The sequence below is a fragment of the Amblyraja radiata genome, chromosome 4, assembly GCF_010909765.2.
Source record: "Amblyraja radiata isolate CabotCenter1 chromosome 4, sAmbRad1.1.pri, whole genome shotgun sequence".
Classification (NCBI taxonomy): Eukaryota; Metazoa; Chordata; class Chondrichthyes; order Rajiformes; family Rajidae; genus Amblyraja; species Amblyraja radiata.
Window position 1 is genome coordinate 117,172,583 of NC_045959.1, and position 130,519 is coordinate 117,303,101.

The following is a 130,519-nucleotide window of genomic DNA, read 5'->3' on the forward strand; positions in this document are numbered from 1 at the left end:
GGGTGGCACAGTGGCGCAGCAGTAGAGTTGCTGTCTTACAGCGCCAGAGACCTATATTCGATCCTGACAATGAGTGCTGTCTGTATAGAGTTTGCATGTTCTCCCTGTGACGGCGTTGGTTTCCTCCGGGTGCTCCGGTTTACTCCCACACTCCAAAGAGCAGGTTTGTAGGTTAATTGGCTTCTGTAAATTGTAAATTGTCCCCAGTGTGTAGAATATGTGGCGATCGCTGGTCAGCGCGGACTCGGTAGGCCGAAAGGTCTATTTCAATTCTGTATTTCTATAGTCTAAAAAGGTGCAGTTTTGTTTTGCTTTGTTTTGCATGCTGTCCAATCAGATCAGATAATACTATACATAAATACAATTAAACCATACACATGTATAAGAGGTAGAGCGAAGAGAAATATACCAGAGTTCTTAATTCTTAGCATTGTAGCGTAACTGTTCTAAAGAAAAAGGCCAATGTCTGCAATGAGATGGGTTGGAGAAATCAGAAATAATAATAATAATAATAATAATAATAATAATAATAATAATATATTTTATTGTCATTGCACATCAGTGCAATGAGATTTAGTATGCAGCTTCCAATCGATGTAAAAATAAATAAATAAATAAACTGTGCGCCGTGACCATCCGAGGGAGACAGTCCAGGGGGGATGGGGGGCACTCAGCAGGGCCGGTTCAGAGCCGCTATAGCTCTGGGAATAAAGCTGTTTCTGAGTCTGGAGGTTCGGGCGTAGAAGGCCTTGTAACGTCTGCCGGAGGGAAGTAGTTCGAACAGTCCGTTACAAGGGTGTGAGGAGTCTTTATGGATGCTGACGGCCTTCCTGAGGGACCGTGTGTGGTAGATGCCCTCCAAGGCTGGTAGCTGTGTCCCAATAATCCTCTGCGCTCTGTGGACGACGCGCTGAAGAGCTCTCCTCTCCGCCTCCGTGCAGCTGAGATATCACACAGAGATGCCATATGTTAATATGCTCTCTGCTGTGGAGCGGTAGAAGGTTGTCAGCAGCTGTTGGGGCAGACCAGTCTTTTTTAATGTCCTCAGGAAGAACAGTCGTTGCTGTGCCTTCTTGACCAGAGCAGCGGTGTTGGTGGACCATGTGAGGTCCTCTGAAATGTGAGTGCCCGGAAACTTAAAGCTGGACGCTCTCTCCACACTTTCCACGTAGATGGAGATTGGGGCGTATTCTCCATTATGGGACCTCCTGAAGTCAATAATCAGCTCCCTGGTCTTGGAGGTGTTTAGTGACAAGTTGTTACGTGCGCACCAGTCCGCCAGGTTCTGCACCTCCACTCTGTATTTTGTTTCATCACCGTTGGTGATCAGCCCAATCACTGTTGTGTCGTCTGCAAACTTTACCATGGTGTTGGTGTCGAATGCAGGAACACAGTCGTGAGTGAAGAGGGAGTAGAGCATGGGGCTTAGTACACAGCCCTGTGGTGTGCCGGTGCTCAGGGTGATAGTGGAGAACAGGTGCGGGCCCAGTCTCACTGCTTGTGGTCGCTCCGTCAGAAAGTTCAGGATCCAATCGCATATCGCGGAGCTGAGGCCTAGCTGGTGGAGTTTGGTGGTGAGCTTGGTGGGGATGACCGTATTGAATGCAGAGCTATAGTAAATGAAGAGCATCCTCACGTACGTGCCCTGTCTGTCCAGGTGAGTCAGGACAGTGTGAAGAGCCAGAGAGATGGCATCCTCTGTTGATCTATTTGCCCTGTATGCAAATTGATGAGAGTCCAGTGAGGCAGGGATGCTGGATTTGATGTGGGAGAGGACCAGCCTTTCGAAGCACTTCATTGGGATTGGAGTTAGGCCAACCGGGCGGTAGTCGTTCAGGTTGGTGACTTTAGACTTTTTCGGCACCGGCACTATGGTGGCTGTTTACAGGCACTTGGGGACCGTTGCCAGAGATAGAGACAGATTAAAGATTTTCGTGAATACCTCCGCCAGCTGTACAGCACAGTCCTTTAGTACTCTTCCCTGGACTCCATCCGGGCCTGCAGCCTTGCGTGGATTGATCCTACGCAGAGCGCACTGTACCTCCTGAGTGCTCAGTGTTAAGGCCTGTCCCTCCGCCATGGCCGGGGTTATTCCACTCCTGGTGGTGTTGCCAGTTTCGAAGCGGGCAAAGAAGGTGTTTAGTTCGGAAATGTCCTCGCTCTTCAGGGAACGGGGATTCCCCTCCTCCACCATAGATGAGGCTCGCACCAGGGTCTTGTCCATACCCCGCAACACTGCTCTCTCTCCCCATCCCCGCAACACTGCTCTCTCTCCCCATCCCCGCACTCGCAACAAGGGCAGAGTCCCCCTAGTCCTCACCTTTCACCCCACCAGCCGGCAAATACAACAAATAATCCTCCGCCATTTCCGCCACCTCCAACGTGACCCCACCACTCGCCACATCTTCCCATCTCCCCCCATGTCTGCCTTCCGCAAAGACCGCTCCCTCCGCAACTCCCTTGTCAATTCTTCCCTTCCCTCTCGTACCACCCCCTCCCCAGGCACTTTCCGTTGCAATCGCAAGAAATGCAACACCTGTCCCTTCACCTCCCCCCTCGACTCCATTCAAGGACCCAAGCAGTTGTTCCAGGTGCGACAAAGGTTCACCTGTATCTCCTCCAACCTCATCTACTGCATCCGCTGCTCTAGATGTCAGCTGGTTTACATCGGTGAGACTAAGCGGAGGTTGGGCGATCGTTTCACCGAACACCTCCGCTCAGTCCGCAATAACCTACCTGAACTCCCGGTGGCTCAGCACTTCAACTCCCCCTCCCATTCCCAATCCGACCTCTCTGTCCTGGGTCTCCTCTATTGCCAGAGTGAGCAACACCGGAAATTGGAGGAACAGCACCTCATATTCCGCCTGGGTTGCTTGCGTCCGGTTGGCATGAACATTGAATTCTCCCAATTTTGCTAGCCCTTGCTGTCTCCTCCCCTTCCTTAACCCTCGAGCTGTCTCCTCCCATCCCCCCGCCCTCGGGCTCCTCCTCCTCCCTTTTTCCTTCCTTCTCCCCCCCACCCCCCATCAATCTGAAGAAGGGTTTCGGCCCGAAACGTCAACTATTTCCTTCGCTCCATAGATGCTGCTGCACCCGCTGAGTTTCTCCAGTATTTTTGTGTACCTTCGATCTTCCAGCATCTGCAGTTCCTTCTTGAACACAAGGTGTTTAGTTCGTTGGCCAGTGTGATATCACCGTGGGTGCAAATGGGAGCCTGCTGCAAATGGGAGCACCCTAGCTTATTGAAAGCATGATACAGTGACAAGGTATAGTGAAAAGCTTTAGTTTGAATGCTTTGCAATTGTTTTGCAATCAGATCAGATAATACTATACATAAATACAATCAAGTCAAACTCGTACACTAGGGAGAGTAAAAGGGAAGACACAGGGTGCAGAATACAGTTCTCAGTATTATAGAGCATCAGTTCAATTGACAAAGTCCAATGTCCATAATAGTGTAGAGTTGAATTGCTCAGTATCCCAGAACGACCGTTCAGAAGCATGATAACAGAGGGGAAGAGCTGTTACTGAGTCTGGTGGTGCACAAGCTTCAAGCTTCTGTATCTTCTGCCAGACTGGAGCGGGGAGAAGAAGGAATGACCGGGTGGGACAAGTAATGAGACCCGAAACGTCACCCATTCCTTCTCTCCAGAGATGCTGCCTGACCCGCTGAGTTACTCCAGCATTTTGTGCCTACCTTCGGGTGGGATAAGCCTTTGGTTATATTAGCTGCTTTCTGAGGCAACGTGAAGTGTAGATGATTCAATGGTGGGGAGTAATGGAAACATAGAACATAGGTGCAGGCTTAGGCTATTCGGCCCTTCGAGCCAGCACCACCATTCAATATGATCATGGCTGATCATGTCTGGTTTGTGTGATGGACTGGGCTACATCTACAATTCTGCAATTTTTCACAGTTTTGGACAGACCAGTTCCCAAACCAAGCTGTGATACAACACAACAATGTGGCAATTGGGTCTGTACTGGGCCTGTTATCTTGAATTATAACACCACAACAAACAGGAGCAAATTGACTCCATGAGTCTTCTCAACCAAAGAGCAAGGGCCTTTTTATCATTTATTTTAGCAATTCTACTTTCCCACTTGTATTAAGGGGTAAGCAATCATGATTTTAAAGTACATAATGTTATGTAACATCTATATTACTAAGTCTGATCTTGACCTGTTCAAAAAGTCAAAAGTATCCTTTATTGTCATTCAGACCCTTCAGTCTGAATGAAATTACGAACGCTGCAGCCATAACATAGAATAAAATAACAGAACATACAATAAACACAGATTTAACATCCACCACAGTGAGTCCACCAGGCACCTCCTCACTGCGTTGGAAGGCAAAGGTCTTAGAATCCTTGCCTTTTCCCTCCTTGTTCTCCCTCTGTGTTGAGGCAATCCAGGCTTCCGATGTTGTGACCCTGCCGGGTGATGGTAAGTCCTGCGACCGAATCCGAGCACCGCGAACGGGCCGGTTCAAACTCCGCAGCCCAAAGCGGACGAAGCTGCCACCATCCACTCCAGCGGACGAAGCTGTTGTTGCGGGAGCTCCGGAAAACCAGTCACCAACCTGGGACCTGCGAGCTCCCGACGATGTCGTCCACTGGGCCCGCGGCCGAGTCCACTGGGCCCGTGGCCGAGCCTCCGAGGCTCCGAAGTAGGGTCGCCGCCACCGCAACGCCACCACAGCCCCGATGTCGGTCAGCCCTGCGTTGGTAAGTCTTGGCTCTGCCTCCGGAGCCTCGAGGTCGGTCCCAGTTGGAGGCCGCCAGCTCCGCGATTAGGCCTCAGCTCAGACGGAGACGGAGACGGGGGATACGACAAGAAATGTTACATTTTTAAAGTACTTTTAAAGTGCATAATGTTACGTAAATCTATATTACTAAAAGTCTGATCTAGACCACTTCCTGTTGTTCTGTATATTGATTTTAGAAAAAAGGCTGCCACTTACGGCTGTGATTTTGATATATATTTTTTTATTAAAGGTAATCAATTACAATGCTTCAAACAACTTTATATCAAATTAATTCAATTTGCATTAAGTAAAACACTAGTAATACTTATCTACTATTTTTTTAGAAATAATGATAGAAAAAGAATAGAACAGTTATAAATCATTAAGAGAGTGATTAAATAATAATTTGATTATATATAAGAAAGAAAAGAGAAACGAAAAAAAAAAAAAAAAAAAAAAAAAAAAAAAAAATGAAAAACCACAATATGTATTGTTAATAACACTACTACAAGTGATAGTATCAATAAAGACATATATGTTAATTCCAATATAAAAATGAATTATTCTCACCAAATCCCGCAGGGTGCACGCCGAGCTGTGTTGCCAAGAACAGCTACTTCTCTAAATACTGTATATATGGAGACCATATCTGTTCAAAAGAATTATACTTGTCCAATAGGACAAATCTAATTCTTTCCAGATGTAACGTCTCCATCATCTCTGTTGCCCACATTTTGGTTGTGGGGGATAATGTTCCCTTCCAAAATTTCAATATGATTTTTTTCCCAATTATCAAACAGTAATCAAAGAAATTTCTTTGATTTACTGTAAGTGATAGATGTAAATCCGGAATTCCAAATATTATTAGCTTTGGGTTAGGGTCCAATTTAACTTTGATTTACGGCTGTGATTTTGGCCATCTTACTCAGAGTCCCCCTCCGCTGCGCAGGACAAGAGGATTTTTCCCATCGATGAAAAATAAAAGAGTTATTAGTGTTTAAAAAATGTTGAGATTCTCTCTCCTGAAGGCCACGCCCCTTCCGGAGAGACCATAAAACCCGAAAGTGTTGAGTGCCTCAGTCAGTCTCTGCAAGATGGGGGAACATGAGGGTCACATCTCTCAGTCTGAGCTGTGAATAACACTGAACACATGTCTATTAAACTGTGAGTGGTTTTACTGACCTGTCAGTGCCCTTAATGTGGTTTGAAAATATAGTTTGGAAATGCTAAAGCTGTGTTGCCTTTGGTTTGGAAATGCTAAAGCTGTGTTGCCTTTGGTTTGGAAATGCTAAAGCTGTGTTGCCTTTGGTTTGGAAATGCTAAAGCTGTGTTGCCTTTGGTTTGGAAATGCTAAAGCTGTGTTGCCTAATTAAAGTTGCCTTGCCTAATTAAAGTTGCCCTGCCTAATTAAAGTTGCCTTGCCTTCTATATAATTAAAAGTCTAATCTTGACCACTTCCTGTTTGCGTTTTATATTGATTTTAGAAAAAGCACTACCACGTACGGCTGTGATTTTTGGCCATCTTACTCAGAGTCCCCCTCTGCTCATCAGGTGCCAAGGATTTTTCCCATTGATGAAAAATAAAAGTTATTAGTGTTAAAAAAATGTTGAGATTCTCTCTCCTGTCAATCATGCCATGAAAGCCATGCCCCTTCTGGTGGGAGGGGGAGGGACTATAAAACCCAGAAGTGTGGGCGTGGCTCAGTCTCTGCAAGATGGAGGTCACAACTCGCTGTCTTTAGTGGCCTTGCACCCTGCTTGAAATGGTAAGAAACTGCACTTGAATTTGGTGGCCTTGCACCCTGCTTGAAATGGAATTTCAAGGAATAGCCGTGAGTCAACTGCCAGCCCACCAGCCGTGAGTGAGTGAGCTGCCAGCACAACAGGCTTGAGTGACTGAGCCGCCAGCCCAAGAATCCATTCAGCCCACAATGTCCATAGTAGCCCTGTGGAAACCAGTCCCTTCAGCCCACAACACCCATACTAGTGCTCCAGAAAGCAACCCCCCTCCCCCCCACTGTCCACCAATATTGGAATTGGTGGAGAGGTGGTATATTGCCTTGGGGGACCAGCCCTCCCGTGTGATGCTGGGGCCCAATGGGTCCCACTTAGTCCAGTATATATATATATATATATATATATATACGTTGCCTATTTCCTTCGCTCCATAGATGCTGCTGCACCCGCTGAGTTCCTCCAGCTTTTTTGTGTACCTTCGATTTTCCAGCATCTGCAGTTTCTTCTTAAACACTGTTTTAATTTATTAATTTCTGATGTGATAACCTCCAAAAGCTGCTTCAAATTGTCACCGGAACAAAAAATATTCGTATCTTCGGCAAATATAATCAATTTCAGTATATTTGATACTCTGCATATGTCATTAATGTATATTATGAAAAGCTTTGGACCTAACACAGACCCTTGAGGTACTCCACAAGTTATGTTCATGTAAGTTGATTTATGTTCACCTATTTCTACAAATTGTTGCCTGTTTCTTAAATAGCTTCTCACCCAATCCAATCCAACCCCTCTGATGCCATACCTATCCAGTTTCATTAGTAAAATGTTGTGACTTACGGTATCAAATGCTTTTTTAAAATCTATGAATATTCCCACTGCAAGTTTTTTATTATCTATGCAATTTGTGATTTCCTCGATTAGTTCCATTAGTGCCATAGATGTTGATCTGTCTGTCCGGAATCCATATTGACTGTCGACCAAAAGCTTATGTTTTTCAATGAAATTGTCAAGACTTTCTGTAAAAGGTTTTTCAAGGATCTTGGAGTATTGGGAGAGTAAAGAAACAGGCGTGTAATTTGTGAAATGGTGTCTATCCCCAGTTTGATATAATGGTATTACTTTTGCTATTTTCATTTTGTTTGGAAATTTACCGGATTGAATCTGTGGTATTGAAGATTTCTATTTATTTTATTATGATATAACATTGAATTTTAAATGGTAAATAGTTGGCTTGATCCTTTCATATTATTTACAGTTAATTGCCAAGTCTGCAGTTTGGCAAAGTATTAATTTGAATAATTGTTCTCTCTTCCACTGTAATACGATTTTAGAGGCAGATCTTCCATGAAAATCCTTGTTAAGTCGGGGGATAATAAAAATGTGATGTTTAACCAATGGCATTGAAATTGACCCAAAATGTGTTGCAGGAAGTAGAAGTGAAATGTGCTTGAAGTGTGTAACTTGCACCAACTTTATTGCATTGGAGTGAGTCTAAAATGACAGTGACCTGGATTTATATTGTTTTCTTTATACTCCAAGGTTTTTTCCAACAAATGACTACTCTATAAAAGTACTTCTGTGTTGTGGGAAATGTGACAGCTAGTGTTCGCACAGCAAGCTCCCACAAATATCCATGTGCTGATGACCAAATAGTTTTTAGAAATATTATTGAGTGATTTCTGTTGGTTGAGGTTTCATGACAACATTTCCTGTTGCTCAAAATAGTACATTGACATCTTAAGCAACGACCTAACAGTGCAGTCAAGGTCTCATCTGAAAGAACCTCCACTCCCAACACATAATACTATTTTTACATATCTTGTTGTGCTGCTGCAAGTAAGAATGTTATTGTTCCATCATGGGACATGTAACTGCAAACCACTCTTGACTTTTGCTGCACACTCTGTATTGTCTAAAAGAACCAACAAGTGTTGTTGGTGCAACTTTAATTATTTAATCCTTATTGGGACCAGGATTTTGTGACCTCAAGATTGTTAATTGATTTTTGAATTTACTCTTATCAATAGTAGATATCTGTGTTAAATAGTCATTAAAAAGTGAAGAAAGATAAATTGTTTGAAGGCAATCTTTTGAGTCCCACTTTTTACTATGATTGAAATATAAAAGTTGATCACATCATAATGCTGTTGTCTTGTGAGTTTGATAAGGTCATTGTTTTTTTGTTGTTGTCCTTCCCTACTTGATTTTTTGATATGGTGTGTGTATTTGTGTGGCTTCTACAGTTAAATCTTGGGCAGCATATGCTTACTGAATGATTTGATGTTGCATTAGTAGCGAATACTTTGCTAAGGTAGAAACATACTATCATCTGTATTAATTTTGCAGAAATAGCTGCTCTGTTTCCCCTATAATCCTGTTGATCACAATACATACTGTAGATCTTTTTGGGAACTTGAATATGTTGACTGGAGCTGAGCTTTGTAATTTTACATAGCAAAGCGATTTGTTGGGACTCTCTTCCACTTAAAGAATGAAGAAGGTAACAGATGATTGATGTGATGACTGGAGCCTTAAATAACAATGTAGATTCTTCAACAATGTAAACCCCACTTTGGTTTTCCTCAGAAGTGGAACATTGTCAGAATCATCTGAACTCCAGTTGATTTCTGAATTAATCTTAAGATATTAAATGTTTCTTTCACACCGGTTGGCTGATATATTTTAGTTTAGTTTAGAGATACAGCACGGAAACAGGCCCTTCAGCCCACGGGGTACACGCTGACCAGCGATCCCCGCACATTAACACTATCCTAGACAGATGTTCGGCAGCTGTGGCGGGGCCTGAATGCAATCACCTCCTACAAGGCAAAACCAGGAGGCAGCTCGAATGTCGGCGACACATCACTCCCTGACGAGCTCAATGCGTTTTACGCACACTTTGATAGGGAGAATACTGATGTGCCTTCCCGAGCCCCCATTCTATGTGATGGTATTTCAGTCTCAGTCACAAAGGCCGACGTCAGGAAATCCTTCAGAGGGGTGAACCCCCGAAAAGCACCTGGACCTGATGGTATACCCGGTCGTGTTCTAAAAAGCTGAGCGGACCAACTGGCTGGAGTTTTTACGGACATTTTCAACCTCTCACTTCTGAGGTCTGAGGTCCCCACCTGCTTTAAAAGGGCATCAATTATACCAGTGCCCAAGAAGAGTAAGGTGACGTGCCTCAACGACTATCGACCAGTGGCACTAATGCCGGTAGTGATGAAGTGCTTTGAGAGGTTGATCATGGAGCAAATCAACTCCTACCTCGACAAAAACCTGGACCCACTGCAGTTCGCTTACCGCCACAACAGATCAACGGTGGATGCGATCTCGCTGGCCCTCCACTCCGCTCTGGACCACTTGGACAACAAAAACTCATATGTCAGGCTGTTATTCATCGATTACAGCTCTGCATTTAACACAATCATCCCCTCCAAGCTGGTTATCAAACTCGCAGAACTGGGTCTCTGCGCATCCCTCTGCAATTGGATCCTCGACTTCCTCATTCACAGACCGCAGTCTGTTTGTATTAGTGGAAATGTGTCGGCCTCGATAACAATCAGCACGGGAACACCTCAAGGCTGCGTGCTCAGCCCCCTGCTGTACTCACTCTATACTCATGACTGCGTAGCTAGTCACAGTGCGAACTCCATCATCAAGTTCGCTGACGACACCACTGTTGTGGGACGTATCACTGATGGGGATGAGTCAGAGTATAGAAGAGAGATCAAGCAACTGTCCATATGGTGTCAGCGCAATAACCTGGCCCTCAACACCAGCAAAACCAAGGAACTGACTGTGGACTTTGGAAGGAGTAGGAGGGGGACCCACAGCCCCATTTATATCAATGGGTCGATGGTTGAAAGGGTCAAGAGCTTCGAATTCCTGGGCGTGCACATCTCTGAAGATCTTTCCTGGTCCGAGAACACTAATGCAATTATCAAGAAAGCTCATCAGCGCCTCTACTTCCTGAGAAGATTACGGAGAGTCGGTTTGTCAAGGAGGACTCTCTAACTTCTACAGGTGCACAGTAGAGAGCATGCTGACCGGTTGCATCGTGGCTTGGTACGGCAACTTGAGCGCCCTGGAAAGGAAAAGACTACAAAGAGTAGTAAACACTGCCCAGTCCATCATCGGCTCTGACCTTCCTTCCATCGAGGGGATTTATCGCAGTCGCTGCCTCAAAAAGGCTGGCAGTATCATCAAAGACCCACACCATCCTGGCCACACACTCATCTCCCTGCTACCTTCAGTTAGAAGGTACAGGAGCCTGAAGTCTGCAATAACCAGGTTCAGGAATAGCTACTTCCCCACAGCCATCAGGCTATTAAACCTGGCTTGGACAAAACTCTGATTATTAATAACCCATTATCTGTTATTTGCACTTCATCAGTTTATTTATTCATGTGTGTATATATTTATATTAAGGTATATGGACACACTGATCTGTTTTGTAGTAAATGCCTACTATGTTCTGTGTGCTGAAGCAAAGCAAGAATTTCATTGTCCTATCAGGGACACATGACAATAAACTCACTTGAACTTGAACTACACCCACTAGGGCCAATTTTTACATTTAAGAAGCCAATTAACCTACTAACCTGTACGTCTTTGGAGTGTGAGAGGAAACCAAAGATCTCAGAGAAAATCCACGCAGTTCACGGGGAGAACGTACAAATTCCGTACAGATAGCACCTGTAGTCGGGATCGAACCCGGGTCTCCAGGGCCACATTAGCTGTAAGGCAGCAACTCTACTGCTGTGCCACCATGACCGTATAGTGATAATCCTGATCAAAGCCATTTCTAAATCCAAACTCAACCCACAAACTTGTAATCCATTTACTATCTGACAGTTACCAAAAATCCTGCTGTAGCCCATGAGTGTAGCTTGACCTATTATTGAGGAAGGAGCCTTGGCCCTGAAGCCTTAACTTACAAAAATAAGATGGGACTCTTTGGCCTATCGCAGTCATACTGACGCACAGAAGAGCAGCCTTTAAAGTCCCATTTCCCCACTTTCTTCACTGCAATCCTGCAATTTATTCTCTCACATTGTGATGTTTGGTGGAGTGTGTGGGGTGGGAGGACTCGTTGCTCCTCCCGTGCAGTAGGTGGCGCTGCACTGGACAAAGGGAGATGTTTTTGTATATAGTTTATCCTGTCTGTGTCACAGTCTGCCCTCTCCTCATTCTCATCCACTTCACCTCCCAGTACTTTTCCACCGGTCCCTCCTTCTCCTCACCTGCCTGCCTGCCACTCCCTCTCATCAGCCCAACTCTCCTCACCTGTTGCACTCAGTTGCCTCTGATCACCAATTAACCCGGTTATATAGACTCTCCACACCGTTCACACAGTGCCAGATTGTTCTCAGCATTCATGCAAGACTCTCCAGCGATTTCCTGCCTGGCTTCGACTCTCCTTTCGTCTGTCCCTCGCTGGTTTGGTTGCATCGTGTGTTGGATCTCCTGGTGACCGGACCTTCCGCTACCCCGACTACGTCTCCTGCCTGCCCCTCTTCGGAACCCTCGCTCAATCCTGAGCCTCTGTGTGAGTACGGTGTACCCATTCCTGTGTTACTACTCTGTGTTACAGTATCGTAATAAAGTTTGTTACCAACTATACCTGCCTGATTCTGTGCTGCTATTGGGTCCAAGCTATACCCGTTATGTGCAGACCGAGAAAACGAACACGAAACACATGGCCATTGCTCACCTTGGATATGTTGACTATTTATCCACATGGACATAATTTCCAGTAGCCAATTAACCTACAATCATGTCTTTGGGACGTGTGAGGGGACTGGAGGAGCCATGCTGTCATTGGGAGAGCAGAAGGCACTTGAGGTCAGGATTAAATGCTGTTTTGTTGCGTTGTTGACCACCCAGCTGAGCGAGATGTCTGTCGGGGAATGTTGCCGACTGGCCTGCTGCAGACTGCAGGAGAACGTGCTGGGGGACGCACTGAAGCTCGGTGCAGCCAACGCCAAGGCTCTTTGGGGGAGGGCTACAGCCTAGAGTCCTTCCGCTGCTGGACTTGGGGGGCAGGGTGTGCTGGAGGCGCCCCTCAAAATAAGTGAAGTGATTCCACTCAAGTGGGCCACATGAGTGGCAAAGTGTGGGGTAAAATTGTGATTTGGGGAAACGGTATTGAATGTATGTATATAGCCTACGAGAACGTCGGATGGAGTTTTGTAAGGATCATGTATATTTATTTCTCAAATAAAGTCAATTTGAAATTAAAAAAAAAAAAAATTCGAATGCTGTTCCACAGAAACATCCACAGTGTCGGTGTGAAAGACTTTGAATATTATTATCTACAGGCCTTCATTGAACAGGCATTTATTCATGAACTGAATGCTTGAGGAAACCTGAGTCAAAGGACATTAAATTATTCTCAAAGTAGACAATACCCCAACCTAGCACTCAGACCCTATGATTGATTGGGTTTTTATTGGGTATCTGACTTCTTGACTGAATTACACTTTCCTTCATTGGCTCTGGGTTTCTGATTCCGATTATTAACGTGAAGCCTCAGATATTTTCCTCGGATCATATTTGGAGTATGCTGAGATCAGTTCATATTAGGAACAGAAGTGGGCCATTTGGCCCATCGTGTCTCCTCTGCCATTCAACCATAGGTAATCTATCTTTCCCTTTCAACCCCATTCGCCTGTCTTCTACCCATAACCCTCGACACCCTTACTAATGAAGAATCTGTCAATTCGAAGACGGACATCAAAAGCTGGAATAACTCAGCGGTTCAGACAGCATCTCTGGAAAGAAGGACTTGGTGACGTTTCTGGTCAAGAACCTTCTTCAGACGAATATCTAATGACCTGGTCTCCAGAGAAACCTGTGGCAATGAATTCCAGATTTGCCTCCATTGGACAGAGGAAATTCCACCTCCTCTCCTTTCTAAAGGTGTGTCCTTTCATTCTGAGGCAATGCCCTCTGATTCTAGGCTCTCCCAATGGTGGAAACATCCTCTCCACGTCCATGAGGTTTGGTGTAGTATGAGAATTGTGGCGGTGCTGGCTCGAAGGGCTGAATGGCCTACTCCTGCACCTATTGCCTATTGTCATTCTGGGCCTTTCACTATTTGGGCCTCATTGAAACTTACTGAACAGTGTGAGGCCTGGATAGAGTGGGGGTCTCCACTAGTTGGGGGGGTCTCAGACCAGATGGCAAAGCTCAAAATAAAAGGACACTCTTTTCCACTGCTACACGGGTGGTTTTAAACTGAATAAGGTGGGTGGGGTGTCAAATGGGATAGTCGAGGATGGAGTTAAAGGGAAAGAGTTTCTTAAATGTGTGAGCGGAGAGACAGAGGGGTGTAAAATGAGGGTAGAAGCAATAGGTAGCAAGGTGAAAAGTAAAAGGATGTGGAATCGATATGGGTAGAGCTGCGAAACACTAAGGGGCAGAAAACGCTAGTGGGAGTTGTGTACGGGCCACCTAACAGTAGTAGTGGAGTTGGGGATGGCATCAAACAGGAAATTAGAAATGTGTGCAACAAAGGTAAAACAGTTATAATGGGTGACTTCAATCTACATATCGATTGGGTGAATCAAATTGGCAGGGGTGCTGAGGAAGAGGATTTCTTGGAATGTATGCGGGATAGTTTTCTAAACCAACATGTAGAGAAACCAATGAGAGAGCAGGCTATTCTAGACTGGGTATTGAGTAATGAGGAAGGGTTAGTTAGCAGTCTTGTTGTGCGTGGCCCCTTGTGCAAGAGTGACCATAATATGGTTGAGTTCTTCATTAGGATGGAGAGTGACATTATTAATTCAGAAACAAGGGTCCTGAACTTAAAGAAAGGTAACTTTGAGGGTATGAGACGTGAATTGGCCAAGATAGACTGGCAATTGATTCTTAAAGGGTTGACGGTGGATATGCAATGGAAGGCATTTAAAGACTGCATGGATGAACTACAACAATTGTTCATCCCAGTTTGGCAAAAGAATAAATCAGGGAAGGTAGTGCATCCGTGGATAACAAGGGAAATCAGAGATAGTATCATAACAAAAGATTAAGCATACAAATTAGCCAGAAAAAGCAGCCTACCAGAGGACTGGGAGAAATTCAGAGTCCAGCAGAGGAGGACAAAGGGCTTAATTAGGAAAGGGAAAATAGATTATGAAAGAAAACTGGCAGGGAACATAAAAACTGACTGCAAATGTTTTTATAGATATGTGAAGAGAAAAAGATTAGTTAAAACAAATGTAGGTCCCTTGCAGTCAGAAACGGGTGAATTGATCATGGGGAACAAGAACATGGCAGACCAATTGAATAACTACTTTGGTTCTGTCTTCACTAAGGAAGACATAAATAATCTGCTGGAAATAGCAGGGGACCGCAGGTCAAATGAGATAGAGGAACTGAGTGAAATCCAGGTTAGCCGGGAAGTGGTGTTAGGTAAATTGAATGGATTAAAGGCTGATAAATCCCCAGGGCCAGATGGGCTGCATCCCAGAGTACTTAAGGAAGTAGCCCCAGAAATAGTGGATGCATTAGTGATAATTTTTCAAAACTCTTTAGATTCTGGAGTAGTTCCTGGGGATTGGATGGTAGCTAATGTAACCCCATTTTAAAAAAAGAGAGGGAGAGAGAAAACTGGGAATTACAGACCAGTTAGTCTAACATCAGTAGTGGGGAAACTGCTAGAATCAGTTATTAAAGATGGGATAGCAGCACATTTGGAAAGTGGTGAAATCATTGGACAAAGTCAGCATGGATTTATGATAGGTAAATCATGTCTGACGAATCTTATAGAATTTTTTGAGGATGTAACTAGTAGAGTGGATAAGTAATTGATCCAAATACATCGATAGATGCTCCTGAACACATCATCACTATTGGGGGTTCAGTATTGATGTGGATAGAGAACTGTCTGGCAGACAGGAAGCAAAGAGTAGGAGTAAACGGGTCCTTTTCACAATGGCAGGCAGTGACTAGTGGGGTACCGCAAGGTTCAGTGCTGGGACCCCAGCTATTTACAATATATATGAATGATTTGGATGAGGGAATTAAATGCAACATCTCCAAGTTTGCGGATGACACGAAGCTGGGGGGCAGTGTTAGCTGTGAGGAGGATGCTAGGAGGCTGCAAGGAGACTTGGATAGGCTGGGTGAGTGGGCAAATGCATGGCAGATGCAGTATAATGTGGATAAATGTGAGGTTATCCACTTTGGTGGCAAAAACAGGAAAGTAGACTATTATCTGAATGGTGGCCGATTAGGAAATGGGGAGATGCAACGAGACCTGGGTGTCATGGTACACCAGTCATTAAATGTAGGCATGCAGGTGCAGCAGGCAGTGAAGAAAGCGAATGGTATGTTAGCATTCATAGCAAAAGAATTTGAGTATAGGAGCAGGGAGGTTCTACTGCAGTAGTACAGGGTCTTGGTGAGACCACATCTGGAGTATTGCGTACAGTTTTGGTCTCCTAATCTGAGGAAAGACATTCTTGCCATAGAGGGAGTACAGAGAAGGTTCACCAGACTGATTCCTGGGACTTTCATATGAAGAAAGACTGGATAGACTCGGCTTGTACTCGCTAAAATTTAGAAGATTGAGGGGGGATCATAAAAACTTACAAAATTCTTAAGGGGTTGGACAGGTAGGAATGTTTTTCTCAATTGTGTTTAAGAAAATATTTGCTTAAAGTCGTTGCCATTCCAGAATCATAACCATATGCACTGATTTGGTTCCTTCGGTTCCGATAATCAGGTTTTGTTTTTTCTCATACTGACTTGCCTATTTTTTTCTCCTGAGTCTTTTAGAAGGCGATGTATTGCTTTCTGAATAATCGATTAGAATTTATTTCAAGCAAGATAATTACTATATGAATACTTTGGAATTGGACGTGTTGATACATGTTGGATCATAATTGATCAAGTAACTTATGGATGGATGTCTTGTCATTTAGATAAGATAATTATGATGTAGTATTTCAAGCTGTTTCTGTATATAACAAGGTGTACTTACCAATGTGTTCATTGCCTTCAATTCAGTTCAAAGGGCTTTTTCCAGTTTACTCTCCAGATCATGTTGATTTATTGTTCAGCTACGGTTCTGCAGGCATGGAAAGATCTCCCTTGCACAATATGGTTGTTCTTCATATGCAGAATTTGACCTGTTTGCTGAAAATTATAATCTCAGATATTGTCTCAGATATTACAGTCTTCTTCTTGCGTATGGCCTGCACAGCCTAAAGTTGTAGGTCAACTTGTTCTATTTGATCTTATTTGTGCACGTCGGGTTCATTTCATTAGTCGAAACAGGGTGGACCACATGAAGGTTGCAATCTCCCACCCCAGATATTACAGTTGTCAGTGCAAATTCAAGTCCCGTATTTTGTCATATGCACAAGTACGGTGAGGTACAATGAAAATCTTGTTTGCAGCAGCATCACAGGCACATAGACTCGGCCAAACACATAAAGCCATTAATTTTACATAAAGACTGCAAAGAAAATTCAAGAAATATGGGTAAAACACAATTGGATAAAAAACATGTCCATGGCAGTGCAAGTGGTGTTTCAGCATGTTCCACGGTACGATTAGGGTAGTGTGGATTGGTTAAAGAGCCTGATAATTGTAAGAAGGTAGCTGTTACTGAAACTGGTGTTTGGTGACTTCAGGCTTCTGTACCTCCAGCCCGACCATCGCAGCGAGAAGAGGGCATAGCCCGGATGGTGGTGATTCTTGAGGATGGATGTTGCCTTTTTTTGCTTGTTTGCAGTGGTGAACGAGATAAATCCACCACTCTCGGATTTTTGTGTCAACGGTGGCCCAAAGAGCATGTTAAATCCAAGGAAGAGGCATATAAATTGGCCAGAACAAGCGGCAAACCAGAGGACTGGGAGAAATTTAGAACAGAGGAGGACAAAGAGGTTAATTAAGATGGGGGGGGGGGGAAGCTTGTGGGGAATATAAAAACTGACTGTAAAAGTTTCTTTAGGTATGTAAAAAGGAAAGGATTAGTGAAGACCAATGAAGGTCCCTTACAGTCAGAGACAGGTGAATTTATAATGGGAAACAAGGAAATTGCAGAACAGTTAAACATGTACTTTTGAAAGATCTACTGAACCCCACGGCAGAAAGCAAAGAACAAACGACACTTAGCTGAGCCAGACACTTTGTGTCACATTTATTCCAGAAGTCCCTTTTACCTACATTCTCACCAATCATAACCCGTGTGTAGATAAGGCCAATCAGTGGGTCTGACCTTGGAGTTGTTATTGAACTCATGTGGCTGGGCATCGTGAAGCTGCTGGTGACCCACCAACAGTGACAGGCTGTACGCAAAACCAACGTGGGCGTGAAGGCGCCACACTTTGGTTATGTCTTCACTAAGGAAGACACAAACAATCTCCTGAAAATACTAGGGGTCCGAGGATCTAGTGGGAGGGAGGTAGTGGGATCTAGTGGGAGGGATGGAGGGAGGGAGTTTCCCAAAAACCCTTTCTGGCTTAAGTCCTCCCTCCACCATCTCCAGTTTAAATTCCAATTTGGAATATTTTGGAGGACCAAGAAACCAAGAACCAAGGAACTGAAGATGGCCAAAAATCACAGCGATACAGGGTAGCGTTTTTTCTAAAATCAAGATACAGTGCAGACAGTAAGTGGTCAAGATGAGACTTTCAATTATATAGATATCTTGTTTATAGTGCACTATGTTTACATATTCTGTTGTGCTGCTGCAAGTAAGAATTTCATTGTTCTATCAGGGACATCAGATGCTGGAGTAACTCAGTAGGTCAGGCAACATTCCTGGAGAACATGGATAGGTGATGTTTCGGGTCGGGATCCTTCTTCAGCCTGAGAGTCAGGGGAGAGGGAGACACGGAGATAAGGAAGGGTAAGGTGTGAAAATGACAGATCAAAGCAGATATAGAGAAAAAATGCTGGAGTAACTCGGCAGGACAGGCAGCATCTCTGGAGAGAAGGAATGGGTGCATTTCAGATTGATCTTCAGACTGATATCGGGGGAGAGGGAGATACGTAGATAAGGAAATGTAAGGTGTGAAAACAGGACAAAGGGGATGCAGATCAAGGAAAAAAACGTTGCCGCGGTAGCAAGTCTGGGTTAAAACAGGGTCGAAGAGTCGGAGAAGAGTAGGAATCATAGTGGAAGCAGCAAGAGAGGATGTTGCAGAACTCTCATCGGAGAGAGGAGGAGAACCTCTTCAAAGTAGACATACCTTGAGGAGATTTTGCAGTAGAGCAGACAAAATGTGAAGGAAGCAACTGCAGATGCAGGTTTATACCGAAGATAGACACAAAATGCTGGAGTAACTCAGTGGGACAGGCAGCATCTCTGGAGAGAAGCAAAGCAGATGCTGTGGAAGGGTTAATTGAAGTTAGAGAAATCAATACACATACAGTCTCAGGTTGCTAGGTTGTAAGCTGCCCAAGTGAAATATGAGGTGCGGTTCCTCCAATTTGCGCTGGGTCTCACCATGAGAAGGTTACTGGGAACTGCAGATGCTGGTTGAAACTGAAGGCAGACACAAAATGCTGGAGTATCTCAGTAGGTCAGGCAACATCTCTGGATAACATGGTTAGGTGATGTTTTGAGTCGACCCTTCTTGAGACTGAGAGTCAGGGGAGAGGGAGACTAGAGACTCCCTCGTCAGGGGTTATGGGGAGAAGGCAGGAGAATGGGGTTAGGATGGAGAGACAGATCAGCCACGATTGAATGGCGGAGTAGACTTGATAGGCCGAACGGCCTAATTCTGCTCCTATCACTTATGAACTTAGAGATAAGAAAGGGTAAGGTGTGAAGATTCATGGGAGGTGGTCTTGGAGGGGGGAATGCTCCTCAAACTGCGGAACATCCTGGACAATATATCTCACACCCTCCATGAAAGTAAGCATGCAGGTACAGCAGGCAGTGAAGAAAGCTAATGGCATGTTGGTCTTCACTACGAGAGGATTTGAGTCTAGGAGCAAATAGGTCCTTCTTCAGTTGTATTGGGCCCTGGTGAGACCACACTTGGAGTATTGTGTGCACTTTTGGTTTCCTAATTTGAGGAATGACATAATTGCTATGCAGCGACTGGGCTTGTATTCACTGGAATTTAGAAGGATGAGAGGGCATCTTATAGAAACATATAAAATGAGGGATTGGACACGCTAGATGCAGGAAACATGTTCCCGATGTTGTGGCAGTCCAGAACCAGGAGCCACAGTTTAAGAATAAGGGGTAGGCCATTTAGAAGTGAGATGAGGAAACACTTTTTTCACACAGTTGTGAATTTGTGGAATTCTCTGCCTCAGAGGCCGAGAGGTGGAGGCCGATTCACTGGATGCATTCAAAAGAGAGTTAGATAGAGCTGTCAGGGCTAGCGGAATCGAGGGATATGGGGAGAAAGCAGGAACAGGGTACTGATTGTGATCAGTCATGATCACATTGAATGGCAGTGCTGGTTCGAAGGGCCGAATTGCCTACTCCTGCACCTATTGTCTATGTATCTGTGGCACACTTCTCATCCTGACGAGTACCTTCAGCAACAGGCTGGTCCCACCAAGATGCAGGACAGAAAGCCATAGGAGATCCTTCTTCCCTCTGGGTATCAAACTGTACAACTCCTCCCCCTTCTGGCGTGGGGTAGACTGACTCCCCTCCCCCCCTCCCCAGTCTTTCCACATCCCCAATTCCTTTACACTCTTCACTTTAATTTCATATTTCATGTATCCTGTTGTGTTTTTTGATTATTGGCAGATCAATTTCACTCCTGGGATAAATCAAGTTCGGTCTTATCGCAAGCATGGATAGGACAAGTTTGGATGGATATGGGCCAAACGCAGGCAGGTGGGACTAGTGTAGATGGGACATTGTTGGCCGGTTTGGGCAAGTTGGGCCGAAGGGCCTGTTTCCATACTGTATCACTCTATGTCCCAGCTGCACTAGTCGCACGTGCCTGCGCTTGGTCCGTATCCCTCCAAACTTGTCCTGACCTTGTACCCGTGTAACTGTTTCTTAAACGATGGGATAGTCCCAGCCTCAACTACCTCCTCTGGCAGCTCGTACTATAGGGGGGGTTGCACGAAAGGTCACCGGATCAGAGGGCTCGACGCATGGAGCCGCTAAATCCAACTGGAGGACATCCGTCACTTCCGGTATATGTTATTAATGCTAGAAACGCATACTTTCCTACCTGTTAAAAACCGCCAAAATGTTGAATTATTGTGCTGAAAAAAATTGTGGGATTCGGGGTAAGTGTGAGAGACATGGACCCAACTTTAGAATTCCAAACGTGAAGCGAAATGAAGGTATAGAGAAGCGAGAACTGAAGTGACTACAGCAGCTAAAGTGCTTGGTAAACATTGAAAATATTGGGAATTATCGCGTTTGATCACTGCATTTCATCAAGTAAGGCATTATTTGTGTTTTTTCTTGATTCCTTTGGTATCTAAAAATTCTCAGAAGTGATAAATCTGGCTGTAAATTTTTCTTCAGATGCGTTTTCACTTTGTATGTAAAAACCCACGAGAACCATGGGCGATTTAAAAAAATTACAACCAGATTTATCATTTCTGAAACTTTTTAGATGCCAAAGGAATCAAGAAAAAACACAAATAATGCCTGCAGTTCCCTTTTGAACACAAATAATGCCTTACTGTTGATGAAATGCAGTGAGCAAATGGCCAATGTTCGCCAAGCACTCTGGCTGTTGTTGTCCCTTCAGCTCTCGTTTCTATCTACCGTCATTTCTCCTCACCTTTGGAATTCTGAAGTATGCTAAATGTCTCACTCGCTTATCCCAATTTCCATAATTATTTACAGCGCAAAAATTGACAATTTCAGCGGGTTTTAACGGGCCCGCTACGCTGGAAACAATGGTAAGTGCCTACCTGCAGTTCATCGCGTGTACTCCATTTGGAGTAGCGTAGCAACAGTACGGGTCATGGGTCGTGACCCGGCTGCCGTGAAACCACCCTATAGGGAGCAAGATGCCAATTTCCGAGTATGAAAATGGCCATAACGTTTTTAATACTGAAGATATGAAAGTGAATTAGTTGTCAAATTAAACTTCTTTTTATGCTTTATCTGATGGGATAAATTAAAGACTTGATTTTTAAAATCTCAAAATTTTGTAACATTGCTACATACACCCTCGGATTCCCATTAAATCTTTTCCCCTTCACCTTGAGTCTATGCCCTCTGGTTCTCGATTTCCCTGTGAGAACCTGTGCATCTATCCGGTGTATTACTCTCATGATTTTGTACACCTCTATAAGACTCTATGACACTGTATGTGACACTCTGTGGCTCAACACACGTGGGTGCTGGAAGTGGGAGAGAGGGGGGCGTGTGCGCACGCGCGGGCTGGTGGTGGTGGTGGTGACGGTGCGTGTGCGCGTGCGCAGGCGCGGGTTGGAGGTGGTTTTGGGGGGTTCGTGTGCGCATGCGCAGGTTGGCGGCGGCGGCGGCGGCGGGTGGGGCGTATGCGCACGCGCGGGCTGGAGGTGGTTGGGGTGCGTGTGCGCACGCGCGGGCTGGAGGTGGGTGGGGTGCGTGTGCGCACGCGCGGGCTGGAGGTGGTTGGGGTGCGTGTGCGCACGCGCGGGCTGGAGGTGGTTGGGGTGCGTGTGCGCACGCGCGGGCTGGAGGTGGTTGGGGTGCGTGTGCGCACGCGCAGTCTGTGAGGGAGAGGGAGGGGGGGGAAGAAGGGGAACAATAAAGTTGGGTTGCGCCGCTTTGTGTGTGTTTGTGTGCGTGGTGATCTTTGGTGATGGCGGCGGCGGGAGGAGCGGCGGCGGCTCCCGGCTCCACACTCTCCCTCACCCGCAAGAAAGACGGCGGCCCCAACGTCAGGTTCCTGGAGTCGTCCGACACGGTGGGCCAGCTGGAAAGCCTGAGGCAGTGGCTGGCCAAGAGCTACAAGAAGGTGAGAGGCTGGAGCCGGGTTAACCTGCAGCAAATGGCGGCCGGGGCTGGCGGGCCCCGCTCTCTCTATCTCCCCCTCTCACACCATCTGCAGCCTTTACTAGACCGCTGACAGCCAAGGGACTGACCTGGTCGCTCTCGCTTTGTTCTATGTTCTCCCCAAAAAAAACTGTCGCCACAATCAAATGGTTTATGGAGAAACCAGGAAAGAGCAGCATAACATTTAGACACAAGGAACTGCAGATGCTAGGTTGCACAAAAAGAAAAGTGCTGGAGTAACTCTGGGCCAGGCACCATCTCTGATGAACATTGATAGATGACGACATTTCAGGTTGGGGCCTTTCTTCAGACTGAATGTGGTAGGAGGAGGTGGTTGAGGGAAGAAAGCTGGAAGAGAGGTGGTGGCAATCAAAGATCTGCTCTGATCTTTGGTGGCAATGATAGGTGGATGCAGGTGAAGGGTGGGTTTTAGCAGTCAGGTGGTTGGACAAAGGCCAGAGATGGCAAGGAGAAAATGGTGAGATCAGGACAGATGTGTCAATTGTGAAGCCAGAGAAATGAATCTAGGTGCAGAAACAAGTAACAACAGATGGCGGTTTATGTGAAAAGGCACAGAGAGTCAGAATCAATTTATTGGCCAAGTATGTACACATACAATGAATTTGAATTGGTGCTTTGCTCCACATGGTAAAAACACAATATACAGCAGACAATTAAAAAACAAAAACAAAACATTAACTTATAAATGTAAAAAATAAAATACAAGAGTAACAAGAGATTCAGGAGTATTATTGTCATGTCGCAGATAGAGCAATGAAATTCTTACTTGCAGCAGCACAACAGAATATGTAAACATAGTACACTGTAAACAAGATCCAAGATTCAAAATTCAAGAGATTTTATTGTCATGTGTCCAAGATAGGACAATGAAATTCTTGCTTTGCTTCACCATAACAGAATATAAAAGGCATGAATACAGAGATCAGTGTGTCCATATACCATTGTATAAATATATACACACACGAATAAATAGAACAGATAAAGTGCAAATAAACAGATAATGTTTATGTTCATGTACTCAGAGTTTTGTTTGAGTTGAAGCTACACTCCCTTAATACCAAGAATGTCCTTCTTCAAATTAGGGGACCAAAACTGCACAGAGTACTCCAGGTGTGGTCTCACTATAGAACTGCAGAAGGACCTCTTTCCTTCAATATTCAAGCAAATCCTCTCTGACATACCAAATCTCTGTAATCTTCTCGGGAAGTAGAGGGGGTTAAGTGCTTTCTTTATAATTGCATCAGCAAGGGGCAGTTTTATTAAATATTACACATGTAGATATCTCGTGCACTTGGAGAATTCCAAGATGCTGTTTTTGTGTCTGGATGTGGAGGCTTTGATAGATCGGAGTTGCCTCTCAGAGGGGAGGACTTCCAAGAGGTTGTGGCCAGGATGAGAGAGGTCAGAGTTGATCTTACCGCTCTCTTCTTGACCCTTGCAGCGTACAGTTTATCAGTGGGGGGAAGGTTGCAGCCAATAACCTGCTCAGCTGAGCGAATGATGAGCTGCAGCTTCTGGGTGTCATGTTTGGTGGCTGAGCTGAATCAGACCATGATGGAGGAGGTGAGGACACACTATGATGGCAGTGTAAAACTGGACCATCCTTGCCTGTGGCTTGTTGTGTTTCCTCAGCTGCCGCATGAAGTACATCCTCAGTGTTGGCCCTTTTTGACTGGAGTTGATGGTGGCCTCCCATTTGGGGTACCTGGAGATTATGGTTCTGAGGAACTTAAATGTTTCCACAGTTGTGACTGTTGTTAATGGTGAGTGGGGGGGTTCTCTACTAAAGTCTACAATCAATTCCACCGTCTTAAGAGCATTGAGCTCCAGGTTGTTGCAATGGCACCAGGATGCCAGCTGTGCCACTTCCTGTCTGTAGGCAGATTCCTCCCCATCCTGGATCAGTCCAATCAGGGTTGTGTCCTCCGCGAACCTGAGAAGCTTGACAGTGGAGTCAGTGGAGGTGCAGTCATTGGTGTGGACAGAGTAAAGTGGAGGGGAGAGTACGCAGCCTTGCGGTGCTCCTAGACTGAGATGTTCTTTCTCAGCCTCGCATGCTGCTTCCTGTCTGTCAGGATGTTGGTGATCCACTGACTGAGGGGTTCAGGCACAGTCAACCTGGAGAGTTTGGAGTGTAGTAGCTCTGACACAATGGTGTTAAATGCAGAGCTAGAATCCACAAATAGAATCCTTGCATAGGTTCCCTGGCTGTCTGGATGCTGGACGATGAAGTGCAAGCCTAGGTTGACTACTTCCACTGATCAACTGTCCCGGTATGTAAACTGCAGGGGGTCCAGCAGTGGTGCTTTTCAAGTTGGCCAGCATGTCTTTCAATGGCTTTCATGATTACAAAGGTCAGTAGTGCTGAAGTAACTCAGCGGGTCAGGCAGTATCTCTGGAGACATGCATGGGTGACGTTTCATGTTGGGACCTTTAGATTCTGTTTTACAAAATTGTACACAAAGTGCTGGAGTAACCAAGGAACTACAGAGTTTATGCAAAAAGATGCAAAGTGCTAGAGTAACTCAGCAGGTCAGCCAGCATCTCTGGAGAATATGGGTGTGTGATGTTTTGGGTCTGGACCCTCCTGGTTCAATGGAGTTTTTTGTCACGTGCCTAGATATAGTGAAATTCTTTGTTTTACATACAATTCTGCAGTTGTACAGGGCCCTAGTGACACCACACCTGGAGTATTGTGTGCAGTTTTGGTCTCCAAATTTGAGGAAGGACATTCTTGCTATTGAGGGAGTGCTGCGTAGGTTCACCAGGTTAATTCCCGGGGTGGCGGGACTGTCATATGCTGAGAGAATGGAGCGGCTGGGCTTGTATACTCTGGAGTTTAGAAGGATGAAAGGGTATCTTATTTAAACATATAAGATTATTAAGGATTTGGACACGCTAGCGGCAGGAAACATGTTCCCGATGTTGGGGGAGTCCAGAACCAGGGACCACAGTTTAAGAATAACCATGTTTCATTATGTTCTGTCTCTATCTGGACTATACATAATGGACGATTAAAGCAGTCTTGCTTACTTGAACTTTATTGTCTTTGTGCAGGATGTCATCTATAGTTGGGATGGTCAACTATCTGTCTAAGTTCTATGACCACCTTTCAGATGACTCTGAGATTCTGAGACAACTCGCGCGCAAGGAGAACATGTGGGAATGGACGGACATCCAAGAAGGGGCTGGTGGCATGTTTCATTATGTTCTGTCTCTATCTGGACTATACATAATGGACGATTAAAGCAGTCTTGCTTACTTGAACTTTATTTTCTCTTGGGCAGGATGTCATCTATAGTTGGGATGGTCAACTATCTGTCTAAGTTCTATGACCTCATTTAGAACGGAGATGAGGAAACACTTTTTCACACAGAATTGTGAGTCTCTGGAATTCTCTGCCTCTGAGGGCAGTGGAGGCCTGTTCTCTCGATGCTTTCATGAGAGCTAGATAGTGCTCTTAAAGATAGCGTAGTCGAACTGCTATGTCGATCATTTTTCTATGTACAATTGTTTCTAACAAAAATAAAAATATTTTAAAAAAAAAGATAGCGGAATCAGGGGATATGGGGAGAAGGCAGGAACGGGGTACTGATTGTGGATGATCATCCCTGATTACATTGAATGGCGGTGCTGGCTCGAAGGGCCGAATGGCCCACTCCTGCACCTATTGTCTAATTCAGTAAAATTACCGTATACACAAGTGCAATCATAAATGGGGACAAAGAGTCTTGCTTAAATGAAAGTGCTAAAGAGAAAGTCAAGGAAGTGACGAGTTCGGGCACATGGTACTGTAAATCTGGAATTTTGAACAAAACACACATTGCTGGAGGAACAGCGGATCAGGCAGCATCTCTGGAGACGATGGGTAGGAGAAGTTTCAGGACAGAACCCTTCAGACCAAAATATATTTTATCCATATTCTCCCGACATACAGAATTAAAATGGTCAGCAACAGGAAGATCCAGTAGGCCTTGTGGACCAAGTGCAAGTATTTGGTGAAACGGTTGCCGTGTCTGCGCTTGGTCTCGCTGATATACAAGAGGCCACATTGCAAACACTGCATGCAGTACATAAGGTTCGAGGGGGCGCACGTGAACATTTGTGAGACATGCAGTACTGTTGGGTTCCCTGGATGGAAGTGAGAGAGGAGATAGAGGGAAAGGTATTACATGTCCTGTACCTGCAGAGGGTGTAGTTTGGGTGGGAAGGGATGAGTGAACTAAGGAGTTGTGGAGCGTGTGGTCTCTGTGAAAGGCCAAGAGGGGGTAGGAACGGGAAGAAATGACTGGCGGTGGGATCATGTTAGAGGTGCCAGAAATCTAGGAGAATGATGAGGACCAGGGGAACTTCCATCATTGTTCCGACTGGGGGGAAGGGGAGCAAGTGCAGAATTACGGGACACAGAGGTGATGCGGTGAGGGATCCATCTGTGGCAGCAAGGTAGAAACCACATTTACTGAAGAATGGGGACATCTGGGATGTCCTAGAATGGGGAAACCTCATCTTGGGAGCTGATGTGGCAGAGTAAAGCCCCTGTCCCACGATGCGAGTTTACCCAAGAGCTCTCCCGAGTTTAAAAAAAAAAAACTCGTGGTACTTCATCACGAGTATCTTTTTACTCTTGGAAATTTTTCACAGTGTTGAAAAAAACTTCACGAGTTTCCGCATTTCCCCAGTACCTGCCGTTAGCGTTACGAGCCGCTACGAGACATTCACGAGCTCTGACGTACCCGCTACGTACATTCTACGTACTTACCACGAGTCTGATTTTTAAAAAATCTCCGAAGAGCTCTTTGGTAAACTCGCATCGTGGGACGGGCTAAATTGAGAGTAGGGAATGGCGTATTTGCAAGAGGCAGGGTGGGGGGAGGTGCAGTCTGGCTCATTGTTTTTTGTTGTTGTAGATGTCAGTCGATAGTCTGTTCCCGATGATGGAGTCAGAGAGATCAAGAAAATGGGAGAGGGGTGTCAGAGTCCAGGCGAATTTGAAGGCAGGGTGGATATTAGTGGTGATAGGTGGATACAGGTGAGGGTGATTGTCAGATGAGTGGAGTAAGTGACAAAGGCTGGAGGTGAAGAGGAGACAAAAGGATGGCGGATTAAGAGAGAAGAGTGAAATGTAAAGCCAGAGGGAGGGTTGGTTAGAGGTAGCAGGGGATGTGTTTGGGGGCGGGGGGGGGAGAGGGATTAGATTAGATTATTGCTGCTTGCTTAAATTAACAAGGTATCGAGTCGTGCGCTTGAAGATGATTTTCTGTGTCCTTTATGATAGAGCAGGGGTCTCCAAACAATGGCCACATCCGGCCCGTCACGGGATTTTATCCGGCCCACAGCAAGCTCTTAACACGTTCCATGCTGCGAGCTATTTAGCGGGTTCTATGGTAGCGAGGTTTTAGAGATAGTGCGGAAACAGGCCCTTCGGCCCATCGAAGCGATGCCCGTACGCACTCGCACTATCCTGCACACACTCGGGACAAATTCAATTAACCTGCAAAAGTGGAGTGTGGGAGGAAACCAGAGCATCCGGAGAAAACCCACGCAGTTACAACCTCCATACAGACAGCACCCATAGTCAGGATGGAACCCGGGTCTCTGGCGCTGTGAGGCAGTGACTCTACCGCTGCACCACTGTGCCACTGCTCCTGTGTTGGTAGCGTGGGGTGGGGAGTGGAGCGAGGTAGCTAGTTGGTGGCTGGGTCAGCCAGGGTCGGTGTGCAGCGGTCTCCTCCCCGTGAGGGTGACCGGTGAACAGCTCCCACTCCGGGGCACCACACTGACCTGGGCCCTTTGACCGGGTGTCCGCCGGCGCGGCCAGGGGAATCCTCTCCTGCCCTCCTCTGTGTGTGTGTGTGTGTGTGCCCGATGGGTCAGCATTATGCGTGCTTGGGTCTTTGTTAATATGCCTGTGGGTGATCAGTTTGTGTGTGTGAGAGAGATAGAGAGAGCCTGCATGTGTGAGTCTGTGTGTGTCTGTCTGTGTGTGCGAGTGAGTCTGTGTGTGTGTTTGTCTGGTTCGAAGGTGTGTGCGTCTGTGTTTTGGTATGTGGGAGTCCACGTGTGCGTTTCTGTGTGTATGTATGTCACCTTGTGTGTCTGTGTATGTGTGACATTTCTTTATATTTTCCAACGCCCCGTAAAAATGTGCCAAATATATAATGTGGCCCTCATGCTTTGGAGGCCCCTGTGATAAAGGATAGACTAGAGCTGTACAGTATGGAGACAGGCCCTTCAGCCTACCGTAGGTCTGTGCTGACCATTAGCCACCCATTTACAATAATCCTATGTTAATACCATTTTAAAGTCTCTACACATTCTTATTCCTTATCAGATTCCATCATATGGACCTTTAGTCTTCTCCACATATCAGCTGTCTCTATCCCCACCTGATTCATTTATCATTCAGCTTCTTGGCCAGTTCCACATATCACTGGCTAGCTCCTGCCTCTTTCTACCAGGTATCTTCCCTCTACAACATCAATCTGAAGAAAGGTCCCCACAAGACGCCATCTGTCCATTTCCCTCCACAGATGCAGCCTCATCTGAGTTCCTTCTGTGTTTTTTTGTGTTTTTGTGTTTTTTTTGGCATCTTTTCAGTGAGGTATTGGTGCATTCAAGAGCAGTGCGCATGAGCTGTATACCAGCATTGTTCACGTGAAATCTGATGCACTTTTTAGTCGGTAATGTAATTGAAGGAAAACGCATAAATGATCAAGTATAGATAAAGGGGCCATGTCGAGACATGTTTGTTGTGGCTGCGGAAAAAAACATTGAATGGCTGTTTAAATAATGGGGCGGAAACCCCTGCACATACTGTAAATATGAAATAAAGAGAAACAATGAAAATGCAGGAGACATTGAGCAGATCAGACGACCTCCATGGAAAGATGAACAAACTTAATGTTTGTGGTCCAAGATCAATCATCAGTTGGCCTGAATTTACTCATGCTCTTTTAACAGATGCTGTCTGAGCCGCTAAGTGTTTTGACGATTTTCGGAATAAATGGTGAAATATTGTTTGTTGTGATTGCGCTGATTTGAGCAGTGGTGCTGTCAATTGTTGCAAAGGGCGGAGACAAATTGAGAAGGGCCAGGAAGGGTGCGTTACTCTTTTAATAGGAAGTTGTTGATACTTGTTTTCAAAATGAAAGGGTTGTACATCAATGTTATAGCAACGCAGTCTGAAGAAGGGTCTCGACCCGAAACGTCACCCATTCCTTCTCTCCAGAGATGCTGCCTGTCCCGCTGAGTTTCTCCAGCATTTTGTGTTTATCTTTGGTGTAAACCATCGTCTGCAATTCCTTCCCACACATCAATGTTGTTTTACTTGGGTAAGCTATGATGCATGCACATTAAAACCCAGCAATTTGGTTGATTGGACAACTGCTTGCAATCTGAATCGGCACTTCACTGGAGATACTAAATAAATGAGGGTAACAGATCTTGCAAAGACAGATTTTGCATATTGACAGTGAACTTTGAATTTCTTTGTTAACAATTCTTGTATGCAATTCTTGTTTTGATTGACAATAAAATGTTTAACTCTTTTTTTTCCAGTTTGTACATGCAGATTCCCCTTCAAACAAAACACTGGCTAGTCTTGTGGTGCAACTACTCCAGTTTCAGGAGGATGCGTTCGGCAAGCATGTCAACAATCCTGCATTGACCAAATTGCCAGTAAGTGGTTTTTCATTTGCCCTTTCTGGCAGGCCATCGGTCTTTCTATGTAATCGAAAATATTGGTCAGGGCTGGACTACAAGACACTAAGTGCTGGATTAATTTATCGGATCAAGATCCTACTTCAGACTGACTCTGAAGAAAGGTGTCGACCCGAAAAGTCACTTCTCCTTGCTCTCCAGGGTTGCTGCCTGACCCGCTGAGTTAGTCCAGCACTTTGTCTTTTTTTTTTGTGAACTAGCATCTTTCCTGTTTCCATATGTGGCTGGACTCCAAGTGGCACATGAAATATGGTGTTGACTTGTGCTCCAATCTCGCATCTCATGTTGCATTCAGGACATGGCATGACATTGCCGCTCAATAAATATTGTGGGCTGTACCTAAACTTATTAGGTGTTGGAGCACCACCTGCAATGACAAATGTTTAAGGGTCTGAGTGCTGGTGCAGGTTTCCCAAAAAGTTAATCTGCAAGTTGGATCTGTAATAAGAATAGAATAGAATAGAATAGAATAGAATATAGAATAGTTTCTTTATTGTCATTGTAACATGAACCATGTACAACGAAATTGTAAAATGTCAGCCAGTCAGTGCACCATTCAAACATTTCTAAAAGCTAACGATACATACAAGCTAACGATACATACAAGCTAACGATACATACAAGCTAACGATACATACAAGCTAACGATACATAAAGAAAGCAAACTCAATGCTAGCATTTATTTCGAGAGGGCTTGTATACAAAAGCAGGGATGTAATGCTGAGGCTCGATAAGGCGCTGGTCAGGCCGCATTTGCAATATTGTGAGCAATTTCGGGCACCATATCTGAGGAAGGATGTGCTGGCTCTGGAGAGGGTCCAGAGGAGGTTTACGATACGATAAACTTTATTCATCCCCGGAGGGAAATTGGTTTGCCAGCAGTCACAACACACAACAAGGTCCACAAAAACTTGAAATTAAAAGTGAAAACAAAAAGAAAAGGACAAGCGAGCGTTGGCTGGCTGCCGCGTGCACGGCGCCTAAACCGGAACGAATAAACAAACGCACACAAACTAATCACCCCGGCAGATTCTAAACTAGAGTGTCCCCCACATTAGGTTCCCCCACCGTCCCTCATGGCAGTCCCCCAAGCTGGGTCCCCATTGTTCTTCATGGCGTTCCCCCCACGCTGGGTCTCCATTGTGTCTCCCCCCCCCCCCACGGCCACCAAAGTTCCTGTTGCCTCCGCCAATGCTCCGTTGCTGCCAAGGCCCCACCACCGCCGATGATCCCATTCCCATCGCTGTGGCTCCTTCAGCCCAGACAGGCCTCGCCGCCCGGCTTCTCCCCAATTCCCTGGGAGACCTTATGGGGCGAGTCAGGCCTACCGGAGCGCGTTCGCGTAGTTGGCGCCGCAGTTGTTCATCTGGTGGACTGGCCCGCGTGGCTCCCCGGGACACCAGAATGATCCGAGGAATGAATAGGTTAACCTACGATGAGCGTTTGTCAGCACTGGGCCTGTACTCACTGAGGTTCAGAAGAATGGGAGGGGACCTCATTGAAGCATACAGAATAGTGAAAGGCTTGGATAGAGTGGATGTGGAGAGGATGTTTCCACTAGTGGGTGAGTCTTAGACTAGAGGTCACAGCCTCAGAATTAAAGGACATTCTTAGGAAGGAGATGAGGTGAAAATTATTTAGTCAGAGGGTGGTGAATCTGTGGAATTCTTTGCCACAAAAGGCTGTGGAGGCCAAGTCAGTGGATATTTTTAAGGGAGAAATAGATAGATTCTTGATTAGTGCTGTCGGGTTATGGGGAGAAGGCAAGAGAATGGTGTTAGGAGGTAGAGATAGATCAGCCATGATTGAATGGCGGAGTAAAATTGATGGGCCGAATGGCCTACTTCCACGTGTCACATGACATGACTTATGAGTAGTGTTAACTAATAATTTTGGAGAGAACTGTGAGATATTTGGATGGGTGACGTACCTTCAAATAATGAAGCTTATTTGAAGGTACGTTTGGAGAGGCTGAGAGGGCATGCAAGAACGTGGGCACCAAGGACCTGAAAGCCTGTCCATGATTTCATAATGCAAATTGTAAATTAGGGAGAGGTCAGCACTGAGTAGAAAGATTAAGGCTGGTGAAACAGACGAGGAACTTTTTCACACAGAGTGGTGAGTCTGTGGAATTCTCTGCCTCAGGTGGAGGCCGGTTCTCTGGATGCTTTCCAGAAAGAGCTAGATAGTGCTCTTAAAGATAGCAGTCAGGGGATATGGGGAGGCAGGAACGGGGTACTGATTGGGGATGATCAGCCATTGAATGGCGGTGCTGGCTCAAGAGGCCGAATTGCCTACTCCTGCACCTATTGTCTATTGAAAGTTGGAGGAGAGATTTGAGGGGGAGAAATAGATAAGAATTTGAAGTATCATTACTGAAAGGTGGACAATTTTGAGCAGAGAGCAATTTTGAATATAGCTAATGAGTGAGCAAGGCTTGGGATGAGGATGCATGTTGGAGATTTTTATGGAAGGTGGAACAAGGCTCGCCAAGAAAGCAAGGAAGAGTCAAATCTGAATGTGAACATTTACAAGGTAATTTGTTGCTGCTGGGGTGATGTTGAGTTCCAGATTTGCATCTTGAAAGAAATGTATCAGAAAGAACTGCAGATGCTGGGAAAAATCAAAGGGTGAGGCAGCATCTATGGAGCGAAGGAATAGGTGACGTTTCGGGTCGAGACCGAAGTTGATTAACTTGATGACAGCATATTGAAAGAAAGCCATCTTGTTGGAAATTCATGTTAAAGGGAAGTCGGAGTTTTGTGCTGTTGTGAACGGAATTGACGAGCATGGAGTCTTAGGAACAGTTTGTGGCAGAAATTGATTCTCTCTGTTTTGTGAGCAAAATTGTGATACACCAGAAGATAATGTAAGTTAGGTGGTAACTTCAGGAATAGAAAGTGGGAGTTCTCAGTAAAGGTGTGCTTTCAGATGATTATAGCAAGGAGCAGTATAGGTAATTCTACTAATTTGACCTCTTATTTCACACCCAGTTTATTTCTAAAAGTTGTTAGAATCTAATTTGCCACACTAGTTGGTGTTTTTATCACTGCACAAAAGATAATTTCTTAGTCCATCTCCAGCTATTTTACTAATTACTTTAAAACATTGATCTCAATTCCCGACCCACTCGCCAAATTACATTTCAACATTTAGCTCCCTATAATTCCCCCAGCCTTGCATATAGAAAAGCAACAGCAGTGCTCCAGGTCTTGCTACCTCTTATCGAATCCACACCACAAGATTAGAAATTGATCTGCCAGAGCTGAAAGCATTTCTCGGCATCTGCATACAATGGCGTCTTGTGCTTGTGTGTAGTGGTGGCAAGATTGGTGGAAACAAGGCCGTGACGTCAACGCTCTTTCCTTGACCCCAGGTCTTGCTTAATGGTTTACTTTATGTTCTGTTGATTAACTTGATGACAGCATTCTTCAGACTTCATTGAGAATTAACAAAATCTTGCCTTCCACATTTTATTACCTAAATACTATGACTGTTAGATAGTCTGGGTGTGTAAGAGATGTACAGCATTGAAATAGGCCCTTCAGCACAACATGTCTGGGCCGAGCCTATCAATATTAATCCCATGTGTCTTCGTTAATCCATATCCTACTTTGCCATGCTCATTCAAGATGCATTTTCAAAATTGTTACTGTTCATTCCTCCACCACCACATCTGGTAGCTCATTCGAGATACTCATTGTGTGGGAAAAGCGCTCCTACACCCTTTAAAGCTACTCCCTCTCATCATAAACCTGTTTTTGACATCTCTGCCGTGGGAATTAGACGCTGGCTATCTCCCCCCTCTGTGCCGCTCATAACTTTATGTACCTCTATCATGTCACCTCTCGGCCTCCTTTGCTCCACTCCTGACCTAGCTACCAGTTTAAGCCCTCCCCTGGTTTAACTTCCTAAAATGCATCACCTCACACATCCAAGTTAAATGCCATCTGTTATTCCCTTGCCCATTTTCGCAGTTAATCGAGAACAAGTTTCCTCACGGCCCACTCTGCTACCATTTTTGTGACATTCACAAAATTGCTGAAAATGCTGATGTTGTTATCATCCAAATAGTTAATTATGGACTGCAGTGGAGCCAGCATCGATCTCTGCAGCACACCATTGATCAAGGGCCACTAATTAGAAAAATAATCTTCTTTTACCACACTCTGCCTCTTACTGCCAAATCAATTTTGTATTCAATTTGTTGACTTTCCCTTGATCCCCTCTGTTCTTCTGGCCCACCCCACCATGTGACTGGCCTTGTCAAAGGCCTTATTTAAGTCCACATGGACAACCTGCCCTGCCCTCTTCAATCCTCTTGATCACCTCTTCAAAAACAATTAGGTCATTTTCTTTTCAGTTTCAGTTTGTTTATCGTCATGTATGCCGAGGTACAGTGAAAAGCTTTTGTTGCGTGCAGACCAGTAAGCAGAAAGACAATGCACGATTACAATCGAGACGTTATCGTGTATAGATACATGTAAGGGAATAACATTTAGTTTCAGAGACACAAATCCATCTTGATTATCCATCATCAGTTCTTGCCTTTCCAAATGCAAATCAACCTGTGCCTCAGAATCCCTGGTAATAATGTTCCCATCTCTGCAGCAAGCCTCACCAGCCTGTGGTACCCTTGCTTAGCCTTTTCCCTGCTGCCCTTTTTAAAAATAAAGGAATAAATCTTGTTGATCGATGCTGATTTCCAATTGTAAATGTGTTTCTCAAAGCAATTGTAAATACTCTCGAGGGCAATGATATGATCAGCATTGAAGTTTTGTTTTGTTTCTTTTCCGGATCTAGGCGAAATGCTTTCTGGATTTCAAAGCAGGAGGAGCCTTGGGTCACATCCTTGGTGCTGCTTACAAATTCAAAAGTGAGCAGGGATGGTAAGTCAGCTTAGTGTCTAATGCATTGAGTGTTTGGGTAGGATTTAGTGCAGTGGTGCATTTTGTATTTAAGATGACATTAGGTTGAGAGCATATCAGAGAGCATATCTGATTGTACTCCTATGAAGCAGCTTTTAAGAAAATGTTACAGAACCTTGGTAAGAAGATTTTAGACCCGCATTAAAAAAAAAATGAATGGGAGCAATCGTTCAATGGTACTTTGTTAGGATTGTATGATAGAAGCCCACACTGAATATGGAAACAGGGTTGCCACGTTTTAGGCACCATCTTGTACTCTTCTAGTACAACATTGTTTGAGTCTTAATGGCCATAAAGGCCTGTTTTTCAGACAGCAGCTCTGGATCGGTGATGCAGGGATCACCTGGCCAGGTGATATGTTGATGTCCTCCACCGCTGCTCCATGCCGCTGCAGGCCGCGTCTGTTTCGACCTCCCCGCCACTGGGATTGCGCATGTTTAATCGAGCTGCAGGCTCTTCAGGGCCTCCAGTGGCTCACTCTGCTGACTCAACCATCCTGACACTTCCACAACATTGCCCCGAGAACCCGCCAACCCCCTCAGTCTCCGTGCCTTGTGGTGCATCCACTAGCCGACCCCGAGTGCCTCTTGAGTGCGCAGGAGATAGGAGTGCACAGGAGATCTTCCAGAGTGACTGACTCGCATCCAGGCATCTGGGGTTTTATAGTCCTGCCCCCCTCCCCCCCCCTCCCGGAAGGGGCATTACCTTCATCGTGGTGATTGGCAAGCGAGAGGACCAATCAGCTGATCTCAAGATTTTTTTTAAACACTCGTAACTTTTTTATTTTTCATCGATCAGAAAAATCCTCGGGGCTGCCTCAGCGGAGGAGGACTGTGTAAGATGGCCAAAAATCATAGCGATATAGGGTAGCGTTTTTTCTAAAATCAATATACAGCGCAGACAGGAAGTGGTCAAGATGAGACTTTTAGTTATAGACTAGACCAAGTGCAGACCCGTTGGGTCTGTTTCCCCAACGGCGTTTGCGGGGGGGGGGGCTGCGGCATCACACTCACACTAACCACCACTCAAACACACAGGTGGGGGGAGGGGGGGGAGAGGGAGACGGGGTGGGGAGAGGGGAGGGTGAGAAAAGGGGAGAGGATGAGGAGGAAATGGGAGAGATTTGGGAGGGAAAGGAGAGCGGGGTAGGGGGTGAGAGGGGGATGGGGAGAGAGGTGTGGGGGGGGATGGAGAGAGAGGGGAGGAGGGAGGGAGGGGGAGAGGGGAAAGAGTGGGGAGTGGGAGGGGGGGAGAGAAGTGGAAGAGTGGGGAGGGAGGGGTAGGGGGAGTGATAGAAGAGGGGTGGGAGAGGGGTGGGGTAAGGGAGTGGTTGAAGAGGGACAGAGGGGTAGGGGGAAGGGGGCGGGAGAAGAGAGGGAAGGGGGTGGGGTAGAGAGGGATGGGGTGGGAGGAGGAGGGGGAGAAGGGTGTTTATTTGGTTCAAAATCAATTGTATTTTCACAGTTTGTTCACCATTAATGTGAAGCTTTAACAAAACTTGTGCATTTTGACCTTTCTAGGAACGTTTGTATTTGGACTTCACTTAATTTCTGTGGTAGTTCAGTTGCTCTATTTGCAGTTTTTTATACATTGAAATCCCTTACCAGTGACAGAAATAATCATTAACTTAATTTTCTTTTGACGAATGGTTACTTCCTATTATAGTACATTTGAAGATCGATTCAGTGAAATAGCAATTCATTCATCTGCCACAAGAGAGCAATTGCACTTCTTCAAACACCCTTTCCCAGCTTCTCCTGCCTGTTGTGATGCATGATTTACTGCTGGGTTATATTTTTACTTGCCTTTGATTTGACAAAGTGACAGAATTCTTAAGGCATCTGGACAAAAGGATTTGAACAAGATTCAAAATAGCATCCAGAATATAATCGAACATTTGATTGGCACCCCATTGACGTACTGAGCTATGATCCCTTTAAGTGCTGAGCAAGATTGAAGGGCACGTCTTGCATTAATGTTTTTTTTAAACTTGCTCTGACATCCGGATCACTGCAGTGTCATTGCTGCTCCTGTTTGTTTAATTTTGTTTAAAAAAATTAAGGGTTAATAATCAATTATTGTTAAGGGGCAGCACAGTGCCAGACACCTGGGTTCGATCTACGTTCGACTACGGGTGCTGTCTGTACAGAGTTTCTGCGTTTTCCCCGTGGGTTTTCTCTGAGATCTTCAGTTTCCTCTCACACTCTACAAGATGTGCAGGTTTGTAGGATAATTGGCATTCTATAAATGTAAATTGACCCTAATGTATGTAGGATCGTGTTAGTATGCGGGGATCGCTGGTCGATGTGGGCCGTGGGACCTGTTTCCGCGCTGTATCTCTAAACTAAACTAAACTAAACTAAATGTGTACCATTCCGATGTGATCACTGCATGGTTGTCAGCATAATTAAATTGGGGGTCGTCTGAAATTAAGTGGGATTAAATCATTGTTATTTTTCCATCTTTTCGTGTCCATCCTGTTGCAAATGTTGACCTTGCTGCCATCATCCGTCCTGAAAAGGACCCAAGCTTCCGGCGACAATTGGTGGAAGCCATCACTTGTCGCTGTAGATGATGGTGGTAGCAGAATTAGCTCAGGATACTTCCAGTTTCCAGCCCCGCTTCTGCTATGGGGCCGTTATTTTTCCATGAATTGAACTGGTTAAGCAAAGTTTTCTCGATCAGACTGATGTGCGGATACTAATTTCAATTTAGTTTACTTTTAAGCTTTTCAGTGTAATTGTTTGGAAGTTAATAAACACTTGGACTTTGCTCCATTTTTCTTTAAGGAGACGATTTGACCTGCAAAATCCCTCCCGAATGGACCGTAATGTCGAGATGTTTATGACGATAGAAAAGACATTGGTGCAGGTACGTGTCCCAGCGTCTCAGTCTCCGTGTGAGAGAAGAGAAGATAGACACAAAAAGTTGGAGTAACTCAGTGGGACAGGCAGCATCTCGAGAGAAGGCATGGGTGACGTTTCGGCTCGAGACCCTTCTTCAGAGAAACGGGATTAATGCTTCCTGCTGAAGAACCTCCCCCAGAACCTTCCAGCATTTTCCGTCTTTATTTTATGTTTCCAACACCTGCAGTTTTTTTAATATTCGGGTTTATTTCTCCTCTCACAAGGAAAAGTCTGTTGTGAGCTTTTTCTGGAAAGTTGTGCTTGAGAGCTTCTTTGATAGAAACATAGAAAATAGGTGCAGGAATAGGCCATTTGTTCCTTCGAGCCAGCACCGCCATTCAATATGATCATGGCTGATCATCCAAAATCAGCATCCTGTTACGGCATTTTCCCCATATCCCTTGATTCCCTTAGCCCCAAGAGCTAAATCGAACTCTCTTGAAAATAGGATGCTTTGTCTGATTCACTAGTCGTGGGATTGTGACAAAGCCTAGAAACAGGGCACATAATTTAGGGTTCTGGTGTGATATAAAGGAAATTCTGTCATATTTTACCAAGAATATTTAGGCTCATTTGTGGGCGGTGGTCATAGATATTTAATTATTGACTTTGAGACAATGATGTATCAGATTTCAGCCATCAGAATGGCCAATTATCATTCATGTATGATATCAGTGAATAAAATATTTTAAATATTTAATAATTGTAAATGGAAATTTGTGCTTTTTCACACAAATTGACTGAATTTAAATTCCTTATTTGTTCTTAGAGGTATTTATTTGGTGTGTCAAGGTCGACCTATACCAATGTTTCTGAAATGATCCTGAAGTCACAGGAATCTGATGGAACAAACAATCTGCTGGGGTAATTTAATGGGATGAGCAGCATCTTGTGGGACATAGTGATTAAAGTATGAACATTTGAGTTATTGGCAGGTTCAGGGTTTTGAGTCTCGATGTCGACTATGTGCCTTCCTCACCCCCACCACCACATGCTATTCGACCTTCTGAGTTCCCCAAGCAGATTGTTTCTTTCTCTGAAACAATTGTCCAGTTACAAAACTGCAATACTCCCTCTTCCCCCTGCTGAAACAAGAGGGCAGGCTTGATGCTCTGGCCATCTGCTTTTGTGGAAGGTTAAGGTATGGTATTATTTTAATGTCACTTCTGGAATTTTTAATTAGCAGCTTGCACATAATTTGTAAAGGGCCTGTCCCACTTACGAGACTTTTTCGGCGACTTGCCGGCACCCGCCATAGGTCGTTACAGGTCGCCGAAAATGTTCAACATGTTGAAAATCCAGCGGCGACCAGAACAAGGTACGACTCTTTGGGCAACTACTCACGACCATACAGGCTCCACCCCAGCGACATGTCGCCAGGGTGTCGCCTGTATGGTCGTGAGTAGTCTCCTAGTCACCCAAAGTAGCGTCTTTCTGGTCGCTGCTGAATTTTCAACATGTTGAAGAGTTTTGGCGACCTATGACGGGTGACGGCTGTTGCCGTAAAAGTTGTGTAAGTGGGACAGGCCCTTAACTTTTTGTTTGAGAAGGAACTGCAGATGCTGGAAAATTGAAGGTACACAAAAATGCTGGAGAAACTCAGCGGGTGCAGCAGCATCTATGGAGCGAAGGAAATAGGCATAGTTTCGGGCCGGAACCCTTCTTCAGACTGATCGGGGGTGGCGGGGAGAAGTAAGGGAAAAGGAGGAGTAGCCCAAGGGCTGAGGGATGGGAGGAGACAGTCCGAGGGCTGAGGAAGGGGAGGAGACAGCAAGGGCTAACAAAATTGGGAGAATTCAATGTTCATGCCCGCAGGATGCAGACTCCCCAAGCGGAATATGAGGTGCTGTTCCTTCAATTTCCGGTGTTGCTCACTCTGGCCATGGAGGAGACCCAGGACAGAGAGGTCGGACGGGTCTCCTCCATGGCCAGGCTCCTCCTTAACTTTATACATTTTGTCTTTTCATGCAATACAATTTGAGGTTTGTAGGATATATACAATTGGATCATTTTTGGTTTTGCATTTTATAAAAACGCATTGGCAATTTTTTTTTTTCCTTTTCTGCCTCTGATCCTGTTGCACAACGTCACCTCATTCCCATATAGATGCATTTTGTCACCTTTTTTCATTTTTAAATATTTGGACTTCGCAGCTGTTGGCTTCCTCTAGTGGCTTCACCGAGAACTTCACTCAGGAGGAAATAAAATACTGATCCTCCCTGTGTTGATAGCAGGTGTTGGACTGTGCAATACCTGTTCCGAGGACTGCACCAGGAGGGCGGCACAGTGCTGCTGCAGTAGTTTCACAATACCAGTGGTCCTGGTGCTGTCTGTGTAGAGTTTGCATGGTCTCCCTGTGACCGTGTGGGTTTCCTCCGGTGCTCTGGTTTCATAGTTCTTGAAGGTTTCCTCCATAATTAAAGGGAAATACAGGTGCTGTGCTCATGCAACTTTGCTATTTGAAATCAATAGAATTAAAAAAAATTAAAAAAAATAATATTTCTCACGGTATAAACTTTTTTTTAGAACAATTGTTTCACGAGACCAACGATCTACCTCTCTCCTGAACTTGACCAGAAATTTGCAAATAAATGGAAGGATGTTATTAAGAGACATCAGGTATGTATACTTTCTACATGGACCAACTTGAAGCTCTTAATCAAAATGCAATGTGCTGGAGGAACTCGGCAGGCCGGGCAGAATTGGGACGGGAGTTGTCACATTGTTAGCCAGTGAAATTGTTTTTTTTGGCGGAAACTCCAAATAATTCCTTGGATAGACTAGAGCAATGCAGCGTGGAAACAACCCCTTCGGCCCAACTTGCCCACACCGGCCAACATGTCCCAGCTACACTAGTTCCACCTGACCACGCTTGGCCCATATCCCACTAAACCTCTCCTGCCCATGTACCTGTCTAAAAACCACTCTGCTATGTACCTCTACTCGAGTCGCTGCAGTTGCTGCTCATTAGAGCGGAGATGTTTGCAAGGTGATCCAGAGATAATCATGAAATTGTTAATGTTCAGGGCCTAAGTGATTGAAAGAAGCGACTGCAGTTGATTGAAACATTAAGAATAAGGGGACAGAGAATGAGAGTGATCGGCCAAGGAACCAAATGTCTTGCAAGGAGAAACTATGCAGCAAATGATCAAGTTCTGGAAAGGAAACCTCCAAGTAGGGGAATGAGACAACCCAGATTACTGTTATGTAGAACTAGTACCCAGTCCACAGCTGAATTGTCTCCATGTGCAGTTGCCATTCCGTAGTTCCATTAAGGGAGATGAGTGAAGTAAAAGTCTGTTTTTTTTATTAAATGTATGGCTCTGGGACCTGTAAGAGTTGTGGCTATCTCCTGTGTCTTGTATGAATCGCATGTAGAAATTGTACTATGCAAGTTAGTTTGAACTACTCATGTTACCTCCTTTTACTTCAGGGGACAATATCAGAAGATAAATCGAAAGCCTCCCATTTAATTTATCCTGTTCCGAGCTCCCTGGATGAAGGTAAGAAATATTGTGAGTGTGCTCGTGTTCAGACAAATGTTAGTTGGGTTTGGATATTTAATCTAATACTTGAAACTGATACCTAAATACATTTGGCGTGATTGCATGTTTTCTGAAGTGAACAGTTTGTGGTTCCTATTGATGTAAAGAAGATATAATTGAAATCTTCTAATTTTGTTCTTGTGTAAGACGTTGGGGAGACCGCATTTAGAATATTGTGTTCCGTTCTGGCCACCATGTTCTAAGAAAGATATCGTCAAGCTTGAAAGGGTTCAGAAAAGATTTACGATGGTGTTGCCAGGACTAGAGGGTGTGAGCTATAGGGAGAGGTTGAGTAGGCTGGGTCTCTATTCGATGGACTGCAGGAGGATGAGGGGAGATCTTATTGAGGTATACAAAATCATGAGAGGACTAGATCTGGAATATGCACGCCGTCTTTTGCCCAGAGTAGGGGAATCGGGGACCCAAGGAGATAGGTTCAAGGTGAAGGGGAAACAATTTAATAGGAATCCGAGGGGTATCTTTTTCACACAAAGGATGGTGGGTGCATGGAACAAGCTACCAGAGGAGGTAGTTGAGGCTGGGACTAGCCCATTGTTTAAGAAATAGTTAGACACGTACATGGATAGGACAGGTTTGGAGGGATATAGACCAAGCACAGGCAAGTGGGACCAGTGTAGCTGGGACATTGTTGGGAGAGTTGGGCCGAAGGGCCTGTTTCCGCAATGTATCACTCTAAGACTCTATGATTGTTCCCCTTTCTGACCTTAAATATCTTATGTTGCAGAGGAATGGATGAGACCTGTAATGAAGAGAGAGAAGCAGGTTCTGGTACACTGGGGAATGTTCCCAGATAGGTATGTGCTGGTGTGACTGAGGTAAAACATCACGAGTGAAGAACGTGAAAAACTAAAGTTTTATTCTATGAAGGTCCTTTTGACTGACTTATTTTTTGATTTCATAAGAAGAGATCCTTGAAAGTTTGTTTGCATTTATAAATCATGATTTTATGCACCTCTAAGGTCACACCTCGGTGTTCTTTGCTCCGAGACTGCTTTACCTCTCCCTATCACTTAAGCCCTCGAGTGCTGGCAATATTCTCGTAAATTCTTTCTGCTATGTTTCCAGCTTAATGCCGTTGTTCCAGTGGCAGAGTTACCAAATCTGTACACAATCCCCCCCCCCATGTGCAGCTAATGTTTTGTCCCACTGTCATGTAGCGTGTTAACTCCTATACTTAATGCCCTGAATGATGAAGGCCGATGATCCAACTACCACCTTGTCTACCTGTGATGCCACTTTTAAAGAAAGATGTATTCCTCCTTGTCTTGTTTTAATTCAAATATTTGAATTAGTTATTGTATGTTATTAATTTGAGCCATTAATTGCTTTCCTTTGTTGCTGCTTGTTATCATTATATACATATATTCACAATACAAGTTGTACTTGTTTGTTTACTAGCTATGACACTTGGATACCTGTCAGTGAAATTGATGCTGAGATTGAGGAGCCACCAATTCCAGAGAGACCATGGAAGGTCAGTCAAAATCATTGGTGCAAAACAAATATGGCAATCACAAATAAAGTGTGTAAAATTAAAAACTGCAAGTACAAAGTGCTCTACCAGTACTTTGTAGATTGGCAATATAGAGGAACTTCTTCCAGCAGCAAATTGCTGGTGAATTGGCCAAGAGTCCAGAGTGTTTTATTGTCATAAATTCCAGATGAAACTCTTACTTACAACAGCACAACAGAATATATAAACATGGTACTCTGTAAACAATATAATAAATGAGAAAAGCTCAGTGTGTATATATGCACATATATACAGATCATATGAGCACGCACACATACACGCATACAGTGCCCTCCATAATGTTTGGGACAAGGACCCATCATTTATTTATTTGCCTCTGTACTCCACAATTTGAGATTTGTAATTGAAAAAAACACGTGGTTAAAGTGCATATTGTCAGATTTTATTAAGGGCCATTTTTATACATTTTGGTTTCACCATGTAGAAATTACAGCTGTGTTTATACATAGTCCCCCCATTTCAGGGCACCATAATGTTTGGGAAGCATGTCTTCATAGGTGTTTGTAATTGCTCAGATGTGTTTAATTGCCTCCTTAATGCTGTTATAAGAGAGCTCTCAGCACCTAGTATTTCCTCCACTCTTTCCATCATCTTTGCAAACTTTTATTGCTGTTTATCAACATGAGGACCAAAGTTGTGCCAATGAAAGTCAAAGAAGCCATTATGAGACTGAGAAACAAGAATAAAACTGTTAGAGACATCAGCCAAACCCTAGGCTTACCAAAATCAACTGTTTGGAACATCGTTAAGAAGAAAGAGAGCACTAGTGAGCTTATTAATCTCAATGGGACTGGCAGGCCAAGGAAGACCTCCACAGTTGATGATGGAAAAATTCTCTCTGTAATAAAGAAAAATCCCCAAACACCTGTCCGACAGATCAGAAACACTCTTCAGGAGTCAGGTGTGGATTTGTCAATGACCACTGTCTGCAGAAGACTTCATGAACAGAAATACAGAGGCTACACTGCAAGATGCAAACCACTGGTTAGCCACAAAAATAGGATGGCCAGGTTACCGTTTGCCAAGAAGTACTTAAAAGATCAACCACAGTTCTGGGGAAAAAAGGTCTTGTGGACAGATGAGATGAAGATTAACTTGTATCAGTGATGGCAAGAGCAAAGTATGGAGGAGAGAAGGAACTGCCCAAGATCCAAAGCGTATCACCTCATCTGTGAAACACAGTGGTCGTCTTCTTCTTCTTGCGAATGAAACATAAACCAAAGGAATAGTTAGATCTCAAGCCGTGTGTTGAGCAGCCAGGTTGTTGTCTCTGCGTCAATGTCTGCCAGTCCCTGAGCTCCATTTGGTGGGTGGTAGAGCGGGCACCCTGAGATGACATGGTTGGCTGTCTGTTGTTCTGCTCCGCATTCACAGGCTGGGCTCTGTCAGAGCCCCCATCTCCACACGCTGGCATTGAAACGCCCAACTTCAGTACCAAGTCTGTTGAGCTTCACCCATGCTCCTCTGGGGAGGTCAGACCTTGGACAGCGTTTATCTGGTGAAGAGCTTTGTGCTTAAGACCAGTGATGGACAGCAGAGTAGGCTACGTAGACTGAAGAATGGCATCCCACAGGGATCCGTCTTGGCTCCGCTGCTTTTCAATGTGTACATCCATGACCTCCCAGAGACCATCGCTGGAAAATATGGGTATGCTGAAGATCTAGCCATCCTGATGAAACACGGAGTGGAAGACAATCGAGAGCTTCTTGAGTCAAGACATGGGGACTTTGGCAGTATACCTATGACAGTGGTGTCTAAAGCTGAGCGAAGGCAGAACAATGTCAACAGCAGTCCATCTAAACAGCAAGGAAGCTAAGCGAGAGCTAGCTATTTTCGTTAACAACAGGCGCTTGGACTTCCAACAAACGCCCACTTATCTCGGCATAAAGCTGGACAGGTCGCATACATTTCGTCAACACCTGGCTGGTCTCCGCGACAAGGTCATGGCACGTAGCGGCCTCATCCGACGCCTGGCAAGAACAAGTTGGGGAGCCAGTCCATCAACTCTTTGCACCTCTGCCTTAGCTCTTGTGTATTCCCCAGCTGAGTACTGCGCACCCGTATGGAGTAGAAGCAGACATACTAGCCTGGTAGACACGAGCCTGAACAGCACCTTATGAACCATCACTGGGTGCCTTCAACCTCATCCAGTCGAGCAGCTCCCTATACTTGCAGGCATTCCGCCTGCAGGGATCCGAAGGCAAGCAGCAACTCTGGCACTATCTCATCGTGCCATGGACCCAGATCACCTCCTCCATCAGGCTATCAGCAGAGAGCAGAGGCCACCCCGACTGAAGTCCCCTTCATTCCTTTGCTCCACATAGAAAACAACTAGCATCCATCCAGCCAACTGAGAAACACAGTGGTGGGGGTGTTGTGGCCTGGGCATGTAGGGCTGCTGAAGGTACTGGCTCACTTATCTTAATTGATGATACAACTGCTGATGGTAGCACAATGAATTTTGAAATGTATAGACACATCCTATCTGCTCAAGTTCTAACCAATGCCTCAAAACTCATTGGCCGGCAGTTCATTCTATAGCAAGACAATGGTCCCAAACATACTGCTAAAGCAACAAAGGTTTTCATAGCTTAAAAAATGGTAAATTCTTGAGTGGCCAAGTCAATTACCCGATCTGAACCCAACTGAACATGCCTTTTATATGCTGAAGAAGAAACTGAAGGGGACTAGCCCCCAAAACAAGCATAAGCTAAAGATGGCTGCAATACAGGCCTGGCAGAGCATCACCAGAGAAGACACCCAGCAACTGGTGATGTCCATGAATCGCAAACTTCAAGCTTCATGGCATGCAAAGGATATGCAACAAAATACTAAACATGACTACTTTCATTCACATGACATTGCTGTGTCCCAAACATTTTGGTGCCCTGAAATGGGGGGACTATGTATAAACCCTGCTGTTATTTCTACATGGTGAAACCAAAATGTTTAAAAATGGTCTTTATTAAAATCTGACAATGTGCACTTTAACCACATGTGATTTTTTCTATTACAAATTTCAAATTGTGGAGTACAGAGGCAAATAAATAAATGACGGGTTTCTGTCCCAAACATTATGGAGGACACTGTATGTAGACATAAAAAACAAACAATAATAGTGCAATCATAATAATAATAGTCTATGTAGTTAAGAGCTTATTTGAGGTTGTCGCGTTTAATAACCTAATGGCTGTAGGGAAGAAGCTGTTGCCTAAACTGGACGTTACAGTTTTCAGGCTCCTGCAGGGGTGAAATGAGTGTGTGGCCATGGTGGTGTGGGTCTCTGAAAATGCTGGCAGCCTTTTTGCAGTAATGAATGTACACTGATGTTTTAATCAAAAATGTCAATCTCCTTGGATATAAGACAGCTTGTGTCTTTCTGAGATGGTGATAGACTAGTTGTGCGATAGAGCTTTTAGTCTTTGTTCTCCACAAACATCTCAAATGCATTTGCTTAAATTGAACTGAAGAAAGGTCACAATTATTTGTGCAAATCTATCGGTGACTTGCATGGCTCCTTAAACGAAGTGAAATCACGGATTTGTCTTTCCTTTAGTAAGATCGGGCCCAAGTATGATGAAATAGATGGTCGACAAGTAGGAATGGAATTATGCAGGGCTGTCCTGAAGCTGAGAAAATTGCATAGTGACAGGCTTGACACAATTAAATGCCAAGTTAAATTTGTAAATGGTTAGATGTGCTCACGTGGGAAGTTGACGCTATTGGACCCATCAGCATGTTTGTTTGGAGCATTGTGAAAACTCCACTGTTTTATCCTGGGTGGATTTTCAATCTATTCTAACCTTTTGCTGATCTGTTCAGGTGCATGCCAAATGGATCCTGGACACTGATGTTTTCAATGAGTGGATGAATGAAGAGGATTATGAGGTTGACGAAAACAAAAAACCTGTCAGCTACCGACAACACATTCCTATCAGGACAGTAACAGAAGAGGTAGAGTATTTGTAAAATAATATTTTTTATTATTGAAAAAAACAAATGGAGCAAGAGTGGAAAAGCTTGGGTTTTTCCTGAGAATGGCCTTGTATGCCAGGAATGAGGACAGACTATTCATATTAAAATTAGGTTTTCAGCGGTTGCATTGTAGCTTAAATGTTTTTTTGCTGCAGTCTTTTATCAGTCAAGTTGGATATTATACTTTTTGAATTGGGCTATTGTGTGGCCAAAATATCGTGGAGCTAGTAGTATATTTTAAAAAGCAAAGATTAACCAAGTTCCTGCTGATAACATTTATTGTTTTGTGTCAGTCTTGGGCAAAGTGGTTAGTCTTTCCTCCTGTATCTTTATTTCCTTTCAGTTATTAATACCTAGGATGAGAATAACTGTCATTTTCACACCTTACCCGTCCATATATCTAGACTTCCTCTCCCCTAACTCTCTGCCTGAAGAGTCTGGACCTGAAACGTCACCCATTCCTTCTCTCCATAGATGCTGCCTGTCCTGCTGAGTCACTTCCAGCATTTTATCTCTATCTTCAGCAGATTAAACATTGTGTTAGTTTAACATTTAATTGTGTTCATTTAATAAACATTCTTTGCAGACTGACAAAAAAAAAAAAAATACTACTGACTTTCTGTTAATTTATATGGAACTGTTCAACTATTGATTAAAAAAACATTCTCGTGGTGGGCCTGTTAGCTTTTACTTGAACTTTACTTGAACTTAAGGATCATGACTTCTGAGAAGGATCACTTCTTTGAGAGGGCATTTATGGGCGTAGCGGACGGACTTCATTTTATTTGTGCAAAGGTTTCAAAGGCAAGTAGCTTTATGTCAATGAAGTGGCATATCCCAGTGTACCAATTAAACTATTTAACTTTTAGTTGTGAATGAGCATGGAGTACTCCTTTCCTGCTTTCTCCTCATAAACCTTTATTTGGTTAGCCCTAAGAGCTGTATCCAACTCTCTTGAATACAGCTAGGACCTTGGTGTCTTGTTAACAAAACAAGAGACAGATTTTGCGATCTATGCAGGGGCTTTAGGGTCCTTGTTCTTGGCATTTTTCTTTGTTTATATAGTTGGATGAGATAGATTTGTCTTCCTGTATAACTTTGTCATCTTAATTTTGTGTTTTTTGAATATTACACTGTCAACTGGGTTTAATGTGCTCCACAATTCGCCAGCCTGCTTAGTCTGGTGAAAATCATGAAGCATTGAATGTAATTATTGCTGCTGATCCTTGTTTTCCTGATTATTTTCACCATTGTGCCTTAAGCTCGCACTGCTCCCTTGTCAAATGCTATTTCTGTTAACCTTTTCTGCAATTGGCTTGTTTTGCATTTCTTTAATCTGAGGATTGATGGAGTCATCTCTTCTGAGGAATTTAGTCTTTTGTTGTGCATTGTTGAGCAAGAAAACAAGAACCTCATTCCTTCAAAAACAAGCTTTAGTTCATTATTATTGTCGCGTGAACTGAGGTACAGTGGAAAGCTTTTTGTGGCGAGCTATCCAGACAGCAGAAGAACTATACATGATTGCAATCAAGCTATCCGCAGTTTGAATGAGTGGAGTGATTGTAACGTGTGATTGCATATCCACTTCTAAGATCCGCACACTGAGAGTCGCTGGCTTGGGCACCATCTTATAGCAGGAGTTTATAGAACTAGAAATTCTGAAGAAGGATCTCAACCCGAAATGTCACCCATTCCTTCTCCAGTGATGTTGCCTGTCCCGCTGAGTTCCAGCATTTTGTGTCTATAGAACTAGAGTTTGGCCAAGCCTGTCAACAGCAAACCTTCTGCCTGTTAATTTGGATGATAGTTTCCACTAAGGTGTCATCTTCCATGTCCAAGGTTCGGGGTAAAATTGCCAAAGGAGAAAGGAAGTTCTGCCAGTGTACTGGCCAAAATGTATTATCCCACTTAAAAGTAGTAAAATCGTTTGTGTATTTGTGGGACTGCAGTCTATCCAAACATTTCAATGACTTCTTGTGTCATGAGGGTTCCTGAACCTTGCTGGATTATCTGTTTTGCAGGAGCAACAGAGGCCAAGATACTGGCCGGGAAATTTAGACTGAAGTCAGTTATGGGAGTGTATTGGCTGGGCTGCAGTTCCAGAGCCCCAGCCATAGGGGGCCGTCTCACTCGGCTTGGGCGCCGCATTTCGGGGGGACTTCCAGGAGAGGAATTTCAGACATGCTCTTGTAATTTTGTCCAGATTAAAGGAGTTGCCGGAAAATCGGCGGTTGAACTATTACTATTCAAAACTAATATGTGATCTTCCTGGGATCATGAAAGATGCTGGAAAAAAAAAATCAACTTCTTTCCCAGCCTCAATCTCCTTTTTTCCCTTTTTTTTAAAAACTACAAATTTGGGCTCTTTCTGAATTTCTTATCTAATTCAATCTCCAAGGATGCTGCCTGACCTGCTGAGTTACTCCAGCACTTTGTCTTTTTGTTGCATCTGCAGTTTCTTAACTCTATTTTACTGTTCCACTGCCAAATCTCAGCTTGGTATAACTTCTCTCAATCAGTCTCCAGAGATGCTGTCAGACACTGTTATTCTAGCAATTTGTCTTTGTTGTACTTTTTTTTTGTCCTCTACACTTTCAGCAGTACTTTCTTATATAATCCATTGTTAATTTGAACAATATGCCTCCATTTATTGAGGTTTATTTTATCGACAATAAAATAAGGCCCTTTTCAGATTTTTGGTGGTCAGAATTAATAAACCCTTGTCTAAAACAATTAAGCAGGAGTTATGTAAAGATGAGGTTCAATAAATTATATTAATTTGAAATATTGAGAAATGTTTAAAATGTTCCCACAAGATGATTAATTTAAAATGACAAAAAAATGCAAGTAGCCCGCTAGTGGTGTAGGAAGGAACTGCAGATGCTGGTTTATACTGAAGGTTGGCACAAAATGCTGGAGTAACTCTGCATCTCTGGAGAAAAGGAACGGGTGACATTTCGGTTTGGCACTCTCTCGGACACGTTCACTGTTACATTTCTCCAGAGATGCTGCCCACTATTGGTGGGTCAGGCAGCATCTGTGGAGGGAATGGGTAAAGGATCGGGACCCTTCTTCAGACTGAGCCCTTCAGCACTTTGTGCTTTGCTCAAGGTTCTAGCTTCGGCAGTTCCTTGTCTCCTGTGGGACCTAATGTAGTTATAAGCTCATCTGTAACTAATCCACCAGTAAGTTTCTTGAGGATACCGAAAATAAAAATGGGCTGTGCCTTTGTGAGGAACGACCGTAGCATGACATTTGAATCTTTAGTTTGATACATTGTGGAAAAGGGCCCTTTGGGACAATTTACAGATGGCAATTAACCTACAAACCTGCATGCCTTTGGAGTGGGAGGAAACCCAAGCACATGTAGAAAACCCATGTGGTTACAGGGAGAACGTACAAACTCCGCACAGACAGCACCCATAGTCAGGATCGAGCCCATGTCTCTACCGCTGCGCCACCATGCTGCCCCGCTATTCTTTTTTCTGTCCATCTGATCCTAACTAACCTGCCTGCGATTGATGTCAGTCATTCAGCACAGAAACAGGCCCTTTGGCCCAACTTGCCCATGTCAACCGAGGTGTCCCTTTTACACTAGTCCCATCTGCCCACATTTGGCCCATATCCTTCTAAGCCTTTCCTAATACAGCATTGTACGCTGAGTATTTTTCACAACTAGCATGTTTAATTGTTTCCAACTAGGCATCCCGTACACCAGATAGGAAGGATAGAAAATCAGCAGCAGGGTCGAAGAAGAGGAAGCGATCCCGTTCCCCTTCTCCAATCCCAATGCCGACTGAATCCCGGAAGAAGAGCGGAAAGAAAGGGTAAGTCAAACTTTCCTGTAAGTACGTTAATCATGGGCATCATGTTGGGGCTGACAGTTACAGAGCAGTAAAACAAAATTGTATCCTATTAGTGATCTACTATTGTTCTTGTGTATTGGAGTTAGTGTGTTATTGTCTTAAATTTATTAATCCACGTGATCCAGAAGCAATGCAAAACAAGCTATCAGGGACAAGAATCTGCAGGAAGACTTGTGTAGAATTTATTAATATTTGCAGGACGCTGATATTCACCTTTGTCTCAAAATCGAAGACCTCAATGAGCAATATCCTGATGTTCCACTTTGAAAATTTGATGGTGAATAATATGTTATTTGAGGCAAAATCTTTATATAAATTTAAAAAAAAAATTAGTTTAGAGATACAGCACGGAAACAGGTCCTTCGGCCCACCGTTCGAGCTGACCAACGATTTCCCTGAACATTAACGCCATCCTACTCGCACTAGGGTCAATTTACAATTTTGACTGAGGCTAATTAACCTACAAACCTGTACGTCTTTGGAGTGTGGGAGGAAACCGGAGCATCTGGGGGGAAAACCCTGGGGTACAAACTCTGTACAGACTGCACCCGTAGTCGGGATTGAACCCGGGTCTCTGGTGCTGTGAGGCAGCAACTCTACTGCTGCACCACCGTGCCACCTTTGTAAATATTCTATATTTCCCATTGAAAGGAAATTGGGGTGAATACTTGACAAAAAGTATGCCTGCTTAAACCTATTTGAATGGATGGTTTTGGATTAAGAATTGAGCAAATAGATTTAGTTGATTATTTCGGGCTATAGTTGTCAGAGGCAACGCTGACTAAATATGAGCTTAATGGCTTATGTTTAGCAGCTTAATTTAATTTCTTAGTTTGTGTGAATGGCTTTAGCCACAGGTTGAAGGGTTGCTGTTTGTGTGATTGTTCTTCATTAGTCTTCCAGTGAGGCTGCAGTGTCTTGGTCATTTTAATGTATTTTTCTTTAAATTACAGTGAGAGCACCAGACTTGTTTTGACCTTTAAATTGAAAAAAATAGGTCTGATATGACCCAAAATAATTGTCTGGAGGGCTATTCCTCAGCATATCTCTTGCACTGATGAATACAAGGCATTTGATTTAAGCGCTGAGGAATTTGGCTGAATTATATCTTTTGGGTTAATTTAAGCATTGTGCCTATAGACGATCATGAATGGGATGTTGGGGTAATGGCCGGGTGCTGAAATTGCCACATGAGTGGAGTAGAATCCTGCAGTAATCAGTGTTGGCATCTAGGTGTAACCATGTTTATAAGTACTTGGCGATCGTTTCGCCGAACACCTCCGCTCAGTTTGCATTAACCAACCTGATCTCCCGGTGGCTCAGCACTTCAACTCCCCCTCCCATTCAGAATCCGACCTCTCTGTCCTGGGCCTCCTCCATGGCCAGAGTGAGCACCACCGGTAATTGGAGGAGCAGCACCTCGTATTCCGCTTGGGCAGTCTGCACCCTAGCGGCATAAACATTGAATTCTCCAATTTCCGGTAGCCCTTGCTGTCTCCTCCCCTTCTCAGCTCTCCCTCAGCCCTCGGGCTCCTCCTCTTCCTTTCTCCTTTCTTCTCCCCGCCCCCCACCCCACATCAGTCTGAAGAAGGGTTTCGGCCCGAAACGTTGCCTATTTCCTTCGTTCCATAGATGCTGCTGCACCCGCTGAGTTTCTCCAGCACTTTTGTCTACCTTATAAGTGCCAGAAATGACAGGTTAATTGTGCATTTTTGCATGCCAACATGTCCTTGCATTTTGAGTAGACAAAAACTGTGACAAACGTGAGCAGAGGTAAATGAGCATTTATTTTTGCATTCAAAAGTCTAGTTTAGTTTATTGTCGCGTTTGCCAATAGACAATAGGTGCAGGTGTAGGCCATTCGGCCCTTCGAGCCAGCACTGCCATTCACTGTGATCATGGCTGAACATCCCCAATCAGTTCCCCCGTTCCTATAGGTTTATAGAGTCCAGTCAACCTACAAACTTGCATGTCTTTGGGATGTGGGAACCCAGAGTACCCGGTGGAAACCCACACGACCAGGGAGAACGTACAAACAGCACCAAGGGTCAGGATCAAACCCAGGTCACTGCCATTATGAGGCAGCTGGTCTAACAGCTGTGCCATTACGCTGGCACGATAATTTAATTTTGAATAGATTATAGAAATTGGGGGTGAATTCGCTGCGGTTTGGTGAGTTAATGAATGATCAAAGTTTTTAAGGTATTCATAGGAACTGATTAACGAAGCAAGTTCAATGAACTCCATGCAGGGTTTGTTCAACACAACCGATACAGGCACTGTTCAATGCACAGAGTTCCTCCAATAGATGCTTTTACTAGGTTCCAGCATCTGTGGTCTTGTGTTTCAGTAGACTAGATAGCTTATTGGCATGCTGGGAAATGTCAATTCACAAGTGATGGGAGCAGAATTAGGCCATTCGGCCCATCAAGTCTACTCCACCATTCAATCATGGCTGATCTATCTTTCCCTCTTAACACCATATATTGAAAGTGATGAAGCTGAAGATTTTGCATCAATGTTGTGCTGCAATGTGTCGAAACCAATTGAGCGCCGGGTTTCATGAATTTTCGTTGCCTGCAGGCAGTCGACCCCGTACCTAAAGAGAAGAGGGCAGAGAGAGGAAGAGGAGCAGGAAGACCTAACAAAAGACATGGAGGATCCTACACCTGTACCCAATGTGGAAGAAGTTATTTTACCAAAAAATGGTAAAGAAGTGATGCTATCACTCCTTCATTCTGTTGTTGCTGGTTCTTGCCAAATTTGTGTTGCAATATGTGTTTACATGTTGGAGGTTTTCATTGATTTTTTTTCATCTCTACCTATGAGATTTTTTTATTCACCATGCACATTGCCTTGTTTCATTTAAAAACATAATTAGTGACTTGGTTCTTTTAGCTTTAATTCCTTCCATCTTTTTTGAGATGTGAAGGTGGAGCGATATGTATAACATTTATTGAAAGAACATTTTAATACCCAATACAATACCGTTTATTGTCATTTGAACCTCAAATGAAGTTCAAATGAAATTTGGTTTCTGCAGTCATACAACAAGACACACAATGTACACAAACATCCATCACAGTGAATCTCCTCCTCACTGTGATGGAAGGTAAAGTCTTGTCTCTCCCCTGTTTTCCATTCTTCTCCTGATGTTAAAGCCCGCGGTGGGCGATGGCAAGTCCCGCGGCCGTTAAGGCCTGGCCGGGCGATGTGAGGCCCTGCTCCCTCCGCATCTTGATGCAAGTAATTGAAGCCCAAGATTGGATGGGTTGGAGTTTATGGGGAAAAATGGTGAATGTTATGCTTGGTTGTCGCATAATTGTTTTATAGAACATATCCAGCACAGGAACACTCCCTTGAATGATAGCAGGCAGTCTTGGAAGCCTTACCCCACTACTCAAACCTCACGTCAAAAACCTCGGCGTGATATTTGACTCGGCACTGAAATTTGACAAACCAGTCAATGCCGTGGTAAAAGCTAGCTTCTTTCAGCTTCGGACGATAGCTAAAATAAAACAATTCCTCCACTTTGATGACCTCGAAAAGATCATCCACACATTTATCTCCTCCCGCCTAGATTACTGCAACTCTCTTTACACTGGCATCAGCCAATCTTCCCTGTCCCGCCTGCAACTGGTCCAAAACGCCGCAGTGAGACTCCTGACGGGCACCCGAAAAAGGGACCACATCACCCCGATCCTGGCCTCTCTCCACTGGCTCCCTGTGCGGTTCCGTATACATTTCAAGACCCTCCTCCATGTCTACAAAGCCCTCAATGGGCTTGCCCCCTTCTATATTAAAAGTCTTCTCACCCACCACTCCACCTCCAGGTCCCTCAGATTGGCCGACTTGGGGCTGCTGAATATCCCACGGTCTAGGCATAAGCTTAGGGGCGACCGCGCCTTTGTGGTTGCAGCTCCTAGACTGTGGAACAGCATCCCCCATCCCATCAGAACTGCCCCCTCCATCGACTCCTTTAAGTCAAGACTAAAACCTTATCTGTACTCTCAAGCCGTTCCTGACGTCCACTGAGCGAGGGCTATATGTATATATGTATGTAGTTTGTTTGTTTATACTATTCTTATAACAAATGTAAAACACTTTGGCCAACGAGAGTTGTTTTTTTAAATGTGCTATATAAATAAATGTGACTTGACTTGACTTCTGCCCACAATGTCTGTGCTAAACATGATGCCAAGACCATCTCTTATATGCCTGCACATAATCCGTATCTCTCCATATCCATGTACCTATCATAAAGTATTTTAAATGCCACGATAGTATCTGACCAAACCAGCCCAGGCAGCATGTTTCAGGCACCCACCACCCTCTGTGTAAATGAAAAACAATTGCAAACTGTACTCCAAAAGCAGCCTATAAAGCTGCATCATGACATGCTGACTCTTATATCCAATGCCCCGACTATGAAAGCAGGCATACCATTTGTTGGCTTTACCTCTCCATCTACATGTGACAATAGGTGCAGGAGTAGGCCATTCGGCCCTTCGATGTGCTGCCACTTTCAGGGAGTTTGGGACTTGGGCCCCAAGATCCCTCTGTACATCCATGCTTTTAACTGTACATGATAGTATAGCTTTAAGAATTGAATAACTGTTCCTTAATGCGAATCTGGAAGCAAAGAAACGTGTTATGGCATTAAATCCTCATGGAGTATGACAATTAGAACATTGGATATAGATTTTGATGGCAATAAGCTGGTCCAATGGCAATAGGCCAAATAATATTGTTGCTGGTCCAGTTTTGAAACATTTTGCTTCACAAACTCAATGCTGACTAGCCTACTTCTACTCTTATTGATGGACACAGTTAGTTTCTATTGGGACCTTTTCATGAATGTTGATAATTTGTGGATTGTGAATGACTTAGAAATTAGCCCAGTAATCAGACCTTATGCTTTCAGAATAAATCTGTTCTGTTTTGACATGTTATCCCTTTGTTTGCTAGTGAACACCAAGAAGGACAGCGAGCACACACCTGTAAAAGGAGGTACAATCGCAGATTTAGGTAATATATATTTGTTACGTCTATCCCTCTTGCTTTTCATTTGGTGCGAGGCAAACCTTTTAAGCTAACCCTTTTAAATGCAGGAATGTAGTTAATGCAATTGGATTGCACTCGATCACTAGTGGTGATGCTGTCTCAATGGGTACTGTCATCTCATTACGTTTCTTTTCTCATTTCTTCACTGCTTGATGATTTTCTGAAATATAAAAATTTCAGCAATGACAGCAGAATTTAGCCGGTATAATTTTGGAAACATGACACTTGTGGTAAAAACGCATTATTTCAATGAGCGCAAAGGGAGGCTTGCAGTTTGTGAAGATAAGTTTGAGTCTTGATATTGTTTGCTTTCGGCTCCTAATTGTAGTTCCCAGAGTACATGTAATAATCATGCTCTCTACCTTTGATTGTATATGCAACGTTTTTATTTATCTATGCCTTCAATTATTTTTATCTTGTTCATTAGCTTGCCACCTCCAGATTTATTGTACTTGTTACTCTGCTGTTTCCCCTTGCTAACTCTCTCCTGTGTTTATAATAATAATAATAATAATAAATTTTATTTATGGGTGCCTTTCAAGAGTCTCAAGGACACCTTACAAAAATTTAGCAGGTAGAGGAAAAACATGTAAGGGGAATGAAATAAATAGTAGAGACATGACTAGTACACAAAGTAAAGACAGAATTCAATACAAAACACAATATGAGGCAATTAATGCACAGATGAAAAGCGAGAGGGACGTGGGGCTAAGGATAGGCAGAGGTGAAGAGATGGGTCTTGAGGCGGGACTGGAAGATGGTGAGGGACACGGAATTGCGGATCAGTTGTGGGAGGGAGTTCCAGAGCCTGGGAGCTGCCCTGGAGAAGGCTCTGTCCCCAAAACTGCGGAGGTTGGACTTGTGGTTGGTGAGGAGAGCGGCTGATGTGGATCTGAGGGACCGTGAGGGTTGGTAGGGGGAGAGGAGGTCAGTGAGATATGGGGGGGCCAGATGGTGGAGGGCTTTGTAGGTGAGGATCAGGATTTTGTAGGTGATCCGGTGGGAGATGGGAAGCCAGTGAAGTTGTTTGAGGACTGGAGTGATGTGATGCCAGGATTTGGTGTGGGTGATGAGTCGGGCTGCTGCGTTCTGGACCAGTTGGAGTAGGTTGATGTAGGTGGAGCTGATGCCAAGGAGAAGTGAGTTGCAATAGTCCAGTTGGGAGGAGATGAAGGCATGGATGAGTCTTTCAGCAGCGGGAGGTGTGAGAGAGGGTCTGAGTTTGGCGATGTTGCGGAGATGAAAGAAGGAGGTTTTAATGACATGGCGGATGTGAGGCTCAAGGGAGAGGGTGGAATCAAAGATCACGCCGAGGTTGCGGGCCTGGGGAGATGGGGAGACAGTGGTGCCGTCGATGGTGAGAGTGGGGTTATTGATTTTGCTGAGTGTGGCTTTGGAGCCTATGAGGAGGAATTCTGTCTTATCGCTGTTGAGTTTGAGGAAGTTATGTTGCATCCAGGTTTTTATAGCTGACAAACAGGAGTTGATAAGGGAGGGGGGGGGGTTGTGGGGAGATTTGGTGCCGAGGTAGATCTGGGTGTCATCAGCGTAACAGTGGAAGTCCAGGTTGAAGTGGCGGAGTATCTGACCAAGGGGGTGGATGTAGATGATGAAGAGGAGGGGGCCGAGTACGGAGCCTTGTGGAACACCTTGAGTGACTGTGGCTGTAGCAGAGGTGTGGTTGTGGAGAGAGATGAAGTGGGATCTGTTGGAAAGGTAGGAACGGAGCCAGCTGAGTGCAGAGCCTTCAATGCCGAGGTCTTTGAGTCTGGTGAGCAGGATGTTATGGTTCACTGTATCGAAGGCTGCGCTCAGGTCGAGGAGGATGAGGATGTTGAGGGAACCAGTGTCAGCAGAGGTGAGGAGGTTGTTGAGGACTTTGAGGAGAGCAGTTTCTGTGTTATGGAGGGGGCGAAAGCCAGATTGGAGGGGTTCAAGTAGGTTATATGCAAGGAGGTGGGAATGAAGTTGCGATGCAACGATACGTTCCAGGGTTTTTGAAAGAAAGGGGAGGTTTGAGATTGGGCGGTAGTTAGTGAGAGAGGAGGGATCAAGACCAGGTTTCTTTAAGATTGGTGTGACAGCAGCAGTTTTGAAAGCGGAGGGGACAATTCCTTGGGACAATGAGGAGTTGAAGAGATTAGTGAGGTAGGGGCAGAGAACGGGGAGGCAGAACTTCAGCAGGGGAGAGGGTCAAGGGAGCAGGCAGTGTGTTTGTCATCTTTGCCCAGGACTGCTCTTGCTTACTCACTCCCCACCATTTTTCTTTGTCTAGACAATGGGTTTCCACCTTGTTGCTTCAATAGAAGAAGCATAAAGCCGAGGCAATCCCTTTGATCCACTGAGACCATGTCAATCATCAGGCACCCATTTGTACTAATCCAATACTTTAAATAAAAACTCTTTTTATTTCCTTTTGATAGATCATTTAATATTAACCATATTAAAATACTCAAATTTTTGAGCAAAACATGACATAGTGCTGGAGTAACTCGGATGATCAGGCCACATCTCTGGAGAACATGGATAGGTGATGCTTTGGGTCAGGACCCTTGCACTGTTTAAAAAAAAAAAAAAATGATTGAAGACTTGAGCAATTGTATACAAGATATAGAAAGCCATTTTGCCGCACGCTGTGCACTACATGTACCAGTGTTTTAAACTGCACACTCATTTGCTGTAAATGCTGTTCTGTGTGAACATTCTTTTTGACATTTGATACATTTCTGGTATTTATAAAGTCAGAGTGTTACAGTGTGGAACAAGCCCTTCGGCCCAACTTGCCCACACTGGCCAACATGTCCCAGCTACACTGGTCCCACCTGCCTGCGTTTGGTCCATATCCCTCCAAATTTGTCCTATCCATGTACCTGTCCAACTGTTTCCTTCCATGTTAGGATAGTCCCAGACTTAACTACCTCCTCCAGCAGCTTGTTCTATACACCCACCACCCTTTGTGTGGAAAAAGTTACCCCTCAGATTCCTATTAAATCTTTTCCCCTTCACCTTGAACCTATGTCCTCTGGTCCTCTATTCTTCAACTCTGGGCAAGAGATTCTGTGCATCTACCCGATCTATTCCTCTCATGATTTTATACACCTCTGTAAGATCACCCCTCATCTTCCTGTGTTCCAAGGAATAGAGTCCCAGCCTATTCAACCTCTCCCTATAGCTCAGACCCTCTAGTCCTTGCAACATCCTCGTAAATCCTCTCTGAACCCTTTCAAGCTTGACAATATCTTTCCTATGACATGGTGCCCAGAGAGCTGAGCACTATACTCTAAATGTGGTCTCACCAACGTCTTATACAACTGCAACATGACCTCCCAACATCTATACAATGCTCTGACTGATGAAGGTCAATATGCCAAAAGCCTTTTTGTTATCACTAATCAATCAATCAATCATTCATTCAATCAAAGACTTTATTGTCATTCAGAAATACACCAATAAATGCAAGTCTGAACGAAATTCCATTGCATCTGGCTCACCGTGCAACATAAAAATAACAAAAGGATAAAATAGATAAAAAGATAAAATAGATAATGGTGGTGGCACATTACACATAATTCAAGAGTCTGATGGCTCGGGGGAAGAAGCTGTTGCAAAATCTGGCTGTTCTGCTCCAGCTTAATCTGAATAATTACAATGCATTAATTCTATTTTCATGTCATTCTAGTATTTTAATTAGTTCTAGTGTTAGGTTGTTGATTGTTTGCAGACCTGTGTCTTGATACCCTTCCCAAACCAACCTTCACTTTTACCCATTTTCCTGTTGGGGGGGGGGGGGAAGAACTGATCCTTGATCATCTTTGTCCAGTCTCCTCTAACTAAAATATAACCTTGGCTGGCCATGTACCTAGACCTTCATCTCCATGAACTGCTTGAATGTTCTCTTATTGAGGTTTAATTAGTGAAGGAAGTTTTTAGTCTAGAGCTATTTTACTCTAATGAAGAGAGGAGTGGTCCTTTGGTTGTGGGAATGCAACGGAAGTTGGTAGGGTGGGGGTGGTTGGATTGGGCGTCCTGCATAAGTGGCTTATTTGTCATGTAGTTAAAATGGTTGTAGTTCAGTTTGGGTGTAATTGGTGATTCCCATGAACAACAACAGTGATCTTTTTAACAGCGTTGTTCCTTTTTCCTCAGTTTTCAATTCACACAGTCAATTGTGTTTAGTTTCCTAGTGGGGAGATTTCAACTTGTAGATTCTAGTATGAAAATCACTGCAGAGAATATTTTCTACTTTTAAATTGGTTTTGTCTTTCCCTGTTAACCTTGTTGGTATTATTAATAGGTACAGGGATTGTGAGCCAAAGCACGAGGTGTAACTGAGTCAAATTGGTTTGGTTTGAAGCCAGCTCCTATTTTTTACATGCCGTATTAAACTTTTGTGGAAACGAGTACTGCATTCTACACCTAACAAAAAAGGCACAATTTGGATTTATTTTCCTATTTCCCCGGGCTGTGTGGGGTGGCAAGAGTGGGTTGCTGAGGATGCTAGTGGAGAGTAATTGCTTGGATCTGAGACCTTTGCTCTTCACCTTTTTTTATTTTTGGAATTGACATGTGATTTGTCTGTTCTTGGTTGCTGAACAAACTGTTTTTGGTCCTATTTCCAGTTTTAATAATGGGTTTGTGTCGCAAGATGCCATTCATTTGCGGGCGGTCACGGTGGCGCAGCGGGGGAGTTGTTGCCTTACAGCGCCAGAGACCCGGGTTCGATCCCGGCTACGGGTGCTGTCTGTACGGAGTTTGTACGTTCTCCCCGTGACCTGCGTAGGTTTTCTCCGAGATCTTCGGTTTCCTCCCGCATTCCAAAGACGTACAGATTTGTAGGTTAATTGGCTAGGTAAATGTAGAAATTGTCCCTAGTGTGTGTAGGATAGTGTTAATGTGCGGGGATCGCTGGTCGGTGCGGACCGAAGGGCCTGTTTCCGCGCTGTATTTCTAAACTAAACTAAATGAGGGGATGCAGGGGGGGGGGGGGGAAACGACGACGACTGACTCATTAAAACCTACCAAATAACGAATGGTCTCGATAGTGGACATGGGAAGAATTATTCCAGTAATGGGAGAGTCTGGAACCAGAGGGCACAGCCTCACAATAAAAGGATGTATCCTCAAAAAGAAGATGATGAATTTATTTAGCCAGATGGTGGTGAATCTGTGAAATACATTGTCACAGACGGCTGAGGAGGCCAAGACATTGGGTATTTTTAAGGCAGTAATAGTGTCTTGATCAGTAAGGGTGTCGGGGGTTATGGGGAGAAGGTAGGAGAATGGGGTTGAGAGGGGAAATAGATCAGCCTTGATTGAATGGCGGAGAAGACTCAATGGGCTGAGAAGCCTACTTCTACCCCTTTGTCTTATGGTCTTATTCCAATACCATGAATGTATGATTACCATATAGAGTGATCTAATATATATTTTCCAACGTGTACAAAATTGGACTTTGGAGAGACAGCGCGGAAACGGGTCCACAACAACGCGTGATCACACCGTATACCAGCACTATCCTACACACTAGGAATCATTTATTATTTTTCTGAAGCCAAATGACCTACAAACCTGTACGCTTTTGGACAGGGAGATAACTGGGGCACCCAGGGAAAATCTATGTGGCCACATGGAGCCAACGCACAAACTCTGTACAGACGTCACCCACAGTCAGGATCGAACCGGGATAAGTTCATAAGTCATAGGAAAAAAATTAGGCCATTCAGCCCATCGTCTACTCCGCCATTCAATCATGGCTGATCTATCTCTCCCTCTTGACCCCATTCTCCTGCCTTCTCTCTGGCGCTGTAAGGCAGCAGCTCAGCCGCTGTGTCACTATGCCTCTGTATTATAATGAAACTTGCTGGTGTGGTTGAATCGATTACTCTTGGTCATATCAAACACTTGTTGATTAAGAACGTTGCCTGCATCTGTTTCTCTTGGTTGCACGAGTTAAAATCCCTCTTGAAATTGTGTTGTTGCAGATGAGCAAGAAGATGAGCCGTCATCTGCAGGAGGGAAGGTAATAAGCACAAAGCTCATTTTGGTCAGCCAATAGTGACGTGAAAATTGTAACTATGGCAACAACTGTTTTGTTTTTTTCCCAAGCACAAAAATAACAGTTTTTCTGTGTTCTGTGATGGTAGCATTTGTGCTTGTCTCATGCATGCTACTTATTGGTGGTAGATATTCTCAGTCTAGTGAAGCAATTGTAAAGCTGGTTCCACCAAGATGCAGCACAGAAACCCACAGGAGATCCTTGTACCATGTGGGTTTTAAACTGTACAACTCCTCCCCCTTCTGACGTGGGGTAGACTGTCTTACCCCCTCCCCCCCGGACTATCCACTCGTCATTTAGAACGGAGACGAGGAAACACTTTTTCTTACAGAGAGTGGTGAGTCTGTGGAACTCTCTGCCTCAGAGGGCAGTGGAGGCAGGTTCTCTGGATGCTTTCAAGAGAGAGCTAGATAGGGCTCTTAAAAGTAGTGGAGTCGGGGGATATGGGAAGAAGGCAGGAACGGGGTACTGATTGGGGATGATCAGCCATGATCACATTGAATGGCGGTGCTGGCTCGAACGGCCGAATGGCCTACTCCTGCACCTATTGTCTGTTGTCACTTTAATTTCATGTTCCATGTATCTTGTTATGTTTTATGACTGTTGGCAGATCAATTTCCGTCCTGGGATAAATGAAGTGGTATCGTATTGTAACATTTTGATCGCCTGTTTCCGGGCTTACAGGATGGCAGAAGGGAAATATGACTGTTCAGAGGGGTTTCATTTTTGTAAATGACATATTGTATTTCACCTGCAGGACCAATGGTTAATTTGATGTCCCTTGAATATCCATAAAATGTAAATGGTCAGATTGTCTCGGCAGTTCTAACTGCTTTGTGAATTGTAATTCTATACTCCAATATTGATCAGTTTCCTGTTAAGACATTGCAAAATTCTGTCTGAGATCTCCCTTCAACCCAGTTTGAAAAATGAACAGCTACCTATAGGTTACATGAATCAATCAGAACCACAGTGATCGACTGACATCATTGGTATATTATTGTCACATGTAATGATATACAGTTAAAAAAACTTGGTTTTGAGTGCTATCCAGGCAAATCATACCTTGTGTGAACATGAGGCAGTGCGAAGGGGAAGGCGAATAGACAATAGGTGCAGGAGTAGGCCATTCGGCCCTTCGAGCCAGCACCGCCATTCAATGTGATCATGGCTGATCATCCCCAATCAATACCCCGTTCCTGCCTTCTCCCCACATCCCCTGACTCCACTACTTTTAAGAGCCCTATCTAGCTCTCTCTTGAAAGCCTCCAGAGAAGTTGCCTCCACCGCCCTCTGAGGCAGGGAATTCCACTGACTCACCACTCTCTGTGAGAAAAAGTGTTTCCTCGTCTCCGTTCTAAATGGCTTACTCCTTATTCTTAAACTGTGGCCCCTGGTTCTGGTCTCCCCCAACACCGGGAACATGTTTCCTGCCTCTAGCGTGTCCAAGCCCTTAACAATCTTATACATTTCAATGAGATCTCCTCTCATCCTTCTAAACTCCAGAGTGTACAAGCACAGCTGCTCCATTCTCTATGCAGAATAGATGGCTAAAGAGAGAGTGCAGGTAAAGAAATAGTGCAAGGGCCACACAAATTGATTGGAAGATCAGGAATTCATCCTCTGTACACGAGAGGTCCATTCCAGAGTCAGATCAGGAGCTGTTTTTGGTGGTAGGTACTTCTTGGCTGCAAGGAATGGAGCACAGAGAGTGACCAGGTTGAGAATTGTCATTCATGACACTGGCTGCTTTCCCAAGGTAGTGTGAAGGGCAGATTGAGCGGGAAGGGGGGGGGGGGGGGGGGGGGGTTCTGGTTTGCATGATTGTCTGGCTGAGCTCTCAACTCTCTGCAGTTACTTGTGGCCTTGGGCTGAGCAGTTGTCACGCCCAAACTGTGATGCATCTGGATTGGATGCTTTGAATTGGGACATGTTGTTGGTGTTGTTCCTAGTTTGACGAGGAACATCCTTGTGATTGAGGCAGTGCAGTGTAGGTTCATGAGATTGATCCCTGGGATGGCGGGACTGTCATATCAGGAAAGATTGAAAAGACTAGGCTTGTATTCACTAGAGTTTAGAAGGATGAGGGAGGATCTTATAGAAACATATAAAATTATAAATGGACTGGACAAGCTAGATGCAGGAAAAATGTTCCCAATGTTGGGCGAGTCCAGAACCAGGGGCCACAGTCTTAGAATAAAGGTGAGGCCATTTAAGACTGAGGTGAGAAAAACCTTTTTCACCCAGAGAGTTGTGAATTTGTGGAATTCCCTGCCACAGAGGGCAGTGGAGGCCAAATCACAGGATGGATTTAAGAGAGAGTTAGATAGATCTCTAGGGGCTAGTGGAATCAAGGGATATGGGGAGAAGGCAGGCACGGGTTATTGACTGGGGACGATCAGCCATGATCGCGCTGAATGGCGGTTGCTGGCTCGAAGAGCCGAATGGCCTCCTCCTGCACCTGTTTTCTATGTTTATGCTTGAAGAACCTGAAGCACTTGATCATCTCCACTTCAGCACCACTGGTACAGACTAGGGAGTGTCCTCCACGTTGCATCTCGAAGTTGATGACTGGCGTCTTCAATTTTCTAATGCAGAGGGCATGTGCTATTTTTTTCCAAGGAGATTAAAATGAATCACGTATTGCTATGAGACTGCAGGGTGACTTGGACAGGTTGGGGGAGTGGGCAGATTCATGGGAGATGAAGTTTAATGTGGATAAATGTGAGGTTATCCATTTTGGTAGCAAAAACAGGAAGGCAAATTACTATCTAAATGGCGTCAAGTTGGGAAAAGGGGAAGTACAACGGGATGTGGGGGTCCTTGTTCATCAGTCTATAAAAGTAAGCGTGCAGGTACAGCAGGCAGTTGAGAAAGCGAATGGCATATTGGCCTTTATAACAAGAGGAGTTGAGTATAGGAGCAAAGAGGCCCTTCTGCAGTTGTACAGGGCCCTATGAGACCACACCTGGAATATTGTGTGCAGTTTTGGTCTCCAAATTTGAGGAAGGACATTCTTGCTGTTGAGGGAGTACAGCGTAGGTTTACAAGGTTAATTACAAGGTCACGCTAGAGGCAGGAAACAAGTTCCCGATGTTGGGGGTGTCCAGAACCAGGGGCCACAGTTTAAGAATAAGGAGTAAGTCATTTAGAACAGAGACGAGGAAACACTTTTTCTCACAGAGAGTGGTGAGTCTGTGGAATTCTCTGCCTCAGAGGGCGGTGGAGGCCGGTTCTCTGGATACTTTCAAGAGAGAGCTAGATAGGGATCTTAAAGATAGTGGAGTCGGGCGATACGGGGAGAAGGCAGGAACGGGGTACTGATTGGGGATGATCAGCCATGATCTCATTGAATGGCAGTGCTGGCTCGAAGGGCCGAATGGCCTACTCCTGCACCTATTGTCTATGGGTGACTCTCTGATGCCTGTACTCCAAAGTGCAAATCCATGCCTTACAAACAGTTATAGGGTTGAGGTATGCTTAATCAGTTTTTGATGATGATAGTCAAGATTGTGTGTAGGATGGGAAACGAGAAGAATTTGTCACTCTGCAGAAAGCTGAGTTTTCAGCATCCACCTAATGGCACCTTGTCCAATAAGCAGTGCTTTTTGAAGTTGGATGCAAAATGCTGGAGTAACTCAGTGGGTCAGGCAGCGTCTCTGGAGAAAACAAATCGGTGAAGTTTTGGGTCGGAACCCTTCTTGACCCTATAATCTGAGGTTCTTCCTGGTCGTGGTCTCATCTGCCAATGGGATTAGGACCGTGGGCAACCTTGTACAAAAACGAGCATTGTTGAAGCACTTCCTTTAATAGAATGCAAAAATTGGGAAATGGCATCAATTTAAGATAATTATGCTAAAAATAGTTATTTGTTATTTAACATTAGGAAGAAGAGGACAATGCCAGTACTAAACCAGATCACTTGCATCCTGTGGACCAAGCAGAGGATAATGTCACTGAACAGACGCATCACATTATCATTCCTAGCTACTCAGCATGGTTTGACTACAACAGGTAAGAATAAATATTTTAGTCATTTTTCATGTCTTTCACTTCCGCTTGGTCCGTCTTTATTTCTTTCACTTGCTACCATTCCCAGTATCCACCGGGCTCTTACACACAACACTTAGAACGGAGACGAGGAAACACTTTTTCACTGAGAGTCGTGAGTCTGTGGTATTCTCTGCCTCAGGGCGGTGAAGGCCGGTTCTCTGGGTGCGTTCAAGAGAGCTAGATAGGACTCTTAAAGATAGGGGGATAGGGGGAGAAGGCAGGAACGGGGTACTGATTGGAGATGATCAGCCATGATCTCATTGAATGGCGGTGCTGGCTCGAAGTGCCGAATGGCCTCCTGCACCTATTGTCTATTGACTAACTTCAGCAACTATGATTTTCGAGGAAAGACTGGTTGTACTCCTGACCGGTTTTGCTCAACTATGGTTACCTAGTATTACGGTTATTGATTTGTTATATTTATGATACATTCATCTGCCGTTGCATTTATGGGTCTATTAAGCTGTCCATTATGGGTCTAAATGATGTCTTTACGTTGGACACTGTCTTAAGGGCCTGTCCCACTTGGGCATCATTTGTATGTCATGCAGGTGGCGGGCGAATATTTTGTGCATCCCAAAATCCTGGGCGCCGTGCACGACCGCGCGTCACTGCCTACGTCACCATGCACACGTAATGCACGCCTTGCGCGTCATGACGCATAAATGATGCCCAAGTGGGACTGGCCCTTTACAGTGACGTCACTTAGGCCTGCTGCAGCATTCCACACACTAAAGACAGATAGTTCTGATTCAACAATTGGTTTGGTTAACTCCCAACATTTCTGCATGCGTGCCATTTTACATATCCCCTGTTTTGTCTACACTGGAACATAGAACAGGACAGGAACTGACCCTTTGGCCCAGGACGTCCATGCCCAATGCAATGCCAGTTGAAACAAATCTCCTCTGCCTGCACCTGATCCATATTACTTCTGCTACACTTTCCACTATTCCTCCTCTTTTTTCGTTGTACTTGTAATTCCTCTTTTTCTCCCCATTTCCAACAAACGTACTAGCAACCTGACTGCAGACCGTGCATCTTGTTGAGCACTACTGCCTTTATCCTTGATAAGCTTTGAGGTCTGGCATGGAATGCATTACTTTGAGTTGTGAAACTGCATTTCTTGACAAGCTCTTAAAAAAGGATGCCAAGTAATGGACTAACTCAGTGGGTCAGGTGGCATCACTGGAGAAGAACCTGTCCAAGTTCTCCAGAGTTGCTGCCCGACCCGCTGAGTTACTGTAGCACTTTGTCTTTTTCTACCAGTGAGTATTTTCACTTTCAGCCTCAAGTGGGCAACATGACAGCAAAACATTTATAAAATATCGCTCATTCATTGACGATTTAGAGTTGGGTCGCAACACTGAAAGAAGGGCTTGAAGGATTCTTAATACTTCATATGATTAAAATGAAGAACATTGACATATGTTGAGGAAGGAACTGCAGATGCTGGTTTATACCGAAGATACATAGATACTTAAAAAATTGGTGTCCAATTCGGTAAATAAAAACTAAATCTCCACTATAAATGGCTTTCTGCGAGACAGTGAGCCTCTGCCCCGATGGTTGAGTGCGTGGAAATCCGCGGATTGGAATTTAGCGGAGAGTATGTTCGTGGGTGCAGGCCGACCGTCTTTGCATGTGTATCTCTACGGCCAGCGCTCGGCTCCGCACATGTAGAGTAGCGTTTTTCCTCTGTTCCCCCAGGCCTACCGTACCGGATTTGGGGCAGGGAGCACAGAGTCATGTACACGTACAGAACACTCACTGCATTCAAGTTTCTGTATGTCATAGACACCACAATGTTCTTTTTTTTTTAACCTGATTCAATAGATAATAGGTGCAGGGTTGGGCCGTCAATGTGATCATGGCTGATCATCCACAATCAGTACCCCGTTCTTGCCTTCTCGTCATATCCCCTGACTCCGCTATCTTTAAGAGCTCTCCAGAGAATTGGCCTCCACTGTCTTCTGAGGCAGAGAATTCCACAGTTTCACAACTCTCTGGGTGAAAAAGATTTTCCTCATCTCCATTCTAAATGGCCTACCCCTAATTCTTAAACTGTGGCCCTGGTTCTGGGTTCCCCCAACATCTGGGACATGTTTAAGGGTAAACCAGCAAGGAAATTGTGTCATTTCAAGGTATAATTATCAAAAGTTTCCTGCATAAAGGATACTTCACTCTAATTAGGATAAACAAGCAAAGAACAGGTATCATGTTGCAAGTAGGTGTTGGTGTAATATAACATATTTTCAATATGACGTAAGTGTAAATAAGCAAGGAGTTGGTGTCATTTTCAGGTATGATTATCACATTTTCTGTAAACTAAGTGACAAGCAAGTAAAATGTGTTATTTTAAGGTACAATAAAAAAAATTACAGTCAACAGGGAAGAAAACACTGTCATTTCAAGGTACAATTATCAACAGTTTTCTGCTACGGGTTTATGCCCATTGAGGAAAAATGGGAAATGCCTTTTTTCAGGCCTTGTGTTTAGTTGGAGCAGATATATTCAATGTGGAGATGAGGTAAACAATGGGATTTCCTCCTTTTGTAGCATTCATGAGATAGAACGCCGTGCCTTACCTGAATTCTTCAACGGAAAAAATAAGTCCAAGAGTCCAGAAATGTGAGTAAATAAAAACTTAAACACTTCTGTTCTCTCACAAATGAGCTGAAAATATATTTGTGTTTTGAGTGTCTTAGCGTCTTCAATTCTTTCAGTATAGTTGTTCGGTGCTTGTTAAGAAATTCTGTTTTGAGAGATTTTTGTGTAAATGTAACTGAGCAGCAGATTGTAGAAGTCTTTTGTTCGCTTGCTGATGTTAATATACGATTTACATCTCCAAGGATATATTTTCTTGCCCTGTTTGTTCAATTCTGATCTGTTGTGAAACATATTGCTTTTGAGATTTTCATTGTAATTTCATAAATGATGGGAGCAACATCAAGGTTCAGGAACAGCTTATTCCCCACAGCCATCAGACTATTAAACTCAACTCAAACAAAAATCTGAACTTTAATAGCCTATTGCACTATTCAATGGTATATGGACACACTGATCTGTTCTGTATTTATTTATGCCTATAATATTCTGTTGTGCTGAAGCAAAGCAAGAATTTCATTGTCTTATCTGGGACACATGACAATAAACTCTCTTGAATCTTGAGCTGAATTAGGCCATTCGGCCCATCATTCAATCATGGCTGATCCATCTTTCCCTCTTAACCCTATTCTCCTGCCTTCTCCCCATAACCCCCGATACCTGATCTGATACCCTGTCTTCTTTTATTGACTTTAGCTTCTCTATCTTCTTGGGCTTTATTCCTATTGATCAAATTAGGCTGAGTTATTGTTTCTGCCAAGCGCAAGTACAGTTTTTCATTGTTTGTTTTGAATGTTTAATTGATGGTGTAAAGGTGGAGCTGTGTAAGGTGGACTCGGACAATAAGTCAAAATCTATAGCTGAATAACGGGAGATGTTCAAGCATCTTGTCCATGACAAAGGAGGATTCCATGAGAAAGACACACAACCTGTGGGTAACAAAGGATACCACGGGTTATGTTAAACTGAAAAGTAGGGCATACAAAGTGGCAAGAACTGGTGGTAGGCTGGAGAACTGGGAGGGTTCAGGGATTTAGCAGCAAACGACTAAAACCTCAAAAAGGAGTAAATTGATTTGAGATCAACTTTGTACGTAATATCAAAACTGTACAAGTTTCTATGCGTGTGTCAATTGGCAATGGCAGTTAAAGAAAGTGAAACTGTTAGGAAATGAGGCTGGTAAATGAATAAGGGGAAACAAAGTTTTAAATGAATTATACACAGCCATCTTCACTGGAAGAATCTGCAAATATCTCTAACATAAGATTTGAAATAACAGTGGATCTTGTAGAAATGCTAATCAATGGATGAAGTATTGGAGCAGCTCACTGGGCTGAAAATTGGCGAATCGCCAGGACCCAATGGCTTAGATTTTTTAAATAAATGCCAGCAGAGATGGCCAAGGTGTTGCTCCAACCTACCTCATTGCACACCATGGATATTTTTCTCTTTAGCTGTAATGTCATAAGGCTTGGACACTCCAAGCATTGAAATATTTTTCCCTTTGTACAACCTGCTGTGCAGGTGAAGGACTTGATTGTGCTCGTGTTTTGTTGATTTGACTGGATAGCATGAAAACCAAGCTTTTCACTGAGCATACCAATATGTACAGAAGAGGATCTGAGGCCATCAGACTGAAAGGCAATGCAGGCTTGAGGGACTGAGTAGCCAACTCCCACTCCTTCAATCTTTTGTTTTTACTTTTGTTTCTTCTGCCCTGGAAGAGGTTCCTGTATTGTGCTTGATACAACCCCTCTTTTCTGAGAACCGTGAAGAATAAAGCTTGGTAGCGCTGTCGTGATGGTTTGGCAGATTAAGTAGTGTGTTTCTGTTTGCGAATTTAAGTTGCAGCTTGTGGTACTTTTTCTGAACAGAATGATGCCGTCAAAAGTCCTGTTTCCTTCAATGTCACTCCATCATTGTGTTCATTTGAATCAGCTATGCTTGTGTTGGCATTTCTATATTTGAAATGCAAGTTTACTTTCAAATTACAGAGTAGTCATGTTCTTATCCATCAAATCCATATCTTGCACTCAGGTAGTTAATCTTCGGTGATATTTTGGTTCATCTTATATGTACTGAACCTTATGCATAAGTATATATTATACTGTTATCTTCAGAATGCTGAGATGAATTGTGCTTGAATTAATTAATTGAACTGAAACTATTTTTTCACTTCTTGCGAATTGGGTTCATAAGTTCATTTATTGTCACATATACCAATTGGTGTAGTGAAATTCACTGGCCAGGTCAGTCATACAATTTAAAAACGCACCAGACTCAGAAAACACATTTTAACATAAACATCCATCACAGTGACCCCTACACATTCCTCACTGCGATGGAAGGCGAAATAAAGTTCCAAGTCCTTCACTTGTTGTTCTTCCTTGATCGGGGGTCTCGAGCCCCCCCGTTGACGGGACGGTCTTGACTCCCGTAGCCGGAGGCGTTCGGGCCCTCTGCGTCGAGGCGTTCAGCTCCCGCATCGGGGGGTTGTCAGCTCCCCTGCGCCGGGCGATCAAACCTCGCGTCGGGGCCAGTTGAACCTTCTGCGGCGTTGGAGCTCCCGACTAGCCTCTCCCGAGACTGTGAGCCCGCAGTGGGAGCGATCCCAGGCAAGGGATCCGCTTACCGCGATAGGGCTCACGACAGTCCGAGGCGGCTTCCAGCTCTATCGATGGTAGGCCGCAGAGCCCGGAGAATGTGATCCGAAACGTGATCACATCTCCGGGAAGGTAAGATTCCCCCCATTTCCCCCCCCTCCCCCCACATAAAACAAACAGAAGAACATTAAAACAAACTTTAAACTAACGCTAAAAATAACAAAAAGGATGATAAAAACGAACAGACTGTCGGCAGGGCTGCCATCTTCCTCCTCCGGCGCCCCATGGATGTGGTATTTGGTATTTGCGTTTGGTATTTTAACAAGCAAATTACAAATTACTTGTGATAAATGTTAGCATATTTCATAGGACCTCGTTTTCAAAAAGAGCATTTAAAAAAAATATTGTGTCCAATTCCACAGATATTTGGCATATCGAAACTTCATGATAGATACTTACCGACTAAATCCTCAAGAATACCTGACCAGTACGTCTTGCCGGAGAAATTTAACAGGGGATGTATGTGCTGTGATGAGGTAAGGCAAGGGCATTCGTGGAGGTGGGAGGGGCAACAGAAAATGAAAAGCAGCAATCTAACATTTTAATTGGCAGAGGGAGAAAACAGATGGAATGAAACAAGATAAAGGACTGCTTTTTCAATCCTTTTATTCCCCTTTCTCTTTGCCAATTAAAGCATGTTTGATATCTGCTTTCTCTTCATTCTAAAAAAACGTCACCGACTTTACCTGCTTTCTTCATATGCTGCTAGCCTAAGTATTTGTAGTACTTAAATGTTTTATTTCCATTTTCAATCAACGGCTGTTTTTTGATTTCTCTGAAAGGTTTTGTCTTGAAGTAAAGATATGAATGGTCTGTAGCTAAAACTTCACACGTGGGTTCTGTCTGACTACTCTTTCAGAAACTGTTTTGCATGCGTCCTTTTTTCTTGCCACAGTGACTGGGAAAATTGGAGATAAGTAACAAACATGTAGATGCTCTTAGTCACACAATGTGATTACTCCAGGGATAATAAATCAACGCATGTTTTCTGTCATATGGTGATTAAGGGGGACGATGGAACGCTTGTTTGCCTTCCCCTCCATCCCCAAATAAAAGTTAAAAATTAATGCTCACGTTTAAAACAGAAAATACTGCATCTATTATTTGTGGTGTTGGTAATGATGAAAGTGCAAAATAAACCAATGCATACAAGTTGGTACCATGAAGAGGGAACTCTGCTGGATTGGACATGTGCTGGTGAACACACTTGACCGTATATATTCATGTGCACCCTGCTTTCTGCAGAGTTCATGCCTTCTTGGAGCAGTGGGGCCTCGTGAATTACCAAGTGGATGCCGACAGTCGACCTCTGCCAATGGGACCTCCTCCAACCCCTCACTTCAATGTTCTTGCGGATACACCCTCCGGCTTGGTGCCAGTTCATCTCAGGACCCCTCAAGTAAGAAATGCAAAATCATCTCTGGGCCCCCATTCTCTCTACATTCCCAAGTTAAGGGCCTGTCCCACTTACGCGACCTTTACAGGCGACTGCCGGCACCCGTCATAGGTCGCCGAAACTTTCAACATGTTGAAAATTCAGCGGCGACCAGAAAGACGCTACGACTGTATGGTTGTGAGAGGTCTCCTATGGTCGTGAGAGATTACCCGCGACATGTCGCCAGGGGTCGCCTGTATGGTCATGAGAGGTCTCCTATGGTCGTGAGAGGTCCCCAAAGGGTTGTAGCGTCTTTCTGGTCACCGTTGAATTTTCAAATGTTGAAAATTTCGGCGACCTATGACGGGTGCCGGCTGTGGCCTGTAAAGGTCGCGTAAGTGGGACTTTAATGTAACCTCTTGTTTATTGGAGCTGGTGGAGGAGAAATTTTGTGTACATTTTTTCCATAATGCAAGACTTGCCGGTAAGGTATCACTATGTGCATTTATTTACCTAATTGGCTATTAAATATAAAATGTTTTGCACCACTGATAATCGTGATTCCCAGAAAAGGTTTGTTTTTGTGGTAAATCAGATGTAGATTCCCAGACTTGGTGCTTGTGTTTATTTTGGATCATCATGTAATTTTTAAGCAAGTATTTTTGGTTTGCATCTTTGAATAGGTATAAACCTTACCTTCACTACACCAAATGAGGTTAATCTTCTCTTTTTAACATTATAACTTAAGCCCTGTTTCTTTTGTGCAGATGACCATGCGTTTTCTTTTTAATTGAATTCGAGGCTTGGTAAAGCTGCTACTTAATAGCCCCCGAGAGCCAGGTTTGATCCAGACCTCTGGTGCTGTTCATTTGGAGTTTGTGCGTTCTCACGGTGACTGCGGGAGTTTCCTCCAGTTTCCTCCCATATCCCAAAGATGTGCTGGTTTAACTGCCCCTAATGTGTAGGGAGTGGATGCGAAAGTGGTATAACATAGACACTAGACAATAGGTGCAGGAGCAGGCCATTTGGCCCTTCGAGCCAGCACCGCCATTCAATGTGATCATGGCTGATCATCCCCAATCAGTACCCCGTTCCTGCCTTCTCCCCATATCCCCTGACTCTGCTATTTTAAGAGCCCTATCTAGCTCTCTCTTGAAAGCATCCAGAGAACTGGCCTCCACCGCCCTCTGAGGCAGATAATTCCACAGACTCAACACTCTCTGTGAGAAAAAGAGTTTCCTCGTCTCTGTTCTAAATGGCTTACTCCTTATTCTTAAACTGTGGCCCCTGGTTCTGGACTCCCCCAACATCGGGAACATGTTTCCTGCCTCTAGCGTGTCCAAACCCTTAACAATCTTATATGTTTCACTGAGATCCTCTCTCATCCTTCTAAACTCCAGAGTGTACAAGCCCAGCTGCTCCATTCTCTCAGCATATGAAAGTCCCGTCATCCCGGGAATTAACCTTGTAAACCTACGCTGCACTCCCTCAATAACAAGAATGTCCTTCCTCAGATTAGGGGACCAAAACTGCACACAATACTCCAGGTGTGGTCTCACTAGGGCTCTGTACAACTGCGTTAGGACCTCTTTGCTCCTATAGAATCTGTATGAATGGGTGATCGATGGTCAGCATCAATTCAGTGAGGTGAAGGGCCTGCTTTCATGCTCTAGCTATAAGTCATACCTGCCTGAAATCATGAGCATACTGTTTAAATAGACTTGGATTACTAAGTTATTGTTGTTTCATGTCCACTAAAGTCGCAAATTGTGATGCAGATTCCAGCCAACCAACAGTTGTTGAACTTCCCAGAAAAGCCAAAGGACAAACCGGCTGACCTGCAGAACTTTGGGCTGCGGACAGACATGTACGCAAGAAAGGGCACCTTGGCTAAAGTAAGCATTACATTTTTACTTGAAGGGATTTCCATGGGTCTGGAGATTTTCGGAAGGGAGAATTCACGGAAACTCTGCTGGATGCAAAAAAATTGATGAAAATGTAAGGAAGCTTGAAATGTTGGTAGAAACAGGAAATGGATGAATTGAACCTTGGATTGAATTGAATTGAATTGAATACCTTTATTTGTCATTCAGACCTTTCGGTCTGAACGAAATGCTGTTGCCTGCAGCCATACATGTAATAATAACAAAACACAATAAACACAAATTAACATCCACCACAGTGAGTTCACCAAACACCTCCTCACTGTGATGGAGGCAAAAGTCTTAGAGTTACTGTCTCTTCCCTCCTCTTCTCCCTCTGCGCCTATTTATGTACTAAAATTATCGATTTTGTTTGGATGCGAAAGTGACTTGGATCCATTTATTTTCCATTTGCCATCTGGGCACATTCCTATTTTGGCTGCCATTTGAAAGAGTGCTTTTTAATTCAGAAATTGCACATCAGAAGCTTCCAATTTTTTTAGTTCAATCTCCAATAACAGTTTAGATTTCACACATTCATGTGTAATGATATTTTTTTATATTTTCGTAATGAAACTAGAATTGACTATTTCTTTTTGTCAAAATTTTTTTTTGTTTTTTTCTCGTCTGTCAATCGAGCAACAAATGTTTTTCACAGTACCTCTGTAAATGTAACAATAAACTAGACTAAACTAACCTTTTGCGATGAAGCAACAAAGTTCAAGAGCATGAAGTGCTGGAGTAACTCAGCAGGTCGGGCAACATCTCTGGAGAACGTGGATAGTTGACGTTTCGGTTCTTGAACCAAAATGTCTTCACCTATCCTTGCTCACCAGAAATGTTGCCTGACCTGTGGAGCTACTCCAGCACTTTGTGTCCTTTTGTGTATTAACCAGCATCTGCAGTTCTTTGTTTTCACAAGCAACACTCACTGAGCTACCTAAGGTTCATCAGTTGGTTAGTTGAAAGTGAAATCGGAAAAGCAGAAACATTTTGAGAGGTACATGTAATGTTTTGTTTGGGATGAATGGATTTCCAAAGAGATTAATGTTAGGAACTTCATTTTTAAACTTGGACTCTGCTCCCCGCCCCTCCAACATCCAAAAATATCAAGAGAATCATGTTGTTAATAATAACAAGGTATTAATGTGCCTAAACCTCTGCCATTGCTTTACTGGGAGGTTAAATGGGATTAAGATGAGTAGCAAGTTTTACATCCTCATGGTACTATGGCCGGAGGTAGATATTTGGAGCCTGATGAATTCTGAGAATCGTCATCATTGATCACATCATAAAATAGACTTTCAGTGTTCCAGGACTCTGAAGATACTCTGGCTTATAGACAGTAGACAATAGGTGCAGGAGTAGGCCATTCGGCCCTTCGAGCCAGCACCGCCATTCAATGTGATCATGGCTGATAATCCACAATCAGTACCACCCGTTCCTGCCTTCTCCCCATATCCCCTGACTCCGCTATTTTTAAGAGCCCTATCTAGCACCTAAAGTATCTTTGGCTTACTTGTGTACTTCACATCTTTGGTGGGGTATTGTAATGAAGCAGTGGTTTACATCAAGAGGTTGATGAAGCTTGCAGATTAAATCATATCCCATGTGTTATTGGGATGGAATTAATGGCTTCTGATTGTTTCTCAGCCCAGAATAGAGATCTAATGTTTCTCATTAGCGAATGATCTTTGCTGGAAAATGCAATTGTAACCATGGCGATGGTAACTCGCTCTGGATTGGCACCATACAGATGAACATATTGCCCATGCTGTGCATTTGTGTGTCAAGTCTTTTTTTGGAAGTGTTGCTATCTACATGTGAATCTCTTAAGACTTTGTGCCTTGGTTTCATGAATAGAAGAAATGAAAGGAAAGCTTCAAAAGTAAATCAAACGATTGAGGTAGTGCATTACGTTAGCACCTTTCCAATGACATGCTCATATTTTTCCACTGTGTCTATGTTGCAGCAAAGCAAAGCCAATGCAGCCCGAGACTGGACAGACCAGGAAACCCTTCTCCTATTAGAGGTGAGTCATTCTCATTCAAAACATCATTCATTGTGGCAGCAGCTCAGGCACAACAGAAGATAGTATGAAAATAATATGTTTTTTTTGCTATTCATGGAACATAAAGCAATGCAGCACCAGAACAGGCCCTTTGGCCCACAATATCTGTGCCGAACATGATGCCAAAGCCAACTCTTATCTACCTACACATTATCCTTATCCCGATGTTGGGGAAGTCCAGAACAAGGGGTCACAGTTTAAGGATAAGAGGGAAGTCTTTTAGGACCGAGATGAGAAAATCATTTTTTACACAGAGAGTGGTGAATCTGTGGAATGCTCTGCCACAGAAGGTAGTTGAGGCCAGTTCATTGGCTATATTTAAGAGGGTTAGATGTGGCCCTTGTGGCTAAAGGGATCAGGGTGTATGGAAAGAAGGCAGGGATGGGATACTGAGTTGGATGATCAGCCATGATCATATCGAATGGCGGTGCAGGCACGAAGGGCCGAATGGCCTACTACTGCACCTATTTTCTATGTTTCCATTCCATGTACCTATCCAGAACTCTTAAAGGCCACTAAGCACCACCTCCCCCAACAGCATGTATCAGGTACTCGCCACCCTCTGTTTTTCAAAATAAAAACTTGCCCTGCATATCTCCTTTTAACTTTTTTCCCCCCTCATCTTAAAGTTGCGCCCTGCTGATGCTTGAATTTTCCATAATGCGGAACAAAAGATTCTGACTGTCCACCCTGTCTGCCTAGCATAATTTTATATACTTCATCAGGTTGCCCAGCAACCTTTGGCGTTCCAGAGAAAACTATCCAAGTCTTTCCAATCTCTCCTTGGAGCCAATGCCCCTAATTGAGGTGTCATTCTGGTAAACCTCCTCTTGCTCCCTTTCTGAAGCCTCCACATCCTCCATGTAATGGGGCAACCAGAACTGCAATACTTCAAATACAGCCTAATTGAAGGTCTATAAAGCTGCATCATAAGTTCCTGACACTTGTACTCAATACCTCAATGCTACAAGATCAAGCATGTCATATGCCTCCTACTTGTGTTGTCACTTTCAGGGAGTTCTGGACTTGGGCACCTAGATCCCTCTCTGTACATCAATGCTGCTAACGGTCATGCCATTAATTGTATATTTTCCCCTGATATTTGACTTTCCAAAGTGCAACGCCTCACTAGTGGTCTCTATTCCATGGAGCGCAGGAGGATGAGGGGAGATCTTCTAGAGGTATACACAATCATGAGAGGAATAGATCGGGTAGCTGTACAGAGTCCTTTACCCAGAGTAGGGGAATCGAGGACCAGAGGACATAGGTTCAAGGTGAAGGGGAAAAGATTTAATAGGAATCCGAGAGGTAACACTTTCTCACAAAGGGTGGTGAGTATATGGGAAAAAGCTGCCAGAGGAGGTAGTTATCCCATCGTTTAAGGAAGAGACAGGTACATGGTTAGGGCAGGTTTGGAGGGATATGGATCAAGCGCAGGCAAGTGAGCTACCCTAGGACATTGTTGGTCGGTGTAGGTGAGTTGGACCGAAGGGCCTGTTTCCACACTGTTTCACTCTATGACGGGTGGGGAACCTTTCCACGTTGGAATGCCGCATTAAGTTAGCTGTAATCTAATAAGGCCACATCCAAGAAACTTTAATTAGATATACTTCAAAATTTACATTGTTTTGTTAAAATATCCCTCATGACTTTCTTATGTTTTAATTGTGGCCGTCAGTCGGGGAGGATTATTTAGTTGAATCTTCTTTTACTCTTTGGTATTTTAAATACGTTAATTTTAAGATTAAAATAAAAATAATAAAAGACGAACAAAAACATTAATAAAAATAAAAGGATTTGTTCTACAAAATTTGGATTCATTCAAAAGGCTACAGGTTCCCCACCCCTGCTCTATGACCTCACACTTGCTCTGATTAAACTCCATCTGCCGTATCTCTGCCCCTTTCAGTAGCTGATCTGTATCCCCCCATATACTTTGACAGCCTTCCTCACAATCTGTGACTCCAGCAATCTTTGGGTCGTCTGCAAACTTGTTAATCAACCTGTTTAGTCCAAGTCATATAATATATCACAAATACTTGCAGAACTCCACTGGTCACAGACCTCCAGCCTGAGTATTGTCCTTCCACCATAACCCTTCCAGCCCAACCCTCTGTCAGTAAGTCTGTTCTGAAACCAAGCAAATCCTATCCTGAAAAAATATCTCCAGTAGCTTCCCTACCACTGACATGAGGCTCACTGGCCTATAATTCCCTGGTTTTTCTCTACTTCCCTTAAATAAAAGAACAAGTTCTCAAGTCCTCCGGGACCTTGCCTGTGACTTGAGAAGACGCAGAGATCTTCATCAAGGCTCCCACAATCTCCCCTCTTGCCTCTCAATAACCTGGGATAGATCCCATCAGATCCTTGGGATTTATCCACCTTCACAATCTTCAAGAGCCCCAACACCTTATTTTCGTAGAGAAAAACATTTTGAATAAGGATGCAGGTAACGGTGGTGTCTGGCTGTTTGCATTTCATAGCATGCAATCTGCTTCCTTGTAATCTTCTGAAGGAAAAATAATCCCCAGACTACATCTACATAGCAGAATTCAGCGCTCTGGTGAACAACTCCGCTTGGTTTCTTTCTCCTTGGTAATTGTCTTGGTTTACTGTGCATATAAAAGGCCTTGGGATTTTATTTAATCTGACTTGCCAATGACATTTCATGGTATCTTTTGGCCATCTATTATTTTAACTTTTTTTCATCTCTACCTGAAATGCCATCAATCCATTTTCTCCTGAGATGCTGCCTAATCTGCTGAGTTACTCCAGCAATTGTGTCCTTTTGTGTATTAACTAACATCCTCAGTTCCTTGTTTCTACACGCTGACTCTCAGCTGCCATGAGTTTACCAGTGTTCCATAAATACGTGCTTATACCAAATGTAACTACAGCTGATTTATTTGAATGAAATGAATCTTTTTCATGTTTAGGCTCTGGAAATGTACAAGGATGACTGGAACAAAGTATCTGAGCACGTTGGAAGCCGCACGCAAGATGAGTGCATACTGAATTTCTTGCGGCTCCCCATTGAAGACCCATATCTTGAAGACACCGATTCCTCCCTTGGTCCTTTGGCCTTTCAGCCGGTTCCTTTCAGCCAGTCTGGGAATCCTGTCATGAGCACTGTGGCGTTTCTGGCCTCTGTCGTGGATCCCCGAGTTGCTGCGGCGGCTGCCAAAGCTGCTCTAGGTGAGAAACTAACAGACATAGTTTCCAAAAGCTGTATTCTCCCAACGCTTCTCAGCCCTGCGGCACAGTGGGGCAGCGGTAGAGTTGCTGCCTCAGCGCCAGAGACCCAGGTTCGATTCTGACAACGGGTGCTGTCTGTACGGAGTTTGTATGTTCTCGCTGTGACCGCCTTTTACAATAGACGATAGGTGCAGGAGTAGTCCATTCGGCCCTTCGATCAATGTGATCATGGTTGATCATCCCCAATCAGTACCCCGTTCCTGCCTTCTCCCCAGATCCCCTGACTCTGCTGTTTTTCAGAGCCCTATCTCGCTCTCTGTTGAAAGCATCCAGAGAACCTGCCTCCACCGCCCTCTGAGGCAGAGAATTCCACAGACTCAACACTCTCTGTGAGAAAAGGTGTTTCCTCGTCTCCGTTCTAAATGGCTTACTCCTTATTCTTAAACTTCTCCAAGATCTTTGGTTTCCTCTCATGCTCCAGATGTACATGTTTGTAATTATTTGGCTTGGTATAAATGTCAAAAAATGTACTCCGTGTGTGTAGGGTAGTGTTAATGTGCTGGGATCGCTGGTCGGCACGGACTCGGTGGGCAAAAGGGCTTGCTTGTGTGCTGCATCTCTTAAACTAAAAACTCTCGTATTTGAAATTTCCTCTCTGGGGGAGAGATAAAACCGATCTATACCTCTCATAATTTTATATACTTTTATTGGGTATCACCTCACCTATTTCTCCAGGGAACATGATGCAAGGTCTGTTTCCCAAGGCCTCTAACTGCAAGAAGTGGAAATGGATACCAGATGAATTGCCAATGTAATTTGGTGGAGCAACTTTTCTAATCTGCATAACCATGGCAGTTCATAAAATAGGTTACTTTCATAATCAGGGATGTCGATTCATTTAATCTGCATCAGTGTTAGAGGTGGATTGGCATAGAGATGGTGAAAAGGTGTGGAGCGTAAATGTATATTTTTCTGCAGAGGAATTTTCCCACGTTAAGGAGGAAGTGCCGGTGGAACTGGTGGAGGCGCATGTGAAGAAGGTGCAAGAGTTGGCCCGGTCTTCAGGGAAAGTTGACCCTTCCTATGGCTTGGAAAAAAGTGGCATTGCAGGCACTGCTCCAGAGGAACCAGAGAAAACTGGTGAGTTAGAACAGTTGCACTTGCATTTAACCAGCATTATTGAAGCAAGTCACTTTTTGATTATAATGGACATTGACTTGTTGTTAGAGTGTGCTCTTTTTGTTCCGGAAGACATGTTCTCCTCAGCCTGTGAGGTCCACCCCCCAGATTTTTTTAATGAAATCCATTACCTATGCATTGAACTTTGCTTTTGCCAAAAGGGCCTGCTATTTTGTTCTTGGAGCCCAATGTGCTGTATAATATTTGACATGGTGTCAGGATTCAAGGTCTTGACAACCGAATGAGCAAGCAAGGGGGGGGGGTTGAATTGGGAAAAAAATGCTTGCAAATATATCTTTAAAGAAATTTAGCTTGGTATAAATAAATGTCAAAACAATATCCTCAGTGTGTGTGTGTGTGTTTGTGTGTGTGGTAGTGTTAATGTGCGGGGATTGCTGGTCGGCGTGGACTCGGTGGGCAAAAGGGCTTGTTTCTGTGCTGTATCTAAACTACACTAAAAACATGTGTATTTGACATTTTCTCTCTGGGGGAGCAATACAACCTATCTATACCTGGCGGGGGCGGGGGCGGGGGCGGGGGCGGGGGGGGGGGAGTGGTGTGGAAGAGATGTTATGAGAGAAAGGATATATGATTTGGGCTTTGGTGTTGGGTGACACGGGGTGCTGTATGCAAAATGAAGAGATGGATCGTAGAAAAAAAAATCTTGCGTGATGAAATATGAATGTTCTGCAATGTAGCTTGTAAGTTCTATACCAAAACTCATGGGTGCTCTATAATAGTTGTACCTTCTGTTTCATTCTCTTTATCAGCAGATGTTGAAGAGGAGAAAATGGAAACTCGAGAATCGGAAAGTCAAGAATCTGAAAAGGTGAGCTGTTCTGCGCACTAAGAGCATCAAAGGGCTGAGCAGTCCTCGTTCTCAGCCCAATGTGATGAATGAAGGACAAATTTGGTTAACGTCTTGGTTAGTAAACCGGATTTGATCCCGATTACAGTTCTGTGTGTAGAGTTTGCACGTTCTACCCTGTGACCCACGTGGGTTTTCTCCGGGTGCTCCAGTTTCCTCCCACATCCCAATGACGTGCAGATTTGTAGGTTAATTGGCTTGTGTAAGTTGTCCCTGGCGTGCAGGATATTTTTAAGGCAGAGATAGATAGATGGGGAGAAAGCAGGAGGATGGGGTTGAGAGTGAAAGATAGATCAGCCATGATTGAATGGCAGAGTAGACGGTGGGCTGGATGGCTTCATTCTGCTTCTATCACTTATCAACTAGTGTACTGGTGATCACTGGTAGGCACGGACTCGGTGGACCGAAGGGCCTGATTCCTCGCTGTTTCTCTCAACTAAACTAAAAGTACGGGAGGTACGAGCTGGAAACTGAGCACTAAACCTCATTGAAAATATCTGCCATTGTTGTGCTAAACTGTTTTATATTTAGTTAATTCTAATAGCGTATTTCACAATCTCTCAATGATCTGTACACAAGCTAGTTTCCCACTCCTCTCTCCTGAGCTTGTTGCTGCTTCCTGGGCACGCCTTGTCCTTGATGTCAATAGACAAAAGGTGCAGGAGTAGGCCATTCGGCCCTTCGAGCCAGCACCGCCATTCAATGTGATCATGGCTGATCATCCCCAATCAGTACCCCGTTCCTGCCTTCTCCCCATATCCCCCGACTCCGCTATTTTTAAGAGCTCTATCTAGCTCTCTCTTGAAAGCATCCAGAGAACCTGCCTCCACTGCCCTCTGAGGCAGAGAATTCCACAGACTCACCACTCTCTGTGAGAAAAAGTGTTTCCTTGTCTCCGTTCTAAATGACTTACTCCTTATTCTTAAACTGTGGCCCCTGGTTCTGGACTCCCCCAACATCAGGAACATGTTTCCTGCCTCTAGTGTGTCCAAGCCCTTAACAATCTTATATGTTTCAATCAGATCTCCTCTCATCCTTCTAAACTCCAAAGTGTACAAGCCCAGCCGCTCCATTCTCTCAGCATGTGACAGTCCCGCCATCCTGGGAATTAACCTTGTAAACCTACGCTGCACTCCCTCAATAGCAAGAATGCCCTTCCTCAAATTAGGTGACCAAAACTGCACACAATACTCCAGGTGCGGTCTCACTAGAGCTCTGTACAACTGCAGGACCTCTTTGCTCCTATATGTCCAAGCAGTGTTTTGTACCAAAGGTGACACCATTCTCATGCAGAAAAAGAATTTGTGTTCAACAGACACACTTGCCTTTTACCAGGTGGAACACAAAGAGGAGACTGAAGCAGTTTCGGAGAATACAGAGAAGATTCAAGTTCCATCTCCCAAAGAGTTGGAGAAACCCCCAGAAGTGGAAATGGCAAGCACTGACGTGAAACCAGGTATGTTTAATGTAGTGAGTTTTCAAAAATCGATTGATGTGCTTATGAAGAATAAACTCCTCATAGCATCGTGTTATTTCCTAAGCATGAATGCTTGCCATCCACCAGACTTAATGCTAAATAACAAATGAGATATCTTTGCATTCGGTGTGCTTGTATGAAGGAACAGTCAACTTTAATTGGGTTTGTTCAGCATAATTTATAAAAATGCTACAACGAGTAGCTGGACCGAGTGTGTTAAATGTGGGGTTTAGTAAGCGGTTCTGACTGGTAAACGAGCTAATGGGAAATCCTTACAACAAAACCAAAATTTCTAATGTTCTCCAGCGATGCTGCCTGAGATACTCCCGCACTTTTTTTTTTGTTGTAAACTATCATCTGCAGTTCCTTGTTTCAACATGCCAACATTACTTGTCTGTTCTTGACAATTGTTGAATTTTCACACATTTTCTGAACCTTATTTTGGTCTGCCAGTTGGATCTGAAGACAAAGATAAAGAAGAAAACAAGGAGAATATTGACATTAGCAGTAAAGATAAAGAAGTGGACGTTGGGAAGAAGAAGCTGCAGCATCACATTGGGGAAGGAAACATTGTCACGGCTGCTGCAGCAGCCCTGGCATCGGCTGCTACAAAGGCAAAGGTAACTGTGTTTCTGAGCAAACTCTAAGAACAGACTTAAATTAGAACAGGCAAGTGGGACTAGCTGAGGAGGGGCATCTTGGTCGGCATCTGGGTCGGATACGATTTATGTAAAATAAACAAATACGACAGATTTAATTCAGTTTATTGTCATGTGTACAGAGGTAGCGGGGAGATGAGTGTGTGGCCAGGATGGTGTGGGTCCTTGATGCTGCCAGCCTTTTTGAGGCAGCGAATGCGATAGATCCCCTCGATGGAAGGGAGGTCAGAGCCGATGATGGACTGGGCAGTGTTTACTACTTTTTGTAGTCTTTTGAATCTTGAATGTGCGAGTTGGGCCGAAAGGACTGTTTTCATGTTGTTTGGCTAAATAACTGAAGACCTTAAACAGAAAATGGGAATAAGATTTATGTAAAATAAACAAATACGATTCAGTTTATTGTCATGTATACAGAGGTACGGTGAAAGGTTTTTTGTGTGCTATCCAGTCAGCAGAAAGGCAATACATAATTATAATCGAGTCATTTACAGTGTAATCATGTTTTGTCTTTCTGCTGACGTGTTAGCCGTTAAGCATACAGAAAGATCGCATATCGAGCTATAAGATAACTGACCCTTTGTTAGTTGAGAAGTTTTGGGCAGGGCACCAGGAGAACTCTCCATTTCCTCATAGATATACACTTTCCAGTAATTCATATATGAAGTATTGGAAGGTCCCAAAATGCTTCAGTGACGTAACTTGGACAGGGCTTGACACCCAGCCAAAATAAACGTAATCAAAATAATAAGATCTGGAGGTGTGTATTTTCATACTTCTGTTTAGATATACAACGTGGAAACGGGCCCCGTCGGCTCACCAAGTCCGTGCTGATCAGGGATCACCCCATTCAGAAATGGCTCGTCAAGCTACTAAGACAGTCTAGGCTGGACAATAAACACCCATTTTGTTTGCCATGTCCATATTCCAAAAAATGAATTAAATACATTCCATGTAGGGCGAAGAATTTCTATTAATGGATTGTCTTTATTGGATTTAATTTTTCCTGCTTTATCGCTGAATCTCCTCATTTTACACCAGCACCTCGCAGCGGTGGAGGAGAGGAAGATCAAGTCCCTTGTCGCTCTTCTGGTGGAAACACAAATGAAGAAACTGGAGATAAAACTCCGCCATTTCGAGGAATTGGAAACCATAATGGATCGAGAGAGAGAAGCGGTAAGATCTTTTGTCCTGATGCTCGTGATTGTGAAGGAATGCAATCAGTTTGAGATATAGCAAGAATGAGACATAAAGCTGGAATAACTCAGCGGGTCGGACAGCATCTGCGGAGAAAAGGCATGGGTGATGTTTCGGGTCGAGACCCTTCAGACTGTCAGAGAAAAGGGAAACGAGAGCTATTGAAGGTGATGTTGAGAGATATAGAACAAATGAATGAAATATATGTAAAAAGGTAACTGACAAAGGAAACTGGCCATTGTTAGCTGTCTGCTTGGTGAGAATGAGTACAGACAATGAGACTCATAAAGACTCACGCAGTTAAGCTGGCTGGAGAACATGGCCCATTTGTTGGTGTCAAAGGGAACTTGCTACTTAAACTAAAGTAATCCGCACATGGGGTATGATTTTGTTTCAAATAATGCTGGAAACAGCAGGTCAAATGTCATCTGTGGAAGTAGCATCATGAATCTGGGCCCCTTCATCAGAACTTTATCACATATTACATTACATTATTTATTTGCATTTGGCCCAAATCTTTCTAATCCTTTCCTCTTCAATCACCTGTCAAAATGTATTTTTAACGCATCCTCTGGCAGCTCATTCCATGTCTGTGTGGGGGGAAAACAAATTGTCCCTCTGATCTGCTCTGGCAAGGCATGTGCAGTAAATGACTGGACCCTGGGGAGTTTTATTGAATGAAGTGAAGAGGGGACAAGTATACAGTTCCCTGAAAGTGGTGACATCACTAGACAGGGTGGATAAGAAGGCATATGGCAGGCTTGCCTTCAGGATAGTGGCATTGAATGCAAATTTTGGGGTGCCATGTTATGGTGTACACACTTGTTCAGTTAGGTTTATTATCACGTGTACCGAGGTACAGTGAAAAGTTTCTGTTGCGTGCTAACCAGCCAGCGGAAAGGCAATATGTGATTACAATTGATCCATTCACAATGTATAGATACTTGATAAGGGAATAACGTTTATTGCAAGGTAAAATCTGATCAGAGGTAGATAGTAGCTCAGTGGTGCTCACTCGTTATGGTAGGATGATTCAGTTGCCTGATAACAGCTGGGAAGAAAATGTCCCTGAATCTGGAGGTGTGCGTTGTCACACTTCTATACCTTTTGCCCGATGGGAGAGGGGAGAAGAGGGAGTGGCCAGGGTGCGACTGGTCCTTGATTATGCTGCTGGTCTTGCCGAGGCAGCGTGAGGTATCAAAGGAGTCAATGCAAGGGAGGTTGGTTTGTGTGATGGTCTGGGCTGCGTCCACAATTCGCTGCAATTTCTTGCTGTCTTGGATGGAGCTGTTCCCAAACCAAGCTGTGATGGATCCCGATAAAATGCTTTCTATTGCGCATCTATAGAATTTGGTGATGGTTGTTGGGGACATTATAAATATTTTTTTGCTGGAAAAAAATGCTTATTTCTCCTGGAAAAAATGCTATTTTTAATCAAGACCTACCTCTGTTCAGATTCTGGACATGCCTCCTGACATAAAGACTTGAGTGGTTAATTGTCATGTATACCAACAAAGGAACAATAAAACTCTTACTTGCCAGACCTGTTGGGGTCTGTGCACACTATTTTTGGATCACCTTTTAAATTGTGAGGTATAAATGGAAGTGCGGAATGGGCCCTTCGGCCCACCGTGTCTGCACCGACCAGCGATCCCCTCACACCAACACTATCCTACACACACTAGAGACAATTTGCAATTTTAACAAAGCCAATTAACTAACAAACCTGCACATCTTTGGAGTGTGGTGGGGAACCGGAGCACCCGGAGAACCCCCATGCTGGTCACGGGGAGAAGGAACAAACTCCGTAGAGACAGCGCCCGTAGTCAGGATGGAACCCTGGCGCTGTGAGGCAGCAACTCTACCGCTGTGCCGCCCACTTTTCATTGCATGGCTTGCACTTCTTCGAAAACCTAGTTTGAAGCACTTTTTACTTTGAGGAAATCTCCTTGCACTTTCCTTAACCTTTTCTTGCACTTTCTTTCTTTTACCTGAACTTTAAATCTCTGTCTTCAGCCTTTCGATCATCAGCCAAAGGGAACAAAACCTCCTTTTACTACATTTTCAAAATGACAAGATCTCGTATTCTGTTATCAAATATCATTTCAACCTTATTTGCTGGAAGAAGAATGATCCCAGTTTAAGATTTTAAAAAAAACTAACTAGAAACCATGTCTGACAATGTAATCATCCACTGCAACGTCCAATAATACAATTGTGAAAATATTTCAAATTTTTAGTTTAGAGGTGCAGTCGGAAACAGGCTCTTTGCCCCACCGAGTCGGTGCCAACCAGCGATCTCCGCACCGTAACACCACACCACTCCATGCACACTAGGGACAATTTACAATTTTAAGAAGCCAATTAACCTGCAAACCTGTATGTCTTCGGAGTGTGGGAGGAAACCGGAGATCCCAGGGAAACCCACGCAGGTCACGGGGAGAACGTAGAGACGAGTACTTGTAGTCGGGATGGAAGCCAGGTCTCTGGCGCTGTGAGGCAGCAACTCTACCACTGGGACACCGTGCTGCCCAAAGTTTGCCAATGAAATTGAAGTAAAAAGGAATTGTATAAATTTTCCTGAAAGAAAGCTCAGAGGGAAGCTATAATCCTTAATAAATGTAAACAAACTCTCTAGTTTCCAGTTATCAATATTGACAAATGATTTACTGAGTAAGGCAAGCCGTGATTTTAATTCCTGGTAGACACAAAATGCTGGAGTAACTCAGCGGGACAGGCAGCATCTCAGGAGAGAAGGAATGGGTGACGTTTCGGGTCGAGACCCTTCTTCGGACTTTTCATTCCTGGTATCTACTCAGTAGGTTGGTAAAGAAAGGAACCAGGTTGGGATGCTCTGTCTATGAAGGAACTGCAGATGCTGGCTTAAAGCTAAGATAGACACAAAATGCTGGAGTAACTCAGCAGTCAGGCAGCATCTCTAAAGAACGTGGATAGTGATGTTTTGGGTCAGGCTGATTTTAGGGAGTGGGGGGGCGAGGGGGAAGAAAGTTGGGAGAGAGGAGAGGCAGGTAATGGGTGAACACTGGTAGGGGGAGGGGTTGATAGATGGATGGTTGGATCAACTGTCCGGGATTAAAACAGGGTGTCAGACAAATGCATTGAAGAGTTGCAAATTTTGTAATAGAGGGGGAAGGGTGCAAGTCCAGGGGGAGGTGTGAGAAGGGGCATAGGTGATTTGAAATTGGAAGATTCAATACTACTTTCCTTGAGCAATGATAACCTGGAGAGAACAGGCTTGGCTTCAGCCCAATCGTCATTAAGGATCGAATAGACAATAATATTGACACTAAATCAGGTCATTTTGGGAAATTAAGGATAACCGGGCAGTCGAGTAGAATTAAACATCAGAAATTGCTTGCCTTGAGGCAAGATCATTTGTTGACGTGCTCATTTGTTCAGTGATTTTTCTGCACCTTGTTTCAGCTGGAACAGCAACGGCAGCAGCTGCTCACTGAGCGACAGGCCTTCCACATGGAGCAGCTGAAATATGCTGAAATGAGAGCTCGGCAGCAGCTGGAACAGCAGCAACAGCAACAACAGCAACAACAACAACAGCAGCAGCAGCAACAACAGCAGCAGCAACAACAACAGCAGCAGCAACAACAACAACAGCAGCAGCAGCAGCAGCATTCACAAAACACTCCCTCTGCACCGGGCATGCAACAACTCAGCTCTATGGGGGTGATGCAGCAAGCTCCAGTGCTGCCACCGCCTTATCCAATGATGCACCATCAGATGCAGCAGCAGCTCGGTCAGTATTATGTTCACAATGTTGCACCAGGGGCATGTGTCAAACAAAGCAGCTAAGTCAAGTAGTCAATTTTATTTCTATAGCACATTTAAAAACAACTCATGTTGACCAAAGTGCTTCACATTAGTGCAGGTACTAACATGCTACAAACAGTGGTACATACATAACAATTCATACATAAAGTGTTTAGGAAGGAACTGCCGATGCTGGTTTATACCAACGATGGATGCAAAGTGCTGGAGTAACTCAGTGGGTCAGGCAGCATCTCTGGAGAAAACGAACAGGTGATATTTTAGGTCAAAGCAACTATTGCAACAATTTTCATTTAATGGCTGCCATCTCAGTTGGGTGTCTCAGCAAAACAAACAAAAAAGACACACAGTGCTTCAGCATCTACCTGAACCAGTGAGTTACTCTAGCACTCTGTTTTTGTAAACCAGCATCTGGATTTTTTGTTGTTGTTTTAAGTATCGGGGCAGCACAGTGGTGCAGCGGTAGAGTTGCTGCCTCACAGTGCCAGAGACCCTGGTTCGATCCTGACTACGGGTACTGCAGAGTTTCTACGTTCTCCCTGTTACCACATTGGGTTTTCTCCAGGTGCTCCGATTTCCCCCTTGCACTCTAAATATGTAAAGGTTTGTAGGTTAATTGGCCGTTACATTTTTTTAAACTCTCTCTAGTGTGCAGGATAGTGTTAGTGTACGGGGATCGCTGATAGGCATGGACTCAGTGGGCCGAAGGACTTGTTTCTGTGCTGTATTTTAAAACAAAAACTAAAATAAATGTACTGGGCACAGCGACCCCACCACCTCGGACATTGCATGGCCCATTGACTTCCGTCGGCAGTTTGATACTCCAGATATCTGCATTTGCAGTCACTTGTGTCTGCGTTCATATACATGTGTTTTTTATCTCGTACATTCATGGGATTGCCATGTATTATATACTTAACTGATCCAGCATGCGCTTGGAGCACTAAGATGATACGGGAAGCTGGGTCGTCTGGCAAGAGACAATGACAATAGACAATAGGTGCAGGAGTAGGCCATTTGGGCCTTCGAGCCAGCACTGCCATTCAATGTGATCATGGCTGATCATCCACAATCAGTGTAGCGGCAGATTTTTCATATCTTTCAGGTAATTAGCACCCTAGCCGCTAATTGGATGAGAATGGATAAGGGGAATATCTTCGGTACGCATGCAAGCTGCCTCAGAGACCTTCAGAGCTTCTCCATTCATAAAGCTTCAGCACAGTCTTTTAATGAATATTTTCTTTATTGTAGATATAAAACAGTAAGATACATCCAAGGTTTTTCCGACTTGTTACGGCAATCTTCTTCGAACTCCAGCTCATTACTTCAGATATTAGAAAGCTCTTCGTGTCTCCGTAACAATGACATGCCTTGACATGGTCGAAGGATTAACCTTCTCCCTCGTTTCCCAAAACGAATCTAAAAACTAAACTTCTGTGCAAGCAGTTAAGCTGCAAACACGCCCAAAGACACGTCATAAATCCCACCCACATTATAACGGGCAGTCTAAAATTTAAAGGCACATGCCATCCACAATGACATGCAAAACAGGCCAAATGACCACTACAATCAGTACCCCGTTCCTGCCTTCTCCCATATCCCCTGACTCCGCTATTTTTATGAGCCGCATCTAGCTCTCTCTTGAAAGCATCCAGAGAACCTGCCTCCACCGCCCTCTGAGGCAGAAGGCTGTGGAGGACAAGTCAATGGATATTTTTAAGGCAGAGATACATAGATTCTTGATTAGTGTGGGTGTCGGAGGTTATGGGGAGAAGGCAGGAGACTAGGGTTAGGAGGGAGTGATAGATCAGCTTTGATTGAATAGTGGAGTAGACTTGATGGGCCAAATGGCCTAATTCTACTCCTATTCCTAATGACAAGTTTGAGGTGCTGAATAACCAACTACTGTTTTTATGGAATTTTTCGGATAAAGGGTTTCGACCCGAATCGTCACCCATTCTTTTTCTCCAGAGATGCTGCCTGACCCGTCTATCTTAGGTATAAACCAGCATCTAGAGTTCCTTTCTACACGTCCTGTTTTTACGTCTCTGATTTTCTAAGAATTCCAGCGTGTCAGATGAGGCTTTGTGCGTTGGACTACCATTCCTTTGAAAAATGAAATGAACAATTCTAACTGATGTAGAGCCTTGAAAGATCTTCAAAAATTCATCGAACACCGGACAAATGTGTAATGTAGCTAATAGTCTAAGGTAGTAAATATGATCGTCGATTTACACATGGAAAGATCATTCAATCTGAAACATCATTATGGAAAGATCGCCCAAACAACCAATCTCATTCATTTTCTTGATGGCGTTGAAGGCCTGAAGGCTGTAAAGTTTTCGTTGCTTCAGGTGTGATTAGAATTGGACGGGCAAGAGGTGGAGGTGTTGCATTGCTTGTCAGGGAAGATATTACAGCAGTGCTTTGGCAGGATAGATTAGAGGACTCGTCTAGGGAGGCTATTTGGGTGGAACTGAGAAATGGGAAAGGGGTAGCAACACTTATCGGGTTGTATTATAGACCGCCAAATGGGGAGCGAGAATTGGAAGAGCGAATATGTAAGGAGATCGCAGATATTAGTAGTAAGCACAAGGTAGCGATTGTGGGAGATTTCAATTTTCCACACATAGACTGGGAAACACATTCTGTAAATGGGCTGGATGGTTTGGAGTTTGTAAAATGTGTGCAGGATAGTTTTTTGCAGCAATACATAGAGGTACCTACTAGAGAAGGGGCGGTGCTGGACCTCCTGTTAGGAAATGAGGCAGGTCAGGTGGCAGAGGTATGTGTTGGGGAACAGTTCGGGTCCAGTGATCACAATACCATTAGTTTCAATATAATTATGGAGATGGTCAGAACTGGACCTAGGGTTGAGATTTTTGATTGGAGAAAGGCTAACTTTGAGGAGAGGCGAAAGGATTTAAAAGGAGTGAATTGGGACATTTTGTTTTATGGGAAAGATGTGGAAGAGAAATGGAGGACATTTAAAGGGGAAATTTTAAGAGTACAGAATCTTTATGTCCCTGTTCGATTGAATGGAAATAGTAAAAATTGGAAAAAGCCATGGTTTTCAAGGGAAATTGGACACGGTTCGGAAAAAGAGAGAGATCTACAATAATTATAGGCAGCATGGAGTAAATGAGGTGCTTGAGTATAAAGAATGTAAAAAGAATCTTAAGAAAGAAATTAGAAAAGCTAAAAGAAGATATGAGGTTGCTTTGGCAAGTAAGGTGAAAGTAAATCCAAAGGGTTTCTACAGCTATATTAATAGCAAAAGGATAACGAGGGATAAAATTGGTCCGTTAGAGTCTGAGTGGACAGCTATCTGCAGAGCTAAAAGAGATGGGGGAGATATTGAACAATTTATTTTCTTCGGTATTCACCAAGGAGAAGGATATTGAATTATGTGAGGTAAGGGAAACAAGTAGAATAGCTATGGAAACTATGAGATTCAAAGAAGAGGAAGTACTGACACTTTTGAAAAAATATAAAAGTGGATAAGTCTCCAGATCCGGACAGGATATTCCCTAGGACATTGAGGGAAGTTAGTGTAGAAATAGCAGGGGCTATGACAGAAATATTTCAAATGTCATTAGAAACGGGAATAGTGCCGGAGGATTGGCGTACTGCGCATGTTGTTCCATTGTTTAAAAAGGGGTCTAAGAGTAAACCTAGCAATTATAGACCTGTTAGTTTGACGTCAGTGGTGGGCAAATTAATGGAAAGGATACTTGGAGATAATATATATAAACATCTGGATAAACAGGGTCTGATTAGGAACAGTCAACATGGATTTGTGCCTGGAAGGTCATGTTTGACTAATCTTCTTGAATTTTTTGAAGAGGTTACTCGGGAAATTGATGAGGGTAAAGCAGTGGATGTTGTATATATGGACTTCAGTAAGGCCTTTGACAAGGTTCCTCATGGAAGGTTGGTTAAGAAGGTTCAATTGTTGGGTATTAATGGTGGAGTAGCAAGATGGATTCAACAGTGGCTGAATGGGAGATGCCAGAGAGTAATGGTGGATGGCTCTTTGTCAGGTTGGAGGCCAGTGACTAGTGGGGTGCCACAGGGATCTGTGCTGGGTCCACTGTTGTTTGTCATGTACTTCAATGATCTGGATGATGGTGTGGTAAATTGGATTAGTAAGTATGCAGATGATACTATGATAGGTGGTGTTGTGGGTAATGAAGTAGATTTTCAAAGTCTACAGAGAGATTTATGCCAGTTGGAAGAGTGGGCTGAAAGATGGCAGATGGAGTTTAATGCTGATAAGTGTGAGGTGCTACATCTTGGCAGGACAAATCAAAATAGGACATACATGGTAAATGGTAGTGAATTGAGGAATGCAGTTGAACAGAGGGATCTAGGAATAACTGTGCACAGTTCCCTGAAGGTGGAATCTCATGTAGATAGGGTGGTAAAGAAAGCTTTTGATGTGCTGGCCTTTATAAATCAGAGCATTGAATATAGAAGTTGGGATGTAATGTTAAAATTGTACAAGGCATTGGTGAGGCCAATTATAGAGTATGGTGTACAATTTTGGTCGCCAAATTATAGGAAAGATGTCAACAAAATAGAGAGAGTACAGAGGAGATTTACTAGAATGTTGCCTGGGTTTCAGCAACTAAGTTACAGAGAAAGGTTCAACAAGTTAGGTCTTTATTCTTTGGAGCGCAGAAGGTTAAGGGGGGACTTGATAGAGGTCTTTAAAATGATGAGAGGGATAGACAGAGTTGATGTGGATAAGCTTTTCCCACTGAGAGTAGAGAAGATTCAAACAAGAGGACATGACTTGAGAATTAAGGGACAGAAGTTTAGGGGTAACATGAGGGGGAACTTCTTTACTCGGAGAGTGGTGGCTGTGTGGAATGAGCTTCCAGTGAAGGTGGTGGAGGCAGGTTCATTTTTATCATTTAAAAATAAATTGGATAGTTATATGGACGGGAAAGGAATGAAGGGTTATGGTCTGAGTGCAGGTAGATGGGACAAGGGGAGAATAAGCGTTCAGCACGGACTAGAAGGGCCGAGATGGCCTGTTTCCGTGCTGTAATTGTAATATGGTTATATGTGAAGTGCTGTTTCTGGATATAAAGTTGGGAGGTCATGTTGCAATTGTACAAGTCGTTGGTGAGGCGACGTTTAGGGTATGGAGTTCAGTTTTGGGCACCATGTGAAGCGGGAGAGAGTGCAGAGAAGATTTACGAGGATGTTGCCAAGACTTGGGCCTGAGCTATAGGGGGAGGTTGAGCAGGCTAGGACTCTTATTTCTTGGGGCACAGGAGGATGGGGGTGATCTTATAGAGGTGTACAAAATCATGAGAGGAATAGATTGGGTTAACGCATCATCTCTTGTCCAGACTAGAGGAATTGAGATCCAGCGGACATAGACTCAAGGTGTGGGAGAGGAAAGATTTAGTAGTAACCCAGGGAGTAACGCTTTCTCAAAGGACGGTGGGTGTATGGAACGAGCTGTCGGAGGAGGTAGTTGAGGCGGGTACTATGGCAATGTTTAAGAAACATTTGGATAGGTACATGGATGGGGCAGGTTTAGTGGGACATGGGTGAAAATCGGGCAGATGGGACGTGTTGCCTGATGTGGGCATGTTGGACTACGCTGTTTGACTCTATGTTGGAACAGTCTATTAGGCAAAGGGTAGCAAGAATAGCATGGCGAATCGAAGTGGCAGGCAATAATGCAAACTGACTAGATAGTCTGCAATGCAGTTACCCAACCTGCCTTTGCCTTCCCCTGTGGCAAGGATTCCACATGAACATCAGATACAGACACTAAATGGGAAGTAGTACAAAGAATTGCTGCTTGGCCTGGCAGGATTTAATTTACCCCACCAAGTCCACACTGACCCGCGATCCCCGCACATTAACACTATCCTACACACACTAGGGACAATGTGCATTTATACCAAGCTACTTGACCTACAAACCTTGCTTCTTTGGAGTGTGGGATAAAACCGAAGATCTCGGAGAAATCCCACGCAGGTCACGCTGAGAACGTACAACTCTGTACAGACAGCGCCCGTAGTCAGGATGGAAGCCTGGTCTCTGGCGCTGTGAGGCAGTAACTCTTGGGTGTTGCAAGTCCTGTGGTTGTATGGGAGGATGACATGAAAAAGGCAACTATCCAGTGCAGCAAAGTGGATGTTTTAAATCTGCATGCAGGGCTTTATGGAAAAATGGACAAATAAGTTGGAAATTGCAATGTCTGCAAATATAATCCTGTTGAATTGATATTCCACAAAACACTAATTTCTGTTGGCAAGTTTTTTTTTTTGTATTTTTCTTTCTTGAAGTTTCTTTGAACAATATTCAGAATGTTTTATTGAAATCTCATTTTTGATGGATGTGCTTTCTGTTTTTTCATTCTATTTTTGAAATGGGATTAATGAGACCACTGCTGACGTTGATTTTCAATCTTCCTCACTCACCAATCCAGATTCTTTTGTTCTTTCCCCCAAGCTTTCACCAGCACTCGAGAACACAATAATTGAGAATAAATAACACAGCATTTCTAGATTTGACATCTTATATAATGTTCTGCTGATATTTTTTGTTGTATTCAAGGGCTAGATGTCAATATTCTGCAGTTATTAAGTGTAATTTATTTTTTGTCTATACATTTTGTAGCACAGTTCTTCCGAGTTAAATATAATCATCATAAAACCACTACAAAGAATTGAATTACAAACTGGAATGTTGTTTTAAATTTTGGACCTTGAATACATGAATGAATTAACCTTCAGGGATGAGTTGCTTGCTGGGTGCAGAATATGTAGCAATGGAATAACATTGTCTCATTGGAGCTGATTTCTGGTCTTCCTAAACCAGATCATCTTCCTCGAAATTATTCCTTGGCGACTGAGCAACATGGCTCTAAGGTTTTATTGTGATTTGATCCCTTTCTTGCAATTTAGAAAACAGGGGTACCCATTGAAAACCTGTATCTCTTCTGACATTCAATAGAATGCTGGCATAGTGGTAGAATTGCTGCCTTTCATTGCCAGCGACCTAGGTTCAATCCTGTGCATGGGTGCTGTCCGCACGTTCTCCCTGTGATCACGTGGGTTTCCTCTGGGTCCTCTGGTAAAATATAGGTTTAGGAAGGAACTGCAGATGCTGGTTTAAACCGAAACATAGAAACGTAGAAAATAGGTGCAGGAGAAGGCCATTCGGCCCTTCGAGCCAGCACCGCCATTCAATATGATCATGGCTGATCATCCAAAATCAGTACCCCGTTCCTGCTTTTCCCCCCATATCCCTTGATTCCTCGTGAAAACATTCAATTAATCCACAGATTCACAACTCTCTGGTTGACAAGGTTTTTCATCTCCGTTCTGAATGGCCTACCCCTTATTCTTAAACTGTGCCCCCTGGTTCTGCATTCTGGGAGATGGACACACAATGCTGGAGTAACTCAGTGGGACAGGCAGAATCTCTGGGGAGAAGGAATGGGTGACGTTTCTGGTGGAGACCCTTCTTCATACTAGTCAGGAAAAAGCATTTCCCCTGACTAGTGTCTTTATCAGCCAAGTATGTTTTGCAACAGAGGAGCAATTTGGTTTACCATATAGTCATGCCAAAAAAAGCAATGAGACACACAACTACATAAAAATTTGACATGAACATCTACCACAGCGTCTCCTCCCCATTCCCCACTGTGATGGATGCCGATAAAATCTTATCATTCCTCCTTTTCTGCTGGGGCAGTTGAACCATCCGCAGTCGAAGCATTAGGGTCTTTTTACCCTTACAATTCCTTAGTTTTATCCATACTGACTCCACATCTCCTGTTTTCAACGTCACCCCTTGCAAGGGACTGAATTTCATTCCTCACCAACAGAGCTACCCCACCCACTCTGCCCACCTGTCTGTCTTTTCGATAGGATGTATACCCTTGAATATTCAGTTCCCAGCCCTGGCCCTCTTGCAGCGATGCCTCAGTAATTCCCAGAACATCATACTTGCCAATTTCTAACTGAGCCTCAAGCTCATCCACTTTATTTCTTGTACTTCGCGCATTCATGTACAACTCTTTGACTTTGGTATTTACCTTCCACTCTCACTTCGGACCTTCCTCTCTTATCCCTTCTCAAACTTTCCTTCCCATTAATTCGGGAGTCTTTTCTAACTTTTCCTGTACACACTTCCCCTTTAACTCCATCTTTATACTCCCAATTTTTCAATACTTCCCCCCCCCCCCCCCCCCCCCCACTCCAGTTACGGTGTAACCCGTCCCTTATGTACGGGTCACCCCTACCCCAGAAGAGATCCCAGTGGTCCATAAATCTAAATCCTTGCTCCCTGCACCAGCACCCCAGCCACACATTCAGATCCCCTATCTCCCTGATCCTGTCCTCGCTAGAATGAGGCACAGGAAGCAATCTAGAGATAACCACCCTACAAGTCCTGCTTTTCAGTCTTCTTCCTAACTCTCTAAATTCATGTTGCAGAACCTCCTTCCCCTTCTTCCCGACGTCGTTTGTGCTTACGTGCACAATTACTGCCGGCTGTTCTCCTTCCCTTCGAGGATGTTCTGAATTTGGTTTGTGATATCTTGAACCCTGACACCAGGGAGGCAACAGACCATCCTCGAGTCTCGCCTGCCGCCACAGAATCTCCAGTCCTCACCTCGGACAATGGAGTCACCCACCACTATGGCTCTGCAGGACGTTGGTCTCACCAGTCGAGTGTACGGATGATTAGTTTAGTTTGGAGATACAGCTTAGAAATTGACCCTTTGGCCAACCAGGTCTGCGCCGACCAGCAATCCCTGAGCACTGACATTATCCTGCAATTTTTACCGTTGCCAAATAACCTACAAACCTGCACGTCTTTGGAGTGTGGGAGGAAACCAGAGCACCTGGAGACAACCCACACAGACATGGTCAGAATGGACAAACTCTGTACAGACAGCACCTTGTTCAGCTTTAAACCTGGTCCTTCGAAGATGCAAGGCAGCAACTCTCTACTGCTGCACCACCGTCATTCTTCTAAATTCCAGGGAGTACAGGCCCAGAGCCGACAAACGCTCATCATAGGTTAAAAGGTATCGGAGAAAACCCGTACAGGTCACAGGGAGAAGATACAAACTCTGTGCAGACAAGCACCCGTGGTCGGGATCGAACCCGGGTCTCTGGTGCTGTAAGGCAGTAGCACTACTGTCACGACACTGCCGCCCTGTTTCCCTGCAGCTGGGGAATTTTATTTTAGTTCAGTGAATCATGTTGTCGAACCTGGTCACGTTTATTGCCCTCAGCACAAGTACGGCCAGGTACAGTGAAAAGCTTGCCTGCAGCAGCATCGCAGGCACAAAGACTCAACACACACAACATAAATTATACATAATTATACAAGACACTGAAAAGAAAATGACTATGTAACTGCACATTCATGCAAACACAATTAGAAACACGTCATTGGTTGTTCCAGAGGTTATCTATTGCTGATTTAGTTTATTTGGTACTTGTGCATTAAAGTCATTTGGTTTCACATGATAAACTTGGATGCACATGTTAGGTGGGGATTAAATTGTAAGCTTCCCAGAATGATGAGGGCAAACAATGTGGTAAATGGAATAATTACATTGCCCTTTATAATGTTTTGGACAAAGACCCATCATTTATTTATTTGCCTCTGTACTCCACAATTTGAGATTTGTAATAGAAAAAATCACATGAGGTTAAAGTGGGCATTGTCAGATTTTAATAAAGACCATTTTTATACATTTTGGTTTCACCATGTAGAAATTACAGCAGCGTTTATACATAGTCCCCCCCATTTCAGGGCACCATAATGTTTGGGACGCAGCAATATCATGTAAATGAAAGTAGTCATGTTTAATATTTTGTTGTATATCTTTTGCATGCAATGACTGCTTGAAGTCTGCGATTCATGGACATCACCAGTTGCTGGGTGTCTTCTCTGGTGATGCTCTGCCAGGCCTGTATTGCAGCCATCTTTAGCCTATGTTTGTTTTGGGGGCTAGTCCCCTTCAGTTTTCTATTCAGCATATAAAATGCATGCTCAATTGGGCTCAGACCGGGTGATTGACTTGGCCACTCAAGAATTGTCCATTTTTTAGCTTTGAAAAACTCCTTTGTTGCTTTAGCAGTATGTTTGGGATCATTATCTTGCTGTAGAATGAACTGCCGGCCAATGAGTTTTGAGGCATTTGTTTGAACTTGAGCAGATAGGATGTGTCTCTACACTTCAGAATTCATTCTGCTACTACCATCAACAGTTGTATCATCAATGAAGATAAGTGAGCCAGTACCTTCAGCAGCCATACATGCCCAGGCCATAACACCCCCACCACCGTGTTTCACTGATGAGGTGGTATGCTTTGAATCTTGGGCAGTTCCTTCTCTCCTCCATACTTTGCTTCTGCCATCACTCTGATATAAGTTAATCTTTGTCTCATCTGTCCACAAGACCTTTTTCTAGAACTGTGGTTGCTCTTTTGAGTACTTCTTGGCAAACTGTAACCCGGCCATCCTATTTTTGCGGCTAACCAGTGGTTTACATCTTGCAGTGTAGCCTTCTGTCATCAGCTGTGGGAGTCTTCCTTGGCCTGCCAGTCCATTTGTGATTAGTAAGCTCACCAGTGCTCTCTTTCTTCTTAATGATGTTCCAAACAGTTGATTTTGGTAAGCCTAAGGTTTGGCCGATGTCTCTTAACCGTTTTATTCTTGTTTCTCAGTCTCATGATGGCTTCTTTGACTTTCATTGGCACAACTTTGGTCCTCATGTTGACAAACAGCAATAAAAGTTTCCAAAGGTGATGGAAAGACTGGAGGAAAGACTAGGTGCTGGGAGTTCTTTTATACCTGCATTAGGAGGCAATTAAACATACCTGAGCAATTACAAACACCTGTGAAGCCATGTGTCCCAAACATTATGGTGCCCTGAAATGGGGGGACTATGTATAAACACAGCTATAATTTCTACATGGTGAAACCAAAATGAATAAAAATGGCCTTTAATAAAATCTGACCATGTGCTCTTTAAGTCCCCCCTCCACCACCTCCAGTTTAAATTCCATTTGGAATATTTTGGAGGACCAGGAAACCAAGAACCACATGTGTTTTTTTTTCTATTACATATCTCAAATTGTGGAGTACAGAGGCAAATAAATAAATGATGGGTCTTTGGCCCAAACATTATGGAGGGCACTGTATATTTCTGGAAATGACTTTGTGGAGGCAGTGTTAAGGTTCACTTCTTAAAACAGACAACTCACAGTGGGTTAGGTAAACTAACTCAAGCTTTACTGATCATCAGCCGGCAAGAGTGTCAGGGATACAGAGTCAAGTATGCAACAGACACTTAACTCTCCTGAGCTACCACTCTAATGAATGAAGACATACGGCATATTTTATAGTGTTTTGGAAACGTGGTCACATGTTTATACATGCAATGACGTTTAACACAAATCAATCACAGGCTGTACCCATTCAAAGTATACTTGTCACTAATACAATACATGTCATTCTGTGGTTATGTCGATCACAAACTTTAGTTACAAAACCCCAAAACACCAGGTACTTAGTCAAAGGTCTATCATTTGCAGTCCCTTCTTAAACAATGTAAGGATCTTTATCAGTTGCCCAAAGAAGTTTCTGTTAACCCAAGTCCACAAAAAACAACATCCTCTCCCACTATTGTTAATCATCTTTTGCTTGGGCACAACAGGAAGCACTATCAGAAAAGCTTGGTATGCAGGCTTCCTGATTGCTACAGTTCCTCTAGTATAGTACAGAATTATAAAACTTCAGTTTATTCAGAACCCAAAAAAGTCAAGCTAATCTTTTACTTAGTAAAATATTTGACATTACAATTATTACAGACCAGGATATTCTCGTTCCCTCCTTTTATCAAGTTGAATGATACCACTACAGTCCTTGGTTTTGGTGCACAGTAAAGGCTTCCGGCATTTCAGTACATAGATCAATACAACAATCAGCAGTACAATAGTGAATTATCATTCCCCATATTCCTCCAAACATGCTAAATGGCCACCATTCTCCACCTTTATTAATGTTATGGATCTCTGCCCCAATCTCTGCAATCTTCTTTATTTCTCTGGTGATATATGCTGCTGAATCTGTAATGTTAGAGGATTCATAGGGGACATAGGTGCAGCATTCCTGCCCTATTATAGCACGGGTCCCTTTTATTCTGCAGGACTATAGGACAAAGTGTAACCATTTCAGTTGTCATGGATGAGAGGGCCTTTTGCTCGTAGGTAAAGGCGTCCGCAGTTTCATTAACCAATTTCTCTAATACAGAGGCCATGTTAATCAATTCCCGTGATAGACGGGCTGTCCCGTAAAGTGGGAAGGTGATCATCCAGAATCGCTCTGACTCCGATATACTTCGCTTAGCCCTCATGGGGATATACAATTCAGTTAGATGTTATACAGCTCGCATGTGAGGGACAACAAAGGCCAAATAACAGCATCCCCATCAGTTGTGGGTTGTCCTGATCAACCTTTCCCAGTTCTTCTCATCCCCAGGTACATACCAGGTAACCATGGGTATGCCCGGGATCCACATACAAAATGCGTCCCATTTATTGGACGCAGCGGCCACTAGCACTAACCTTGGTGTATGTGCTGTTCCCTAAGTATACCCCGTTGCCTCTTTTGTCACAATAACAGGTGGTATTAACTGGGCTGTGGGGGCAATCCACTAATTTAAGCTGTGGTAGTTCCCAAACCCTGGTCTCATTTACCTTCCATCCTGGCTTAAAGCCGTATACCATCCCTCTTATATGGGGTTTGTCCTCGAGTTTGCCATTCTGAAGGCACCACTAGTTGCTGTTTATCGCGAAAACAGTGTAAGGCCAGAATCTCAGTGAGGTTAAAGGGTATTGTCAAGAAGGGTATTCCTCCACCATTATTAGGCGGTGGGCCGAGCATCAAAAATGTGTTTAGAAATCCATTTTTGTGACCCAGGAACAAAATGAAATTCTCCACAGATTTAGATGAAATATAATTGAGAAGGAAGTCATAACTCGTCAGTGCCAAAAGTTGCACATTATAAAAATAATATGAATATAATTGTGAGTTTTTTTAATGACACTGTCGCAGAGGTCCTACTCCTGAACCCAGCATAATTAATGGGTGAGGGCAGTTCTTGTGGGTTCCTCCCTTTACTGAACCCCACTGACCGCCAGTGTGCAGAGTGGGGGTCACGGCCATAGTGGGACTGGGGCAGTTCCAGGCTGGGGGACAGTCCTGCAAGGCATCTTCCAGTCGCTTTAATAGGAAATTTAATGAGACTGCAGCAGAGGTCCTGGGTTTTAAGGGCTCATGAACTTGCCTAATTAAAGGGTCAGGACAGATCCTCTGGGTTCCCCCGTTTACTGAACCCCACTGACTGCCATAGTGGGGCAAGTAAAGTTGTACTGTTTGTTTTGAGCTAGCAGAAGGACTGCTTTCTATGTTGTAACAATAAGAGGAGTGTGCAAGTTATGGATCTCTTGCTGATGTTCTTCTTTTGTCTAAAAGTTCAAATTGTGTATTGGTAATATAAATTGGTTAAAGTTTTAAGGTGAAGACCGACGCAAAGTGCTGGAGTAACTCACCTGGTCAGGCTGCACCTCTGGAGAAAAGGATGTGTGACGTTTTGGGTCGGGACCCTTCTTAAGAATGACTTTTCAGGTCCCGACCCAAAACTTCACCCATCCTTTTTCTCCAGAGATGCTGCTTGACCTGCTGAGTTACTCCAGCACTTTGTGTCTATCTTCAATATAAACCAGCATCTGCAGTTCCTTTCTACACAAAGTTTTACGGTGCAGGGTTGGATGTGCTCTTTTTGACAGTATATTTTCTCGTACATTTTGCTGATAGACTTTGTGGTTTATCTTGTTCTATATATTATATATATGTGTGTGTGTTTATATATATTCCAGTAGGCCAGATGCCTGGAGCTGGGCCAATGGTACCAGGGCAACTGATGGCAGGACGAATGATGCCCAACCTCCAGCCGAACTTGTCCTCAGGAGCACCTTCCCATCCAAACCCAAGCGCTGCACCACCGCCAACGCTCAGTAACGTGATGGGCCCACGACCAACGGCAGCCACCAACGGCATGTGTGAGTGTTTCTCTCAAACATACGTCCACTTCCCTGTGGTATGTGTCATGCACTGTGTGTGGTTCACAATAACTCTGCAGGTTGAACATAAAAAAGAATATATGAGGTTGATGGTAAGCTTGCCCGTTGTTTGGGTGAAGAATGTCCAAGACACCGTGGGAGCCCTGTGCTCAGGAAGCACAGTAGGGTGACGTTTTTGTGTGATTAGTGAGAATAATTTTGTTGGCAAACATTGCAACTGATTTGTGCAAAACAGTCAGAAGACCCAAAAAGTCACCTATTCCTTTTCTCCAGAGATGCTGCCTGACCCACTGAGTTACTCCAGCACGTTTAATGCGATGTAATTGCAGTCCATTAATTAGCTTTTCTGAGTTCTGGGGAGGGGGATGGAAATCACATCCCTTCGTCTCCTCAGGACATTTTCTTTTTGGATATTTATGTAGCTTTCCCCTGTATCATAATCATACAGCATGGAAACAAGCCCTTCAGCCCAACTCGTCCGAGATACCCCATCTAAACTCGTTCCATTTACCCATGTTTGGTACATTTCCCTCTTAGCTTTTCCTCTCCATGTACCTGTGCAGGAGTCTTTTAATGTTGTTACTCAATTACCTCCTCTGACAGCTTGTTCCATATACCCACCGCCCTCTCGGTGACAAAGTTGTCCTTCAGATTCCCAGTCAATCTTTACTCTCTACATTAAACGTATATCCTCTGGTTCTTGATTCCCCCACTCTTGGTAAAAGACTCTGCATTCACTTCATAATTTTATATGCTTCAATAAGATCATCCCTCAGCCTCCTGCGCTCCAAGGAATGAAGTCCTAGCCTACCCATCCTCTCCCTATAGCTCAGGCCCCCGAGTTCTTGGCAACATCCTCGTAAATATTCTCTTTCCATCATATCCTTACCTTTAAAAAAAAAAAAAAAAAATTCTGCAGCATTCATTATATATATATATATTTAGGTGAAGTCTCTGTCCTTAGTTGAAATTTATTTATTATTGAAGACTCTCAAACTATCTTTAATACTTTATCGCACTTAACTTGCACTAAACACCATTCCCTTTATCATGTGTCTGTACACTGTGGTCAGCTTGATTATAATCATGTATTGACTTTCCACTGACTGGTTTGCACGCAACAAAAACCTTGTCACTGTACCTAGGAACATGACAATAAACTAAAATAACTAACTTGCACACAGTGCCCTCCATAATGTTTGGGACACAGAAATGTCATGTAAATGAAAGTAGTCATGTTTAGTATTTTGTTGCGTATCCTTTGCATGCAATGACTGCTTGAAGTCTGCGATTCATGGACATCACCAGTTGCTGGGTGTCTTCTCTGGTGATGCTCTGCCAGGCCTGTATTGCAGCCATCTTTAGCTTATGCTTGTTTTGGGGGCTAGTCCCCTTCAGTTTTCTCTTCAGCATATAAAAGGCATGCTCAATTGGGTTCAGATTGGGTGATTGACTTGGCCATTCAAGAATTTACCATTTTTTAGCTTTGAAAAACTCCTTTGTTGCTTTAGCAGTATGTTTGGGATCATTGTCTTGCCAGCTAATGGGTTTTGAGGCATTTGTTTGAACTTGAGCAGATAGGATGTGTCCATACACTTCAGAATTCATTACGCTACTACCACCAGCAGTTGCGTCATCAATGAAGATAAGTGAGCCAGTACCTTCAGCAGCCATACATGCCGAGGCCATAACACCCCCACCACTGTGTTTCACAGATGATGTGGTATGCTTTGGATCTTGAGCAGTTCCTTCTCTCCTCCATACTTTGCTCTTGCCATCACTCTGATATAAGTTAATCTTCATCTCATCTGTCCACAAGACCTTTTTCCAGAACTGTGGTTGCTCTTTTAAGTACTTCTTGGCAAACTGTAACCTGGCCATCCTATTTTTGCGGCTAACAGTGGTTTGGTTCTTGCAGAGTAGCCTCTGTATTTCTGTTCATGAAGTCTTCTGTGGACAGCGGTCATTGACAAATCCACACCTGACTCCCGAAGAGTGTTTCTGATCTGTCGGACAGGTATTTGTGGATTTTTCTTTATTATAGAGAGAATTCTTACATCATCAGCTGTGGAGGTCTTCCTTGGCCTGCCAGTCCCATTGCGATTAGTAAGCTCACCAGTGCTCTCTTTCTTCTTAATGATGTTCCAAACAGTTGATTTTGGTAAGCTCAGTGTCATAATGGCTTCTTTGACTTTCATTGGCACAACTTTACTCCTCATATTGATAAACAGCAATAAAAGGTTACAAAGGTGATGGAAAGACTGGAGGAAAGACTAGGTGCCGCGAGCTCTCTTATACCTGCATTAAAGAGGCAATTAAACACATCTGAGCAATTACAAATGCCTGTGAAGCCATGTGTCCCAAACATTATGGTGCCCTGAAATGGGGGGACTATGTATAAACACAGCTGTAATTTCTAAATGGTGAAACCAAAATGTACAAAAATGGCCTTTATTAAAATCTGACAATGCCCACTTTAACCTCATGTGATTTTTTCTATAACAAATCTCAAATTGTGGAGTACAGAGGCAAATAAATAAATGATGGGTCTTTGTCCCAAACATTATGGAGGGCACTGTAGATCACTATATTCTGTCATTTTCAAACATCTGATTGCCTATCTCTGTGATATCATGTGTTCCTCATCAGCGGTCTTTAGCATTTCTCCATTCTATATGATGGAATCAGTGAATAAGTCTGTTAAACTGTGGTTAATTATGCCTTGAATAACTTACCGAATAGTGAAGGGTCAAGATAGAGTGGATGAGGAGAGGATGTTTCTACTAGTGGGAGAGTCTAGGACCAGAGGGCACAGCCTCAAAATGAAAAGACGTTTAGAAGGAGATGAGGAGACATTTCTTTAGTCAGAGGGTGGTGAATCTGCGGAATTCATTGCTGCAAAAGACTGTAAATTTTAACGGCAGAAATAGATAGATTCTCGATTAGTACGGGTGTCAGGGGTTATGGGGAGAAGGCAGGAGAATGGGGTTAGGAGGGAGAGAGAGATCTGCCACGATTGCATGGCAGAGTAGACTTGATGGGCCGAATGGCCTGTTTCTGGTCCCATCACTTATAACCTTATGATCTGTAGTTCCGACACATCCTTGTAATTTCTTCATTCCACATGCTGGGAGCAGCGAGTAAAACCCCTGTCCCACGGTACGAGTTCATTCCGAGAGCCCTCCTGAGTTTGCCCTGATTCGAACTCTGAGATTTACGGGAATGGCCACTCGTAGGTACTCGGGGTTCTCGTGGACATTTTTCAACATGTTGAAAAATCGTCACGAGTCTTCCCGTGCTTACCTGCCATTAGCGAGTCTTCCCGAGTACCTGCCGTTAGCGTTACGAGCCGCTAAGAGACGTCCCCGAGCTCCGCTACGTTCATTCTCCGTGCTTACCACGAGTTTGATTTTTTTTTAAACTCGGGAGAGCTCTTGGAATGAACTCGTACCGTGGGACAGGGCTATTAGTGTGCTCAACTGTGGTCCTGTTAATCAATTCACAAACACAAATGGACTGGGATTGTTTCTTTGGAAAGAATGAATTGCACCTGTCAGTGGCCTTTTGGTTTTTCTATTGAGTGGACTGGTGTTTTTCGATGTAAAATATTAACAGCCTTGTTTTGTTGTTTTGCCCCTGCAGACCCAGGGCCTGCGGCACAGCCGGATGCAGCAGCGGTCCCCACAACAACAGCAGCGACGCCTGTGGCTCCGTAACCAGCAATGCTGTCAGTGGGGGACCTGCTCAGTGAAACCCAAGTAACCGTCTCCTACGTTTCTATCCAGCTACCTCCCTTCTTGTCGACAGCACGTTCCAAAATGTTTGCCTCCAGTTTGTTTTTGCTCTCCCTTTTTACTGCAGTTGGTTTTCTTTTTGGAAAATAGATTTTCTTTGGGGAAAAAAATAATTAAAACCTGTTCTAGATACTTTTTCCACAAAAAAAATTGTTAATTGCCTACCTCATTTTGGTGGATCTTGTGGCAGACGGGTGTCAACCTGTCACGAGGGAACAAGGTCAAGGATCTGACTGAAGGAACAGAAAAAGGCTTGGGCGTCCATTGTTAGAAATCAGTTTCAGTGGCGAGAGAAAATAGACACAATACTTATCTCTATATGCGCGGGGCCCGTCTACAGCAGCAGACCCCTCTCCGCCTTGGTGAACCCCTCCGAAAATCACCTCACGGTTTATAAACAATAGACAATAGGTGCAGGAGTAGGCCATTAAGCCCTTTGGGCCAGCACCGCCATTCAATGTGATCATGGCTGATCACCCCCAATCAGTACCCCGTTCCTGCCTTCTCCCCATATCCCCTGACTCCGCTGTTTTTAAGAGCCCTATCTAGCTTTCTCTTGAAAGCAGCCAGAGAACCTGCCTCCACCGCCCTCTAAGGCAGAGAATTCCACAGACTCACCACTCTCTGTGAGACAAAGTGTTTCCTCGTCTCCGTTCTAAATATTCTTAAACTGTGGCCCCTGGTTCTGGGCTCCCCCAACATCGGGAACATGTTTCCTGCCTCTAGCGTGTCCAAGCCCTTAACAATCTTATATGTTTCAATGAGATATCCTCTCATCCTTCTAAACTCCAGAGTGTACAAGCCCAGCCGCTCCATTCTCTCAGCATATGACAGTCCCGCCATCCCGGGAATTAACCTGGTGAACCTACGCTACACTCCCTCAATAGCAAGAATGTCCTTCCTCAAATTAGGGGACACAATACTCCAGGTGTGGTTTCACTAGGGCTCTGTACAACTGCATAAGGACCGCTTTGCTCCTATATTCAATTCTTCTTGTTATAAAGGCCAACATGCCATTCGCTTTCTTCACTGCCTGCTGCACCTGCATGCTTACTTTCATAGACTGATGTACAAGGACCCCCAGATCCTGTTGCACTTCCCCTTTTCCCAACTTGACGCCAAATTTACCGGCGCCTGCCTTTATACCGGCAGAAACAAACCGCCGAAAAAAATCCTCACCACAGCCTGGTCATTAGCGCAGTTTTCAGATTCAAATTGTTACCTATGGCAGGGGGCTGCATCTGAGTGAGGGGCCTCCCCTTTTAGGAAACCAGGCGTTATCGAGCAGGTTATTCGCACGCAAAGCTCTTACTGCACGACCCTGTTTCCATCCTTGCACTCAAGCAGTTTGTGCTGTTCATTTGATTATCTCCTTCAGCTGGCAGTTCTGTATCACACTCGCTACTTGTAGACCGTACATGAATGGTCACTGGTTTTCCCATCTTGGAAGAAAGGAATCCTGTGGGGATACCAGTTTCGTAAGTTCTTGGAGCAGAATTAGGCCATTCGGCCCATCAAGTCTACTCTGCCATTCATTCATGGTCGATCTATCTTTCCCTCTCGACCTTATTCTGCTGCCTTCTCTCCATAATCCCTAACTTTCGTATTAACTTGTGGTGCAACGGTAGACAGCTTCACTTACAGCGCCAGAGACCTGGGTTCAATCCCAGTTACTGGTACTGTCTACAGAGTTTGTCCATTCTCCTCGTGCCCTGCATGCGTTATCTGCAAGGGCCTGTTTCTGCACTGTATCTCTAAACTAAACTAATCAAGCATCTGTCAATCTCTGTCTTAAAGATATCCATTGACTTGGCCTCTACAGCCGTCTGTGGCAATGAATTCCACACATTCACCACCCTCTGATTAAAGAAATTCCTCTTCAGCTCCTTTCTAGTGGAAACATCCTCTGCACATCTACTCTATCCAGACCTTTCACTATTCGGTAAAGGGGCTGTCCCACTGCAGCGACCTAATCTGCGGGTTCAGAAGAGTATCTTCAACCTTCAAGCTCAAGGGCACTCGCCTGAAAAACCTCGAGCCGGATCGACCGTCAGCGATGAAACCGCGAGCTGCCTCGACCGTCTGCGCGCGTGTGCATACACACACGCACACACACGCGTGCGCGCGAGGCAGGGGCCAGGGAAAGCGGGGGAGCGCTGTCTGAAATTCACACCAGCGATAAAGAGGAAGGTAAAAGACGGCTGCACAGTGTACGGTAAGTCCTTTAGAGGGGCGGAAGGAGGGAGGAGTGGAGACATTTTTAAGAAGCCAGACAACTTATAATAAAGTTTTCCTTGGTCCTGAAAACTCCAATGATCCAATTAAAATGCCCGGTCACCGAAGGAGATTGCCTGCGGCTCCCCTCGACTGCCTGTAACTACATTGCGACCCCACTCCACTGCACTACGAGGTCAAAAGAACCATGCCGACCAAATTTTACTCGTGGAGAATTTTTCAACATGCAGTCCCCCCACGCCACGTCTTCCTTTGTTCCCAGCGGCAATCTTGGCATCCTGTTCAGCACGGACATTGTGGGCCAAATGGCCTGTTCTTGTGCACCATCGCTCTATCTATGAAGCACAAAATTGTACATTTCTGCAACTCCAGGGCATTGTAGAGCCACAATGAGTCTTGCTCTCATGAATGAATTGGTTCATCTCCAAAATTAAAAGACTGAGATCTGTTCTTGTAACGACATACAAATTAATACCTTCTAAACTTGAAAGATGCTTAGGGCTTCGTGGTGAAATTATATTGCATGCTCAGACACCTCCCAGTAAGTTGCGGCTAATGTGCCCTTTAAGTGAAATCTGAGCAAGGTGCTCGAGCTAAGAGACTCATTGATTGAGGCAAATTAATTTGCTGCTGAGAAGCTGAAAATAGAAGTGATTTGTTTCTACTAAAGAAGGGGAAAGATTTAAGAGTAACCTGAGGAGCAAACATTTCACTGAGGCTTGTGGGTATACGGTCTGCCAGAGCAGGTGGTTGAGACGGGTACCACAAAAGTATTTAAAAGACATTTGGACTGGTGCATGGGCAGGAAAGGTTTAGAGGGATATGGGCTAAATGTGGGCAGGTGGGACTAATGTAGATGGGGCATCTTGGATGACATGGCCAAATTAGGCCGAAGGGCCTGTTTCCGTGCTGTGTGACTAATAGCACTTTCATGTGTAGTTAAGCTGTATATGGTATAAAAGTTCATAGATTTGGACAGGAAAGGTTTAGAGGAATATGGTAAAATACTTGCCTGGTTTGGCAGCCTCTTGAATGAGAAACGAGAGCTCACCTTCCAAGTGTAAATAGGGCTAGCTTAGATGGGGCATCTTGTTAGATTGGACGAGTTTATTGATACTTCATTGTCAGGTGTACTTGGTACAGGGAGATTCTGTGTTTGCATACAGTACAAGTATGCCGAAGTATTCAATATAGTCGCTCTTCCCCCCCCCCCCCCCCCCCCCCCACAACGTTCCCAGTCCCTCTTTGTTCTCGGGCCCCTCATGCCGGGTCCATCTTGCTCTTGGCAGCGTGTCCTCCACAGACTGCCAGGACTCGCGAGAGCCCGTCCTTGTCCCTGCCCGCCCGCCGATGCCTCTCCTCGCTCTGGCAGTGCGCTCTCCAGGAGATCGGCCAATGGGCCTCTTTCCGTGCTCCATGACTGTTTTCATTGCTCTGACCACAGTATTCCTTGGTAACAGAGGCAGCGAGCATCTCGCAGCCCTTGCCAAACCTGAGGCCCCAAACAATATTTTTGCCTCTTGTGTCATTGTGGGCTTCGGCGTGCAGTCCCAGCAAACCATAACGCGATGTCATGAATGTCTGCCTCTATTACGGAGGGAGAGCACACTTCCAGACAACAGTCCCAGTCGCGCTTTTCCTTAACGCAACGCCACGTCTTCAGTACATGTCCAAGAAAACTCGAATTGGGGGGGTGGGAGAATATGGTTGATTTACGTTCCCCCTCAAATTTCTAAGTGAATTTTGTCTTTCCAAATGGCTAAATGGAAGCTTTGCCACATGTGACAACAAAGTCACAGTGAAATTCTTACTTGTAACCCCACGGTAATGTAAAGAGTCGCCACAATGAATGGTGCTGTCAAAAGTCCCAAAGGAAGCCCCGCCGGCTTCCTCCCTTGTTCTCGTCCCCGGCCCCCCCCCCCCCCCCCCCCCCCCCCCCCCCGGATGGTGATCCCCATGCCAGGACTTCCTTTGTCCCCCCCTCACAGTGGTCTGCCCACGCTGTCTCCTATGGGTTTCCCCACCCTATGTCTCACTTTGTTCGGTTTGGCCATCGGTGGTGCATGGTGAATTTCCATAACCCAAACAACTAACGTCGGGGTAGTCTTTGAATTATGATTCTTTGAGTCATAATGTGATACAATGATTGTGTGCCAAACGCAGGCAGGTGGGACCGAGTGTAGCTGGGACTTGTTGGCCGGTGTGGGCAAGTGGAGCCGAAGGGCCTGTTTCCACGCTGTATGACTAATGATTCATTGAATCAAAGTGGTACACAGACTACCCCTACAGTAGTTGTTTGGGTTAAGGAAATTCACCTATGCATATTTCACAAATCGCCATTAAAAAAAATGGATGAAATATGATTCGGGATGTTTATTTTCTTACAGGTTGAGGTTATAACTTCAAAATTCCAACAGATTTGTCATTATTGAATCCATCTTTAACCTGCCCAGTCCTATTGCTATCCACGTGCCTTTTTACCAGTAATGTTCCAATATTTTGCAGACTTAACTGTTCTATGGGATAATTTCCTCTTTTTTTGAATAACTGGTTCGACACCTTTGTGCATAGGTGGAGGTCACTTCTCAACCTCTGGATTTCTGGCAGCGCAGCGGTAGAGTTGCTGCCTCACAGCGCCAGAGACCCGGGTTCTATCCTGACTACGGGCGCTGTCTGGACTGAGGTTGTACATTCCCACTGTGACCACGTGGGTTTTCTCCAAGATCTTCCATTTCCTCGCACACTCCAAAGACGTGCAGGTTTGTAGGTTAATTGGCTTGGTATAGATGTAAATTGTCCCTAGTGTGTGCAGGATAGTGTTAGTGTGCGGGGATCGCTGGTCAGCGCAGACCCGTCGGGCCTGTTTCCTTGCTGTCTCTAAACTAAACTAATGCATCCAATATCTCCACAAGTGTATCCTTCAAAACCCTAGGGTGTAGCATATCAAGTACGCGAGCAATCTCATTAAATTCTCCATTGTTTTTTTTATTATTATGCTGATTTCTTTGAGCTTCACTTTCATTCTGATTTTAAAAACAACTGAAGTGCTTCATTTTTTTATTTTTACTCCTTTACCTAATCCCTGCTTACATAGTCCAAAACAATTTTTTTGAAGTGCTGAAATGAAGCAATTTCACCACATTATTTATGCATTCTATTTATAAGCTGCCTGCATTCAGCAACTGAAGAGCCTTTATCTAACCAGCTTGAATATTGTAAGAATTCTGTATAAGACTGAAGCGTTAGGTTAGTTGCAATAAGAAAGGACATTATATTGACTGTGGTGCAGGTGCATAGCAATTATGCAGCATCTTGCTTACATTTTATATTTTGATGATGTCCACCCATCATCAAATGTGTTGAAGGTAGACACAAAATGCTGGAGTAACTCAGCGGGTGAGGCAGCATCTATGGAGAGAAGGAATGGGTGACGTTTCAGACTGAAGAAGGGTCTCGACCCGAAACGTCACCCATTCCTTATCTCCATAGATGCTGCCAAACCTGCTGAGTTACTCCAGCATTTTGTGTCTACCTTCGATTTTATCCAGCATCTGCAGTTCTTTCTTACACGTCAAAAGTTAATTTGCCTTTCTTTGCCATACTGCACTGGAGGAACTTAATGGGTCATTATCTCTCTGCCGACTGGGCTTGGATTTGCTGGAATTTAGAAGGATGAGAGGGGATCTTATAGAAACATATAAAATTGGACAGGGTAGATGCAGGAAAAATGTTCGCGATGTTGGGGGAGCCGAGAACCAGTTTAAGAATAAGGGGTAGGCCATTTAGGACTGAGATGTGGAAAAACCTCTTCACCCAGAGAGTTGTAAATCTGTGGAATTCTCTGCCAGAGAAGGCAGTGGAGGCTAATTCACTGGTTGCTTTCAAGAGAGAGTTAGATTTAGCTCTTTGGGCTAATGGAATCAAGGGATATGGGGAAAAGCAGGAATGGGGTACTGATTCTGGATGATCAGCCATGATCATATTGAATGGTGGTGCTGCCTCAAAGGGCCGAATGGCCTTCTCCTGCACCTATTTTCTATGTTTCTATGCCCCTATGCCCTCCATAGATGCTGCTTGACCTGCTGAGTTCCTCCAGCAGTTGGTTGCTTGTGTATTATTTAATTCTGTTGCTGGGTGTTGGAAAAAGGGCAAAGTAACACGAGGTGTGGAGATCACTGAAAAGTTTCAGCAAAATTGTGCGTTTTATCAGCCACTTGTACAATAGTCAAGATTATGGACGGTGGACAAAAATGTTGGAAAAACTCAGTGGCAGAATCAATGGAGCGAAGGAATAGGTGACTTTTCGGGTCGAGACCCTTCTTTAGAATGATGAGGTGGGGGTGGGGGGGGGGCAGGATGAAGAAAGGAAGAGGCGGAGACAGTGGGCTGTGGGAGAGCTGGGAAGGGGAGGGGAAGGAGGGAGAAAGCAAGGACTACCTGAAATTGGAGAAGTTAATGTTCATACCGCTGGGGTGTAAACTACCCAAGCGAAATATGAGGTGCTGCTCCTCCAATTTAAGGTGGGACTCACTCTGGCCATGGAGGCCCAGGACAGAAATGTCGGATTCGGAATGGGAGGGGTAGTTGAAATGCTGGGCCACCGGGAGATCAGGTTGGTTACTGCGATCTGAGCGGAGGTGTTGGGAGAAGCGATCGCCATGCCTGCGCTCGGTCTCACCGATGTAGAGCAGCTGAAACTTAGAGCAGCGGATGCAATAGATGAGGTTGGAGGAGGTGCAGGTGAACCTCTGCCGCACCTGGAAAGACTGCTTGGGTCCAAGGGATGGAGGTAAGGGGGGAGGTAAAGCGACAAGTGTAGCATTTCCTGCGGTTGCAAGGGAAAGTACCAGGGGAGGGGGTGGTTTGGGTGGGAAGGGACGAATTGACCAGGGAGTTACAGAGGTGGCGGTCTCAACCATAGTCAAGATAATGGTCTCTTTATTGCAATTCCAAAGTTTTGTGTAGAAATATCCAGTGCTACAGTGTTTTGCTTTGGGACTTCCTAAATCATGTGTTCAAAACCATTCTAATGACGAGCTGTTGAAGACTTGCTGTGGTGGGGGAGTGGAGTGTTGAAGCCTTAGGGTGGGGGGGGTGGGGGGTGGGGGGGGGTGATGGAAGGAGAGCAGCTGGCGAAACTCTGGGTCAGGCAGCATCCGTGGAGGGAAACGGATGGTTAAGGTTTCTGATCGAGACCCTTCATCTCCAGACCCCTTGACATCTTAATTGAAAGATGCAGCATGAAAACAGATCCTTCGGCCCATCAAGTCCATGCTGACCATCAATCATCCATTCACGCTAGTTCTCTGTTATCCCACTTTCTCATCCGCAGCGATTTAGAGGGCCAATTAACCTGCAAACCTGCACATCTTTGGGATGTGGGAGGTAACCGGAGCACCTGGAGGAAACCCACGTGATCGCAGAGTGAACGTACAAACTCCACACCAACAGCACCCGAGGTCGGGATTGAAATTTTAAGAATAAGTGATTTTAAGAATAAGGAGTAAGCCATTTAGAACGGAGACGAGGAAACACTTTTTCTCGCAGAGAGTGGTGAGTCTGTGGAGGCTGGTTCTCTGGATGCTTACAAGGGAGAACTAGATAGGGCTCTTAAAGATAGCGGAGTCAGGGGATATGGGGAGAAGGCAGGAACGGGGTACTGATTGGGGATGATCAGCCATGATCACATTGAATGGCGGTGCTGGCTCGAAGGGCCGAATGGCCTACTCCTGCACCTGTTGTCTATTGAACCCACGACTCGCAGTGAGGCAGCAGCTCCACCCGCTGTTCCTCCGGCTGCTTTTTTTGTCTTGCCACTGATTCAGCATCTGTAGCTTCCTGTGTCCCCCTTTCTGTGGGCATTAGCTACAGGATTTTCACAAAATGCTGGAGTAACTCAGCGGGACAGGCAGCATCTCTGGAGATAAGGAATGGGTGACGTTTCGGGTCGAGAACTACGTTACAACCTGCATGTCATCTATTAGAGGCTATGCTGCATCAAATTGCAAATCGTAAGCTCCATCCCGGAGGAGGAGGAGGTGTGGAGAGTCTTTGGGAAGAACGTCACCTTGAATAATGTACATCTGGACTTTGCCAAGCTGAATTAGTGTCCTGCAAACCTTGTACTTTGAGTGTCTCTTCATCACACGGGAGCCTTGGAGCACAGGGGGATGAGGGGTGACCTTAGAGAGGTGTTAAGATCATGAGGGGAATAGACGGGGTGGATGGTCATAAGGAATAGGAGTAGAATTAGGCCATTCGGCCCATCAAGGCTACTCCGCCATTCAATCATAGCTGGTCTATCTCCCTTTAACCCCATTCTCCTGCCTTCTCTCCATAACCTCTGCATAGAGTCTTTTACTGAGGATAGAGGAATCAAAAACTGGAGAGCAGTAATCTGAGGGGCAACTTTTTCCACGCATCAGGGTGATTGGTATATGGAATGAGCTGACAAATGAGGTAGCTGTCAAATACAGTAATAACAGTTAGAAGACATTTGGATAGGTACATGGATAGGAAAGGTTCCCAGAGAGCAATCCTGAACTACCATCTACCTCATGGGACCTTCGGACTATCCTTGATCGGACTTTACATAGAAAATAGGTGCAGCAGTAGGCCATCTGGCCCTTCGAGCCAGCACCGCCATTCAACGATCATGGCTGATCATCCAAAATCAGTACCCCGTTCCTGCTTTTTCATCCATATCCCTTGAATCCGTTAGCCCTAAGAGCTAAATCAAGCTCTCTTGAAAACATCCAGTGAATTGGCCACTGCCTTCCGTGGCAGAGAATTTCACAGATTCACAACTCTGGATGAAAAAGTTTTTCCTCATCTCTGTCCTAAATGGCCGACTCCTTATTCTTAAACTGTGACCCCCTGGTTCTGGACTCCTCCAACATGGGGAACATTTTTCCTGCATTTATCCTGTCCAATCCCTTAAGGATTTTACATGTTTCTATTAGAATCCCTTTCATCCTTCTAAATTCCAGTAAATACAAGCCCAGTCGCTCCATTCTTTCATATGACAGTCACGCCATCCTGAGAATTAACCTGGTGAACCTACGCTGCACTCCCATCAGTACCAAGAATATCCTTTCTCAAATTAGGAGACCAAAACTGCACACAATACTATAGATGTGATCTCACCAGGGCCCTGTACAACTGCAGTAGGACCTCTTTGCTCCTATACTCGACTCCTCTTGCTGTGAAGGCCAGCATGCCATTTGCTTTCTTCACTGCCTGCTGTACCTGCATGTTTATTTTCAGTGACTGATGTACAATGACACCCAGGTCTCGTTGCACCTCCCCTTTTCCTAATCTGACACCATTCAGATAATAATCTACCTTCTTGTTCTTGCCACTAAAGTGGATATCCTCACATTTATCTAACATTAAACTTCATCTGCCATGCATCTGCCCACTCACCCAACCTATCCAAGTCACCCTGCAGCCTCATAGCATCCTCCTCACAGCTTACACTGCCACCCAGCTTTGTGCCATCCGCAAACTTGAAGATCTTACATTTAATTTCCTCATCTAAATCGTTGATGTATATTGTAAATAACTGGGGTCCCAGCACCGAGCCTTGCGGTACCCCACTAGTCACTGCCTGCCATTCTGAAAAGGACCCGTTAATTCCTACTCTGCTTCCTGTCTGCCAACCAGTTCTCTATCCACGCCAATACCCTACCCCCAATACCATGTGCTCTAATTTTGCACACTAATCTCTCGTGTCGGACCTTGTTATGAAAACTCAAACCGAGCGGGAATGTTCAGCGTGCGTGTTGCCGCGACAACAAGGAGGTGGACGTGACTGCTCGCAGCCACTCATCTCCCCTCCCCTCACTCAGGATGTGAGTGTTTGGTGGTGCCATTGATCCAGCAATATTCCCCTATTTCCAGTGGCTTTCCCCACCCATGGACTTAGTGCAATCGTCAGAAAAAAGTCAATTCTATCTTCAATGCTGTCTGCTAATGAGGGGAGCAGAATTAGGCCCATCAAGTCTACTCCACGATCTATCTCGCCCTCCTAACCCCATTCTCCTCTCCGTAACCCCTGACACCCGTACTAATCAAGAAGAGACAACGAGCCAGGTAGGAGTCGCACCTACAATCTTCTGATCCGTAATCAGACGTGTTATCCATTGCGCCACTGGCCCAAGCTAATGGTTTGTTGACTGTCCAGAGAGGCTGGAGCTGAGGTCAGTAATGTTTGTGTTATGCATTGTAGCTACCAGCTAATGACATCTCCAGCTAGACCTTATCCATCTCCTGACATTTGCTCATATTGCTGTCACTACACCCACATTATCAACATCAGTGAGAGAGAGCATTGTCAGTGAAGCTAATTGGGAGCAGCGTATGTGGTCCACAACTTCAGGGAACACTGATGAGATGCTGTCATTGCTTGGAAACATGGCAGTATCTTTGGCAAAGCCACACCCTTGTCCTCCATTGCTGCACTGTTCCAGTCTGCAGTATATTGGAGACATGAGGAATTAAAAATGCTGGAATCTTGAGTAAAACACAAAAGTGCTGGAGTAACTCTGGGTCAGGCAACATCTCAGGGAGATATGGACAAGCGACATTTTGAATCGGGACCTTTCTTCAGAATTCGGGCATTCAGCCCATCAAGTCCACTCTGCCATTCAGTCATGGCTGATCTATCTCTCCCCATCAACTCCATTCTCCTGCCTTCTCCCCCATAACCCCCGACACCGTACTAATCAAAAATCTATTTCTCTGCCTTAAAAATAGCGTTGACTTGGCGTCCACATCCTTCTGTCACCTGTCCATGTCCTCCAGAGATGCTGCCTGACCAACTGAGTTACTCCAGCACTTTGTGTTCTGCTGTGGTATCTTTTCTAGTAACAAGTTGCAAACAAAATCTTTTACCTTGAAGACAAAACAGTTGATATGAGGGAACATAGTTATCGAAAGTCTCGGGTTTGGGCCTGACTACGGGTGCTGTCTGTACAGAGTTTGTACCTTCTCCCCGTGACCAGCGTGGATTTTCTCCGGGATCTGTGGTTACCTCCCACACTCCAAAGACGTGTAGGTTCATTGGCAAAATACATTTGTAAATTGTCCCCAGGGTGTGTAGGGTGGTGTTATTGTTCAGGGATCACTGGCCACTGGGGCCTGTTTCCGTGCTGTATCTCTAAACTAAACTAAAATTCATTGTAATTGATAGTCATACAGTGTGGAAACAGGCCCTTCGGCCCAACCTGCCCATGCTGACCAAGGTGCCCCATCTACACTAGTCCCACCTGCTCGCATTTGGCCCATATCCCTTTGAACCTTTCCCATCCATGTACCTGTCCAAATGTCTTTTAAATGTTATAGCATCTGCCTCAACTATTTCCTGGCAGCTCGTTGCATATACCCACTGTGTGATTATGCAACATTAATATGTCAGTGCCCACAGTTTTAACCCATATGATGATTTTCCTACCCTTAAATTATTTTAAGCAACAACTTGAAATGTGAAAGTAATTGTCTCTTGTACAATTTTTGCTGACATTATCTAAAGCACACCAGTCTCTGTGACTGACTGCACAATTACCACTCTGTCTCGAATGATTCACCCCATAAGTGCAGAGTGTACTCTTCACAACGTAGGTATTTCAACATCTCATTAAAGGCGGCTTCAACAGATCGTCCTGAACTATTGATCTCCATCTTCAAAGCCGACAAGGGCAGAAGCGTCACGTGGACATGTTATAGACAATAGGTGCAGGAGTACACCATTTGGCCCTTCGAGCCAGCACCACCATTCAATGTGATCATGGCTGATCATCCCCAATCAGTACCCCGTTCCTGCCTTCTCCCCATATCCCCTGACTCCACTATCTTTAAGAGCCCTATCTAGCTCTCTCTTGAAAGCATCCAGAGAACCTGCCTCCTCCGCCCTCTGAGGCAGAGAATTCCACAGACTCACCAGTCTCTGTGAGAAATAGTGTTTCGTCGTCTCTGTTCTAAAAGGCTTACTTCTTATTCTTAACTGTGGCCCCTGGTTCTGGACTCCCCCAACATCGGGAACATGTTTCCTTTCTCTAGTGTATCCAAACACTTAATAATCTTATATGTTTCAATGAGATGCCCTCTCATCCTTCTGAACTCCAGAGTGTTCAAGCCCAGCTGCTCCATTCTCTCAGCATATGACAGTCCCGCCATCCTGGGAATTAACCTTGTAAACCTACGCTGCACTCCCTCAATAGCAAGAATGTCCTTCCTCAAATTAGGGGACCAAAACTACACATCTCTAGATCTAGATTTCTTCTTGAAGTTAGTCAGGTCTGATAAGGTCCTCGAGGTATCGGCTGCGGGAGGCTCCCTGCCCATCGAGGTACAAAGGTGGATGGGCGCGGAGAGGAGAGGAGAGGCTTGCTGGTGGATCCACACAACCAAGATAGGCGACGGCTGGAGGCCCTGCAGCAGCCTGGGGGCTCGCCTGGATCGGGCCCCGCTCATAACTACTAGACTGGACTTGGAAAATGGAGCCAATACATGGCGCTTCTTGCATGGGGGATCAGTGGACTGTTTCTGTACACTTGCTAATCGGGGATGTGCGTAGTTACGGCAACACTCTACTGCACTGTTCGGCAACACTCTACTGCGTTTACACATGTGATGAAAAAAGCACCACCACCTCATAGGTACAGACACTTGAAAGCGAGCAGCACCAGACTCAGGAACTGCTTCCTCCACTCTGTTATCAGGCTTCTGGACAGTCTTTCCATAAGCTAGGGTAAAACATACATCTTTGCTGATATTGGATTTTTTCTCTTGAATTGTGTTACACTGCAATACTGAGAAACTATATTCTGCACTCTACCCCTTTGCTCTCCTTTTGTGGTGAGTTTGGCTCTATATATATATATATATATATACTGTATATATATATATATAAATGCTGGAGTAACTCAGCTGGACAAGTACATCACCGGATAGAAGGCAAAGGTGACGTTTCGGGTCGAGACCCTTCCCATTCCAGTTAACCTAAGAAGCATTGATGCATAGAGGTGCCTTAGGATGCACGTTCATAGCTCGGAGACAGTAGTGACACATAGAAACATAGAAAATAAGTGCAGTAGTAGGCCATTCGGCCCTTCGAGCCTGCACCGCCATTCGATATGATCATGGCTGATCATCCAACTCGGTATCCCATCCCTGCCTTCTCTCCATACCCCCTGATCCCTTTAGCCACAAGGGCCACATCTAACTCCCTCTTAAATATAGCCAATGAACTGGCCTCAACTACCTTCTGTGGCAGAGAATTCCACAGATTCACCACTCTGTGTAAAAAATTATTTTCTCATCTCGGTCCTAAAAGACTTCCCTCTTATCCTTAAACTGTAATCCCTAGTTCTGGACTTCCCCAACATCAGGAATAATCTTCCTGCATCTAGCCTGTTCAACCCCTTCAGAATTTTGTAAGTTTCTATAAGATCCCCCCTCAATCTTCTAAATTTTAGCGTGTACAAGCTGAGTCTATCCAGTCTTTCTTCATATGAAAGACCTGCCATCTCAGGAATCAGTCTGGTGAACCTTCTCTGAACTCCCTCTATGACAAGAATGTCTTTCCTCAGATTAGAAGACCAAAACTGTACGCAATATTCCAGGTGTGGTCTCACCAAGACCCTGTACAACTGCAGTAGAACCTCCTTGCTCTTATACTCAAATCCTTTTGCTATGAATGCTAAAATACCATTTGCTTTCTTCACTGCCTGCTACACCTGCATTCCTACTTTCAATGACTGGTGTACCATGACACCCAGGTCTCGTTGCATCTCCCCTTTTCCTAATCGGCCACCATTCAGATAATAGTCTACCTTCCTGTTTTTGTCACCAAAGTGGATAATCTCATATTTATCCACATTATACTGCATCTGCAATGCATTTGCCTACTCACCCAACCTATCCAAGTCAACTTGCAGCCTCCTAGCATCCTCCTCACAGCTAACACTGCCCCCCAGCTTCGTGTCATCCGCAAACTTGGAGATGTTGCATTCAATTCCCTCATCCAGATCATTAATATATATTGTAAATAGCTGGGGTCCCAGCACTGAGCCTTGCGGTACCCCACTAGTCACTGCCTGCCATTGTGAAAAGGATCCGTTTACTCCTACTCTTTGCTGCCTGTCTGCCAGCCAGTTCTCTATCCACATCAATACTGAACCCCCAATACCGTGTGCTTTAAGTTTGTATACTAATCTCTTATGTGGGACATGGTCGAAAGCCTTCTGAAATTCCAGATACAACACATCCACTGGTTCTCCCCTATCCACTCTGCTAGTTACATCCTCGAAAAATTCTATAAGATTCGTCAGACATGATTTACCTTTCGTAAATCCATGCTGACTGTCCAATGATTTCACCACTTTCCAAATGTGCTGCTATCCCATCTTTAATAACTGACTAGCAGTTTCCCCACTACCGATGTTAGACTAACTGTTCTGTAATTCCCCGTTTTCTCTCTCCCTCCCTTTTTAAAAAGTGGGGTTACATTAGCTACCCTCCAATCCTCAGGAACTACAGAATCTAAAGAGTTTTGAAAAATTATCACTAATGCATCCACTATTTCTGCGGCTACTTCCTTAAGTACTCTGGGATGCAACCTATCTGACACTGGGGACACAGGCAGATAAGGAGGTGAGGAGGGCATTTACCTTGCTTGCCTCCTTGAAAGTTACCGAATGGTGAAAAGCTTGGGTAGAGTGGATGTGGAGAGGATGTTTCCACTGATGGGAGAGTCTAGGATTAGAGGTCACAGCCTCAGAATTAAAGGACGTTCTTTTAGGAAGGAGATGAGGAGGAATTTCTTCAGAGGGTGGTGAATCTGTGGAATTCTTAGCCACAGAAGGCTGTGGAGGCCAAGTCAATGGATTTTTAAGGCAGAGATAGATAGATTCTTGATTAGTACGGGTGTCAGAGGTTATGGGGTGAAGGCAGGAGAATGGGGTTTGGAAGGAGAGATGGATCAGCCTTGATTTAATGGTGGAGTAGACATGATGGGCTGAATGGCCTAAATCTGCTCCTATTACTTATGACCTTCATAAGCAGGTGTGTTAATCATAAGCATTGGGATATCGTGTGTCTGTTGTACAAGGTGTTGGTTGCCACGTGTGGAATATTTTGCACAGTTCTGGGTACTAATGTTGAAATAATGGAATAACGGATAGAGTACAGAAGAGATTTTAGGCTTAAGACTTCATTGATATAGCGCGGAAACAAGACCTTTGGCCCACCGAGTCCATGGCGGCCAACGATCTGAATTATGTGAATGGTGGCCGATTAGGAAAAGGGGAGATGCAACAAGACCTGGGTGTCATGGTACACCAGTCATTGAAAGTAGGCATGCAGGTGCAGCAGGCAGTGAAGAAAGCAAATGGTATGTTTGCATTCATAGCAAAAGGATTTGAGTATAGGAGCAGGGAGGTTCTACTGCAGTTGTACAGGGTCTTGGTGAGACCACACCTGGAGTATTGCGTACAGTTTTGGTCTCCTAATCTGAGAAAATACATTCTTGCCATAGAGGGAGTACAGAGAAGGTTCACCAGACTGATTCCTGGGATGTCAGGACTTTCATATGAAGAAAGATTGGATAGACTCGGCTTGTACTCGCTAGAATTTAGAAGATTGAGGGGAGATCTTATAGAAACTTACAAAATTCTTAAGGGGTTGGACAGGCTAGATGCAGGAAGATTGTTTCCGATGTTGGGGAAGTCCAGAACAAGGGGTCACAGTTTAAGGATAAGGGGGAAATCTTTTAGGACCGAGATGAGGAAAACATTTTTCACACAGAGAGTGGTGAATCTCTGGAATTCTCTGCCACAGAAGGTAGTTGAGGCCAATTCATTGGCTATATTTAATAGGGAGTTAGATGTGGCCCTTGTGGCTAAAGGGATCAGGGGGTATGGAGAGAAGGCAGGGATGGGATACTGAGTTGGATGATCAGCCATGATCATATTGAATGGGGGTGCAGGCTCGAAGGGCCGAATGGCCTACTCCTGCACCTATTTTCTATGTTTCTATGATCCCTGTACACGAGTGCTATCCTACACACACTGGGAACAACTTCATAATTTTACCGAAGCCAATTAATTTAACCGAAGCAAATTATGTCTTTGGAGTGTGGGAAGAAACCGGAGCACCCAGAGAAAACCACTCGGTCACGGGAAAAACGTACAAAACTCTGTCTCCGACAATGATTTAACTGACATTGGCCCTCCTATTCTTCAGCACTGCCTCCTGAGCCGCTTTGGCTTCATGTCTGATAAGATAGGGAACAGTCTAGTCGTTTAGTTTAGAGATACAGCGTGGAAACAGGCCCCCTGGCCCACCGAGTCCGCACCAACCACCGATCCCAGCACATTAACGACAATTAACTTCCAAACCTGTACGCCTTTGGTGTTGGAGGAAACCGAAGATCTCAGGAAAAACCCACGCAGGTCACAGGGAGAACGTACAAACTCCGTACAGGCAGCACCCGTGGTCAGGACCGAACCCGGGTCTCTGGCGCTGCAAGAAGGCAGCAACTCTACTGCTGCACCACCGTGCTGCCCTTGTGGCTTTACCTTGCTTTAGTATCTATATGCCAACCAGTCAGCGGAAAGACAAAACATGATTACAATCGAGCCATTTGCAGTGTACAGACACATGATAAGGGAATAATGTTTAGTGCAAGGTAAAGCCAGTGAAGTCTGACCAAGGATAGTCCGAGGGTCACCAATGAGATAGATAGATGTGTTGAACATGATGCCAGGTTAAACTGATCTCATCTGCCTGCATGTGATCCATATTGATCCATATTCCCTGCATTTCCATTCGCATATCCAAAAGCCTCTGAAACACAGGTGGTGGAGGTAGATACGATAGTGGTGTATAAGAGGCGTTTAGATAGGCTCATGGATATGCAGGGAATGGAGGGATAGGGTCATGTGCAGGCTGATGAGATTAGTTTAACTTGCCATCACGTTGAACACAGACACTGTGGGGCCGAAGGGCCTGTTCCCGTGGTGTACTGTTGTATGTTCTATTAATAGGCAAGATCAGTCAAATATTTATTTGTGTGGTAAGGAACTGCGAATGCTGGTTTACACCGATGATAGGCACAAAATGCTGGAGTAACTCTGGAGAGAAGGAATAGGTGACGTTTCGGGTTGAGACCAATTTGAAGAAGGGTCTCGGCCCGATACGTCAGCAATTACTTCTCTCCGGAGATGCTGCCTGTGTTACTGAGATGCTGAGTTACTCAAGTACTTATTTGTCCATGTTTGCTTCAGGTGCTCAATGCAAATATCCGATTGCATTCCTACTCACTGAGGAGGGGAAGGATTGGGAAGGAGGGATGAACAGAGTGAGGGAGAGCAATGAGGGTGAAGTGGAAAGAAGAGGAGGGACAAATAGAAAAAAAGAAACCCCTTCCCCCAACCCAGCAACCCACTGCTGAGAAAACACTTTGCTCTTTCCGAGCACCAAACTGTATAACCTAGCAACGGCACAGATCTGTGAGCATCGCTGCTCTTACACAGGGCTCTGGGGTCAATGATAGAACACTGTAGATAATAAGGCAAGGATGTTTTATTCATTTTTTTATATATGGGTTAATTGGACATCAACAAAGATCGGACACAAATCCTTTGTGATATTTTTGCACAAATAGCTGTCCATACCCATTAGATCCGTTGTAAATCCATTGAGACAGCACTGCCTTATCTGGGTCAAATGCAGCTGCCGTTTGTATCACATGGTGATGGGTGGCGAGAAAGCTTTAGGTGATTCTTCATTTCACACACACACACATGGCATTGAAACCAAACAAATTTGACTGTAAAGAATTCTGATGATATTTCACTAACCTTATGGTTAATGTTTAAGCTAAGTGAAAAATACATTGTTTTCCTTTCAGCAGCGAGCACTTGGTTGAACTGTGATTCAATGGCAATGTCCTTATCTTCACCACTCCAGAGACATAACCGCTGCTGTCATTCCAGTCCAGCACCCAAGCTTCAACTTTAATTAAGGCACAATGTTGGAATAGAACATGCACTGGGGACCAAGCTGCCATCTCATCTTCCCATGATCTCTGTTCTGTCAATTGTGAAATATATATATATTTTTAAAGAGAGTCGTGAGTCTGTGGAATTCTCTGCCTCAGTGGGCGGTGGGGGCCGGTTCTCTGGATGCTTTCAAGAGAGAGCTAGATAGGGCTCTTAAAGATAGCGGAGTCAGGGGGATATGGGGAGAAGGCAGGAACGGGGTACTGATTGGGGATGATCAGCCATGATCACATTGAATTGCGGTGCTGGCTCGAAGGGCCGAATGGCCTACTCCTGCACCTATTTTCTATTTTTCTATGTTTATATTATACATATAAAATTGGTGCTGGTGTAGGCCATTCGGCCCTTCCATCCTGCACCGCCATTCAATATGATCATGGCTGATCATCCAACTCAGTATCCCGTACCTGCCTTCTCTCCATACCCCCTGATCCCTTTAGCCACAAGGGCCACATCTAACTCCCTCTTAAATATAGCCAATGAACTGGCCTCAACTACCCTCTGTGGCAGAGAGTTCCAGAGATTCACCACTCTCTGTGTGAAAAATGTTTTTCTCATCTCGGTCTTAAAGGATTTCCCCCATATCCTTAAGCTGTGACCCCTTGACCTGGACTTCCCCAACATCGGGAACAATCTTCCTGCATCTAGCCTATCCAACCCCTTAAGAATTTTGTAAGTTTCTATAAGATCCCCCCTCAATCTCCTAAATTCTAGCGAGTATAAGCCGAGTCTATCCAGTCTTTCTTCATATGAAAGTCCTGACATCCCAGGAATCAGTCTGGTGAACCTTCTCTGCAATATGTCCTTCCTTAGATTTGGAGACCAAAACTGTACGCAATACTCCAGGTGTGGTCTCACCAAGACCCTGTACAACTGCAGTAGAACCTCCCTGCTCCTATACTCAAATCCTTTTTGCTATGAAAGCTAACATACCATTCGCTTTTTCACGGCCTGCTGCACTTGCATGCCTACTTTCAATGACTGGTGTACCATGACACCCAGGTCTCGTTGCATCTCCCCTTTTCCTAATCGGCCACCATTTAGATAATAGTCTGCTTTCCTGTTTTTGCCACCAAAGTGGATAACCTCACATTTATCCACATTATACTGCATCTGCCAAACATTTGCCCACTCACCTAGCCTATCCAAGTCACCTTGCAGTCTCCTAACAACCTCCTCACAGCTAACACTGCCCCCCAGCTTAGTGTCATCCGCAAACTTGGAGATGTTGCCTTCATTTCCCTCATCCAGATCATTAATATATATTGTAAATAGCTGGGGTCCCAGCACTGAGCCTTGCGGTACCCCACTAGTCACTGCCTGCCATTGTGAAAAGGACCCGTTTACTCCTACTCTTTGCTTCCGGTCTGCCAGCCAGTTCTCTATCCACATCAATACTGAACCCCCAATACCGTGTGCTTTAAGTTTGTATACTAATCTCTTATGTGGGACCTTGTCGAAAGCCTTCTGAAAGTCCAGATACAACACATCCACTGGTTCTCCCCTATCCACTCTGCTAGTTACATCCTCGAAAAATTCTATAAGATTCGTCAGACATGATTTACCTTTTGTAAATCCATGCTGACTGTCCAATGATTTCACCACTTTCCAAATGTGCTGCTATCCCATCTTTAATAACTGACTCTAGCAGTTTCCACACTACCGATGTTAGACTAACTGGTCTCTAATTCCCATTTTTCTCTCTCCCTCCCTTCCCAAAAAGTGGGGTTACGTTAGCTACCCTCCAATCCTCAGGAACTACACCAGAATCTAAAGAGTTTTGAAAAATTATCACTAATGCATCCACTATTTCTGGAGCTACTTCCTTAAGTACTCTGGGATGCAGCCTATCTGGCCCTGGGGATTTATCGGCCTTTAATCCATTCAATTTATCCAACACCACTTCCCGACTAACCTGGATTTCACTCAGTTCCTCCATCTTCTTTGACCCCTGCTATTTCCGGCAGATTATTTATGTCTTCCTTAGTGAAGACGGAACCAAAGTAGTTATTCAATTGGTCCGCCATATCCTTGTACTCCATGATCAATTCACCTGTTTCTGATTGCAAGGGACCTACATTTGTTTTAACTAATCTCTTTCTCTTCACATATCTATAAAAACTTTTGCAGTCAGTTTTTATGTTCCCTGCCAGTTTTCTTTCATAATCTATTTTCCCTTTCCTAATTAATCCCTTTGTCCTCCTCTGCTGGTCTCTGAATTTCTCCCAGTCCTCCGGTATGCTGCTTTTTCTGGCTAATTTGTACGCTTCATCTTTTGCTTTGATACTATCCCTGATTTCCCTTGTTATCCACGGATGCACTACCTTCCCTGATTTATTCTTTTGCCAAACTGGGATGAACAATTTTTGTAGTTCATCCATGCAGTCTTTAAATGCCTTCCATTGCATATCCATCAGTCAACCCTTTTAGAATTAATTGCCAGTCAATCTTGGCCAATTCACGTCTCATACCCTCAAAGTTACCTTTCTTTAAGTTCAGAACCATTGTTTCAGAATTAACAATGTTACTCTCCATCCTAATGAAGAACTCACCCATATTATGGTCACTCTTGCCCAAGGGGGCACGCACAACAAGACTGCTAACTAACCCTTCCTCATTACTCAATACCCAGTCTAGAATAGCCTGCTCTCTCGTTGGTTCCTCTACATGTTGGTTTAGAAAACTATCCCGCATACATTCCAAGAAATCTTCTTCCTCAGCACCCCTGCCAATTTGATTCACCCAATCTATGTAGATTGAAGTCACCCATTATAACTGTTTTACCTTTGTTGCATGCATTTCTAATTTCCTGTTTGATGCCATCCCCAACTTCACTACTACTGTTCGGTGGCCTGTACCCAGTCCCACTAGCGGTTTCTGCCCCTTAGTGTTTCGCAGCTCTACCCATACCGATTCCACATCCTCCAAGCCAATGTCCTTCCTTTCCATTGCGTTAATCTCCTCTCTAACCAGCAACGCTACCCCATCTCCTTTTCCTTTCTGTCTATCTCTCCTGAATATTGAATATAGGACAGATAGGACAATGAAATTCTTGCTTTGCTTCAGCACACAGAACATAGTAGGCATTGACTACAAAACAGATCAGTGTGTCCATATCTATATTACTAAATCTCTGATCTTGACCGCTTTTGGCCGACTGTGCTGCGATTTCCGAGAGAACGCCGCCACCTAGGGCTGTCATTTTTGGCCACCTCGCTCAGATCCCCCCTCCGCCGTATGAGTGCGGAGGATTTTTTCCGTTGATGAAAAATCAGAGAGATATTAATGTTTTTACAAAATTCCCCATTCTCTCTGCTGGCAGCAGGGGGAGGGACTATAAAACCAGGAAGTGTCATGCCTCATTCAGTCCAGACCAGGAAGCAAGAAGGTTACGGCTCTCTGAGCTGCGAATAATACTGAACGCATGTCTACTCCACGGTGAGTCCCCTCGATGCGGCTGTAAAGTGGCTGCAGCCCTTTTTAACAAGTTTGTGTTCACAAAATGAATTTTGGTTGTCGGGTGTCTGCAGCCCAATTGTTTGCCTCGCCTTTTTTAAACAAGTTTGTTTTCACAAAATGAATTTTGGTTGTCGGGTGTCTGCAGCCCAATTGTTTGCCTCGCCTTTTTGACAGGTTTGTGTTCACAAGATGAATTTTGGTTGTCGGGTAGCTGCAGCCCAATTGTTTGCCTTGGCTTGGCTTTTAAAATCGTTGCAACAGTTGGATGCCTGCCCAAGCATCCATAAGGTGCACAATGTCTATACTAGCCCTCTGGAAACCAGTACCTTCAGCCCGCAACACCCATACTTGCGCAACAGACAGCTCCCCCCACTGGCGAGCAGTATTGGAATTGGTGGAGAGGTAGACTGTTGTGTTGGTGACCAGCCCTCCCGTGTGATGCTGGGACCCAACGGGTCCCACTTAGTTTAGTACCATTATATAAATATATACACACATGAATAAATAAACTGATAAAGTGCAAATAACAGATAATGGGTTATTAATGTTCAGAGTTTTGTCCGAGCCAGGTTTAATAGCCTGATGGCTGTGGGGAAGCAGCTATTCCTGAACCTGGTCGTTGCAGTCTTCAGGCTCCTGTACCTTCTACCTGTGGCCAGGATGGTATGGGTCTTTGATGATACTGCCAGCCTTTTTGAGGCAGCGACTGCGATAAATCCCCTCGATGGAAGGGAGGTCTGAGCCGATGATGGACTGGGCAGTGTTTACTACTTTTTGTAGTCTTTTCCTCTCCAGGGCGCTCAAGTTTCCGAACCAAGCCACGGTGCAACCGGTCAGCATGCTCTCTACTGTGCACCTGTAGAAGTTAGAGAGAGTCTTCCTGGACAAACCGACTCTCTGTAATCTTCTCAGGAAGTAGAGGCGCTGATGTGCTTTCTTGATAATTGCATCAGTGCATCAGTGTTCTCGGACCAGGAAAGATCTTCAGAGATGTGCATACCCAGGAATTTGAAGCTCTTGACCCTTTCAACCATGATATAAACGGGACTTTGGGTCCCCATCCTATTCCTTCCAAAGTCCACAATCAGTTCCTTGGTTTTGCTGGTGTTGAGGACCAGGTTATTGTGCTGGCATCATATGGACAGCTGCTCGATCTCTCTTTTATACTAGGACTCATCCCCATCAGTGATATGTCCCACAACAGTGGTGTCATCAGCGAACTTGATGATGGAGTTCGCACTATGACCGGCTACGCAATCATGAGTATAGAGTGAGTACAGCAGGGGGCTGAGCACGCAGCCTTGAGGTGCTCCCGTGCTGATTGTTATCGAGTCTGACATATTTCCACCAATACGAACAGACTGGTCTGTGAATGAGGAAGTCGAGGATCCAGCACTTGGTGCCTTTGTTGTAAAACAGCATCTCAATTCCTTGTGTCTCCAGGCTGAGGAATAGTTTCTTGAACACTGCACTGCACTAACCGCAGCAACGATGATCTTCAATGGATCGTGTCTTTGCTTGCACTACGAACTTTGGTTTTTGCACTATGATGGTTACTGAGTATTATGGATATTAATATATTCTATTTTGATTACTATACATTATTCATGTTCATAACTTAGAGCAGCATTTGGCCATTCGACCCATCAAGTCTATTCCATCATTCAATCCTGGCTGATCTATCTCTCCCTCTCAA

At 44.4% G+C, this 130,519-nt stretch overlaps 1 protein-coding gene across 8 annotated transcripts; it reads left to right on the forward strand.

Moving 5' to 3' along the window:
- Nucleotides 1–22,129: 22,129 nt before the first annotated feature.
- On the forward strand, nt 22,130–107,215 carry smarcc1 (SWI/SNF related, matrix associated, actin dependent regulator of chromatin subfamily c member 1). 8 transcript variants are annotated; one of them, XM_033020337.1, is made up of 29 exons: nt 22,173–22,392; nt 30,009–30,128; nt 34,974–35,059; nt 37,888–37,969; nt 40,531–40,623; nt 41,438–41,507; nt 42,295–42,364; nt 42,969–43,044; nt 46,927–47,058; nt 50,782–50,906; nt 53,529–53,653; nt 55,914–55,973; nt 61,991–62,028; nt 65,951–66,078; nt 68,677–68,748; nt 71,750–71,863; nt 72,633–72,786; nt 74,523–74,657; nt 76,657–76,716; nt 79,692–79,950; nt 80,929–81,090; nt 81,900–81,958; nt 83,333–83,453; nt 83,928–84,094; nt 85,172–85,306; nt 88,772–88,903; nt 88,937–89,099; nt 103,068–103,250; nt 106,914–107,200. In XM_033020337.1, exons 1-29 carry the CDS (start codon nt 22,237–22,239, stop codon nt 106,985–106,987), a joined length of 3,351 nt encoding a protein of 1,116 aa, XP_032876228.1. In that variant the 5' UTR covers nt 22,173–22,236; the 3' UTR covers nt 106,988–107,200. The 8 variants fall into 8 exon arrangements, with proteins under 8 accessions (XP_032876225.1, XP_032876228.1, XP_032876229.1 ...); XM_033020338.1 differs by having other exon boundaries at nt 88,772–88,885; nt 88,946–89,099; XM_033020339.1 differs by having other exon boundaries at nt 88,772–88,882; nt 88,946–89,099.
- Nucleotides 107,216–130,519: the final 23,304 nt, after the last annotated feature.

Coding starts and splice junctions, on each gene's coding strand:
- smarcc1 (XM_033020331.1), top strand. CDS start 22,237: ATGGCGGCGGCGGGAGGAGCGGCGGCGGCTCCCGGCTCCACACTCTCC. Junction 35,060..37,887: donor TTCAAAAGTGAGCAGGGATG/GTAAGTCAGCTT, acceptor TTTTTCTTTAAG/GAGACGATTTGACCTGCAAA. Junction 66,079..68,676: donor GCATGGTTTGACTACAACAG/GTAAGAATAAAT, acceptor CTCCTTTTGTAG/CATTCATGAGATAGAACGCC.